Here is a 121,896-nt window from a genome sequence, read left to right as displayed (position 1 = left end):
TTTTTTTTTGGTTTTTCGAGACAGGGTTTCTCTGTATAGCCCTGGCTGTCCTGGAACTCACTTTGTAGACCAGGCTGGCCTCGAACTCAGAAATCCGCCTGCCTCTGCTTCCCAAGTGCTGGGATTAAAGGCGTGCGCCACCATGCCCGGCCTCAGTCCTAATTTCTAATGTTCCTTAGAGCAGCGGCCACATACACTGAGTCTATGCTTTATTTCAGTCCAGCTTGGTGATCCTTAGTCTGCAATCCAAGATGACAACACATTCCTGATCTATCTGCAAGAATGACTCTGAAAGTTAGAGTGTGAGGTTAGCGCCTGGCAGTGTAGCTACATTGTATTATTTTAATTTTTGCTTCTCCTTTTTTTTTTTTTTTTTTGGTTTTTCGAGACAGGGTTTCTCTGTGTAGCCCTGGCTGTCCTGGCACTCACTTTGTAGACCAGGCTGGCCTGGAACTCAGAAATCCGCCTGCCTCTGCCTCCCGAGTGCTGGGATTAAAGGCGTGCGCCACCACGCCCAGCTAATTTTTGCTTCTCCTTGAGGAAACTTTTTTTTTTTTTTTTTTTGAGGATGTTTCCTTCCACTGGGGGAACACTTCCACGTTAACACATTACGTGTGATAGTATGTATCCAAAGGTTAAGGCTGCAACTGTACACTAAGACATTTGTGGGGCGGTTTCCTTGTGGCCCACACTAGTTGGCCTCAAAGTTGCAACAATCCCTTCTAGCCTCATACTACATGCTGTTTCTTTTATTATGTTTATTTTTTTAAATTAGGGCAGTGAATTCTAGAAACATGAAAATACTCCACCTGGGGGATCTCTCTCTCTCTGTGAAGATCTACTAAGAATGAATGAGGGAATGCCCTCTCTGAGACTGCTTTCCCACTCCAGAGCATCAGATGTGCCCCGGAGTCAGGGTGTGATGTGGGCCCATCAGCCTTCCTCATAAACTCCAGGTCTTTATTTTACAAAAAGCTGTTTTACAAAGCATTCCCTTACCGAGAAGTTTAGGAAGAGGCAATGCTTCCCTTGCTGTAAAGGGAAGGTTTGACTCTTGCCTGAGGATAGGGAGGAGCCTTTCATTAGTTGGAGTAGTAACCTCTTCCCTGCTTTCTTCTTCACACCCTCCCTTCCTCTTTGTGAGGCAGGATTTCACTGTCTGGCCTGGAACTCACTATATATAGATCAGGCTGGCCTCTGGATCTCGGAGACTCTCCTGCCTCGGCCACCCTAGGGCTGGGGTTAAAGGTGTGCCTTTTAGGTGAGGTACCTGTGTGCACCACCCACCAGCCTGGGAGGGAGAGGGGATCGGAGCTGCTGGAATTAGATAGTTGTGAGCCGCCATGTGGGTGCTGCGAACCGCCCGCCGGCTCCTCTGGAAGAGCAGTTAGAGCCCTCAACGGGCAGCGCTACACCCCAAGAACTCAGCCTGCCTACAAGCGTCACCCCAGATTTTATTAGAAGCTCCAGGACTTAAAACCTGCGAGGATCTCGAGCCAAAGCGCCGCCCGCCTCGTCTGAGCTGCCCTCCTTGGGTCATTGGGACATCGGGACAGGTAAGCAAGCCTGGCTTGCGAGTCAAGCCTCTGCCTCCGCGGTGTGGACGTCGGCTCGGCGCCTCAAAAAAAACAAACAAACAAACAAACCCGATTTATCGAACTTTCTGCACATGTCTGAGACCTGTCTTTTGAGTAAGGCAAGCGCTCAGACGGCTAGACACTTGCTCCACTTATGGCTTCCTTCTACAGGACACCTCCCACGCAGACTGCCCCCCCCCCCCCACACGCACACACACACACACACACTCTCTCTCTGAGCCGATGCTTCTCTCTGGAGAAGTCCAGGGCTGTGAAAATCCCCACCGACTTCGGGTTTCGAGGGCTCGTCCCGCCTCCGCCCGGAGCGGGAAGGCGTGGGAAGGCCCAGAGAAACTCTGGAGGGGCGGGGCCGCCGCGGCGCGCAGGCGCGCTGCCTCCTCCGCGTGAGTGCGCGCGTTCCGGCGCGTGTCCCCGCGCGGGCTCCGTAGCGCGTGTGCAGCCTGACGCAGCCCCGCGGGCCCTCCTCCCGCTCTGCGGCGGCCGCGCGGAGTTTGGGGCGTGCGGGCGCGGAGCGGGGGGTGGCGGGGGCGAGGAGGCGGCGGCGAGAGGAGGCGGAGGAGCAGCAGGCGCCGCCATGGCCGCCGCGCTCGCCGACATGGCCGACCTGGAGGAGCTCTCCCGCCTCAGCCCGCTGTCCCCCGGCAGCCCCGGGCCCGCGGCGCGCGGGCGGGCCGAGCCGCCGGAGGAAGAGGAGGAGGAGGATGACGAGGAGGCGGAGGCAGAGGCGGTGGCCGCGCTGCTGTTGAACGGGGGAGCGGGCGGCGGCGCGGGGGGCGGCGAGGCGGAGACCATGTCGGAGCCGAGCCCCGAGAGCGCCAGCCAGGCGGGCGGGGACGAGGACGAGGACGAGGAGGACGACGAGGACGAGGGCAGCAGCAGCGGCGGCGCCGAGGAGGAGAGCAGCGCCGAGAGCCTGGTGGGCAGCAGCAGCGGCGGCTGCAGCGGCGACGAGACGCGCTCGCTGAGCCCGGGCGCGGCGAGCAGCAGCAGCGGCGATGGGGACGGGAAGGAGGGCCTGGAGGAGCCCAAGGGACCGCGGGGCGGCCCGGGCGGCCCGGGCAGCAGCGGCGGCGGTAGCAGCAGCAGTAGCGTGGTGTCGAGCGGCGGCGACGAGGGCTACGGCACCGGGGGAGGCGGGAGCAGCGCGACCTCCGGGGGCCGGCGGGGCAGCCTGGAGATGTCGTCCGACGGGGAGCCGCTGAGCCGCATGGACTCGGAGGACAGGTCAGTGCGCCGCCAAGGGGACTCTTCCCGGACCCCGGCGAGGGGACTCAGGGGACTTCTTCCTGATTCGAGGGAACTCTGCGTGGATCGCGTCTAGGGGACTCCTCCCGGACCCCACAGAGGGGACCAAGGGGACTCCCCTTGCATCCTGCCTAGGAGACTCCTCTTGGACCCCATTGAGCTGACTTCCTTGCCCGATCCCCTCCCATCTCCTGGACCCCGTGGCCCAGCCGGGAGGGGGGGGGCCTTCTGGCAGCGATCCCTTGCTCTGTAGATTCCCGGGCTCCGCCGAGGGGACCGAGGGGACTTTCTCGCCGCAGTCCTTTCCGTTTCTCGCCTCTTCTTCCCTGCCCCGCCCGCCTGCCCGCCTTGGGAACGGCTTCGCCGGAATCTCCCCTGCCCCCGACTCTGGGACCCCAGACCCGGGGGACTTTCTCTCCGGGATCTCCCGCCCCCTGATTCTCAGCCCCCCCCCCCTTCGGTCTCAACTTGGAAATCCCGGGCGGCCGCCGCGCCCCTCTCTCGCCGCTGAGCGGCTTCCAACTCCTCACCATCCCCCCTCAACTCTTCTTTCCCCACCCTCCTTTCCTCGGCGCGCGGTTCTCCTTTCGGACCGAAGGACGACTCTATCCCAGAGACAGCCTCCCCCAAATGGCCCAGACGCCCCAGCCGAGCTCCAGAGGCCCTTGATGTACACCTCGGTACACAAGGTTAGCTTCGTGCATCGGTGTTCGGGAACACTTGTCAGAACTGCAATTGACAAGTGTTTTCCAATATGGCTGGTCTCCTGGATCTCACAGAACTAACTTGTGCAGGGAGGAGACCCCCACCCCTGGCTTTGCTTTACTTTTGAAAAGAACTGTTGGTCCGTTATGTGTGATCTCTGCTTCTCAGATCCCTCACATCTGTCAGTTATATCATCTCAGGGGATTTGAGTTCTGGTCATCAAATCTGAGGGACCAAGTTTAAAACACAGAAAGAGCATTGTGGAAAGGAACAGTGAATTTTAATTGATGTCGTTTACAGTTGCTTTGCTGAATCAGAAATAATTGGGAGTCACAAGATACAGTCATGCAGGTTTAAAAAAGTAGAATGTGGCTTACAAAAACGCCATTATATATACAGTGATACGAAGATGTGGGAGTCATCCCCCTTGGTGACTTTTTTTTTGCAGTCATGTATGGGAGGTATCTGGAGTAATTGTCACTGTTCTAGATAGTACATTTAAGAAATGTAGTATGTTTTGGTTGCTGCTCTAATTTTTGATTGTAAAATTTCATAATCGAAGTTGATTTTTAATGTACTTCCAAAAGAGTCTCATGCTTAACACGCTCCTAAGGTACACTAGCATTTACTTTTGACCACCTGCTAGTTTTTGAAGATTAGAATTTATAAGCCAATAGTGGTTTCTCGCCATGGGTTGTGTTTGGGGTTAGGGGGAAGGGTGTCTGCCTAATATAACCCAGTTGCTCTTTCTTGAGAATTCAACCTTACCTACCTTGGCCTCTCACACCACACCATCCCTGGCCTTTGATTTGAAGTTACAGCATCCTGAGGTCTTTAGGGATTCTGGTTGCCAACAAAGATGAGCATGTTCCTAGTCAGTGATAAGGGACTGCCTGGGAAAAAAGACCTCAGGAATTCTTTTTTGACACTTTAAAACTGAGATAAGTAAATACTTGCTCTTTCTCCAACAATCTTTAGGACAGGAGTTCACTTTGTAGCCCAGGCTGGTCTGGTATTCACAGAAATAAATCCTCAGATCCCCAAATTTAGTGTCCACCTAATATCTAATCTACCACAAGGACTGAATGGGTGTAAATCAGACTGCTCCTTAGGACAACCTAGAAAGGTTGTGCTAGACTGTAGATGTGGTTGGGGAGGACAGTATCTTTAAGAAACCCAGTGGCACAGCCTGTTTTGGGGCTGCTGTGTGCTGCTGGAAGCTGTCACTTTGCTCAGGTAAAATCGAGGCTGTCCTTTAGAAACACTGCTGACTCCAGCTACACATGAAGCACTTGCTGTTACTCATCATTCATGTTTCTCTCAGCTCTTCTGCACGTCCATGTTTGCCATGTCACCCTCATGTTGATGATGCACGAGAGGGGGTATTTTATCATCCATTAAGCTATGGGTATCTCACAGAAAACAGCGTTGGGAGAGATACAGCTGGGTGTGAGTGAGATCCGCACCTCCACTACGCTCAGAAGACTTGGAATAGTTCACTTTATTTCTTTTTTTTTTTTTTTTTTTTTTTTTTTTTTTTGGTTTTTCGAGACAGGGTTTCTCTGTATAGCCCCCTGGCTGTCCTGGAACTCACTTTGTAGACCAGGCTGGCCTCGAACTCAGAAATCCGCCTGCCTCTGCCTCCCGAGTGCTGGGATTAAAGGCGTGCGCCACCACGCCCGGCTATTTCATTTTTAAGGAAGGGTTTATTTTGGTTCATAGTTCTAGGGCAGCAGGTAGGGTGGGGTGGGATGGGAAGGTTCAAATCCACCCCGATTCGGAAATACTTAGAACGTGCAGGAAGGCATTGGGGCAGGAGCAGGAAGCTGGCTGGTCACATTATGGCCATGCTGTGAGATTGAGCACGGCAAGAGCCTGTGAGTTTCTTCTTTTTTTTTTTCCCCTTTGTCTTTTTTTTTGGGAGGGGGTGTGCAACTCCGGTCTCTGTGGTCCTGGCTGTCCTGTAACTGTAGACCAGGCTGGCCTCAAGCTCAGCTCAGGTCGGTCTGCTGCTTTCTGCTGCACAACAGAGAGAAAGCTTGGACTGGGTCCCACCTACCATTAGACCTTTGAGATGTCCCTTGGGGAGCTGTCATGGTTTGGGGGGCGGTGGCTTACAGCTCTGGGATAGAATAGTTGACTTGAAATAATAAGCGGTACATGTTTCAGAGTTGTCCCCACCCCCACCCCACCCTCTCCATTACTTTCTGGGGACAGTGAATTTCTGGTTAAACAATAGTTAAGTAATTTGGTTTGATTTGGTATTGGATATCAATTTTGACAACTCAATGAAGAGAAGTATGGTATTAAGTACAGATAAGGTTAAACAAGCATGCTTGCTTCCTTTTTCCTTTAACTTATTAACATTTATTTATTGGTGTATGTGTGTACACCAGGTGCACTACAAAATTCAAGGGGGACTCGATCGTTCTCTCCAGCTTGTGTGATCTGTATGAACTCAGGGCAGCCGGCTTTGTAGGAAATGCATTTACCAGCTCAACCACTTCACTGGCCCATTCTTGCTTTCTTAATGCTTTTAAACATTGGAAGCTGAAAAAAAAATGCTATTGTGATCCTTTCAGGGTAGTAGCTTTTTCATCGGGGTGAGGAACCCTTAATAGTGACATTGGATTGTAGCCTTGATGGTTTTTGAAATACCCTTGTTGGCTTTGAGTTTTATGATTCAGATTAGATTAAAGATCCACTATTTTTTTTTTGCATTTTCAGCTTTTTTTTTTTTAAAGATTTATTTATTTTTATTATATGTAAGTACACTGTAGCTGTCTTCAGACACTCCAGAAGAGGGCGCCAGATCTCGTTGCGGATGGTTGTGAGCCACCATGTGGTTGCTGGGATTTGAACTCTGGACCTTCGGAAGAGCAGTCGGGTGCTCTTACCCACTGAGCTATCTCACCAGCCCTAAAGATCCACTATTTATTTATTTATTTATTTATTTATTTATTTATTTATTTATTTATTTATTTATTTATTTATTTATTGACATAGTCTGTCACTGGTTTAGGCTGGCTTGGTACTAGGCTAGCCTCCAACTCCTGACAGCCTTCAGTCTCCTGAATGTTGGGATTGCATGTGTGAATTACCGTCTTCTTAGGAGCCAGCATTCATTCTTGAGAGTGCACCAAGCTCTGGATTGGTTCATAGCTGATTTCACGGAAGGAAGTTGTAAGTTTTGTACTTAAATGATGGGAAGATATAGTAGCTTAAAGTCCTTTAAAAGGTGAGGCATTACTGTGACAGCAACATCCTTACCTTATCTTCTGAACTTTTTCTACTGGAATGGTTAGTTGTTCAGGTTTTGAAACACTTAGAGAAGCTGTGGTGGTACAAGCCTTTTTAATCGTAGCACTCTGAAAGCAGAGACAGTAGCCTGGTCTACAGAGCAAATTCCAGGACAACCAGGGTTGAAACAGAAGAAAAAAGAAAACATTTTAAATGTTGAGTTAATCTTTTGTTATGCCTTAAAATTTATTCACATTTTTAAGTATGAATGTTCTTTTTATAGAAAAACAATTAACTCTAGTAATGTCTAGATATTAGAATATTTGATTTAATGATGCCCTTTACAAACATGCATTAGACATTTTTGTTTTTGAAAGACTTAAGTTAAATGTAGCTCTGTGTTTAGAGGGTGCAAGTGATTTCAGAGATGAGTTGCAGGCAGCTGTGGCCTCCTCAGCCTTAGCCTTGGGTCCTGGGAACCATGCTTTGTCTTCGGAGGAGTAGTGTGTGCCCAGGGTTAATGGGAGTTATTTCTCCAGCCTTATATTAGAAGGATTGTAGTGAAAATGAATCATTTTTAAATTGATTAAATGATATGTCCTATAAAGTGGTAGAGAAATAGGTTAAAGCATATTTAATAGTATTATAAACTAGATATTTCTAAAGATTGTGGTTTTGTGTATGTGTGTTTGAGAGCGTGAGTGCAACACCTGTTAGGTATGGGTTTTTGTTTGTTTTTTTTTTTTTGTTTGTTTTGTTTTGTTTTTTTGTTTTGGAAGATGGGTGATAACATATTTCCCACTTGATCCATCATGTATGTTGACTTTTAGACTTTTAGTTCCAAGGTAGATTTTGCCATAGCTCCTAACAAATAATTTTATTTATTATATTAAGATTGGGTCTGTGTTAGCATAGAACTCCTGATTCTTGTACCACAACATGATTTTCAAACTGTTAGGATTATAGGCAAGTCCTGCCACACCTAGCTCAGCAAACTTGATCAATCACAAGTGAAGATTTTATTATACTTACCTGTCATTTGTTTGTTTGTTTGGTTTTTGGTTTTTTGAGACAGGGTTTCTCTGTATAGCCCTGGCTTTCCTGGAACTCACTTTGTAGACCAGGCTGGCCTGGAACTCAGAAATCCGCCTGCCTCTGTCTCCCTAGTGCTGGGATTAAAGGGGTGCACCATTACGTCCAGCTCCAGCTTTTCTTTAAATGTCATTTTTTGGATTACATTTTTCTGCAACTTATAAAACTATTTTTGTTTTATTTATTTATTTTTTTTGTATGTCTGTATCTCTGTTGGGTCTTTGTGAGTGCAAGTGCCTGAGAGGCCAGAGACTTCAGATCCCCTGGAGCTGGAGTTACAGGTTTGCTAGCCAGCCACCCACCCAGTGTGAGTGCTGAGAAGAGAATCTGGGCCCTTTGCAAGAGCTGCCCTGTTCTTAACCAGGGTGTGTCCAGCCTCCTGAAAAAACAGTTTTTGGTTTTTTTTTGTTTTTTGTTTTTTTCTTTCAATGTAAAAGGCGACACTTTGTGTGACTATAGTCTGACGGTGATTGCTACTGTCTCCAGCTAGAGAACCGTGGGTATAGTAGCACTGAAGGTCTGTCTAGTGGAGAAACATACTCAGTGTGGAGTGAGAGGCCATAGAGGAGAGCAGCCTGCTTGTTTTCCACAGACTGCATTTCATCATTGTTGCATAAAGTCCCTTTTGACCAATTTAGTGAATGCTGCTGGGTCTTGGGGAGACAAATCCTTTGTCTTTTTCTAGAGAAGTCATTGTGGGGATAGACAGTAGTCTTTTTTTTTTTTTTTCCACTTTGATTAGAAAAACCCATTTTGGCTATTAGTTTTACTGTGATAATTAGATGTAATTAGAGCAATAGCAGTAATAATTTCTTGGTTTAGTTTAATGATTTTTAATGTACTTCTAATTTTTTATGATCAGTTCAGCGTGACAGCCATATGTTATACTTTAAGCTATCTCTCTAGTCCCTTATCCTGAGTTTTTAATTATTTTTTGAAACAGGGTCTTACTATTTAGCTCTGGCTAACCTGGAACTCACAGAGATGCCCACCTCTGCCACCCAAGTGCAGAGACTGGGAAGGAAAGCAGGTGCCTGGCTGGAGCAGTCCTAGCGAGCAGCAGTTATAGGTGGAGAGAAGCACCTGTTAGCAGCACGAGGTCTTTCTTGCTAGCAGTTAGATGATTTGTCACACAGAGCTCATTCATTCCTTTTGTAAGTTCAAAGCCAGTCTGGTATACAAAGCAAGACCTGAGTCAGAAACAAGCCAACCCAACTAAAAAGCCTAAGGTTATATTGTTTCCTCTGACGACCCCTTTCAATGCTCTTAGACGAATACGTTTGCCTCCAGTTTAAGCAGTTTTCATTTTGTACAGAAGGTCATGATTGCTTCATCCTGTTTAGCCCCTCTGCCCTCTTTGAGATAGGCTGTCGTCAGTGTTAGCTCAGACTAGCCTGGACCTTGGTTAACAATGTGTCGAGTGGACAGCAAAAGCTAACAGTTGCAGGTGTGAGCTCTGCACCTGCCTCCTGAGAGGGACAGACAGACAGACAGTTCAGTGCTGTATCAGAACTGCTGGTGAGCCCTCCTCCCGCCGCCAGAGGCTTACAGACATGGCACACACACTAGGTGGCCCATATACTATCCTGAAAAATAGGAATTTTGGAGTCCTTGTTTTATAGGTTGTAGCGATGTATCACACATGCAGGAGTCCCCAGATTCCCTATATATATAACTCCCTGTGTATATTTAGGATTTTGTACTAATTAGGTGAATTGAAAGGTTCCTAATGATTGTGCTTTTCATTATTGACAAGGGAAAAAGTCTGATCTCTTATAGATTAGGGAAGTTCTTACTGGAATCTTCAAACCAGGACCTTCATTTGTCTTGAAGGAAGGATTTGGAGTAAGCATTCAGGCTAAATTCCTGGTGCCTTAATCCTTTCCTGTCACACTCAGAGCACAGTGGGTTCCAACCCTTTAATATAAAAATGCTGTTCTTCACAGTAGTGGACATTTTGATGTGTGTTGAGAAAATACAATTTAAAAACAATTTACAGGGTACAGTGCTGCAGTTGGAATAAATTCTGTGTTCCCTCCTGCACAGCACAGTGATTATTGTAAGTACTACAACAGGCTACAGGGGTGTTCGTTACTCTAGCTTGCTCAGCCATTTGTACAGATAGTAAGTAAAACATCATTTTGCCCCATAAATTTCCAGTAGTGATTGAAAAATTTTCCTCAAGTGGAATTATATATGGAGCCACAATACACAAAAATGAAAGTGATATTTGATTGGCATTGATTTGTAGGGCGGCAGGTCTTTAGACTTTGTGTTACATTTTAACTTACTTCATGTGCATGTGTGAAGGCCTGTCTGCAGAGGTCAGAACAGCTTTGCAGGAGTTGGTTCTCTCCCTCATCTCTACAGTTGATTTGTTTGGTTTTGAGACACCGTCAGATTGTAACCCAGGTTACCTGCACTGAGCCCCCCCCCCCCCTTTTGCTTTGTTTTTTTGGTCCTGGAGATTGAAGCAAGGTCTTCATAATTAATAGATAGGCAAGCATTCCACTAATGTGGTGTACTCTGGTCTGAAACGGAATTTCATTAACTTTGGTGCTGGATATTGGATCTTGGACCTGCTATGGAGGCAACCTACCACTTTGTTATAACCCAGTTTGAGCTTTTTCATAATAAAAATGTGAGGAGCCCGATGTGATGATGGTTTTGTAGGAGGTCTATGAGTTCAAAGCTGCCCTCGATTACAGACCAAGTACCAGGCTGTCTCAAACAAAACAACAAAACAACCCCCTAGAAACCGGTAGCAAGATCTCACAAACTAAAACTGATTGATAGACATTGCAGTCTTTTGGGATAGATAGAGATGAATTCTAAAAGTTTGCTCTGCTGGGCGTGGTGGGCACACCTTTAATCCCAGAGGCAGGCGGATTTCTGAGTTGGTCTACTGAGTGAGTTCCAGAACAGCCATGGCTACACAGAGAAACCCTGTCTTGAATGCCCCCCCCCCCAAAAAAAAAAAAACCAAAACAAAAAACCAAAGTTCACTCATTGCTAGCCTGGGCAGCATGGCAAGACTGTCGGATGATTTTTTTGGGGATGAGTGAGGGGTGTGTTATCAAGATGACATAGCAGCTAAAAGTGCCCTCTACCATGCCTGATGAAGGGAAGAACAACCCTTGCAAGTTGTGTTGTCCCCCCCTTGAAATTTTTTGTTTCTATTAATTTATTATCAATCTACCATTCATAGATCTAAAAAAACTCAAAGCAAGTCCCTAAGAAGCCACTTGAAAATTCCTAGATTGCCTGGGCGTTAGAAGAATGAAACACAGCCTCAAAACCAAAACCAAAAAGCGTGCTACAGGTATAAATGAGTGGTAAAGAAGTTTGAAATGTAAATAAAGAAAATATCTAATAAAAAAAGAAAAAGAAAAGAAAATCAATCCTGAGGCTGGAGAGATGGCTCAGGGTTATGTTATTCCAGAGGTCCTGAGTTCCATTCCCAGCAACCACACGGTGGCTCACAACCATCTGTAATGGGATCCAATGCCCTCTTCTGGTGTCTGCAGACAGTGACAGTGTACTCATACATAAAATAAATAATTCAAAACAAAACAAACAACCTCAACCCCTAGAGGCAAAGGAAGGCCAGTTAATCTCAACACCAGGGAGACAGATACTGAGTTACTGGACCAGCCTTGGCTGTAGAGTGAGATTTTGTATCAGAAAACAAAAACAATTTATAAGAGACTGAAGAGCAGTTTATATGCTAGAGGACCTAAGTTCAATTCCCAGCATTCACATGGTGATTCGTAAATACCAGTTCTAGGAGACCCAATGCCCTCCTAGTATCCTTGGGCACCACATGGCATAGAGACATAATATAGTCAAAATTGTACATATTTTTAAAAAAGGCTCTGTGTGTGTGTGTGTGTGTGTGTGTGTGTGAGAGAGAGAGTGAGAGAGAGAGAGAGAGAGAGAGTGTTAGTGGTGATGGTTTGATTTTAAGATATATTCACAGTGGATCATTCTCAAGCTATCTTCCAATTCTTGGCAGTCCTGCCTCCGCCCCACACCACCCAGCTTTGTATTTGATTTTGAGACACTGTTGTATTTTTGCCTTGTACTTTATTGCCAACTAATCTCAAAGCATTGCAGTGGCGTGGAGAATGTGGCCAGTATATTAATTGTAAGGAGCAGGGTGTTGTATGTATTCAGTATGTTTATTGTAAGGAGCAGGGTGTTGTATGTACTCAGTATTTATAAGATCGTATTGGTTTTGGTGACTTTCCAACAGTAACAGCCCTTTCTTCTCTTACAGCATAAGCAGTACGCTAATGGACATAGACAGCACAATTTCCAGTGGACGCTCAACCCCGGCCATGATGAATGGACAGGGGAGCACGACTGCTTCAAGCAAACACATTGCCTATAACTGTTGCTGGGACCAGTGCCAGGCATGCTTCAACTCCAGCCCAGACCTGGCGGACCACATTCGCTCCATACATGTCGATGGTCAGCGTGGAGGGGTTGGTTTTGCCATTCTTTTTCACTCTGTTTTTTTTTGTTTGTTTGTTTGTTTTATTTATAATTGCAAATGGGATTTTTTTTTCTTCATGAGAGGAATTGGTGAATTTCCCTCTTAAATATTGTTATATCCTATCTGCTTGCTAGGATTACATGATAGAAATTTTGGATTTCAGGTTGTTCCTAGATAGGTTGTTTTGAAGAAACAAACCCTTTAAAGCTGTAGTAGATGTATATAAATGGACACAGTGACTCCCAAGGTTCTGGCACTGGAGAGGGGAGCACCTGGGAATTGTTTGTGCAACTCCTGTGGGAAGCCAGCCTGAGAGACGGTGCCAGGGCTGTACATGTAGCCAGCACATGTAATTTTGAAGGGATTAGAGCCATCTTTCCAGCCCCCTTTAAAATTTTATTTACTTTTATGTGTATAGGTGCTTTTGACTCTACATAGTAGTGACATGGGTGTCTTTTTGAAGAGTGGCCTAAAACTTTGTGTTGGCTTTGTTAACCTTGACTTGGCACCTTTTCTTCTGAGTTCTGGGAATAAAGGCATGTACCACTATGCCAGGCAAGTTTATTTCACCGTATTTGTGTCTACTGTTCCCTAATAGTACATAGGATTCTCCATATCACATGAGAGTGGACCATGGATTTATAAACATAGTCAAATCTTAATTATTTATATTACCCACTGCTGAATTTGGAGAGGCAAGTACTGGGGAAGGCAGTGGCAGTTGGACTCTGTGAGTTTGAGGTCAGTGTGGTCTGCATAGCAAGTTCTAAGCAAGGCTACATTTTATGACAGTGCCTCAGAAAAACGAAACAAACAAAATAATAAACATTTTATACTTAAAGTGTTTGTAAAAATCAAGTATAAAAATGTTTTTCAAGGCCAGAAATGGTGGTATTTGCCTGTGATCCCTGCTTGGGAGGCAGAGGCAGGATGATATCTAGTTAGAGATTCTGAGGCTGCATGTGAGACCCTGCTTCAGAGGAGACAACTGGGGCTGGAGATTCTAAGAGCACAGGCTGCTTTCCTGAGCTCAGGTTCTGGTCTCCTAGAACCCCAGTGCCAAGGGAATCCAGTGCTCTCATTTGTCCTCTTAAGTAAGGTAATGTATGCATGCAGTGCTCAAACAGATATTTAGGCAAAACACACAAGTACTCTAGGAAGGAGGATTAAGAAAAAATAACACCAGCACTCGGGAGGCAGAGGCAGGCGGATTTCTGAGTTCGAGGCCAGCCTGGTCTACAAAGTGAGTTCCAGGACAGCCAGGGCTATACAGAGAAACCCTGTCTCGAAAAACCAAAAAAAAAAAAAAGAAAGAAAAAATAACACAAAACAAAGCACACCCACTTGTGAAATAGCTACAGTTGTGCATCTAAAGTCTTAGGTTCTTCTTTCCTCTTTTCTTTTTTTTTTTTTTTTTTTTCTTTTTAATTTTTTTTTTGGTTTTTCGAGACAGGGTTTCTCTGTGTAGCCTTGGCTGTCCTGGAACTCACTCTGTAGACCAGGCTGGCCTCGAACTCAGAAATCCGCCTGCCTCTGCCTCCCGAGTGCTGGGATTAAAGGCATGCGCCACCACGCCTGGCTCTTTCCTCTTTTCTTATTTCTCCTTTTCTTCTCTTTCCCTGTCCACTCCTTGTTTTTTTTGAGAGACAGGGTCCCCCTGAAAGCCCCAGGTTAGTCACTTTGCTAGGTGACAGCGGCACATACTTTTAATCACAGCGATTGGCAGGCAAAGGCAGGTGGATCACTGAGTTTGGCGCTAGCCTGGTCTACAGAGCTAGTTCTAAGACAGCCAAGACTAGAGAAGCCCTGTCTCAAAAAAAGTGTAGTCACTTAAGGTTTTAGATTAATAGAGCCAGCAGGTCTCTAAAAATCTAGTAGCAGGTCTGTAAAAGTCTTGGGCCGTGAGAGGTTGAGCCAGACTCCTGGTAGAGGTCAGCCTGGGCCTGTCTATTATTATTATTATTATTATTATTATTATTATTATTATTATTATTATTATTATTATATTTTCTTTTACATTTCAAATGCTGTCCCCAAAGCCCCCATACTCTCCTGCCACCCTGCTCCCCTACCCACCCAATCCTGATTCCTGGCCCTGGCATTCCCCTATACTGGGGCATATAATCTTCACAAGACCAAGGGCCTCTCCTCCCATTGATGACCATCCTCTGCTACATATGCAAATAGAGATACAACTGGGGGGGTACTGGTTAGTTCATATTGTTGTTCCACCTATAGGGTTGCAGACCCCAGCTCCTTGGGTTCTTTCTTTAGCTCCTCCATTGGGGGTCCTGTGTTCCAGCCAATAGATGACTATGAGCATCCACTTCTGTATTTGCCAGGCACTGGCATAGCCTCACAAGAGAGCTATATCAGGGTTCTGTCATCAAAATCTTTATGGCAGGCATATGCAATAGTGTCTGGGTTTGGTGGTTGTATGTGGGATGGATGAGGGGGTCTGTCTTGTTTTTTTTTTTTTTTTTTTTTTTTTGTTTTTTTTTTTTTGTTTTTTTTTTTTTTTGTTTTTCGAGACAGGGTTTCTCTGTGTAGCCCTGGCTGTCCTGGCACTCACTTTGTAGACCAGGTTGGCCTCGAACTCAGAAATCCGCCTGCCTCTGCCTCCCGAGTGCTGGGATTAAAGGCGTGCGCCACCACGCCCGGCTGGGTCTGTCTTAAAAAACCAAGTCATCCAAATAAAATTGAAAGTCTCCAGTGCTAGAAAACTAGGGTTATCTTGTTTTTAAATATCTGTTATATATTTTCTCCCTTCCTTTTTCCTTCCCTCCCTCCCTCCCTCCCTCCCTCCCTCCCTCCCTCCCTCCTTCCCTCCTTCCCTCCTTCCTCCCTTCCTTCTTTATTTATATGTTTTAGTTTTTCAGGACTGCTGATCTGGGTAGTCCTGGCTATCCTGCAACTCACAAACCTGCCTGCCTCTGCCTCTGGAGATTTGGGATTAAAAGTGTGCCCAGCTATGTTAATATTCTGTTGATGTTACTTGGGTTGAAAATTTAAGACAGTTCAGTCCATCATTAGCCAGTCGGGAGATTTATACTCAGGAGTATATATATGTGTGCTTATCAAACAGTACTGAATTATTTCCTGTAATGTATAGCATTTAACCATTTTCTTTTCCTAGGATTATTTTGAGACAGGATTTCACTGTGTAGACCACACTGACCTTGAATTTGCAGATCTGCCTGCTTCTGCCTCAGGAGTGATGGCTGGGATTAAAGGCCTGTGCCACTCACTGCACCCGCTAGACTGTGTTTCTTTAAGGAACTTAAAAATATATACTATTCATTTAATGTTTATGAGTTACTATAGCTGTCTTCAGATGGTTGTGAGCCACCATGTGGTTGCTGGGAATTGAACTCAGGACCTCTGGAATAGCAGTCAGTGTTCTTAACCTCTGAGCCATCTCTCCAGTCCTTTAAGGAACCTTTTAAGTGTCTGTCTAAATATGAGTTTGTATCACATTTATCTGTTTGTTTATTTTGTATGTGGGGGGAGGTGGGAGTGTAGAGGTCAGAGATCAGAGTTTGCCAGTATTGGTTATTTCTCTATGTGAATCTTGAAGATTGAACTCAGTTTATTGGGCTTGGTGGCAAGTGCCTTTACCCAGTGGGTCACCTCACTGGTCCAAAAGTAATCTTGGGAATGTTTTTCATGGTAGGGATATTGAACAATGTCCTTTGTGGTTACCCCTTGAGCTTCCTCTGTAGCTCAGGTCGGCTTTGCACTCACGTCCTGCCTCATCCTGCTGAGCAGCTGCAATTACAAGCCTGCTCTGCTAGTGAGTGGTTAAAGGGACTTTTAAACCTTGGAGAGTGAAGCATTGTAGGATGAACAGAGGAGGGCCAGGAATAATTGAGGAGGATGTGTTTTGAAATGTAGTGTCTGCCTAAGTGAAGTTTATGTGCAGCATCCTGGGAGCAGTCACTTACAAGGGCAACAGTGATGTTGCCTTGTTTGATAGAGTAAGTTCGGGTTTTTTGAGATCGGGTCTTGTGAGTCTCTTACCTTTACTTTCCAATTGCTGAGCTAATGTCAGCATGGTCATTGCACCGAGATTCTCCAGGTTTGTGTGTGTATTATCTGAAAGTACTCTACCAACCACTGGAGGACACAGCAGTCGTTCCTACCTACTGTGCCTGCTATAGGTCATGCCCATGTCACCAATCCATCTGAGAAAGTCAGCCAAAGTAGACCCCAGAAGCTCACCTTGACTCAGTCGTTAGTTCATAGACTGAGGTGCTTGGTGCCCACCTCCCAAGGAGGCTAGAAGAGAATGTCAGAATCCCGGGAACTGAAGTTAGATTGTTTGAGCTGCCATGTGGGTGCTGGGAATTTCACACGTGTCCCTGCAAAGAGGAGCCATTAGACACTCTTAGACTCTTAGACACTGAGTTGTCTCTCTAGTCCTACATTTTTTAAAAAATGTTTTTGTTATTTTGCTTTGAAATCCCAGGGCTTTATGCACTGTAGGCAAGCACTCTTCTGTAGAGCTATACTCACCCTAATGCACTTGTCTTCTTCAGTCTTCATATACTTTGGTGTTTTTTTTTTTTTTTTTTTAATTTATTTTTTTAATATTTTTATTACATATTTTCCTCAATTACATTTCCAATGCTATCCCAAAAGTCCCCCATAGCGCCCCCCACTTCCCTACCCACCCATTCCCATTCTTTTGGCCCTGGCATTCCCCTATATTGGGGCATATAAAGTTTGCGAGTCCAATGGGCCTCTCTTTCCATTGATGGCTGACTAGGCCATCTTTCGATACATATGCAGCTAGAGACAAGAGCTCCGGGGTTCTGGTTAGTACATCATGTTGTTCCAACAATAGGGTTGCAGATCCCTTTAGCTCCTTGGGTACTTTCTCTAGCTTCTCCATTGGGAGCCCTGTGATACATCCAATAGCTGACTGTGAACATCCACTCCTGTGTTTGCTAGGCCCCGGCATCGTCTCACAAGAGACAGTTATATTTGGGTCCTTTCAGCAAAATCTTGCTAGTGTATGCAATGGTGTCAGCGTTTAGAAGTTGATTATGGGATGGATCCCTGGATACGGCAGTCTCTAAATGGTCCATCCTTTCATCACCGCTACGAACTTTGTCTCTGTAACTCCTTCCCTGGGTGTTTTGTTCCCAATTCTAAGAAGGTGCACAGTAGTACAGTGTAGTTCTTTATCACCATGAAGAACTTTAATAAATTTTAAAAACCATAATGTAGATGAGTGTCATTCATGTACATGAATTTTGATCTATGAGTTTTGTCAAAGAATGTAGTCATTCAGCCGGGCGTGGTGGCGCACGCCTTTAATCCCAGCACTCGGGAGGCAGAGGCAGGCGGATTTCTGAGTTCGAGGCCAGCCTGGTCTACAAAGTGAGTGCCAGGACAGCCAGGGCTACACAGAGAAACCCTGTCTCGAAAAACCAAAAAAAAAAAAAAAAAAAAAAAAAAAAAAAAGAATGTAGTCATTCTATTCTGAGGATTTATTTTAAGAGAGTCATGAACAGCTATGCGGTGGTGGCACACTCCTTTAATCCCAGCACTTGGGAGGCAGAGGCAGGGGAATTTCTGAGTTCGAGGCCAACCTGGAATGTATTTTCATTGAGTGCACAGTGTTTATCAGTTGAAGATTTTCATCGTTTGAAATTCCGAGGATCCGAAGTCTTTGAGGTAAATGCTGACACTGTCTTTGTTGTAACAGGTGTTCGTTTGCTTGTGGAAAGGTTGCAAGGTGTATAACACGCCGTCAACCAGTCAGAGCTGGCTACAGCGGCACATGCTGACACACAGCGGGGACAAGCCTTTCAAGGTACGTAGATGAGGAATTCATAGTCACATTGTGAACTCAGCTCTCCTTTTTAAAGGTAAGGCCTCACTCTGCAATCTGTTCAGGTGGTTGTGAAACTCCTTATGTAGGCCAAACTGGCTTCAAAGTCCTTGGCCTCCCAGTGTTAGCATTTCAGGATGAGCCACCATACCTGGCTGACCTGTGTAGTGATCATACTTTGGGCCTTCTAAAAAATTTCCTTTCAGTACTGAGGAGCAAATGTAGAGTCCTGCAAGCATCTCCCACAGATTTGACCCTGGTGCTTTCTAAAAATGGAAAAGATCTTTTTGTTAACAATTTTGTTGATGCTTACATTTCAGAAGATGCTGAGAATAAATAAAATAAGTTCAGGGTGAAGAGCAGAGCAAAAAAAAGGCGAGCGCCTTTTAAACCAGCAAATGGCCAGATAGTGTTGAAATACTGTTATGGAATAAAGAAAGTACAACTTTTTTTTTTTTTTAAAGATTTATTTATTATTATAAATAAGTACACTGTAGCTGTCTTCAGACACACCAGAAGAGGGAGTCAGATCTCGTTAGGGATGGTTGTGAGCCACCATGTGGTTGCTGGGATTTGAACTCAGGATTTGAACTGAAGAACAGTCGGGTGCTCTTACCTGCTGAGCCATCTCACCAGCCCCGAAAGTACAACTTCTTAACAAACAGATGTGTTGGGATATCTTTAAAGAATAAGTTTCTGAAGAGTTCTTTCAACTTTTAAAATAATTTGTTTTCTAATTATGGCAAGCATATGCCACAAGACTTATAGGATCACCATAAAGAACTTTAATAATTTTTAAAAACCATAATGATCTATGAGTTTTGTCAAAGAATGTAGTCATTCTATTCTGAGGATTTATTTTAAGAGAGTCATGAACAGCTGGGCGGTGGTGGCACACGCCTTTAATCCCAGCACTTGGGAGGCAGAGGTAGGTGGACCTGGTCTACAGAGTGAGTTCCAGGACAGCCAGGACTACACAGAGAAACCCTGTCTCGAAAAACCAAAACCAAAGAGAGAGAGAGAGAGAGAGAGAGAGAGAGAGAGAGAGACAGACAGACAGACAGACAGACAGACAGAGAACAGACAGACAGACAGACAGACAGAGAAACCCTGTCTCGAAAAACCAAAACCAGAGAGAGAGAGAGAGAGAGAGAGAGAGAGAGAGAGAGAGAGAGAGAGAGAGAGAGAGAGATAGTGTGTGTGTGTCATGAACAAATTGAAGGTACTAGGAACATTAGAGGTAGAGGCATCCAGGAGCTTACAGGCCAAGGAAGTTGGTAGGATGAGGCAGGGGGCTGCTTGAGCCCAGGCGTGAGCCACTCTGGACAACATGGTTGAGACCCCTCATGGCCTGACTATTTTTTGATTGGGGAATGTTTAGTTACTTACTAGGGTTTGGGAGGTGGAACTGGGGTCTCAGCATTTAACTGGCTGCCTTGAAACTTGACTGTAGACCAAGATAGCTTTGAACTCACAGAGATCTGCTTGCCTGCCTCCCAAGGGCTGCAATTAAAGGTATGTTCTACCATACCCAACTCCCAGTGGAGAAAGGCAAGAGGTTTTTAAAGATGTTCGGACTGTATTATAGAGTATAACTTATAGAGAGTGTTTCTGTGTCTCTGTAAGCAAGCACATGAACATGGGATGTACTCAGCGAACTGCCTTCTCCTGCTCTGTCCTAAGGAGTCATGTAAGCCAACAAGACAGTGCTATTCAGACAGTGCCTATTCCAGGCACTGAAGAAGGAACGCTGAGGAAAGGAAAGCACACCTTTCCCTTTCAGGAATTGGCCTTTTACAAAATTAGTATTTTGTTTTATTTATTTAGTGAGTGAGTGAGGTAGACTCTCTGTGTGGTGGCCTGAAACTCATTTTGTAGCAAGGCTGGCCTCAATCTCAAAGAGACAATCATTCCTCTGCCTAGACCAGGCTGGCCTCGAACTCAGAAATCCGCCTGCCTCTGCCTCCCAAGTGCTGGGATTAAAGGCATGTGCCGCCAGTGCCTGGCCTGTTTTTATTATTTTTATTTTCCATGTACAGGTAGACTCATGTACTTGCCTATACGTTCAAGGGGGGGGGGCGGGCAGAAGAAGATATTGGATCTCTTGAAACTGTCCAAAATGGGTGCTGGAACTTGAATTACACACTGAGCCATCTCTCCCGACAGGAAATATATATGTGGAGGTTAGAGTTCATCTCATTTTCCTGATTGGCAGGGTGGTTTTTTTACTTCTTGGTGTTTATTATTTATACAGCCTAGATATCAGCCTGTCCTACTGAAGCCTTTTAACTTTCTGTAATCTTGGCCTTATTGGAGTCTTGTTCAGGAATAGATGCCTATCCCTGCTGTATCCTGTGTGGGGGTAAGTGAGGGACACATGTTCACATCTAGGTCAGATGTTGACAATGGGTGTTTGCCTCAGTTTCTCCTCACCCTCACTCTCTTCCTTCAGATAATGTCTCATAGCTCAGGTGTGGTTCAGAACTATGTAGTTGCCAGTGACCTTGAATGCCTGTTCCTGAACCTAGGTCTTGTTGATAACCACGCTGCTACTGAGCTACATCTCTATTCTCCACTTAGGGCCGGCCTCTCATTGGACCTGGCCAATCTGCCATTGAGCCTCTTCCATGCTAGGATTATAGATGGATGCTGCTGTACCTGGCTAAATGGAGGTGCTGGGGATCCAAACTGAGGTCTTCATGCCTGTGCAGTCAGCATTTTACCAGCCCATCCATCTGCCCAGCTCCTGTGCTCATTTTGAGGTGTTTCTCTTAGCATTTTCTCATTTTGGGTTGTAAATGAAGGTCTTGCAAGTTTGGATTGGTTTTTGTATAGAGAGATTTCATTCTTCTGCAGGTGAATATCCTGCTTTGCTGACATCACTGTTGAAAGGACAGTGTATGATACATATACATGCAGGCAAAACACCAATGCACATAAAATAAATTATGTCTATCTGAGATTCTCTGGTACTGAAGTTTCAGATAGGTGTGCCATCACTGACCCACACACCCAGCTCATCGCCTTACTATGAGTAGATGATTGCTTCTCTTTTGAGTTACAATAACTTGGATTTAGCTTTATTTTTGAAGTTACTTTTTTTCTGTGTCTTGCTGAATTCTTAGCCTTTCAGGGCAAGAAGTTAGTGTTGTCTATCACTTTCTTGTACCTTATATGATAGTGGATACTGGCAAGTGTTTGCACTGGAATCCTGAGCCGTTCTTCCAACTTACTGAGCACTTGTAATAAAGTGTGTAGATTCTTACTAATGCTAGGTGCTATTTTATTAGCACTGTATAAAGAGCTTGTTGAATGTTAGGTTTGTCATTAATTTTGTATGAATCATAAGCATAGAGCTGTTGATTTCCACTGCTATGAATAGACACGTCTATGACTAACAAGATGTTTTGGGCTTAAAAATGTACATAAAGGTGTTCATACTTCCAAGATGCATTGAAAGTGTTAATTGTGGTGTGTGTACTCAGTGATGGTGTGATGACACGCCCAGGTGAGGAAAGCGCTTTCCCACCTGGAATTTAGGAATTTCCCTGTTAGCAGATGGTGCTGAATTTTTTTGAAGTTAGGACTCGAAGTTCGGACTCAAAGTTAGGACTGGTAGTGCCTTGAGTAGAAGAGCCTGGGGTGGGGAATGTGTTGGAGAATGGTGTTTTGGATGTTGGTGTTGAACTGTACCAATTACAGATTTGTAGGGAGGCATCTGAAGAGTTTGTAGTAGCTTATACTTAAATTTTTTTTTTTTAATTTTTAGAAGATTTATTATTATATCTAAGTACAGTGTAGCTGTCTTCAGATGCACCAGAAAAGGGTGTCAGGTCTCATTACGGATGGTTTTGAGCCACAATGTGGTGGCTGGGATTTGAACTCAGGACCTCTGGAAGAGCAGTCGGTGCTCTTAACCACTGAGCCATCTCTCCAGTCCTAGCTTATATTTTTTAGATGGTATTGCATGGCTTTAGTCCTAGTGCTCTGCAGGAAAGGCAGGAGGCTCCGTGAATTGAATCCAGCCTGGTGTAAATAACGGGGTGGAGGCAGGCAGGGTTTCATAGGGAGTTCCTGTAATAATAGAAATAGAAGATCTGGGGATTGCTACAGCCATTAGCATGTCAGGTTCCTGTTCTTGTTAGACCTGCTTTGTTAAAACACATCTCTTCTATAGGAAGATGATGCTGTCTATGCTTCTGTGCAGTGGAGAGAGAGCAGCCAGGCCACTGCCAAGTGGTGCACTTGTTAAATAACTTAGTTAAATTTTGAAGTGAATTAATGAAGGAAATGCCTTTGTTCGTCTCTAGAGTCAGGTACAGCTCGGCTTACCTGCTGAGACCATCCATGACCCACAGCACAAGCAGTAACGCTATCTCTTCATTTTCCTTTGCAGTGTGTAGTTGGTGGCTGCAATGCCAGCTTTGCTTCTCAGGGAGGGCTCGCTCGCCACGTACCCACACACTTCAGTCAGCAGAATTCCTCAAAAGTTTCTAGCCAGCCAAAGGCCAAAGAAGAATCTCCTTCTAAAGCTGGGATGAACAAGCGGAGGAAGCTAAAGAACAAGAGACGGCGCTCATTACGTAAGGGCTCACTTAGAAAAGTCTCTGTGTGGTAAAAGGGCTTTAAGCAAATCCAGTGTCACTGATCTTAAGTTTGACTATATTTATGGAACGTAGTGTTCTGTACCTGCCTTTCAGAATGAGAATCTAGGGGAAAATGTTTGTAGATGTATGCTAAAAGAGGATTAAGTGTATGTGGTCTTAGAATATAAAATGTTTGTATTTAGAGAATTAGATAAGTACGTGGTATCTAGTTTGATTTGTTATAAATTAGAAAATTTTGAGCATTTCAGAAGTAAAAATAAAATAAGTTAAATAACTTGATAACTTGATAAAGTATAGGATGTGTGTGAACTGTGAAACAACTTGAACATATGAAAATTATGCTCTTAACTGCTGGGTTCTATATAGGACACTCCTTTGATATTTTGCGTTAAAATAATTACACAGTAGGCTTACAAGTGTTGGGAGTTAGGAATTAGCCATAACTACAGAGCTGGGCGGGCCCGGGGCTTGACTCTTTGGGTCCACTGATCAGCACCTCTGGAACAAGGAAACAGGTGGAGTGCAGTGCAGTGCGTGAGGGCACAAGGGTGAGGCAGGGAGCCGGCTGGCGGGCGTGTGGGCGGAGAACGGAGAAAAAAATAAAAGCTGGTGGCTAATACATTGAAATGTTTCTGTCACTACAAAACCACCGTGAACAAATGAATTGACCACAAAGGGGGAAAAAAAACTCAACTTTTTTTTTTTCTTTTTTCTTTTGTTTTTTGAGACAGGGTTTCTCTGTATAGCTCTGGCTGTCCTGGAAGTCACTTTGTAGACCAGGCTGGCCTTGAACTCAGAAATCTGCCTACCACTGCCCAGCTCCAAAATGTTTTTTAACTAAATTGTTTCCTACTATAAAAACACCCTTACATACTTTGTTATTTGGTTCTAAATATCGTGACTATAAGTAACTTTGGGAAAAGGTTATTTCAGCTTATGGTATCACTAAGAGAAGTTAGGCCAATAACCTAGATGCAGAAGTAATCCTGCCACCAGTGTGGTGCAAGTTTGATGATCTCTGGAGCCCACATGGTGGAAGGGGAAAATATACGAGAGTCACATTTGACCTCCATACTTGCAGCAAGCAAGGTACTGGCCTAGCCTCACCTGCCATGAGTGGAAAACAGAGAAAAGAAAACTGCTTAATACGATATTCCACCAGGGAGCTTGCCCTCCTCTTCCTCCCCACTGCATCGCCATTTGTATCTAGCCACTGTTCCCATTCCTAGCAGCGCTTGCTCAAGCTCTCACTGTGTAAACCAGGCTGCGGGAGCTGCTTGATCCCCGGGGTTGGCATTACAGGTGTGTGCCTGCAAGCCAGGCTCCTTTTTGCTTTTTTTTCAAGGCATTTTCAGCCTAGCCCAGGTTGACCTCAAATTCTTGATCTTCTGAAACCACTTCCTGCCTGCTCACTCGTCTTAGAAAGTGAAGGTGGGCGCACCTCGGTGCCCAGTTTGTGTTTAGAATTGGCACATATGTCTGCATATGGAGGTGCTGCACGCCCTCACCTGCAGCCTCTGTTGAGGTCAGCTGCTGAGGTGAGCCAAGTGCTGGGTCCTCAGCTGTGCATGTGAGGGGTTTGGTTGTTTGGTTAATTTTGGAGAGGATGAGTGTATGTTGCTCTCTAAACTAAAACATGGAAAGCCTTTCACTTTTGGGAACCAAGGGAGCCAGCCACTGGTGAGCAGAAGTGCCCTGCTTTAATCTCTGTTCTTCAGACACACCTGTCCCGTGGGACACTGAAGCAGTGCTTTTTTTTTTTTTTTTTTTTAAGATTTTTATTTATTTATTTTACACACACACGACGAGTACAGTGTAGCTATCTTTGGAGACACCAGAAGAAGGCATCAGATCCCATTACAGATGGTTGTGAGCTACCATGTGCTTGCTGGGAATTGAACTCAGGACCTCTGAAAGAGCAGGCAATGCTCTTAATCGCTGAGCCATCTCTCCAGCCCCTGAAGCAGTGCTTTTTTGGCACTTTACTGAGGGAATCTGTTGTGGCCATTGTTATAAAAAGTAGATTTGGGGGTGGGGGGGCTTCGAGACAGGGTTTCTCTGTGTAGCCCTGGCTGTCCTGGCACTCACTTTGTAGACCAGGCTGGCCTCGAACTCAGAAATCCGCCTGCCTCTGCCTCCCGAGTGCTGGGATTAAAGGCGTGCGCCACCACACCCGGCAGTTTTGAGAATTTTTATGAAAAAAATAAAGCTGGTGGATTATGAGGCTGATAATGGAGGTGCTGGACTCATTGATAATTGGAATTCTGCCTGTTCTCACCGTATCAGATGACAAAGCCATGTGCAGCTAGGCACTGGGCAGGGACTAGCTAGCTCCCTGTCAGTTAAAGCCGCAGTCTCCTGTGTTTGCAAAGCACACAGTTGTCATCTTTTAAACTGCCTTTAACCTTTCTGTATTGACTTTCAGCGCGGCCACACGATTTCTTCGATGCACAAACACTGGATGCCATAAGACATCGAGCCATATGCTTTAACCTCTCTGCTCACATAGAAAGCCTAGGGAAGGGACACAGTGTTGTTTTCCATAGTACTGTAAGTATTCTGTTTTTCTTTCAAATTAGATAGAATGGCAAAAGTATACATTGGCTTTCATATTTATAAATTGATCAAAATTTAGGAGGTTTTGTTAAAGTCACAAATTTGTTGGTATGTTAGAATATGCCTGGAATTCCAGCACTCTGCAGATGAAGCCCGAGCTTCTTTAGGTTCAAGCTTTCCTCGGCCAGAGTAACTGTAAGGCCGGCCTGGGCAACTTAGTTGCTGAAAATGAAGAATAAGGGTGGAACTTAGTGATAGAATAATTGCCTAGCATAACGGAGGCTGTGGGGCCAATCTTCAACCTCTAGTACCAAAAACCAAAAAGAAAAGTGTTTGGGTGGGGCTAGGGTGGGGGTGTGAACATATCATCAATATCCTGAAGGAGGAGGAGACTTTTAATTGTGTTTTGACTCACAGGTATAACCTTAGTTTTCTAGAACCGTGGCTGACCAGCACATTGTGGAGAGTCACTATTTCTTGGGGCTAGGTTTTCAACCCAGAACAAGCAGAATATCAGCTTAGAAACAAAAAACAGTAAAATCAGTTGGTTAGCAAGGAACACATTTATTGTCCATTCTTTTTAAAAAGTATTATTAACTTATGTGCATGTGTATGCCTGCCTGCGTGTACATCATGGTACTATGTGTGTCTGATGTCTGAGGAGGTCAGATTCCCTGAAACTGGAGACAACTTGAGTTGCCACGTGGTTGCTGGTATCCAAACTCTTCAAGGATTCTCTTTAAGGGCAGCAAGTACTCTTGACTACCAAGTCTGTCTCTCGCCTTTTTCTAGTCATTTTTAAAGTTAAGTGTGTGTGTGTGTGTTAGTGTTAGCACATGCATGTCCCCATTGTTTAGTGTTTGTTTTATTGGGTTTTTTAAAAAATGTATTTTGTGTGATTGTTTTTGTGTGTGTGTGATTTGATGTTGAAACACTCAGGAGGAGAATATGTAAGGCTAAGGACCTGGGCAGATTAGGACATACTGTGTATGTTGTGTGGGTAGTAACCAACGATGAGTGATTGAACCCTTAACTTCATTAGTGTGAATGCCTGCACTGACGTGGAGTGAGTGCACGCTGAGGGACCTTGCCGTGGGGGTGGGGTGGGGTCCATGTGAAACGTGAGGCGGGGGGGGGGGGCATCCTTGTGAGCTACAGAGGAATCAGCCAGCTGAGCAAGTTGTCATGGCTGTGATGGACACCGCTGTATGTTGAGTAGAATCAACCTTTATAGAATAGTTTGAGGCAGTCTACAAAGCTACCTTTAAACTCCTGCCTCAGCTTCTTCAGGCCTGGGATTGTAGATACACAGCAGCACATGCATTCCCTGCTAAAGTGGCTGTAAGTGTCCCTGTTAGTAACTGTCATGAAATACTTGAAACTGCTCACATGTGCTAATGTGTGCCTTCAATGAGGTTTTCTCCAGAAGAGGTCAGCAGAACCACACTTTCTGGTGTGATGCTGTGTTGGCTTGAGTTCTGCATTTGTTGTTGTAACTCCAGACCTACTTTTGCATTGTCCCATGAATTGCCAAGTCTAGTTCTAATGCATTCATATAACTACAGGCTTCCATATCGTGGAGGAAAGAATTGTTTTTTTGTATAAAGTTCTATTATTAGTTGTGATATGTTTTGAGAACAATATAACAGTATTTATTTGGACATTTCTTTTTTTTAGAGATTTATTTATTATTATATCTAAGTACACTGTAGCTGTCTTCAGATGCACCAGAAAAGGGTGTCAGATCTCATTATGGATGGTTGTGAGCCACCATGTGGTTGCTGGGATTTGAACTCAGGACCTTCCGTAGAGAGCAGTCGGTGCTCTTACCCACTGAGCCATCTCTCCAGCCCCTATTTGGACATTTCTAACTTGAACTTGGTATCAGTGGTGTGGAGATTGCAATGGCACAAACTCAAGCCCTCAGTGTGGGCTCTAGATTGCTGTAAATACCAGGATCACCTTGGCTTTCAGACTCAGCAATGGTTTGGTGCACTGGCTAGCTAGGTGGGCTGCTCCTAAGGATGGATTGGCCTACCAAGCACAGCAGGAGAAACCCAGGTCGACGGGGAGCTCAGTTGTAATGGAGACTGTCCATGTAGCCAAGGATAGCCTTGAGCCCCTACCCTCTTTCCTGGGATTATAGGTATATGCCACCAAACCTGTGTTCTGGCTGGTTTGTTTGTTCTCTGTTCTCTTGTATCTCATCCAGCTAGAGAGCAGAAGTTACTACTTGGGATCGGTTCTCCCAAGAAAGACTAGCCCTTGAAGAAAGTGCTTATGACTGCTGAGCCGTCCTGACAGCCATTAGTTGCTTTAGGTTTTTGGTTTTTTTTTTCTTTTCTTTTTTTAAATTTATGAGTGTGTGTGGGTACCTTGGCAATTTCAGTGTTGTGGGAAGAGGTTGACATGTGCAAAGAAGAAAGGATAAGATGTTGTGGCAGTGCCTTTCCTGGTAGGCATGGCCATGTCGGTTTAAGAGTATAGAGGAGTGGTGTTATAGTTTTTCTGTCTCTTTCTTTCTTTCTGTGCTGTTACTAGGTGATAGCGAAGCGAAAGGAGGAGTCTGGAAAGACAAAGCTGCTGCTTCACTGGCTGCCCGAGGACATGTGAGTGCTTGACGGGGGAGGAACGTGCTCTACTTAGTAAAATTGTGAGTGGGAAAATGACTGAACTTTCAGGATGTACTGCGCTTTGAGGCTGTCGGGTTGACAGCTGAGCTGAGGTTTTTATACTTTGTACTTAACTGCACTGTGTCTGGTGAGGACTGAGAGAGAGGAGGCTGCCCCTCAGTCAGAGGGCAGCTTGACAGATAGCGGCTGGAGGGGGTTCTGGACCATGGAGCCTCTGGTCTCCGAGCAGCCATGGTTGCTTGCCCAGGTTATGAAGTCATCATGATCACTTTTGTGGACTGGTCTTGGGTTAGAAAGCTGCTACCACATGGAGCGTTTTTGCTTTAGACAAGGCCTCTCCATGTCACCCACTATCTGAGCTCATGGTCTTTATTATTAATGCTGAGTTTTGAGCAGGCAGGTTTGATTTTTTTTTTTTTTTTTTAAAGCACCCAACACACGGCACATCATACTGTCCAGATGCCCTCCTTTGGCCTTCAAGGCACCAGGCACATTCGTGGCACACATACGTGCAGGCATATACTCATACATATAAAATAGAATAAACTTTTTAAAAATGTCAAATTTCAATGTCATCATAATCCTACTGTTATGGAAATTGAACAATACAGATATTAAAGGGCCTTGACTCTTTTGTAGGATTAAATACTCTTAAATTTAGGATTTTGGTCACACATACCTTTTCTCCTTTCCTTCCTTTTCCAATACCTTTTCTCTTTCGGCTCAGTCTTATGAGAGACCTCTCTTTGGCAGTTAGAAACAAAGTGTTAGATTTTCTTTGATTTACTTGGAAGCCAGAATGTACAAATTCCTAGTCCATGCTATACCCCAAATGCTACCCACTGAATGTGTGCTGCTACCTGTGTGGTCTGCCACACCTGTCTTTGCAGAAGCACATAGGTGTCTCTGTCAGAGAATCAGAAAAGTAAAGACACAGGAGCAGTGCGTCTAGGATAACTAAATTGTTGGCTTTTCTTTTTTAATTCATAGTTTGCCAGATGTATGGGTGAATGAGAGTGAACGACATCAGTTAAAAACGAAAGTAGTTCATTTATCAAAGCTACCCAAAGATACTGCCTTGCTGTTGGACCCAAACATTTACAGGTAATTTACTTTGTGACAATATACTTTTCTTTTGTAATTGTTATTTTGATCTTACTAAATTTTGGGTGAGTTGAAATTTATTTTTCAGTAGAGATGAAATATAATCTTTATCTAAAATGCTAGATTTTTGTCTTCTTTTTGCCTAGACATGATTAATTGAACATCCTTCATCAGAGCATTCAGAATCACGCTGCTCAAAAGGCTTCCGAGCATAGATTTCTAGACTTGGGACAAGCAACTTGTGCTAGATTTTTCTTTCCAATAGTTTTCTTGGGTGGTGCATGGGTTGTGGGACTGCCCACATGCTGTGTCATCAGTGCTGCCTCATTGTCCCTGTGTCAGACTCTGTGAGCCTGGAAAGAAATGGAGTGTGTTGTGTATGCCCGATACTCCACTCACATTCTCTCCGGACTTTGCCCAAGAGAGGTTTAAGTAGCATTGTGCTTGTTAACTATTTCCTAGTCTCATTTCTTTTATTTTTCTTGTTTGTTTTTTCAAGACAGGGTTTTTCTGTGTAGCCCTGGCTGTCCTGGAACTCACTCTGTAGACCAGACTGGCCTCGGACTTAGAAATCCTCCTGCCTCTGCCTCCCAAGTGCTGGGATTAAAGGCGTGCACCACCACTGCCTGGCCCTAGTCTCATTTCTCAGCTTATCTGACCTGGCAGTTTCAGACTGTGGTTCAAAGAAGTTCTCGGAAGTTCAAAAAAATTCTTGGGACTTTTTCTTAGCTGATACACAACATAGCAGCCTCTCTGGGACTAACTCTCTGCATAGATCATAACTGCAGTAGGGTGTTCATTTCCTACTGTGTGGCCCATATAACAGACTAGTGACTAAGAAGGCACTCAGCCTTGTACTTTGAGGTTGACATTGTAATTTAATGTATTTCTTGTTAGAATGGGTTGGCCAGCAGTAAGATGATACTGACAGATCACCAGATAGATGAGCCATCATGAAGTTAGCTAATCCAGAGCTGGGTAGGGTGGAGTAGTGGTGATCAGAACTTGGGGTGCTTATGCCAGTCAGGAGTCCCACCAACTAATTTGTGTCTCTGTCCCTACAAGCTCCATATGTAGGAATCAAACTCTTTGAAAGGCCCTGTTCCTCCTGTGACTAAGGTGTTTATAGTGCCCTTCAGTGTATCAGGACACTGTTTGAGGCATTGTTCTGAGAGCAAAGTGCTAACATTCATGGGCCTTGCTATGAGGGAGCATTGAGACTCTTGGTCGTCCTTACTCAAATAGCCTTTGTGGAAAGTGATACATGCAGTGAAACTTACTCTTTGATAGATGGAATAAGATTGAGAAGTCATACTAAGAATATGGGAAAGTCATACTTTGAAAGCTGAGCATTATTTATTTCATGGTGCTTCACTTAGATTTGATCCTACTTCTCTATGGGGAGGTAATGGAAACCAGGAGAGCTCTGTTGTGGGAGAGCTCACTTGCGTTAGGACTGTTACCTTCAGCGTTAACAGCTGGATGAGCACCCATGCCTGTGTTCTCCATCCTCTTCCCTCATCCTTTCCTACATCAACTTATTGTTGTGTGTTGTGCTTTATAGAAAACACTTTACATATGTTAGTGAAAGGGATTTAAAGTAGTCTTCACACTTAGATTTGATTGTTCAGAAATACAGAAACCAGGCTGGCTGGATCAAGATACATAAGCGTCTTCTTGGGAAATGAGGATGTTCTTTTGTGTACGAGATACTTTTGTGTAGCCCAGGCTGTCCTGGGGCTCCACCCCCTCAGCTTCCTGAGTGCTCAGCTTACAGACATGCATGCCTCATGAACTATATTAAAGCAACCAGCCGAGAAGAATCAACTCTAGACCTTAGCACTGAACTTTGTCTTTGGGGCTTTTCTTCTGAAAGTTGGAACTGAGAGAACTGGAAGTCTGTGGGATAGTAATAAAGGCTGGACTGTCTGGTGTGAGATCAGGGTTTAACTTGCTGGATTTTGACGAGAAAAAGTTATTCCTTCCAACTTGTGTTTTTTGAGGAATAATTTATTATTATATATAAAATTTTATATATATATATATATATACACACACATATATATATATAATGTCAAAATGAAAGTATGACTGTTCTACTAGAAAGTGTATACTTCACTTCCAAATGTGACTACAAAGAACATTTATTTGAAATATAAACATACCTTTAAAAATAGTTAAAAATACATTTTAGACGTGGAACTCTTGATAATAGAAATAATTATCAGATTTTCTAAAAATTAAAAATGATGTAAATTCTTCTCATTCTATCTGTATGTTTTAGGATAATTACTTTTGCTCTCAGTATATCTGTTTCCTGGACAGGTTTGTCTGTGTTGCCCCAGCTGTCCTTGAACTTCCAGGCTCAAGCATTCTCCTGCCTCAGTCTTCAGCAGTTGGGACTGAAGGCACACATCCACACTTGGAAATCACCTCATGTGATAGTCTGTCACCATCACTATGTTCAATTCTACAAGTATTTTTAATATTTTGAAGTTTTTGATTCAACTGAATAAAGAACTTTTCTTTTTCTTTCTAGAACAATGCCGCAGAAGAGGTTGAAGAGGTAAAACATTCATAAATACATAAAAGCAAACACGCGGGGACACCTGCAGTCTTAGTCACTGACAATGGGCTTAGGGAAAGTTGCACATTAGAGTCAACCCCTTCCTTCCTCATTTATTTTTAAGTCCAATATTTAGAGTAATATTTATGGCTAGTGTGGACATTCTGTGAATGAAGTAGGTCTTCTGTGGAATATATTAATATATACTGTAGTCCACATGCCATGGAATGGCGCTGTGGGAGACTGCGCAGACACTCTCTGGCAACTCAGTTCAACAGCTTCTGAAAAGGCTTTGCATGCTCGCTGCTTAAGCTGCTTTTTTTCTTCCCCTCTAGTGATTACAGTAGTTTTATTGGAGAGACAAACAATTGCCCTTAAAAATACCAAAGCACTGTCAGATAACCATCTTGACAGTGTGTGTTGATTTGAAGTCCTAATAGAAAATATTTAGACAGTGGCGATTGTCGAGAGATAACTAACCTTTCAGCTATGATAAATAGATGTGATTGGTTGCCGTTTGTGTTCTTTTGCAGAACTCTGATAAGAAAAATGTTCAATTTGTATTTAAGCAAACAGTGAACGACATTTGCAATCAACTAAAAATTCATCTATCGAATTAGGTCTGAGAATCACTGTTAAAGAGTATTGCCGTGTGTCTGGTGGCTCCCTTTTCAGGACTAGGGTCTCTCTCTCATGGGGACAGCGTGTTAATATTTACCTACATAACTCTTTTGTTAATGGTTTTTGAAAAAAACCTCAGTTTCAAATCTCCATATTTTCATTTAACCTCTGACTCTTTAATTTTTTTTTCCTGAGGAAATTGTTTTTTTGAGTTTCTTTTTAAATGTTAAAAAATTGTATTTTTTTTTAAAAATATCTTCAAACTGAATCTTTTAAGCACCAAAGTTGGTTTTGAAAAGGAAAATAAAATCACTTTCTTGCTTGGCAGGCAAGAAGCCATATGGAATTTTTTTAACTTTTACAGAAATGTGTAACTTGTCAGTACTGTATCAAACAAATGTTGCATAGAGATAATAGAACGTTGCTTGTAAATAATTCAGCAGATTTGTAATATATTTTTCTATTATGAAATGTACTGTAGATGTTTTCTAGAGGCATGAAAGTCAATGTATATATTATGGTAGAAATAATATTGAAGGAAATTGTAACTCACTAGTGCTGCCAGCGGGATTGCTAACAAAGCACCTTTAGGAGAGATGTCTGCAGACTGAAGGGACTGTGTACTACTGTTAATGTCTAAGAACAAAGCATTGGGCGGGCGTCCTTCCAGAAAGTCTCTGAGGGAGGACCGAGACCCATAATAAAGTTTATGGCCCTCCCCTCTGACAGTGGCTGACGTCATAGCTGTTCCTTACTGTTGGGAGAGGTACCTTAAAGTAAGCACCCGCTGCTATGCAGTCAGACTGCAGAAAGCACTCCTTCCTTGGAGGTCTCACTCCCTACAGTGACAGCAATACCAGCAGTTTTTACTCTAAATTTTTTAAAGAATGGACAAATTAATTCTTTGGTTCCAAAATGGGAAAGGTTCCATGATACATAGATCATTTCTCATTTGCTTAAAAAAGAAAGACCACACACACAAGGCCCTAAAAGGATGGGGGGCTTTACTGGGTGCAGAGGTAGGCATGGAACAGTCATGGAGCCTGAGGGACGAGGGGGGAAGCACTGGGGATGGGCACGCTCGCTCGCTCGCTCGCTCGGGAACGGTCGGCTAAGACGCTCTGTAGCTAACAGGAGTCTATTTTCAGAAGAAGAAAGCAGTGTGTTTTTACTATGTTTTTCCTTTTGCTTAAGCACTTCATCATTTGTTTTATTCTGTATCTGCAAAGTACTCTCCGATCTCCTATGTTCCTTTAACATTTTGGTTTGTTAAAATATTGCCAAATAGAGTGTTTGAGACATATAGTTTGTACCTGCATTTTTACTTTACTTCTCATGTTCTTGTAAGTCATTCTTAATTGACCGATGATTGTAGACCTTGCTTGAGTATTTTTTCTAATAAAACAAAGCAAATTATACTTAGCTTCAAATTGTAACAATTCAATTTAATTTTAGGATGACATCTGGAAATATACATTCAACATTTTCTTTAGGTGCATAGAGAACATACATTACTATCAATGTAGAAAATTTGTGATGTCAAACCATACTGCTGGTTGTTGATTAGCCTCTGAGTGCCCAGGTATTCAGGATCCCTTGGCTTCTGATTGACTTGGGCTTGACACTTCTTAGCACACCAAAAAGAATAGTAAGTAAGCTAGTTTTGTAACTTGTGTGTATGTATATCTACATATACATTCAAATGTGATTGGAAAGTTAAGTCTGTAACATCCATCAATGTTTCTGCTTACCCAGCTCCGATCTTGCTGTGCCTGTCGGTATATGACATTTATGGTGGACCTGGGTTGTTTCTGCCCCAAATCCATGTCTGGACAGTGTAGACCATAGGCCCTGCTCTCATTTTCATAGCTGTTACTTGTCTTTTTCCCTGCAGTGGCCTATTGGAGTAGTGAGACTTTAGGGGCCGGCCTGAGAGCCTGAGGTGTTATGCTGCTCTATACAGAGGTGCTTACTCATATCATGTATGTAGCTGGTAACAGTTTTGGAGCAGTGAACACAGACCACACAGTTTGCACTCAGTATGGCCATGTTGATAGTAGTGAGCACGGGGCTAGAGCACCAAGAAGATGGTTTAATTCACTTGACAGGAAGTGCTACCACAGGCACCGAACGAAGCACATGGCGTTTGGGTGGAACTTTTCATGTTAAATTTCTTAATATTGTTGAGGATCTACAATTTTACCACGTGTGCTTTGTCTTTCAGGGATTGAATGAGAATCTGTAAGTCAGATTCTGCATTTCAACCACAAGGAACATTTGTTCTATCTAAAAGAATCTTGAAGTAGTAAATGTTGTAAAAATTTAAAATTCTTTATTTTTCTAGTAAATCTGTTCATACATTAATGTGGTTGCACATTAATTCTGAATTTCAGATGAAAAGGAAATAAAGTGGACAATACTTAACCCTCAAGTATTTTCACATGTGTCTCACTCATTGAACATAAAAGGCCGGGTGTGCTGACTAAAGCCCTGCATTTGGGAGGACGAAGCAAGAGGATTTCCAAGAGTTCAAGGCCCAAGTGATATCCTGAGGCAAACAAACCAAAAAGGAAAGAAGAAATACTGATAATTAGAATTTTTTTTCTCTGTGTCACACATTAGGGAAGTAGGTGCCATTGAGGTGGCTCACAGTGAAAGTGTTGGGCAGCAGGCATGGTGGCCTGAGTTCCATGCCTGGGAGTCACGTGGTCTGAAGAGAGACCAGACCGGAGAATTGTCTTCCCCAACAATTAAATGTGCAAATAATCTTCTACAAAGGTAGAATTTGCCAGAGTTAAAGACATGTGTGTTCTGTTGTTTGCCTTGAACTGTTTTCTTGATGCATGGTCAACAAGAGATGAGATAACATTGGCTGAATGTCAGAGTGGGTAAATGTGGTTGGAGCAGTGTAGATAGCTTTACTGTTTAATTTTTATAACACTCCTTCCTGTATAAATCCTAAAGACGTCTAGTAGAGAGCCTGACTGACACAGCGGTGTGTCCGACAAGGCCTCAGGTTGCAGAGATACATAAACAAATGTAGTTGATTTGTAAAGAAAATTTCAAACCATATGTTATTTGGAAGTCTTTTTTTTTTAAAGCAGAGTGGCACTTTGTGAGGTTTTAATTTAAGATATTTTTCTATTCTATTTCATAAAAGGTTAAAAGTTTGTGTATAAATATTTTTTTAATTGTTCAAGAATCTTATGACCTGGTGTAGGGCATTTTGCAATTCTAACACTATAGCTTTAATATAACATTTGTAGAGGTTTTCTTTGTAATAAAGGCGAGAATATTTTGTAATTTCTATTATTTCCTTTAGAGCCTGAATAACCTTAAATATAGGCATGAAATGTTGTATTATGACTTTTATATTGTTAAAATTTAAAAACAAAACTTACCCAGCTTGATTTCTTTCCAAAGTTAAGTTTGTAGACTATTAATCTGCAAAAAGGGTGTAAGCAGGTTTTCTCTAGGTCAGTATTATTCCAACTATGCCAAGTTGCGTCTCAGCAATGAACAAGGTGATGATAAGATGTGTTTAATCTCACTATGATGTCCTCACTGATGCCCCCTCAGTCCGCCAGGATTATACTCCACACAGAATAATTGACAAAGTGTTTGTCCTGTTAGTAAGGTGCTGTGGGGAACTGCAGGGCAGAGGACACTGAAGGCTGAGATTAGCATGGGATGGTGATGTCTGCCATTACTCACAGACAGGATAAAGGGACCAATGCGTGGACACCTAAACATCTTCAGTGCGAAGGATTGTGGATATTTTTTTTTAATAATCTCAGTTGAAATGTAATTATTTTGATTTATTTAATCCCATTAAATATAGCTTGTTTTTGGAAGACCCCTCTAAGAACAGTTAGACCAATAAAATTGCTGTAAGTGGCGTCTTCAGTAATTCTGACCTCAGGACCTGTCTGGCCTGTGGTTTCTCTAGAAGGCTGCAGAGCCTTGCTGTCCTCTGTTGTGTGTTCCTCAAGGTTGACATTCTCTGGCTGAAGAAAATGTGTCTTTAAATTTTACAATTTTATAATGATTTCTATGTTTCTTGTAAAGGAATTGTTCACAAATTTATATTCTGATGACTGTGGTTCTTGTGTGTAGATGATTACATTTGGGGTGGGTCTTGAATCATGGCTTGGGGTTTTTATAGTTGTGTTCTTGGTGCTTGTGCACCTGGGGAAGAGCCCAGCATCTTACCCTATCCGTCCAGTGCCTTACCCCAGCCCTGAGTCTTCTCTTGGTTGCCAAGTCTAGTGCAGCTAGTCTAGCCAGGAACACTGCCAGATACTGTTCACGAGTGACCTAAATGTTCATAAATGTCTCTGTGTGGTCCTCATTGGCTGTTGGTGCAGGCATGGTGGATGTCAGCTTCTGTAGGTAGACATTCGTCAGTCTCTTGTTTGTGTCTCAGCATATGCCTTCTCCTTGGTCTTTGAGTGGTCTGACTTCTGCGCAGAAGGATATGGTTGGAACACACAGTTGGGAAGTCCACACAGTAGCAGTGGCTCCACATTGAGTAAGAATGGACAGTGCAGTTAAAAAGCAGACACGAATCCTAAATCAGAGATGCTGAAAACACAAAGTATACATGAACCCTTTACAAGATGAGTGGACTGAGGGGGTGGCTCAGTGGCAGAGTGTGCTGCTTTTGTGGACCTGACTTTATTTCCCAGTGCCTGTTGGGCTGCTCACAACCACCTGTAACTCCAGCAGCACAGGATCCAGTACTCCATTGGGGCCTTGTACTTAACCCACACAAACATAATTTCCGTGAGAACTAATCTGTAGCCAGTGTGCAAGCTACAGTTAGAACTGGGAGAATGCTATCAGGAATCTTGTCTTTAAAGGTCAATACACAGAAAGCGGTCTCATTGTTACATTTTTGTTTGTGTACATCATACATTCCATCTGCCTCCCTTGGTGCCTTCCTCCGCCCCCCCCCCCCTTTTATGACATAGGTCTCATTTCCTTGTCAGATGTGCTTTTCGAAATGTTCTAAACGTCTGTAGCAATATGAGTTGTAGTTACCAAACTGAGATTGATAATAGAGAAAACTAGACTTTGTGCTTCTCCCTCTCAGCTGTTTGTATTTGAAGTCAGTATTGGGAACAGTAGTCGGCTGGACACCTATGACTTGAAGTTGCTCTTAGAGTTTTATTAGGTGATTAGGGTGGGAATTGGATGATCTGTTTGGCCTGTCTTCAGTTTCTGTTGCTGGGCCCCTGTGCATTTGAGGCTAGCTAGTAGCTCTGCCCCAAAGTTCTTGCCTGTGACAGGTATACACTATGTATGTGGCTCAAGATGACCTTGAACACCTGTGTGTACTGCCCTGTCCTCCTGTCTAATCCTCTGCCTCTGTAACAGCGCTCTGGCTTATCAGATTTCACACAGTGATTTGGGATACGTTTCCATACACTAGCACTGGAGATACTAGGACAATATTTCAGTAGTTTAGTCGTGAATTCCTTACCCCTGATGTTGGGAACTGAATTTGGGGCCAGCAGCCCACTGAGTTGTCTTTCCAGGATGACTCCCGTCCTTCATTGAAACACCTCACACATTCTAGGCCTTTAACTTTTGCCTTAGGCTCCTGAGGCTGGGATAAAAGGTATGTTGCCACCTTGCCTGTCTCTAAACTATTTTTGATCTGTAGAAGTGTGTGGATGGGAGTTGACAGTCGATATGCAAATACTATAAAGAAATGGGGCTGAGAGTGAACTTACAATGTGGTTTTGAGACAGATAGTAAGCTCCTGTGAGCAAAGACAAAGGAGTTAGAGCCATGCAGGCATTACTAGAAATGATGCCAGCACAGGGCACATGTAGCAAAATGTAGAGACCAAGAGGCCAGAGGAGAATGGTAGGGTATGCGTTAGTTTCATTATATTCCCAGATAGAAATGATAAAGGGACAAACTCAGATTTCTTTATTTCCTTTTTTTAAAAGATTTATTTAGACATTCAGCTTTCTGCCTGCAGGCCAGAAGAGGGCAGGAGAACTCATTACAGATGGTTGTGAGTCACTATGTGGTTGCTGGGAATTGAACCTCTGGAGGAGCAGACAGTGCTCTTAACCGCTGAGACATCTCTTCAGCGTCCCCCCCCCCCCCCAATAAAACCCGCAGATTTCTTGGACTGACATTTTATTGTGCTTGAAGATGAGTTTATATGGCAGGAAGTTATCTTTGAGGACATGAGGAGAATTAAGATCTTTCTCTCACACACACACACACACACACACACACACACACACACCACACACACAGACATGTTAAATGACATGGCAGGTCAGGAGAACTCAGCTGTGCAGCCATGAAGACTGTTTAGCTAAATTCAGATCACCAGCTCCTTACCTACCAAAAAAACAAAACAAAACTAAACAAAAAAGCAGTGCAAGGCTGTGTGTGCTTATAATCCTTACATTGAGGCTGGAGCCTCCTCTCCTGCCAGTCTAGCCGAGTTGGTAAGTTTAGGGAGAAGACCCTGTGCCAGTAAATAAGGTGGGATTGAGGAAGACACTGTTGATCATAGGCCTTCCACCCACACGTGAACACATACATAAACATGCATATGTGTGCATGCATACAATCATAACTGCTGAGAAACAAAGAGCAGGTGGAAGAGTATCTTTAAAAACCTGACTAGAATGGAGGTAGAAAATGGTTTTGTTAAACCAACTATACACTAAAAATGTCTTAGAAGTGCATAGAACTGTTAGGAGTTCATACAGTGTTCGTCTGATGACTTGAGGGCACTTAGCTTTTAAACTGGTAAGGATGACCAACGTGGTAGTGTGAGTGCTATACCAATGGGGGAGGGACACTCAAAAGTGCTGAGGAGTGACAGATTTCAAATAGACGGCAGCACTCATTTTTAGCCTCTAAGATTGTCACACATTCCTAAAGAGGAGTACCATCCTCCCCCTCTGTAAAAGTCTGGGTGGGCATGAGTAGGAGACCTGAGGAACCACTGAGCAGATGGGATAGGACCTAGTGATTTTTTTTTTTTTTTCTTTTGAGGCAAGGTCTCTGTAGTCTTGGCTAGCCTTGGATACACAGAAATCTGCCTGCCTTTGTCTCCATAGAACTAGGATTTAAGTGTGTGTCGCCATTCCCAGCTTAACTTCTTTCTCCCCATCCTCCAATAAATTGATGTGCTTATCAGCTGCCAAAGGATAAAAGAACTAATTCATGGCTCAAGTCACTGATCAGAACTGCCTTGTCTTCTTCCTGTGTATCCAAATTGATGTCAGCATTCTGGGTCCTGTGGAACAGTCGGGGTAAGATTGATGAGAATATAGAGTAGACACCAAATAGCAAGTGCCAGATGGTTCTGAGATAGCTTGGCAAGGTCTGCTACATTCTAAGGCCAGGTTTCTGTGTTTCTGTGTTTCCCTTTTCAAGTGTAGGAAGGAAACTCTAAGGGCACAATACTTTCTTACATCACATTTGGAAAAAATTGGGGACCTCTCAATGCCCACAGGAAGAGATTCTGACCCTGCTCCCTTTGCTCCTCTCCCCCTCTTCCTTTCTCCTTTTCTCCCTCCTTACCTCTGTTAGTCTGGGCTCACCTGAAAATTGTGTTAGCCAGGCTGTCTTGCCTTAGCCAGGGTTTACAGACATGTAATACCATCTCTCTTCAGTTTCTTTTTTTTTATTGGATTAAAACAAAACAAAACAAACCTTAGGGCAAAGTAAACTACAATAAAATGTCCCTTTTACCTTTGTGCAAAGATTTTTTCTATCTATCTATCTATCTATCTATCTATCTATCTATCTATCTATCTGTGTGTGTGTGTATGTATATCAAAGCCTTCCCATGAGGCGTATTCAAAATTGGCAAAGAGAGTTCTTCCTAAATACAACCTCACTAAAACAAGGCCAAGCCAAAAATTAACTTTCTGCCTCCTTTGTATGGTTAATTTTGGCCAAATGCCTTGAGGGACAAAGTTTATCAGCATAACATTGTGTGAAATAGGGAATGTCATTTGGCACAGAGTGGTTGGCTGGTTGTGGTCATACGGAAATTTCAAACATTTAATGAGTACTAAGTTAAGTAGCTGAAGACTCAACCTTTAATGAGATGAGGATAAAGTGAAGTGCAGACGAGTAGCTGCTGTGGCTGCAGTTAGGAACCGGCCTTCTCTGTTGTTTGGTAGACTCTGAAGGCTCAGCCTAGTATACTTCACACACCATGTCTAGGATCATTTCATCCAACCCTTGACAAAAACATGAACCTCCTGGATCAGACGATCCTTGCTTGTTCATACCACTTTATCCTCCACCCAGTCCATGAGGATCTCATGAAATGAGCAAGGTAGCATTGGCTCCTCCCTCCCTCCCTCCCTCTCTCTCCCTCCCTCTCTCCCTCCCTCTCCCTCTCCCTCCCTCCCTCCCTCCCTCTGTCCCTCCCTCCCTCTCTCCCTCCCTCTCCCTCTCTCTCTCCCTCTCCCTCTCCCTCCCCCTCTCTTTCTTTTGAGTCAGGATTTCTCTGTGTAGCCTTGGATGTCCTGGAACTTTGCAGGCCAGACTAGTCTGGAACTCATACAGAGATCTGCTTGCCTTTGCCTCCCAGGTGCTGGAGAAAAAGTTACATACCACCACCGCTCAGCTACAAGGAAGCATTTTTGAAATCAGTTAAAAAGGGGGAAAGGCTAGCCTGATCTGGACAAAACACGCTCAGGTTTACCCATTAATTAGTCTGTAGATGTGCTTTTTGTTGTTTTTGTTTTTTGTTGTTTTGGTTTTTGAGACTGGGTTTCTTTGTAGTCCTGACTGTCCTGGAACTCAGAAATCCGCCTGCCTCTGCCTCCCGAGTGCTGGGATTAAAGGCGTGCTGCTAGTTGGTGAGGATGTAGCAGGTGGTTCTGTAAGATTCGTGGTGTCTTCCCAGGTCATCAGGCATTTTGCAGTCAGATGGACAGTGGGATGTATGGGTAGCCATCTTCAAGTCTCCTTTCAGTTAGTGTTGGTTGTAAGTAAGCATTACGGGTTGAACTCAGATAACCTGCTTGAATGCTTACGCTGCAATCCCAAGAAAGCTAGGTCTGCCTGATGTAAACCAGAGATGCTAATCCCCTTTAGCCAGGCATGGCGTCCTGTGCCTATAACCCTAACATTTGGGAGGCTTTGGCAAATGACCTGCCCCATGTTCTAAGCCAGCCTTCTTTGCAGAGTGATTACCTCCAAACAAAAGAATTTTTTAAATGAGTAGTCATGTATTTGAACCCACTGAGAGTACTCACAGGGACCTGCCTGCTTTTGCTGCACACACGATGGGATTAAAGGTGTGCATGCTCCTCCAAGCCAGGCTTGACATGTTAGTGTTTTACATCTTTGTTTGTAATGAGTCTGATTTTCTTCCTACAGGGAGTTGCAGATGTCTGCAGGTCTTAGGTATTAGCTTCATGGCCCTTGATCCTGTGTTGTAGCTGACAGACAGCCCAGTCTCCTCCTCAGGAGTATTTACTACAGCTAGCACCCCATTGCAAAGAGTTGTTTCTGATTACTGTTCCAGAGCATAAGGAGTGTGCGTGCTTCCTGGCAGCACACGGAACTATCCCAGCCAGACTCACAGTTTCCAGTGATGCAATCAGGAACACTTGTGATTGTAGCACCAGTGCTGTTTCCTTATGCGAGCAGAAAAGAAGCCATTGCACACTGCCACCCAGTTGAGGTAAAGCAGTAAAGATGTCCGATGTAAAAGAACTAAAGCAATGGACGAAGGCATCCTGACAACTGTGTTGGTTCTAGGAGCTTGGTTGCTTGCTTGTGAGAGGGAATTTTGCCTTCAGAGGGAATATGGTACATACTCACATATAACAGGTCTCTGAGTCTGAGATCAACCTGGTCCACAGACAATTTCAAGACAACCATGCCTATACAGAGAAACCCTGACACAAAAAATAAAAAAACAAAAAACTCCTAAATTGCCGGGCGTGGTGGCGCACGCAGAGGCAGGAGGATTTCTGAGTTCAAGGCCAGCCTGGTCTACAAAGTGAGTTCCAGGAAATCCAGGGCTATGCAGAGAAACCCTGTCTCGAAAAACAAAAGCCCTAAATTATTGAAAAAGCGTGTGTGTGTGTGTACACATGTGTATGCGCGTGCTTGGGTGCACACTCCATGCAGGAACCTGCAAGGGTCAGTCCTGTGGAACTGGAGTTGCAGGTGGTTGTGAGCCACTACCCGGGTGCTGGGAATCACCCAGTACTTTGCAAGGGCAGCTAGCCCCCAGCTGTTTCTTTTTCACTCAGCCAGTGGCACAATGTCACGGATATTCATAGTGGGATTTCCCTCTTTACCGCTCTCGGGAAACACCCTCACGTTATTACAAGGTCATGTTTCTTAAGCAGTAGCCCTATTTGCCAGGAAGCTCTTAACATTTCTTGATGCTGACAGCACCTCAGAAGCTTTCAGACTTCAACTTTCCGGCCTCAGATGACATCCATTCTCCATACATCTGCAAGTTTCCCTCAGGTTGCCAACACGTTCCTCTCACCCCTGAGCGCTTGGCTTCCCCATTGTTGATTTCTGTCTTGAGTCCTCTTAGCATGGGAACAGAGCTGCCTGTGTGTTGTTAGTGTTGACCCTGACTGCTGGGGAGACCGCAGCCAAGGCACAGCCGAATCCACCGGAAACAGCGAGAGTCTGGAAGCCAGCACACGTTGGACGCAGTTCCAGCAAACCTGAGCCAAATACCATGCTTGCTGTCATGTCATATCCCACCTTAGGTTTACTACGTCTCTGTGTGCAGCATTCTTGGGCAGTTTCTGCAGCATGTTTCATTTATGTCCTTTCCTGAGTGTCTTTATTTATTTTTATTATGTATATGAGTACATATACATAAAATGTACAGATGATTGTGAGCCTTCATGTGGTTGTTGGGAATTGAATTTTAGGACCTCTGCTTGCTCCAGTCAACTCTGCTTGTTCAGTGCCCTGCTTGCTCTAGCCCAAAGATTCATTTATTATTATATATAAGTACACTGTAGCTGTCTTCAGACACACTAGAAGAGGGCATCAGATCTTATTGCGGGTGGTTGTGAGCCACCATGTGGTTGATGGGATTTGACCTTTGGAAGAGCAGTCAGTGCTCTTACCCACTAAGCCATCTCTCCAGCCCCCAAGCCTTGTCTTTTCCTTCTCAGGAAACTCATAAACTTACCATCCCTTCTGCTTTTAGGGAAATAACTATCTGGCCCTGTTTGTAAGTCTTCCTTGTGCTCTGGAGATTAAGATAAGCACTAAGCTGGGAATTCTAAATGAGGTCATGAGTCCAGGAATCTCCCCCTAAACAAAATCTGCCCCTAAACAAACAGTATAATTGGAGCAGGGTAAACTTAAGGATCCTTGACAGACTTGGACTGGCCAGGAGAAATGGTAACAGATTCAAGGCGTCTTTTTACAATATGCTTAGAAGTTTCTGAAAATGTAGTTTGAAGATAGGGGTCATACAGGGTACACCCCCAGAGGAATAGAATTCAGTAAATAAGGTAGACTGACTAAAATAAACGTTTCCTTCTTTATAGCCTAGAAGATGGAACAATATAGTCAAAGGAGATAGGTACTAGTATTCGCTATTCATGAAAATACCAGTTCAGGTATTTCTCTTTGTCTGGAGTGCTTTAAAACTTCAAATACTGCCAGCTTAAAAGCAGGCTGTCATATAATGTGTTTTAGCAGAGACTTTTTTTTTTTTAGATTTATTTGTTATTTATTTTACTTATATGAGTACACTGTAATTGTCTTCAGACACGCCAGAAGAGGCATCTGCTCCCATTACGGATGGCTGTGAGCCACCATGTGGTTGCTGGGAATTGAGCTCAGGACCTCTGGAAGAGCAGTCAGTGCTCTTAACCACTGAGCCATCTCTCCAGCTCTGGCAGAGACATTCTTTAGACTTGGTGTGCTAGGATTTATAATAAAAATAAAATCTGTTCTACTTGTACTTTCTGAGACTGAACGTGTAACCCCAAACAGGTACCGAAAAGACAAACACACGTCCAGAGACAAAATGGTATAATCTGTACTTTTGGGGTAATCATTAGTCTGTCTTTGCTCTATGAAACCTGTACACACAGAGGCAGCCTGATTGGTAGTCAGAGCTGCAATCCCTGACTACTTTGTCTGACTTGGTCCTTCCTCACCCGCTCCTTATCTCCTCTTGGGCCACCACATCAACTGCTGAGGCTGGCTCCAGCAGAAACCCCAACAGTTAAACTGGATCAAAATCCCCAAACCCTAAGGCTCCACATCCTTGGCTACAGAAACACAGTAGGATATACAGGAGTGTTACCTTGTTCTGCCTCTTCATCTTTTTAAAAGAATTCTACTTAGAGTGGGCATTGCTCTTACAGAAGACCCTTGTACTTTGCAGCGTCACTGCCTGTCTGATGGCTCCATAGGGCCTGTAACTGCACCCTGTTTGATGTATCTGGCCCCCCCAGAGGTCTAATACTATTGCATGTGTGTATGAGTGACACACATCATGGTGCCAGTGCAGAGACAAGAAGACAACTGTCAGGAGTGGCTTTCCTCCTTCTGTCTTCAGGGGATTGAACTCAGGTCATCACGTAGTGGTGGCGCATGCCTTTGGGATTCTGAAGCAGGCAGATCTCTTTCAGTAAAGTCTGGTATACAAAGTGAGTTGGGGGCTAGCCAGGGGCTACATAAGGGCTGGATTCTGACCTGACTCAAAAATCAAACAGAAACTATGACATTCTAGATCATAAAGCAATTACACAATAAAGGTAGAGGCTGGAGAGATGACTCCGCATTGAAGAGCACATGTTGCTCTTGCAGAGGACTGAGATTTGGTTCCCAGCACCCACACATCGGCTCTCAACCATCCATGACTCCTGTTCCAGCGATCTGATGCAGTCTTCTGGCCGACACAGGCGCCAGGCACACCCATGGTATGCCGACATAGAAGCAGGCAGCATTCCCTGGGCAGAGGGATCCTGCATTGTGTAAGACTGGAGAAAGCGAGCTGACTGTTGCCATGCAAACATCCATTATTGCTCTCTGCATCTTGACTGTGGATGTTGACCAGTTGCCTTGAGCTCCTCCTGCTGTGACTTCTCCACCTCCAGGAAGCCTGGTTGTAACCTAGAGCCAGTACAAAGCCCCTTATCCTAAGTTGCTTTTGTCTATTTTATCACAGCAAAAAGGAAAGGAGCTAAGATACCATGAATAGCCATCATGTGACCTCCACTCCTTCCTTTGAAACTCTCCTTTTTTTGTCTTCTGCAGAGAGCTTTATTTTTAACTATTTAACAATTCATTTGTTTGAGGCAAAGTTTCACTCTCCATCTCAGGCTAGCCTGAGACTCACTATGCAAACCAGACTGCTCTGCAACTTGTAGTGAGTCCCCTTGCACAGTTTCTTGGAGTGCTGGCTTGACTTAGGGGCCTTTGCTGAGCCTCGAGCTAGCTCATTGATTGACTGGACTGGCTGAGCTTGGGATCCACCTGTCTCTGCCTCCCCAGTGCTCATGTCACAGGTGTGCTGCCATACCTGGCTTTTTACATAGGTACTAGGGATCAGAGCCCAGGTCATATTTAAACAGCAAGTATGTTACCAACCTAGCCATCTTGTGTGTGTGTGTGTGTTGTGTATTCATTCTACATTTTGGAGGCTAGAGAGAGAGCTTAGTAGCTAAGAGCACCTGCAGTTCTTGCAGAAGACCCAGGCTCAGTTCCCACCACCCACTTGGTGGCTCACAGCCATCTGTAATTCCAGATTTAGGGGATCTGGTATCCTCTGGTGTCTGGGCACTGCATGAACGTAATGCACAGGAACACATGCAGGCAACAGAGCCATATACATAAAATTGAAATCTAGATTCTGCATATGAGAAAACAAGATGAAAGTTTCCTCTTCTTTCAGTCTTCTCTAACACACACACACACACACACACGTTGGAGTTGGGGCTGCAGGAATCAGAAGTTCAATCTTGAGAACCTTAAGTTAAAGCGGGGGCCTCCCATATGCTGTCCAGGGGAAAGCAGGGATGGGGGTGTGGGAAAGAGAGGTTGCACATGAACTTTAGTGCTCAGTCCTGCTCTCGGGGAGCAAGGGACAAACTTTGAGGTCAACATGGGAAACTGGTGAGTTTCCCTGGGGGCCGACAAGGACTCTGGAAGGGAAGGTGAAGCTGAAGTTTCTAGATGACCTTCAAGGCCCCAGTGATGCGTCGTGCGGTCCGACCAGCCACACTCGTAGATGCCAACCCCTGGCATAGCCGCCAGCTTGTGTTTAAAGACCCGTCAGCTCCTCTGTGGGAGACGCTGAGGATTCTGATACCATTCACCCTGAGGCAAGCAGCATTTCCCACCCTTGCAAAGATCCATTCCTTCTTGTTAATTGATTGGCATATCACATTTCCACACAGGTGAATCCATCTGTGGTCGCTCCTCATGCAGGCTAAGAGCCCTCACGGTTTCTGTGAATAGTGGGGGCATTAATGTTAAAGGCAAAGAAAGAGCTCTGAGCCATACCCACACTCACAGCCTGATGCTGGGAGGCCAGAGCTGGAGCCAGCCTCTCCGGTGAGCCTGTTTTCCGAGTCTGGCGGACTGAACACGTGAGAATTCATAAATGTGAATCAAGGGTGCTGAAGAGGATGGGAAAGCAAGGTAGGATGGGAATGGAGTAGCAAGAGCATGTTAGGGGACTTACATCGACGTCTGGAGTATTCCAAGAATGCTGTGGGCTAACTGGGATTGTGGAAACTCCACTGGAAAGCTGCTGACTATTTCTGTGGGAAAGTGTGTTCCTGACTTTCAACTCTGGATGTCTGGGACGTGTCTCCACTGTCACCATTCCCAAGGGATTCACAGGAATTCGCTCTTTGATGTCAAAGATGGGGGCTGCAGTCAGGCTCTGTACAGTAAGAACACATGGTGGATGTGAGCATTGAGTTTTCCCCCCACGGAGAAGGGAAGTTTTCTAGCAATAAGAGTAGCATTTCTAGTGCCAGAATCCTAGTTATATGTATCCTGTGCAAAGACAAGAAGCTTGGAAGCTGTTGGAATGGAGCCCAGAGATCAGGACCGGGGGAAACAGCCAGAGATCTGTTGCCTGTATGCGAGGTTTGGTTTCTTCCCGTACTGGCTAGGAATCTGTATGGCTGACAGTATCCCGACAGTATCCCCAGCTCCTGGACTATCTTCAAAGCCTATCCAGCAACAAGTGTGACATTGATGCAGTGTCTCATTTCCCTTTTCACTCTGGGGACAAGGGAAATTGGCTGTGTGCCTGGGCAGACCCTGAGAAGCTTTGCAAGAGGGTAAATCTCCTCGGTGTGACCAGCACCTGGCAGGCTCTGCCTTTGCTTCCAGAGAGTGTTATTTCTCGGTGGTTTAATTGGTTAGAACCAGAAACCAAATATCTTACCTATCATTCAATAGATTTAGTTTACAAAAACAAACAAACAAACAAACAAACAAACAAACAAAAAAAGACAAAAAACCAAACCAACCAAACAAAACCTCCTAGCAACAGTGGCTAAGCTTTTCTCAATACCACTGCCTGTATACAGTGACTTACATGCACAGAGAGCTGCATGTGACGTGTTTCATAAGTGTGTCTGGTGATATCACAGTGATGAAGTTGCCTGATGATGTGTTTCTCAGCAAGCACCACCATGATCAAGTGACTCAATGCTGTATGAATTCACATGCACACAGAAATGGGAGGGTTAGGTGTTACAGAAAGATGAGTGGCTAGCCCCTCCCCTATTTTCTCTTTAGAAATTTAATTTGCTAGGGGCTGGGCTCAAAGGTAGAGCGCTGGCTAGAACAGTACTGAGGCTGAATCTATCTTTGAATGGCGCTGTATACATGCCGGCATGCTTAGACAGCTTCCCTAGCTGAGGTGCTCTGTTCACGGCACCTGTCTCATGGCCTGCACTGTGCATTTTACATTCAGGGGTGTGAGCACATGGGAGCCATCTGTGGGAACCATGTCAGAGGACTTCTACAGAAACCTAAGGTAGATCAGAGGCCTTTCCAAACGTGAGCTGTACCATGGACTCGGGCACTTTTACCAGCAACAGAAAAGGACATTTGGGGGCTGGAGAGATGGCTCAGCAGTTGGAAGCACTGACTGCTCTTCCAGAGGACTCGGGTTCAATTCCTAACACCCACAAGGCAGCTCACAGCTGTCTGTAACTCCTTCACACAGATTTACATGCTGGGAAAACATGAATGCACATACAACAAGTTATTCTTTTAAAGGAAGTTATGACATTAAGTGGAGGGGTAAATTCATTCCATCTTGGGAAGTATGGGCCATGATTTTGTTTCAAAGGACATGTTGGCCTCTAGTCAGGGTTGAGACTGCTGCTCAGCACCAGGTGGGTTTTTTTGTTTTTGTTTTTGTTTTTTTGGTTTTTCGAGACAGGGTTTCTCTGTATAGCCCTGGCTGTCCTGGAACTCACTCTGTAGACCAGGCTGGCCTCCAACTCAGAAATCCGCCTGCCTCTGCCTCCCGAGTGCTGGGATCAAAGGCGTGCGCCACCACGCCCGGCTTTGTTTTGTTTTTAATGGACTAGAATAGGTAAGATCTCACTGTTCTGGCTCTTCTGATAGGAGGAGGAGAATATGGACTGTAACTGTGTAGCTGCTTCAGGCCTTTAGTTGAAGGCCAGCTTTGGGTTATATGAGCCACTGTCCCAAGGGGAGGAAATGAAAAAGATTTACAGAACTAAGGCTGTTGGCCATGATTATTTAGGACTGAATTTTTGGTGAGGAATGATCAAGATGACTTTGTACCCCCTCCTCCCTGTCTCCTTTCCACCCCCTCCCTCTCTCTTCAAACACATAGACCACACTAGCTTTAACCTCACGGAGACCCACCCACCTGCCTTTGTCTCCCCAGAGCTGGGATTAAAGGTTAACTGGCCTAATTTTACCCCTTTGCTCTAAGAATTAATAATGGGCTGAGGTGGTAGGGGACTCCTTTAAACCCACCATTTGGGAGGCAGAGGCAGAAGCAGGTGGGTCTCTGTGAATTCAAGGCCAGCTTAGGCTATTAAGATTCTCACTCAAAGCCGGGCGGTGGTGGCGCACGCCTTTGATCCCAGCACTCGGGAGGCAGAGGCAGGCGGATTTCTGAGTTGGAGGCCAGCCTGGTCTACAGAGTGAGTTCCAGGACAGCCAGAGCTATACAGAGAAACCCTGTCTTGAAAAACCAAAAAAAAAAAAAAAAAAAAGATTCTCACTCAAAGCCGGGCGGTGGTGGCGCACGCCTTTAATCCCAGCACTTGGGAGGCAGAGGCAGGCGGATTTCTGAGTTCGAGGCCAGCCTGGTCTACAAAGTGAGTTCCAGGACAGCCAGGGCTATACAGAGAAACCCTGTCTCGAAAAACAAACAAACAAACAAACAAAAAAGATTCTCACTCAAACATAAAAATAAATAAATAAGTGGATCACGAGAGCATCATACAGGAGGGTAAACTCAGCATACCCCCTGCCAGCAGGATGTAGCAGCAATGCTACAGTTTATCTTTGTTTTTATTTATTTACATGTATTTATTTATTTTGAGACAAGGTCTTGCTATGTAGATCTGGTGGTTCTGGTACTCAGAGTGTATGCCCCCCCCCAACTCCCCAACATTGGCCTTGAACTTGTAACTCAGTTCTCCTGAGTTCTGGGAGTATGTCCACCTCCCAACTCTTCTCTTTCCACGTTCTTCCTCTTCTCTGCACCACACTTCCTATGAGTGAGGAATCTCTGACTCAAAATGTGAAGATGTAAAAAAAAAAAAAAAAAAAAGTCTTTGTGTGTGTATGCGCACACATTAATGTAGATTCATACAGAGACCAAAAAGGATGTCCGATCCTATGGAGATGAGTTACAGATGGTTGTGAGTTTCCTAATGTGGGTGCTGGGAACTGAACTCGGGCCCTCTACAAGAACAGTACAGGCCCTTAACCACAGAGCTCTCTCTCCAGCCCCGGGACCTGAGGTGAGGATGTTTGCTTCCCGTGTTTCCAGAAAAGAGTCGCAGGGTTATAATCTGGTAGCCAACACCACCTTCCGAGTTTATATATATATAATTTTGGACTCATACCCTGTGAGCCACCCTCCCATCCAAAACCAAAACAACGAATGTGGTGGTTGTTGTAGTTGTCGGCACTTAAGCACTGAGGACTTTGACAGAAAAACCTGTATGTCCTGCCGTTGTTAAAAGCAGAGGTTCTGCAAACATGAGCTTTCCACTTTTGCACGAGAATAAACAGTTCTATTTGGAAACATGTGACTGCCCAGGTTCTCACAGCATCTGTACACGCCACCCCACCCCCCATTTTGTTTATTTATACGACCCAGTTGATGTTTACAGGTGTCTTAGAGCAGTGTCTTCCCTGCGTGACAGCAGTCACCATCAGAACAGCTATGGCTACTTATATTGGGTCCGCGGACTGGTAATGCCCCTTCACCAAAGTCGGGAGCATCCTTGGAGCCTCACCTGAGATTCCCGGTGCTCCCTCCTTCATCAACTCCTGGCCTATTGTTTACAATTGTACCCTAATTGTAGGTGGTGGTGGGAGGTGCTAGAGTGTGAGCAGAAGGTTAGAGGAAGGGGTGTGGGGTATGTAGGGCTGAGGTTGTCCCAGTGTAGCTGTATTGTCACCATGCTCCTGTAAGGAGCCCTCTCCTCTGTAAGGAGCCCTCCCTCTGTAAGGAGCCCTTTGTAAGTAATCCCAGTAAACTCATTGGTGTCCCAAGTTGGACTTTATGGAACTGAACTTTGGTTTGTCATTGGTCCCTATGAGGACAGGGAGGATGTTTGTTTGCTCATACCAAACCCTGCCCTCAGGGACAGAATTCTGGAGACAGCAGGCATTTAAAGTGTCAACTCTTGGGCTTTGGGCTGGCCGGAGACCAGTTCTTCAGCCTCATATAGAGACCAGGTGACTCTTACGAACATTTCGGGATTATCCGGAAAGAAGTTTCTCCCAAAACCGTCACTGGGTCGCCCCAGGACTGCTGATACGCTGGAAACGGATCTCCACTCACCAAACCATTTTTATTTTCTGGGGAGTTTTCCTTTATCTTTGTAGCTTTGACTGAAAAAACACCTTGGGAATTAATAAGGCTTACCTTAGGTGTGTCTGTGAGGGCTTGTTCTACTGTGGGGGCCACCTTCCTATGGACTGGGGTGCTACTGGGGTCCTAGGCTGAGCAGAAAGGAAAAACGCAGAGGGAAGGTCAGTGGGATGCTGAAGCCCTTTTCTTTCCTGACTCACTCAGATGCTCTGTTAGGAAGGACCCTCATATACAGGTGGCCACGCCTTCCTCTGATCCCTTCTACCCATGAGCCCAACGTGATGAACACACCTCTTCCAAAGGAAATCCATCTCGTTTCCACCAAAATTTATCTTTTTCCTGGGTTGTCTTTGTTGTTGTTTCAATACCTCTTTTCCCCCTCCCTCTCTCCCCTTCTGGGGTGTGTGTGTGTGTGTGAGTGTATGTGCATGTATGTATGTGTGTGTGTGAGTGTGTGTATGTATGTATGTGTGTAGGTGTGTGTGTGCATGTATGAGTGTGTGCATGTATGTGTGTGTATGAGTGTGTGTATGTGTGTAGGTGTGTGAGTGTGTGCATGTATGTATGTGTGTGTGAGTGGGTGTATATGTGTGTATGTGTGTAGGTGTGTGTTTGTGAGTGTGTGCATGTATGTATGTGTATATGAGTGTGTGTGCATGTATGTATGTCTCTGTGAGTGGGTGTATATGTATGTATGTGTGTAGGTGTGTGTTTGTGAGTGTGTGTGCATCTATGTGTGTGTATATGAGTGTGTGTGCATGTATGTATGTGTGTGTGAGTGGGTGTATATGTGTGTAGGTGTGTAGGTGTGTGTTTGTGAGTGTGTGCGCATGTATGTGTATGAGTGTGTATGTATGTATGTGTGTGTATGTGCATTGGTGTGTGTGCATGTATGTATGTATGTATGTATGTATGTGTGTGTATGAGTGTGTATATATGTATGTGTGTGTAGGTGTGTGTGCATGTATGTATGTATGTGTGTGTGTGTGCATGTAGGTATGAGTGTGTGTATATATGTATGTGTATGTATGTATGTATGTATGTGTGTATGTGTGTGTGCATGTATGTATGTGTGTGTATGAGTATGTGTATATATGTAGGTGTGTGTAGGTGTGTGTGCATGTATGTATGTATGTGTGTGGGTGTGTGTGTGTGCATGTAGGTATGAGTGTGTGTATATATGTATGTGTATGTATGTATGTGTGTGTGTGTAGGTGTGTGTGCATGTATGTATGTATGTGTGTGGGTGTGTGTGTGTGCATGTAGGTATGAGTGTGTGTATATATGTATGTGTGTATGTGTGTGTGTAGGTGTGTGTGCATGTGTGTGTGTGTATGGTGTGTGTGTGTGTGTGTATGTCAGAGGATAAGGTGTGGCAGTCATGTTCCCTTTCCTACTGTCTGTGCCCTGAGGATCCAGCTCAGGTTGTCAGAGTTGTCAGCAAGTTCCCTTCACCTGCAGAGCCACCTCTGCCTCGGTCTTTCTATCTCTGGAAAGGGCATTTCCAGCCACCAAAGCCCAGCTGTCAGTTACTTTCTCTAGTTTGTTTGGCCTCAGTCCTAATCTCTGAGTCTTGCAAGTTTTGTTGTTCAGGGTCTCTGGGCGCCAGAAGCAGAACCCAGGTCCTCTGCAGGAGCTGTAAGTGCTGGTGACCACCCAGCCATCTCTTCTGCCCCTGCTAAAGGTGACTTAATGCCATCTCCTCTCCTCAGTGCTGTTGGCTACTCCCTTCATCAGACTGGATCATGTCTCTGCCAGTTGCTGAGATGACCCCTCGTTCATGTCCCAGCTCTTACTTTACCCCTCTGCTGATCAGAGGATGATTTCTAAAATTCTCCCAAGGGATGAGCTCACCACCAACGTGATAGCCTTGAGTGGACGAAGATCCAATGAATCCATGATCAGCCTGGTGTGGAAAAGGGAAGCCTTGTTCAGCACGTATCAGTGATTGACAGAAGGTGGGGCGGAGTGAGGGCTGACTGCTGTGAATATGTTTGAAATTACCGGACTCTCTCGTCTGTGCAAGGGTTCAAGGGTGACCTGGGGAGACAGGGGGGAAAGATTGATCTCCATGCTCAGGATAGAGAGCATGGGATGAAAGGAGACTGGAATGAGAAGAGAGAAGAACAAAATTAGAATCATAACTTTTGTTTCTAATGAGTTGGCAAGCAAGAGAGGTTTTTCTCACTAACGAAAAGGAAATGATTTTCTATAAATCCCAGCAGTGTCTGTAACCATCTCCTAAAAAGATGTGAAGAAAGGGACCCTCACAGACACCACACAGGAGGAGGGAAATCTAAAACAGGGCATGGAGTTAGGTTTCCTTTTGAAGTTGGCCAGAGGAGCAAAGGAACTCAGCAAAAAAGTGTGATTCATTCATCATACACACACACACACACACACACACACACACACACACACACACACACACAGAGTCTGTCTGTTTCTCACCACTACCTTTTTTTTTTTTTTTTAATGAACTTGGCATGGCTGCTTCTGACATCTGCACAAGTATTTCACGATAAGTGTGTTGGATGTCCGAGAAGACCCAGGCTGGGCTGATGAGCTGTTCATTACGTAAAGGTGCTTGTAGCCAAGCCCGGGGTCCTGTGTTCGATGGTGGGACACAAGAACCAACTCCTGCAAGTCATACTCTGATCATGGCACCTGCATGCTTACACACACATGCACACATGCACACACTCTCTCTCTCTCTCTCTCTCTCTCTCTCTCTCTCTCTCACACTCTCTCTCTCTCTCTCTCTCACACACACACACACACATGCACACACACAGAATAGTTTTTTTTTTTCTTAAGGAAAAACCTCTCAAGGCCCAGCAGGAGAGTCAATCTGTGTCCTAAATGGTTAAATCTGGTTTGTTCTGTATCAGAATCCAAGAGAGTTAAAGGTACAGTATGAAGGTTGACAGCAGATTAAAGCCAGTGGTGGCATGCTCTCACTCTGTCAGCCACAAAGACAGATGGCCTAGTTAAGAATCTAAGCAAATGAGGCAAAGTCCCACTTCCTGGGCTGGGCGGTCTACCTGCTCGGGAACAGGATTTATGGGGGGGATGGTATAAATCTATTAAAACACATCTGGCTCCATTTGAGACATAAGCATTCGAAGCGGATGGCAATGGAAGAGCCAGAAAATAACCATCATGAAACAGTGATTTCGTAGCTGAAAGTACTGCCATCAAAAGCTTACTCAACAATGCCCTGAGTTACATTCTCTATAAAAAAAAAAACAAAAACAAAAACAGGAAAGGCATTTTACAGTAAATAATATATCAGGGTTGATAGAGGAGGCCTGGGGGAGCAGATGAAAAGGAACAGTTGAGCCTCCGTTTACACACGGACTGTGGAAAGTTCTGGTGGTGTCCGTGGGCTATGGGATGGAGCATGCTTTTGTGCAGCATTGCCTGAACTAGCTAGCAGGAAGGAAGGGATTTGTCTAATTCGTTTCCTCAGAGCAAAGAGCTTTCTGACAGTTATCTCCCGAAAAAGGGTGGTGTCTCTCTAAGCCATTAAAAGCCTCGCAGGAATGCAGTGGCATACAAACAGGCCAGGTTGCATCCTTAGATTGCTACGTAGGGTTTGGTTGTGTCAGGAGACTGTGACTTCTCAAATTCTATACTCTTCTGTTGTCCACTTTCCTCTCCCCTCCCCTCATCTCTCCCACACTCCTCTTTCTTCCTTTTTGGCTTTCTGTCCCAAGATCTCACCATGTAGTCCAGGCTTCAAACAACAATGATCTGCTTGCCTCGGCCTCCTACACCCGGGGGATTGAACAAGCATGGCACCAACATACCTGGGCCAAAATCTAAATTGTCATCCGCAAAGTAATCTGGGTCACTTCCCAGTGTCGATGTGACTATTAAATATGTCCATACTTGGGAAAGTGGTCGATAAGTCCTCAGACCCCGCCTATATTCAGTCAGCTCATTCGAGCATGAACTCGGTGCTTGGGTTTTTGTTTCTAAGCTCTTCAGATTTAACCTGAGACACAATCCTATCCCCTGGAGAAATCACAGCCTATGGGGTGGCAGACTGACCGTAGGCTACAGGCATGGTACCTACAGTGTAAGAGAGGATCCAGGCTGGGAGAGGCTCCAGGGTTCCTCTGACTGAAAAGCTCCCGATTCCCAGGATCAGGGTTGACAGGATCAATGGCCTGGGACATGTGGCAGGGTTTGCCCAGCAAGTTCAAGGCTCTGGCTCAATTCCCTGCGCTGTAGAAATCATATCACATGGTGAAGCAACCATGTCATAGTTCCTATGAATGTTGGCTATTCTGTTCAGAACGTTGATGTGGTTGTCAAATTTAGCCCTGCTATTAAGTGACACAGAATTGTGCTTAGGAATTGAATGCAGAGTGGCTACAGATTCATAGTAGTGTGTGTGTGTGTGTGTGTGTGTGTGTGTGTGTGTGTGTTACCAGTGAGTGTGTGAGAGTGTAAGTATGTGTGTATGTGTGTGAGTGTATGTGTGTGGTATGTGTGTGTGATTGTGAGTGTGAGTATGTGTGCAGTGTGTGTGAGTGTATGTGTATGTGTGAGTATATGTGTATATGTCTGTGTGTGAGTGTGTGTGTGTATGGTGTCTGTGTGGTGTGAATCTGTGTGTGTGATGTGTATGCGTGAGTGTATGGTATGTGTTTGTGAGAAGTGTATGTGTGTGTGTGGTTTGTGTGTGAATGTGAGTGTATGTGGTGTTGTGTGAGTGTGTATATGTGGTATGCGTTTATGAGTATGAGTGTATGTGTGTGTGGTCTGTGTGTAATTGTGAGTGCGTGTGCAGTGTGTGTGTAGTAGAAGGCATGGAACACTCCAAGCACGGAGCTACCTTTGTGTACTGTAGAAAGAGATATTTAAATTTTTATTAGCATTTTTTACATTTTTATGTGTATGATTGTGTTCCCTGCACACAACAATGTGTGCCTGTTGGATCCCCTGTACCTGGGGTTGTAGATGGTTGTGAGCGTCCATGTTGTGTGCTGGCACTGGAACCCGAATCTTCTACATAAGAGCACTAAGTGTTTTCATCTTCAGCCTCACCAAAGAGATTTTTAAATAAATAAATAAATAAATAAATAAATAAATAAATTTCCAAATGTGACTTCTGCAGAGACCAATCAGGTAAAATTATCCTTCTGTGTGTATCTGTTCAGGGGTCAGGGGACAATATCAGCTCAGAGCAGAATCATCTCATATTTCAGGGACCACTGTATCATGTACTGGCTGATCAATAAGCATGGTGAGCTGCCATTAGTAGTATCTGTAATGAGAGACAGCATTAAAAACAAAACAGTATGGGCTGGAGAGATGGCTCAGTGGGGAAGAGCACTGATTGCCCTTTCAGAGGTCCTGAGTTCAGTTCCCAGCAACCACATGGTGGCTCACAACCATCTGTAATGGGAGCCGATGCCCTCTTCTGGTGTATCTGAAGACAGCTGCAGTGTACTCATATAAATAAAGTAAATCTTAAAGAAACAAAACAGTATGGGCCATGTATGCATGTGCAGCTTAGGGCAAGTGTTTGTTTAGGCTTGTAAACTTGCAGGGGACACTTGTCAGAGGCTAAAGAAGATTCTTATTAGCCTTGCCCCTGAGTATGAGCAGATGCCATAGAGCTGGTTTGCCACCAGCTGGGAGCAGGTGTTGAAGCTGCTGGTGGAGAGGTCACAGGGGATGGTGAGCCACGCCCGATGCTGGCTGTGACTTGGGGGCATCACTCCAGCTAGGGTCACTCTAAGGAGATGAAGCCACAGCCAGCCTGGGAGGTCTTCTAGGACCTCTGCAAAGCAAGGAAGGTTCTATCCTTTCTTCAGTCTTCCTTCATGACTTCCCATTGGGTCCCTCATCCACCAGCTCCAGGGAGTGGTGGAGATGCAGGCTGCCCGTAGCATCCTAGGGCCAGAGGTTCAGGACTGGTGCAGTAAGAGAAGAAAAAGTGCAAAGCTGGACCAAACCAGGGACAGCACAAAGCTCTTTGTTCTTTTATTTTTCAGTCTTCTGTTGGAGACCTGGTCTCTCTATTCATCCCAAGCTGATCTTAAACACACCACACAGTCATCCATGGCTTTGCGTTTCTTGTCCCCCTGCCTCCGTGTCCCAAGTGTTGGCATTAGAGCTATGAACACTAAAAATGGTCTTTGGGGGCTGAGTTTTGTGTCCCAAGCTTTTAATGTTAGCATTTGGGAGGCAGCGAGCGGCACACAGATTTGTGTGAATTCAAGGCCAGCCTGTTCTATGTAGTGAATTGCAGGACAGCCAGGAGTACACAGTGAGGACTTGTCTCAAGAACAAAACAGAACCTCAAAAACCAGAAAATAAAACCAAAATCAAAACCTGTCTTACTTATTTATTTAGTGTACCTATGTATTTGTGAGCATGAGGTTGCCACAGTGTATAGAAATCAGGGGACTACTTGTTGGAGTTGGTTCTCTGTGTGGGTCTTAGGTGGTCTTGGGGACAGAACTCAGATCATCCAGCCATCACTTGGCCACTAAGTGGTTTATCTCGATGGCTCAGGAATGAAGAATGGCTCCTTTCCCTCCCCTCCCCTCCTCTCCCCTTTCCTTCCATTTTCTGGGCTCTTATTAGTCAAATGCAGAGGCCTGGTTCATTTAGTTCCTTGACCGCAGAAGCAGCAGGCTGGCAAGGACTGCTTCAGCTTCTGCCTCTTCTCTGTCTGTGGCAAGCAGGATGTAGGTGCCTGCTGCAGTGAACCTTGAACCTCACACTATCTTTGTTCTTCTTGATCTTGACAGATTTGACATCCTCAATTTTCCAAAGTGATGGGTGCTTCTTCACCTGAAACCTCACCGCCATGAGAGCAGAAAGGGAATGACTTATTTTAACTGGTCACAGCGCAAACACCGTCTCCACAGGTGTCGACTGGCTGCTATTGGCCTAAGGTCTTGGGTTACCTCACCTGTCCCATCGTGTGGTTTCCTAGTAACCCAGGAATTTATCTAAGTGAGACTCTCAGGATAGACTTGATTTCACGGCAACTGCAGGCTTTATGTGTGTTATGTGCCCAGTGCTCTGTGGCGTATTCTCTGCCCTCCTTGTAGGTGGAAGTGGAGGAGACAAACAGGTGTGGAGAAGTCCCTTCCGGTTGGCCACAGTAGCAGTATAGCATGCCTGACCCCTGCTGAAGTGAGGGGAGACTGAATTTATGTGTAACCCAGGCTATACAATGAGACCCTTCCTCAACGGACAGACAGACAAGCCCCGTTGACTAGGAGAGCCAGTCTAAGGCATGGCTTTAACCGGTTTAGCAGCAAGAATGATATGGAGGCATCTGGAAGATCCCCCCCCCCCCCGACAGAGGAACAGAAAAGGCTAAGAGGGAGCTATACTGCTGCCAAGGAAAATATCCGAAACCCAAATAAAAAGAAAAATCCCAAACTGAGAGATGGGGTGCACACCAAAGTGTCTTGCAGCAGTGGACCGGAAACTAACTTCCACACAAAATTCTTGTGATCCCTGCACTGTTCATCTTGGGGTGGAAGGAGCGTGAGCAACATGCTTGGAGGAGTTGGGTTGAAATTTAACTGGAGAACACACAAAGGCTTCTCTCTCAGAAAAAGTTACAGAACAAAATAATGATTGTGTAGTAGTAGATCTTGTGCTTAGAGACCATCGCCTCCCCTGGCCAAATGCATTTCTAGCAGCCTTGCGTGTAAGGGGAGAAGATGGCCAGCCGGGACTACATGGTAAGATTTCTATCTGAAAAAAAAAAAAAAGAAGTAGAAAATGGGAATCTAAGCAATGAACTTAAATTGTTCCAACGGAAAAGCTGATGCTCTGTGGAAGCCGAGTTTTTACTGTGATACAGCACACTGAGCCAATGCTGCTGCTCTGACCACGGTAGAAAGATTTTCAAGACACTAAACGGGGAAAGCAAGCCAAAACAGTGTACACTATACAAATCAATATGTGTAAAGCTAAGAGGCCTCAGATCTGTGGAGACCCAGCAACTCTGAAACAGTGGCGAATGGAGGCAGTAACCAGGCAATTCTTGGGACAGCATTACCTCTGAGGGTGAAGGAAGTGGGATGAAGAATGGGCCTCAGTTGCCATGGTAACAGCCATGCTCCATTTGTCAACTCGTGCCAGCAGCGGGGAGGAGAGTATTGCAGAATGTGGCATCATTCGTGTAAAGTTTAAAAGCACGTGGTGATGTTTCCTGTTCTCAGACTCAGGCTGGAAGTACCCCGTTTCTGCCTGCCAGGTTCAGGGCAGTAGGGAATTTGAGGGGGAGCAAACAACAGATGGTGCCCCTGAGTTCACGGGCTCGCATTTCCGAAGCTGTGTAGATGACGACATCTTTTTGTTTGCCCAAAATACTTCACCAAAAGTCAGAAAAAGCCAAAGCTTTTTGCCCGAAGTGTGGGCAACTCAGACTCTGAGAGCAGATGGAGCAGCGAGGGGAGCCCAGGAAGCAAGATGAATGCCAGGTTAACCTCCAGGTACCTCCCACTAGGGGCTAGCTAAGGCAGGAAGCCTGCAGAAAACCTGTGAGGCCCAAGGGCAGCAAAGGGGAAGCGAGCCTGCTGGCTTCCAGTGAGTAATGTTGGCAGATGGCTGAGTACGAGTCCTGGGGGCCACGTTCTTATATTCTGCGGACAGATTTTCTCATCTGTTTCTATGTGAAAGGTTTTGTTCTGCCCATATTCCATCTCATATCTCCTCTTCATCGGTGGGAAAGTTAACTGGAAGGGATTGAAAAGAGCCTCCCAAGAACTGGGTAAAGTGGGGAAGGGGTTATTAAAAGAGTGCTCAGTGCTGGGTGAAGGTGGGGCTCATCCTGTGATCTTAGCAATTGGGAGACTGAGGCAGGGAGATTAGGAGTTTGAGGATGGCCTGGGTGACAGAGAGACAGTGTTTCAAAAGAAAAGTGTATGTGTGTGTGTGTTTAAGGGAGACAGAGAAACACACACAACCACACACACACTCACAGAGACCAGAGAAAGAGAGAGAGGGAGAGAGAGAAGAGACAGGGAGGGAGGGGGTGCACCCTAATCCCCCTGGTCTCCCCCTCCCCTTATATCCACCCTCCTCCCTTGGAGCTTTCCTTCCTTTCTTTCTTTTTTTAAAATTTTTTTATTACGTATTTCCCTCAATTACATTTCCAATGCTATCCCCCAAATCCCCCATACCCTCCCCTCCCACTCCCCTACCCACCCATTCCCACTTTTTGGCCCTGGTGTATATACTGGGGCATATAAAGTTTGCAAGTCCAATGGGCCTCTCTTTCCAGTGATGGCCGACTAGGCCATCTTTTGATACATATGCAGCTAGAGTCAAGAGCTCCGGGGTACTGGTTAGTTCATAACGTTGTTGCACCTACAGGGTTGCAGATCTCTTTAGCTCCTTGGATACTTTCTCTAGCTCCTCCATTGGGAGCCCTGTGATCCATCCAATAGCTGACTGTGAGCATCCACTTCTGTGTTTGCTAGGCCCCGGCATCGTCTCACAAGAGACAGCTATATCAGGGTCCTTGCAGCAAACGCTTGCTAGTGTATGCAATGGTGTCAGCGTTTGGAGGCTAATTCTAGGATGGATCCCTGGATATGGCAGTCTCTAGATGGTCCATCCTTTCGTCTCAGCTCCACACTTTGTCTCTGTAACTCGGAGCTTTCCTTTCATCAGAGGAAAGTCTCTCCATGGAAGTTGCAGTGTGTTGCAGTGTGTCTCGCAGTATATACCCTTTGACTCTTCTTTGCTTGCAAATGTTCATTGCAAATGACTTGTTGGTCTGGTACGAGGCTCTGGCTTCTACCTTTCAATTTTAGTTTTTCTGTTTTGGGAACAGAGCCTAGGACGGAGGTTTTAAAGAGTACAGGTCTCAAATTTCATCCTGGGCTGGGGTTATGTCTCAGTTGGCTCTGCAGACAAGGGCATTTTTTTTTTTTTGTTCTTGTTTTTGTTGTTTGTTTTGCTTTTGCAGAGGAGGCTTGGTCCCCAGCACCTCCATGATGGCTCACGGTCACATCTGTAACTCCACTTCCAGAGGATCAGATGTCCTCTTCTGACCTTCATGGGCCCCAGGTATACACACAAAATAAATCCTAAGCAATGAAAAACAAGATGTCTCAACAGGTAAAGGCACTACTTGCTACTAAGCCTGATGTCCTGAGTCTGATCCCTGGGACCGTCATGGCGAAAGGAAAAAGTGACTGCTCTATGCCATCTTCTGACACTCACATGTGTCCCACGTGCCTCCCACGAGCAAATACATACATACATGCATACATACATGTTATAAGAACAGAAGAAAGTCTGCTTCCTAACTCCCAGCTTTGATCCCCCTGAGCAGCTGGACATGCCCGTGCCTTATTTCTGCCATCTATACAATCACAAGAGCCAACTTGACACTTAGCAGTGGGAACATTAAGGGAATTAGTCTTGGGCTGTGGAGGTAGCACAGGGTTAAGAGCGCTCCCTGCTCTTCAAGGATTTGAGTTTGATTTCTACCACCCATGTTTGGTGGCTCACACTCGATGCCTGTGCCCTGAACTACTCGCTGCCCCACCCTACCTGCCCTTGGGGGTTGGAGGTGAGGCGGCACAGAGTCAAGGACAGATTCGGATGCAGGAGCAGGTGAGAAAGCGCAGCAAGCTCACCTGAGCGCCGCTGCAAGCTCCTTTAGTACCCTCCACCCAGGCCCCATTGGTCCTAAGACAGCATCTCTTCTAAGCAGCAGTTCCTGATTGACTGGCATGGTCTGTGCCAGCAATCCTTGGTTTCTCAGGCAGTCCTCAATTAGGTCCTTCAATAGGAGATGGTTTGCGGCTGCGTGGCCCCGGCGTTTACATAGAGATGGCCCTGTTGTTCCTGCTACACTCAGGTGCCTGTAGCTACAGCTTTAGGGGATCCTGCACCATGTTTTGGACCCCAAGTGCATGTACAGTACATGTGTGATATCCTCCACCCCCTCAAAATCTCAAAAAACATGAAAATGAATTAGTCTAAAATTAAAAAGCAAAGTAGAGAGACCGGACTCCTGGAACTTGTTCTCTGGCAGTGTGGCATGCATGCTGTCTGCCTCTGTCTCCCTGCCTCTTACTCTCTTTCATAGACACAAAATATAAATAGGACAGAGGGGCTGGTGAGATGGCTCAGCAGGTAAGAGCACTGACTGCTTTTTAAAGTCCTGAGTCCTGAGTTTCAATCGCAGCAACCACATAGTGGCTCACAACCACCCGTAATGAGATATGACGCCCTCTTCTGGTGCGTCTGAAGACAGTAACAGTGTCCTTATTTATAATAATAAATAAATCTTTGGGCCGAAGTGAGCAGGGCCAACCGGAGCGAGGGGGTTGACCAGAGCAAGCAGAGGTCCTGAATTCAATTCCCAACAACCACATGGAGGCTCACAATCATCTGTACAGCTACAGTGTACTCATATACAAAATAAAATAAATACATCTTAAAAAATAAATACAACAGAATATGTAAAACTGAAAATTATTTGTCATTTAAGAATTTTCTATTATTAATTTACTCTCAAGTCTAAGTTACTTAAATTTATTTTATATTTGGTTGCTGCTGTTTGAGTCAGGGCCTCACCATGTAGCCCAGGCTGGCCTAGAATTAACCGTGCTCCTCCTGTCTCAGTCTCCTGAATGCAGGGACTATAGGCAGAGTTCACTCTATCTGGCTTGGTCTACTTAACATTTGAAGTCTGTATTAATTAATGTAGAGAAACGATGTCTGAAATGACAACCATCTTATTCAGTAGGGAGATGTGACTGAGGTAAGATGTCATGAGGATGGAGCGCAGGGTGAGGGTGGTAAGGAGACTGGCAGGAGGACTGGATGGCCTAGGGTGGGGATTTCAGTAGCGGATGTAAACACAGGGCTGACAGGTGCTTCGTGCGTGCGTGCTTGTGTAAGCTGCCAAGCATGACAGTCCTGGGACCCACATGGAGGAAGGAGAGGACTTACTTCTGAAAACTGTTCTGTGACTATCATACATTTGTGCATGTACATCCAAATACACACACATTAGTGTTGCGGATAGCCCTAGGGCTAATTGTATTTGATGTTGATTCTGTTCTCCTGTGAGGGGCTGTGAACAAGGAAGGAGTCAGCACTCAGGTGATTTCCTGTAAACCTGCTTCCCACCGTAATTTATAAATAAAGGTTAGAGTCAGTGGTTGCGGGGAGTAAGAGGGAATGGTAGAGCTGAAGGTTTGCGGACAGAGAGGTGGGGGGAGGTAGGAAGAGGACGACAGAGGAGAAGGAGAAGGAAAGTGGAGCAGAAGAAGCCCATGGCCTGGAGAAACCGCAAGTTCTAAGGGGTTGCATAGATGGGGAAGATGGTAGTGTAGTGGTAGATCTACCCAATCTAGGTGCACAGCATGGATTCATGTTAATTGAGTTGCGTTTTCATTGCCCCGACTTATTTGGGTTGGAGATTAACTGCAACACATTAGCATAATTTTAAAATTAAGGAAAAAAAGGACTTTGTTAGAGAAGTGGTTCAGTGGTTAAGAATACTTGCTGCTCTTTTGGGCTGGAGTTTATCTCCAAGTAAAAATGTCTCGCCCTTTTCCCAATGAGGAATTTTACGCTTGTCTCGCTGCTCCTCTTAGGACCACCGGTCTGCAGCTCTGTCTTTCCTCGTGGGATTGTGGTTTTGCAATGATTGGAGTGATAGTGCTAGGTCTAATGGAGGAGGACGATAAGGGTTACCACGCAGAAAGGACCAGGGCTGATACTCTGTGGGTAGCAGTAATTCCTGCACAAACCCGATGACCTCAGTTTGACCCATGGAGCTCACATAGAAAAACTGGCTACCCTGGTGTGTGCAGTCTGTGATCATAGCATTCCTATCGCATGCGTTGGGAGGCAGAGATAGGTGCCTGGAAGCTTGCAAGCCTGCTAGCTTGATGTGTAAAGAATGGGAGGGACAGGCCAGCGAGACCTGACTCCTGAAAGTCGATCTCTAACCTTTATACATGCACTACGGCACACGGCACACGTACTGGCTTTCTGCACTGTCTGTCTTCCCTCCTTTCCTCCCTCCCTCCCTTTTTCTTTCTCTCTCTTTCTCACACATTCACAAATAATAAAATAGAACAAAATAAGAAAATAAATAACAGTGAAAGTGATTAGTAGCCCACAAGGGCCCAGACACATTTGGGACTCATTTTGCAGATGGGATCGAAGCTTGCTTTGAAAAAGAAAAAAACCACACAAATCCCTTCATGATGTCAGTCGGACTCATAATAAACATATTGAGAACAGGTTATCGTATAGTTCTCTGCTTCATTTACTGATAATGAGACCCAGAAGGCATATAGTTTATTGATCTGCATTTTTTAAAGGTTCGTTTAAGATACTAAACATATGAAAATATTTTTGCTTTTGAGGCAGGGCTTCATGCAGCCTGGCTTGCCTCAAACTCCCTGCGGAGCTAAGAATGACCTTGAACTTTTGATCCTCCTGCCTCTACATCAGGGTGCTGGGACTGCAGAAGCACACCCCCACACTGGGTGTATTTTATGCTGGTGATCAAACCCAGGGCTTAATGCATGCTGGAGAAAGGACTCAGCCATGTGAACTGTCTCTAGCTCTGAAAATAAGTTTTAAAGCACTTCCATATTGCGTTCCTTACATCTGGGTTATCTTAATACCATGGAAAGGTTTTTAATTTTAGGTGCATATGTGACCATGCTATTGGCCATTCACAGCAGTGTAAGCTAGTGTCTAGGGTTGGCTTTGCCAGGTGCCCCACGTGCTGGGACCTGTACTCCTTAGTGTTCTACTCCAGGAACATCATGGCTGCCTCTAGTCTTCAAGGCCAAAACTTGCAAATTAAGTTTCTAGCGGAGTCTGAGTCTTTGGACTACTTTTTTTTTTTTTTTTTTTTTTCCGATTGGCAACACTTTCCACCACAGTTGTTCAGTTTTATCAAATGCTTAACTTGTGTGAGTTGCATCTATTCTGAAGACCGTCTCACAACATCTTCCAGAGACTTCTTCGTCACACTGATTGCTGAGGCGGCATGTTTTCCTTATCATTGACAATCTGAAGAGATTTTCTTCTTTTCAAAGGAAGAGAAAGGCCCCGCTGCCTGGGGTGTGTTTACCAGCTCTGCGACTGATGCTGCGCTGGAACATGCAATGTCCTCTCATAGGCTCATGTATTTGAACACGTGGGCTCCAGAGAGTGGCACTGTCCCGGAAGGTTGTGGAGCCCTTAGGCGGTGGGATCTTGGTGGAGGAAATCCGTCACTGGGGATGGGCCTTGCGTTTGAGACCTGGGCCCTACCTACTTCCTGTCGTGTTCTTCTAGACTGTGGAAGTAGTGTAAGGCGCCACCGCCACAAGCTCCCCCTTGCCACGCCTCCTCCACCCTGATGGACTGTAACCCTCCTCAAAAGGCAGGGCAGAGCAAAGCCTTTGTCTATGAGGCTGCCGCTTGTCAGGTGTCTGTTCACAGAAAGGCGAATAGTCATTATCATGCTAGTAGAAGTTTTACCCGTCTCCCTGCTCCAGTATACTCTTCTCAGGACCACATTTATTTACAGTTCTGTTTCTTCAAGCACTATTTCTCTAATTATTTCAATGAGCCTACTAGATCAGTGGTTCTCAACCTTCCTAATGCTGCGACCCTCTAATAATACGCTTCTTCAGGTCGTGGTAAACCCACCCCCCACAACCCTAAAACTATTTTGTTGCTACTTCATAGCTGTAATTTTGCTGCTATTATGAATTGTAATGTCAACATTTATATGTAGGACATCCTACATATGACCTCCAAGGGGGTTGCGGTCCACAGGTTGAGAACCACCGCATTATTTCTATTTTTTAAAGTTTATTTATTTTATGTATATGAGTACACTGTAGCTGTCTTCAAACACACCAGAAGAGGGCATTGGATCCCATTACAGATGGTTGTGAGCCACCATGTGGTTGCTGGGTATCAATCTCAGGACCTCTGGAAGAGCTGCTCTTCCCCACTGAGCCATCTCTCCAGCCCTGCTATTTCTATTTTTATAGAGGGTCTCAGAGAAGCGATTGGCTTCTGCTTATTTACTTATTTATTATTTAGTCTTCAGACCAAGACATCTCAGTATTTTCTGTGGTGTGCTCAGAAGTGGCAGCCGGCCTTCAGGAGTATTGGAGATGTGCTGCACTGCCTGGTGACTTTAACCGCTGGTTAAAACGGATCTCTAGTCACAGAAGCACAGACGTCTCTAACTCATCCCTTGGCCATTAAACCTACAGGACAACACAGAGGACCAACCAAAAGTTAGTGGGAGAGGCCAGATTGGAAAAAAAAGCCCCAACTTTTAAAAAAATTGTCAGTCACCCTTTTCATGCTTTGGGGCAGCTGACTCCAGTTTCACAGATGACTAGGGAGGAATTTAAGTATTAAACATTCTCTGTATGATGACTAGAGCAATCACTCCCAGGCTGGTGAGATAGCTCGGTGACTTAAGGCACTTGCTATCAAGCATGACAACCTGAGTTCAGCCTTTGGGATCTTCTGCACGGTGGAAGAAAAGAACGGACTTCCACAAGCTGTTCTCTGATCTCCACATCTGTACCTTCCCAACTCCAATCAATAAATGCATAAAAAATTAAAAAGATGGTATTTCTGCCTGTCCTTACAGAATTAAGTGAGTCCACGGAAGGTGATAGCTCACCCTTTAGGAGTTCCTTTGCGACTTTTGTTGTTAAGACCCGGTCTTATGTAGCCCAGGCTAGCCTTAAATTCACCACTTAGCAGAAGCTGACCTTTAACTTTCTGATTTTAAGTTGTTCTTAAATTCCTTCGTTGGATTGGTTGTGAGCTTAATTTGTTTGGTGAAGGTACAGGTTCCACTGCATTCCACATTAAAACACGTCACAAATTATTACACTGACGGACCCCGAGCTTCCCACGGCACCCATGAGACATCTCTGGGCTCCACTCCCTCCATTTCTGTTTCAACCGACCTCTCTGGAGTACACGAGTTAAAAACACCACCCAGTTTGTGTGCTTTCTTCATAAGTCACAAGGTGTGTTGGTACATGTCATTATGTCAATAGCCTCACCATTCATATCCCAGCCCCATGGTGATGGCTCGAGCTAGGGCAGGACTGTGGGGCCTGATCATCTAGAGCCAGAGTCCAGACGGCTGGGAATAGGGCCTTGAACAGAGGTGGAGGAGACCTCCACACTGTCAGCTCTGGGCCCCTTGCCCATGCAGGTGCAGCGACAGTGGATCCCAGTGGATCCCAGTGGATCCCAGTGGATCCCAGTGAGGCATGGACTACATCCAGCAGGCCTGGGACAATGTGGCTTGCCCCTCTGGGAAGTGCTATGAGCCTGAGCCCTAAAGAACTGGGGGCCTAGACAGACAGTGCTCAGCAACAGTGCTGCCTGCATCCTTGGGTCCAGCCCTGCCTGACATGTTTACAGGAGTAACTTGGGTTTCATGAAATGCTGTCTCCTCCAAAGCAAAGACAAACTTTAAGGTTATATATATAATTATTATCTTATTGTTATATAGTATGCCTAACTATATAATGCATACAATTATATAAAATATATAACCTAAAGATTTTGTCATATATTCTGATATATATATATATATATATATGCTCATATATTATTTCCCTATTAATACTGCTGGTAAATGGGCTTATATATTTCAAAAATACTTTCAAGAAAGTAATTTTTAGTTTAACTTTTTTATTATTTTTCTGATAAACTTAAAATTTTATCTTTAATAATCCTATTTTTGTTTTATTTTTAAACTTTATTTTAAAATTTAATTTTTAGTTTTTCCTATGTGCATCTCTGTCTGTCTGTCTGTCTGTGTGTAAATATGTGCACATATTAGAGCTATTCACAGAGGCCAGGGGCTTTGCTCCCCTGGAACTGGAATTGCAGGCAGCTGTGAACTGCTCAGTCTGGGTGCTGTAGACCGAACTTGAATCCTCGGGAAGTCTAGTCCACGCTCTTAACCGTGAGCTGTCTCCCAGCTCTGCTTTATTTTAAGTTACCCCTCTCTTTCTTTTTAGACAGAGTCTAGTAATAGCCCTGGGCGATCTCAAATCCGAGAGCCTGCGTCTGTCTCCCAGTGCTAAGGTTAATGATGCACACCACTGCATCTGGCCTGTTATATTCTTTTTTTTTTTTAAGATTTATTTATTTATTTTATATATGTGAGTACACTGTCACTCTCTTCAAACAGACCAGAAGGGGGCATTGGATCCCATTATAGATGGTTGTCTGCCACCAAGTGGTTGTTGGGAATTGAACTCAGGACCTCTGGAAGAGCAGTCAGTGCTCGTAACTGCTGAGCCATCTCTCCAGCCCATGTTACATTTTTAACTTCACACACCTGTTACTTAGTATTCAGTGTAAGGAATATTTAGGTTCTCACTGATACAATTTTTTTTTTTTTTTCTTTTTCGAGACAGGGTTTTTCTGTATAGCCCTGGCTGTCCTGGAGCTCACTTTGTAGACCGGGCTGGCCTCGAACTCAGAAATCCGCCTGCCTCTGCCTCCCGAGTGCTGGGATTAAAGGCGTGCGCCACCACGCCCGGCTCACTGATACAATTTTGGCCTTGCTAATTCCCCTGTCTACTTGTTGCTTGTGGACTTGGCATGCACTTTTTTTTTTTTTTTTTTATTTGAGACAGTTTACAGTTGTGGAATTAATTGGGCAGGGTCTTTCTGAGAAGCAGTTTCTGATTCAAGGACTTTCTCATGGAATATTTGGGTACATTCCCATTTCTGTGCTCTCGAATCAAACAGTTCTCTTTGAAATGTTTTAAAGATAACCGGTAATCATGATAATTAAAAAAAAATACTGAGAAGAAGTCTAAACCAGCTTCCTGTGTTAGTAGACCTAACCAGTCAGCTCAGAACAGACCTTTGTCGAGGGAGACAGTCATTTGGCAGCCCTTCTGTGTTCAGGGCTGTTGGCTTCACCATGCCGCCCCCATGGCACTGAACCCAGAGCCGTTTTCACCCTGCAGGGTCTCTCTGGCGAAGGACTCTCAGTCAACTGCGCCCCGGCCCAACTATTCAGATGGTTTGACCTTGTATATATAAACCTATATATCTTAGTAAGACTCATGCAGACACTGGTGAATTTTTATCAAGGGAATAGGTTTTGGAGTGAAACACATTAAGCAAGTTGATTTCTTGCCCACTGAAGGCTTACAGCGCACGGGGAACAGGCCCATCCCATCTGATTGATGCTTTGTCTCTTTGACTTTGGGGTGTTGGCTACTATGACTGCTGTTCTTTTCTTTTCCTTCTCTTTCTCCTCCTTGCCTGCTCCTCCTCCTCATGCCAAGGCTGCCCATCAGATAGCTCAGGCTAGACTCATCTGCAGTAAGCCAGTGGCTGTGGTTGACTCCTTGTCCTCTGCCTTCCTCCTTCTAAGTTCTGGATGATAAACTCGCACGCACCACTACACATGACATGGGACTCCATAATCTTTACTGAAACAATGACAGCTGAGCTGGAAGGATGGGGCAGCAGTGAGGAGCCCCTACCTGGCAGCTCACAACTGTCTGTGACTCTAATTGCAGGGGATCTGTGCCCTCTTCCAGCCTGTTCAGGCTCTTCCATGCGTGTGGAGTTTATGATCTCATGTCAGCATGCATACACGTTTTTTAAAAAAGCCTTTTAAAAAGGAAAATGGGCTGGAAAGCTGGCTCAGTGATTAAGAACGCTTGTTGCTTTTTCAGAGGACCGAGGTTGGGTTTCCAGCATCTATATGGTAGCTCACATATCATTCATAACTCCAGTTCCAGGGGCTCCAACACTATCTTCTGACATCTGTAGGAACCAGACATACATGTGGCACACACACGCACACACACACACACACACACACACACATATACACATACATACAGGAAAAAAACACATACATAAAATAGACTAAATACATCTAATACAAAATAAGAGAAGAACTTATGTGCTTTTAATCTCATATTCCTTATATTCCGTTTTTTTTTTTTGTACATTTTCTTCAGATTTCTGATGTTATGGGTTAGCCACTTCTGGTAACTTTTCTTTTTATTGTGTACTGTGTGGTTTGGCTTTGTAGTTTGCCTCTAAGGGCATGGTGGCAAAAGTCTCTAGTTGTGGGTACAGAGGAAAGAGAAGCGGGACATAGGAGACAGCCAGCTTATGAAGCAGCATGGTGAGGCAGGGGATTTACAGTCAGGATCCCCGCAGGGTCAGGCTCAGATGTATATTCACTGGGGCTGAGCACGAGGCAAAGTGCTCATTGCTCAAGGATCTGAGATTGGATCCCTAGCCCTCAGGTGGGGTGGGTGGGGCATGGGATCAACCCAGCACTGGAGAAGCAGAGGCAGGGGGATCCCTAGAGCTCATTGGCCGGCCAGCCTGGCTGAATTGGCTAAGTTTTGGCTTAAGAAAGAGACTCCCCCTCGAAAAATAAGGTGAAGAGAGATGAAGGAAGGTATCTGACATGGGCCTCTAAGCTTCCACGTGGAATGACATGTGTGTGCACACACATACACATGTGCCCCTTACGGCAAACGAACTCAATGAAAGAGTCAGCTCTTGAATCTGCCTATTGGTTTGTTTAAAAGACGCACACTGGATTCTCCACTCTATGTCTCAGCTCCCTACCGCCATCCTTGCTCAGTGTCCTGCAACTGCATCTTGTCTGCCAAATATTTTATTTATTTTTATTTATTTATTTATTTTTTTTTAAAGATTTATTTATTTATTATATGTAAGTACACTGTAGCTGTCTTCAGACACTCCAGAAGAGGGCACCAGATCTCGTTACGGATGGTTGTGAGCCACCATGTGGTTGCTGGGATTTGAACTCTGGACCTTCGGAAGAGCAGTCGGGTGCTCTTACCCACTGAGCCATCTCACCAGCCCCAAATATTTTAAATACTGAACTTGGTATCCTTTTTCTGTAAACTTTCCTGTGTGCAGTCCAGACCATTTGTTCTTGCCAAGGGTAAGAACATGCTTTGTTCCATGTTCCCAAGGCTGTTCACACATGAAACTCCTTAGAAAATGAAGCAGTAATAGGGCCTCCATTGCTTCCAGACCTAACAGAGAGACGAAATCTTCCAAAGCTTTCCCATTTCTTAGAGGGCCTTCGGACTACCAACCCCTTAGCATATCTTACCCTGTGACCCAGCAGTCTGCTTGAACTCCCTCTGGTTAGAATAGAGGGTGCTTTAGTCGAGGGTATTAGGTAGCTCACAGAACCTCTGTGATGGCCAGATAATCAGGCTTTGGCATTACAAATACAAACACGTTCCAACTTGGACTGATTATATGCAAAGGAAACCCAGCCAATTCCCCGTTCAGGCCCTAATACCGTTTCCTCTTACCCTCAAGATAATTTCCAGTGAGATAGTTTTGCAAAGATATGTAGCCAATGGTCTCCTTAATCCCTTTGGCTCATATTGCTAGTATATGAGAGTCAGGCGAAGATATTAAAACCGAAAGGTAAATCCTACACTCTTAATTGGCAAGGAAACTCTGCATTAAATGTTTTATAAACATTGTTGTAAGCAGGCCAGTTATGTATGCATTTAATCTTTCCATCTCCTAGAGAGACTGGCAAGTAACTGATTTTACCTTTGGGTGAACTTACACTTTTGATAGTAAGCATTTTTTTTTCCCCTGAGTTTAATGGTGAATGTGTTTTTCTCTTTATCTTTTTTTAAAAGAATATTAATTACCCTAGTGCTTGTTGATTCTCCGGCTGTGTTAGCTGTCTATAGAAGGGTAGAAACCTATGTCCTGTGTCATTAAAGGCCAGGTTTTCTGGTAAGTGGACTAGAACAGGTTTTTCATACTCCTTTCAAAATGCCTCTGGGGTGCCATGCAATGAGTTCTAAGGAAATTTTAGAAATGTTATAGTGACTGATAATTTTGATTAAGTGTAAAGAGTCCTAGCATTCTGACCTTCTAGAAGAAACCCTTCTGCGTGTGCCCCCCAAACTCCTATTCAGATACAGTAGGAAGCAGAAATACCAGCCAGCCCAGCTATGCCGCTTACTCTAATGTGGTTCACATCACTACTCAAACCTTTTCAACTTCATCATTTGCTCATATCCAGAAGTTCTTGTCTCCATTCCCTTAGAAGCAGGCCACTGCCTCAGAAAACATAGGCAGCTCAGGACAGGCGGTTCCTCTAAATCTTTTTCTTAGTCTTCTGTGAGTTTCCCATTCTGGGAGGTTGCATCTCCTTCCACAGGGCTTTCAAGAGACTGCTCTTAGGCATCCATCTGCATGCCCTTTGGCGACCATGATTAAACACATCTGATGGTCAGCTGTCGATGACTAGTGGATTAAGGCGACACTAAGTGCATGTGGCAGGAGAGTGAGAGGGGATTGGAGCAGCAGGGGGCTCCGTGAGGTCTGGGCTTGCTCACTGTTGGTGGGAGTATATTAAAGTCCAAATCTGGTTACATGCATATAAACAAGGAACACCGTAAAGTTTTTCTGACACCCAAGGGAGGGGACGGGAAGCTGACTGAAAGTATCCAGAGACAGCAAAGCCTACTGCAGTGCATAGAGACCTACTTCCAGTTTTAGTGTAAAGGTTCAGATAGTTTCTCTGACCTTAGAAGCTAGTAAGGGCTGGTTAGAGGGCAGGGTTTGGGAGCAAAGAGTTTTGTATGCTTTCTAGGACAGGTCACTGGTGAGTGATAGACATTTAGCAAGTGGTGGTGTTGTTTCTGTCCATACATTGAGTGCTCAGGGGAAGCAGCATGAGTCTGTTACCTGGCTACGGAAAGCTGGGGACTCAAAGACAGGTATAGAGTTGACTGATACCTCAGCCTGATGTTCCAGACTCTTGTCACCAGCAGAGAGGGACTCAGAGACCACATAAGGATTTGGGAAGGTTTAATAAAGAGCTTAAGTATGGAGTCAATCGTTGCAGTGCAGGGGAGGACTGTTCATGAGATGAAATGAGGGAAAAGATGGGATTACTAGGAACAGGTCAGAATTTCTCTTCTGAGGGGTTTTGCGAAATCGAGTGGTACCAGGTGCATGATGGGAACACTTCTGCAAGGCTAATGATGTTGAAGGTGCTATTATTAAGCAGAGAACAGTTAGTAGCCATCTTGGTTGACCTGCTGGTCCCAGCTATCTCTGCAGTGCCTTCGTTTACCTCGTGCCAGTGTGAGGTAGGCTAGAAAGGCACACTCAGTTTGGAGTCTCATCAGCTGAGAGAATTCTGATGAGAAATCTGGGTAAGAGAAGTTCTTATTCACTGTTGGTTGGAACGTGGACCATTACAGCCATTAGAGAAATCACTGAGGAGGCTTCTCAGAACACTAGAACAGGACCTACCGTGTGACCCAGGTAGGCTACTCCTGGGTGTGTCCCCAAAGGACTCCGTGCCATACTGTGGAGAAGCCTGCACAGCCATGTTCATTGCTTCTTTCGTCACAATAGCCAGGAAATGCAGTGAGCCAGATGTCTACCAGCTGAGGAAGGGTCACGAAGGGGTGCTATGTGTACACAAAGGGATTTTATTCAGCTGTGAAGAAAGACGAAATTATGAAATATGCAGGAAAATGAATGGATCTGGAAAGTATAACATTAAACAACGTGGCCAAAACTCAGGAAGATGAAAACTGCATAGTCTCACTCTTACATAGATCCTAGCCTAGGATGCATGTGTGTGTGTGTTTGTGTGTGTGTGTGTAGAAAGAGGTGCTGAGACTGGAGGAAGCAACACATTTCTCGAAAGTGGGCAGGAAACTGAAGGGAGAGAGATTCCGTGGGGGTTTGGGGAGCAAGTGGGTAGGAGACGAGAAGGAAGGGAATTTAGTAAAACACCTTTTGTCCAAAAATGCTACAATGATATGTGATTAAAAAAAGAATCCCACCATAATTAACAAGACCTGTGAAATGGTCTTCATAGAGATGCTGATCTTTTTATGTAAATGCCTACAAATGTTGAAATAGCACCAAACCATGGCCCAAATATGGTCTTCCCCATTTCTAAATGTGCTCCTACAGTCATGTGGGAATCTCACAGACATGACATAGCTTTGTTTATTCGCTTTAATTCCTTTCTGCAGCCCATGTGACCCAGAGTCTCTACATCAGAAGCTATGCTATAAGCATACTTACCAAAAACTGTCCTTAGTCACCCTCTGAGCTGAAACTCTAGAAGCCATCTGTGGGGTAAAATAGGGATGGCCCCCATAGATTCATGTGTTTGAATGCTTGGGCCACAGGGACTGGCACTATTTGGAGGCGGGTCCTTATTGGAATAGGTGTGGCCTTGTTGGAAGAAGTGTCACTGTGAGGGTAGGCTTTGAGGTCTCCTATGCTCAAGCTATGGCCAGTGTGGAACCCAGTCTCTTTCTGATGCCTGTGGATCAAGATGTCGAACTCTCAGCAACTTCTCCAGCACCACATCTGCCTACATGCCACCATGTTTTCCACTGTGAGGATAATGGACTGAACCTCTGAACTGTAAGCCAGCCCCAGTTAAATGCCACAGACAAGGTATCTCCTCACAGCAGGAAAACCCTGAAACCCTGGGGCTGGAGAAATCGCTCAGAGGTTAAGAGCACTGGGTGTTCTTCCAGAGGTCATGAGTTCAATTCCCAGCAACCACATAGTAGCTTACAACCATCTGTAATGGGATCTGATGCCCTCTTCCAGCGTATCTGATGACAGCCATAGTGTACTCATATAAATAATATTAAAAAACCCCCCTGAAATCCAAATTATATACATGGCTACTGTGAAGACACTCAGGACCACTTTTGAAAAGTCCATGACTACACATGGGCATGCCTTTTCTTTCCCAGGACACTCCACTCTCCAATTTCACTCCTATGCTTAACTTTGTGTTAAAATATGCCAGGCAGTGGTGGCACATGCCTTTAATCCCAGCACTTGGAAGGCCAGCATGGTCTACAGAGTGAGTTCCAGGACAGCCAGGGCTATACAGAGAAACCCTGTCTCAAAAAGCTAAAAAAAAAAAAAAAAAAAAAAAAAAAAAGAGAGCTCTTAATAAACTCCAGTCCTGCTTTTTGTACTGACTTTTCTGAAATTCTTTTCTGTGTGGAAGTGAAGAATTTTGTCTTTGGGCTGTAGAGATGGCTCGCTGGTTAAGGGCTCGCTCTGGCTGCTCTTCCAGAGGACCCGTGTTTGACTTCCAGAACCTACGTGAGAGCTCACAACACATCCGCCACTCCAGTTCCAGCCTCCCAAGTCACTGAATGCACCCCGTGCACAGACGCACAAAGCACACATACACATAACATTTAAAGAATTACTGTAGGCTGCTGGATACAGTTCCCCAGGCTGTGAGAGATGGTGCCACGTCACTGAGTCTGTGACTTCTGACCTACGCTCTGATGACAAACCTGACTTCCTGCAAAGGTGGCAGCCATGTTCCTCTAGAGAGCTCTTCCCAAAGTCAACCAGCTGACTTATTACTAGCTAAGAAAATCAGGTGTAAGGAAATGGAAGGCTGTGTTGAAGAAGGCAGGAGGAAAGACCTTTCCTAAGCCATCCCTTCCCAGCCTCAAATCCAGCACTCAGTCACACACTCAAGTGTCTTTTTTGTTTTGTCAGTAATTAGGAAATGGGGTGTCTAAGGCAATGGGGTGCCTGGGAAAATGGGGTGTCTATAATACTAGTAATTGGAAAACATGCCAAAGATCATGAGTTTACATACTAAGTGAATTATAGGTCAGCGTGGTGTACACAGTGAGACCCTGCCTTAAACAAAGCAGGGCACAAAAGTAACAAGAGGCAGGTAAAATCTTACTATTCTGTAATTTATTATTAATTGTGTGTGCATGTGTGCGAGTGCACGTCTGTGTTTGTGTGTGTGTATATGTATACACGAGTGTGTGTGCATATGTGTGTGTGCGTGCATGTATGTGTATTGTGAATATGTGTGTGTGCATGTGTTTTGTGTGACTGTGTGTGTATGCATGTGTTTTGTGTGTCTGTGTGTATATGCATGTATCTGTGCGTGCGTGTGTGTGTGTGTGTGTGTGTGAGCATCTGTGTATGTGCATGTATATGTGCGTGTTTGTGCATGTGTGTGTGTACATGTAGACATTCCTGGAAGTTAGAGTCAGGCATTCATCCCACTCTGAAAGTCTCTGGCATATTCTGCACTGAACTTGGAGCTACGTTCGGTGAACAGGCCCCATGGTGCTGGGATGATAGGCTCGTGGCAGTCTTTTATGTGGGTCCCAGGATTCAAACTTGGGCTCTTGGTAAATGCTCTTACCTGCTGAGCCCTTGTCTCTGATAGAAATGAAACCCTTGTTTCTGTTTTGGATTTACTCAGCTCTGATTTCTCCCATTCCTCTGGCCTCCGGTAAGCAGCAGGCGTGGGTGGCATCGTGTTGGCGAGGCTGGTGTCCACAGCGTTGTGTCAGAGAGGCAGGCTGCTCTTGTTCAGTAACTCTTAAGAGCGCGATGTTCACTGATGCAGCCACAAGAGAAGCCAGTGCTGGGGATAGTGTTGGGACAGAGGGCTTAAGTTTGCCTGTGACAATATGTCTAACTTCATGACCATCAGGACCGAATTGTAGGTGATGCTTTTTGTTTCAGTTGGAACCAGTTCACCTTAGCAAAGACTTGATGTTCTCCTGAGGAGAGCAGTAACAACACCACATGACGCACACGACGCTGTGCGGGATGCCAGGCTGGTCCCCTCTACGCGCCTGCGCGTTGTGCTTCCGTCATTCCCTTGAGTATAGTACTGTGTTCATTCACTACGGAGATGGAGGCACTCAGGCCCCCCTTTTTCTTTTCTCTTCTGCCTTCATCTTCTCTCTTTACTCTCCCCTCCAATGCCAGTGGGGTCTTTAAGCCGAGACTGGAGTCGCACTGCTTAATGTCTTTCTGCAAATGGCTCCCCCAGTACATTTTGCAGTGAAATTTCACAGTGAAATCAGATCCGAGGGCTCCGTGGGTCTGTTTAATCTATAGCTGCTCTTGGCTCCTACTATCAAAATGAGCATTTTAAAAATTGGTCCAGTAGATGATGTGAGTAAAAGATTGCCATCCAGCTGAGGCTCAGCCAGCCTGAAAAAAATATCTCCCTCGCAAAAATAGTTTCCATCTGAGATGCGGGAAGCGCCAGGAGCTCTGGGTCACATGTTAATTTTGTATGAAAAGATTGATCTTCACACCCCAGGATTTTATTGCTGCTCAGATTAATTTCTTCTCCAGGAGAACGACTTGGATTTGAGGAGAATTTGCATGCCTTCTCTGTTTTCCCGCTTTTTATGGATGTATGTGAAAATTATCGTGGTTTAAATGTTTAATCCTGGGAGAAGCAAAGTGATGGAGGGCTGGGATTGCTTTACAGCAGACCATCTGCTCCTCCGTTTGTCTCCTGAGTCTGTGCTTTCTTTCTACCTAGTCTTTTTAAGCTCTGATTTAGTACACAGTCAAAAGAGGCAAACCACGTGCTCAGGGGTGGGTTGGGGAGTGTTACCCAGCAAGGCTCACTGGATGTTCTATCGACTTAATCTATTAATTATGTTTTAGACTCCTTTTTATTATATGCAGTTATGGGTTTGTGTGTAAGTTTGTGCTTGTGCGTGCAGGTGCCTGTGGAGGCCAAAGGTGTCTGATCTCCTGGGGTTGGAGTAACAGGCAGTGGGGGGCCACCTACTGTGGATGCGGTGAACTCAGGGCCTCTGTAAGAGCAACAGGCACACTTAGTCATGGAGCCATCTCTTTAAAGGGTCTCATTTAGTAGTCCAGGCTAGCCTCAAACCCATGTTCTTTCTACTTTTGCCTTCTGATGCTGAAGTTATGGTGTGTGTCTCTATGTGTTGTGTTGTATTGTGAATGGTGTACGTGCGTGTGTGTGTGTGTGTGTGTGTGTGTGTGCATGCAAAGTCTAGAGCAGGAAGCTGTCTGTCTTCCTCTATTGCTCTCTGCTCTGCAGCCTTGAGACATAGGCTCTCACGAAACCACGAGCTCATCGTCTCGGCTAGGTTGTCTGGACAGCAAGCCCCCAGGATGTCGTTGTTCCCAGTGTTGGGTTATAGGCATGTGTAGCCATACCTGGCTCCTTATAAGGGTGCTGGGGATTCAAACTCAGTTCCATATGCATGTGTAGGAACTGCTCTTCACTGAGTTAGGTCCTCAGTCCTCAGGACTATTTTAAAAAATGATCCCTTTCTGTTGAGCATTAGATTATTTGAAGGGCAAACCGACTCCGCATGCAAACCATGCAGTAAAGTGTTTGTGAATGTGTGGAAGGGTGAAATGATGTTACTTGTTCCATAGACACAAGACCGGACCTGGCTGGAACTTCTCCAAGTTGGTTCACATCTTTAGAATACATTTAAAGCGGGGCATAGTGATGCATGCCTTTAATTCCAGCACTCCAGAGGCAGAGGCAGAGGCAGGTGGATCTCTGTGAGTTTGAGGCCAGCCTGGTCTATATCAAGAGTTCCAGGATAGCTGGGGCTATATAGAAAGTCCTGTCTCAAAACAACAACAACAACAACAACAGCAGCAGCAGCAACAACAGAGTACGTTCACAAAATTTAAAAATTACGCTTTATTTATCACACACACATACTTCAGTGCCTGTATGGAGTCAGAGGACAACTGACAGGAGTCAGTGCTCTCTTTCCACCCAGGCGGATCCTGGGATTTGAACTCAGGTTGTCAGGTTTGGAGGCAAGCAACCTTACCTGCTGAGCCATCTCGCTGGTCCTTAAGAATATTTCAGAAGTGAAACAGGCGGAGCTGGAAAGAGCCTGACTTCTATGCCTCTTGCTTCCCCGGGGCACACAGCAGGCTGTGGGTTTTTACTCCAGGCATGTGAGCACAGAGAGAAGGCAGCTGCTCAATGCTGTTAGAGTTGGCTCATCCATCTGGCTTGCAGTATGGCTGCGGGTTGCCGCGGATCTGGATTGGATGCCAGGCTCCTGTGAGTTTGCAAATACGACTGTCTTTTTAGTTATAAAACATGCGCCGCCGTCCTACACACCAGGGAATTAAGCTCGCATGCAGCAGTCAGCAAAAGTGGGACAGAGAGAAGCAATCCCGCTTTTGTTGAATTTTTCTCCTCTACTTAATTTCTGAAGATGATTTGTGACCGTCGTTGTTTATTTTGTTTATTTACCAATCTCAAGAATCTGGCAATAATAGAAAAACCTGAGGACTGGCTCAGGCTCAGGATGACATTGAAAAGAAATTACTAACTTCAAGGCCAGAGCAGGCAAGGGCAGGATGAGCCAAGAGTATCTCTCTGCGCCAGAAAGTAAGAAACACAGATGGAACTGAGTCAGGATCCACATTGGGCAACTCCCATCACTACCACCAGGGAATCACCAGACACGTTAATTTCAGGTAGATCCATTCTATTTAGTAAGACTGTGAGGTGTGCCAGTACAGACGGAGGTAAAATCGGAAGGCAGTTGTCATGGCAGAAACTGGCCCAGCAAGAATGTTTGTTTGAGCTCACTATACAGGCGATGACGGGTCTCTCCTTGCAGAATCTCAATGTATATTCTTTTTAAGTTTTTATTTACGTGCATGTATGTCTTAGTGTGTGTATGCCACATGTGTGTGTACCCAGAGAGGCCAGAAAAGGGTGCTGGCCGTGGAACTGGAGTCACGGGTGGTGTGGACCACCTGACATCCTTGCTGGGATCTGACCTCAGGTCTTCCCGAGAAGCAGCAAGTGTTCCTCGCCACTGAGCCGTCTCTCCAGCCCCACCACAGCATACTCTTAACAGCCATTCATCCAGGGTTCAGGACATGACTTGGTGTCCATGGTGCAAGAATGCAGACAGGAGTGTGAGTCCCCATGGGTCATTTGAGAAGCTGGCATACATGGCAGTTGCCTGTAATCCTAGCGCTTCAGAGGCAGAGATGTTGGGATTCCCCAGATCAAGCTGGCTAGGTAGACTAGCGAAATCAGTGATCATGGGCCTCCACCCAGACACACACTCATTGCACACACATGCATCCATACACATGAAACATGCATACACATGCTACAAATGTCATTAAGTACAAAGGGCAGAGCGGTGTTCATAAAGTAGGAAGCTCCGGGGAGCATCCCAGCAGTCAGGTTAGCTTCCTTAGTGGGGCTGAACTTCATCTTCTCTCTTGGGAACAGGACTCTGAGAAGGACCAGTGCCATCTCTGTGATTATTCCACTTTGTTCTCGCCTTCACTGACGTGGTGTTGTGATGACGGACTTCTGGGCTTTGGTGTCGTAGAGAAACAAGCACTGGTCACTGTCATATCAAATGTGGAGGAAGAATATCGACTCAGGAAATATTTCTGAAGCATTCCCTGTGTGGCCGTGGTGGCTGGTTTTAGTTGCCACCTTGACATAGCCTAGAATTACCTGGGAAGACAGCCTCCAGTGAGGAATAGCTGGCTGATAGGCACATTTGTGGAGAACTTGTTTTGATTGTTCATTGGTGTAGAAGGGCCTGGCCCATGACTAGCAGCACCATTCCCCAGGCAGAAGGTTCTGAACCATTTTAAGCTAGGAGAGGGTTTAGCTGAGAGCAGCAAACAAAGATGTTTTAATTCTGTCTTTGCTCATGACTGTGGAAGTGGTAGACTGACTGCTTGAATTCCTGTTTCGAAACTTGGAATGTTGAGTCAAACAAGCCCTTTCCTGTCCTGCGTTGTGTTTTGTCAGGGTATTTTATCACAGTAACCTAATTGAAAGGACAGTGAGAGGTGGTCGACACACAACCCTTACTCATAGATCCCCTTTCCTCTGACCTCTGACCTCAGTATATGCATCAGCACCAAGTCTCTGCCCACGGCACCTCCTGCCCAGGGAGCCACCACTGATATGAGGATGCTGTAGTAGGACAGGAGACGAGTAGTGCCTTCACTCAGAACAGCAGACAGACTTCACCTCACATGGGATGGATAGAACAAGATGGGAGCGTGAGCTGGTACATCACACTCAGGAGAGAGGAACTCCAAGCAGAGTTGTCTCAGTGGTATCATTTTTGCATCTTAGTGACCAGATGACTATAAATACCGTGTGAGCAGCGGTCTCTTCAGTGCATCCTGACGTAGGAGCGAGTACATTACGAGGGAACTTTATATGAACTCACCCGTTCCTAGGTAGCAACCTGGTATGTGCAGCCTTGAAAACAATGTGCACATCACCTGTTCCCTTCCCTCAGTCGGGGAGGAGTTCTCTGGCCCTGCCTCTGTCAGCGGAGCCTTGTGAAGTTTCCTCATGGAGGTTCTAAAGCCAAACATGAAAATACTCTAAAGGCAGATGAAAGGGAAGTCTGTGGGGACCCTGCCTCAGCAGAGAGGAACATCTGTGTTTAAATAGCAATCGTGTGTGGGCAAGGCCTTGGGTGGGAATGCGCAGCCTTCTGTAGGAAGAGGCAAGCAACCTCAGTTTGTCCCTCCTAACCGTGTCTTCCCTCACAATCACGAGCAAGCAAACAGATCGCACAGTCCTTTATTTTTGAGATGGTTTTACTCTGTGGTCCAGGCTGACTTGGAATTCACTGTGTAGCTTTGGCTGTTTGTAAGCTCACGGCAAACCTGCCTCAGCCTCCTAAAGGCTGGGATGGTTCTTGTAGCTCAGTGTTTTGGACTGACGCTGTCCACCTACGTTCTACAATACCTCCATTACGGGAGACGCTATGTTCCAGTCAGAAATCAGCAGTCCAGGGGCTCTGCTTGGAACTAGTTGGCATGTATCAAACGCAAACCTTTGGAGATGGAAAACTGGCAAGAAAGGTAAAGGAGATGTGGCTGAGGATGTGAGTGAGTCATTGGAGAGTGCTGGTTTATCATGGACAAAGATCTGGGTTTGCGCCTCAGCACGTGTTGACTAGGCATGGCAGAGCACACCTGCGATCCGAGAAGGTGAGGGCACCAGGACTCCAGAGTCATCCTCAGCTACGCAAGTGAGTCTCAGGCTCCCGAGGAACGGTATAAAGAAGAAAGGACTAAGAGTGAAGCGACCTCTCTCCCTTGGGTGCTTTGTGAAAGCCGAGGTTCCTTACTGCACACGATTCAGCTGAGGCGGATGAAGCCTCCCCTGGCTTGAGATGATGTGTCTGTCCATTCCCCTTCGCAAAGCTTCGCCTTGCCCCTTCCTCGGAGACTCTCAGGAAGCTCGGTCCACCCGGATGGTCCGCAGAGCCGCTCGGGAAGCCCCGCCCACCCAGATAGTCTTCTGGGCCTCGGTCTCCAGGGGCCCCTGGGAGATGCTCACATAGCTTCCCTTTGACATACCCTGTGCCAACTCATTCTCGCCCGCTGTAGCTGCCTCTGTCTTGTTGCTAGTAGAGGACATGTGACCAGTGGCTCACCGGAGAGCTCCTCCATCCAAGGGGTCCACTGGAAGCTCCCTAGCATCCACTCCCTAACCCCAGAGCTTGAGACTAAAGCACTAGTGACATGGTTGTAATTAATTGCAAGCGTTGCGTTTCTCAACCCCATCTCTTCCTCACCGTGCTCTGTGACTGCTGCTAAGAGCCGGACATTGTGGTGAGTACTTTCCAAGATTCTCTCCTTTGGCCCCTTTGGCTATCTCTCTGAGGTATGTGTTGTTACAACGTATATTTAGTACTGGAGAAACTGAACCATGGAAGTGGTTGAACCAGGATAGCTGGTGTTCCAACCCGGGCGGGGTCAGTTCCCAGGGTCAGTCACAATCAGTTGTGAGTCATCTGACATAGGTGCTAGGAATCAAGCTTGTGTCAAGCTTGTGTTCCAGGTTGTGGCCTGCAGCTGTGAAGGTTTGCTCAGTAATGAGGCAGACGTATTGTGGGACCGCGAGAGGTTCTAGCCTTAGCTCAACCAAGAACCACAATGTATGATGGGTCCAGGCCACCAGGAGTCAAGTCATGACCCTTCACTGGCTACACAAGGTAGAGTTCAGCGTCTGACTGGAGAATAAATCTATCACCTGCTCCACTATAGAGAGCCCCTACTCTCTGCCTTGCTCTACCTCATCCATAACTGGTGATAGTAACTGCACTGACTGACATCCCGTCCTTATGAGGATACGCTGGCGTCAGGTCAGGGATGACACTTGGGAGAAGCCGAGTACCCAGTGCAGATGCTGTCGATGTCAGCGTTCTTGATATTTTAGTGCAAGAGAGCTGCAAAAACTCTGTTATGATGCCAGTTCCTGGACCATCAGTGAGCACAGGGCCTAGATTCAGGCTGTGAGGGTCTTGCTTTTCCTTCTGTGTTCCTAGCCAAATGACATCTTCCGCATGGAAATCGGGGACTTCTCGTCAAGTTGCTACTATCAGCTTATCACCTGGATATATTTTTAAGCAATTTCATAGGAAGCTAAAACTTCAACATAGGGAGAGCTGGACATGGCTTTCTGTCCTAAGAACCTTCCTCCCAGTGGGGAAACTAGAAGAAACTCGGTGGGAAAGGATAAACTGGGCAGCTGGCTGTCTCCCCCCACCCCCCCATCAAAAGCTTGGGTGACATTTATGGCCACACGTCATCTTGCTGTTATCATCTGGATCATATCTGCTCGGTTGACACTGTTGGACTAGAAATGGATTGCTGAGGGCCAGAGAGATGCCCCAAGGGTGAAGGAGCCTGCCTTGCAACCCAGGCAACTTGATAATCCTCAGCACACATGTGAAGGTGAAGGGATCAACCTCAGAGCTCCACAAGATCGCCACTGACGTGTCCCAGCCCCGCATCATGTATACGGAGAGGGTAAGAGGAATAGCTTAATGAGCGCCCCTCATGATTCTGCACCATTATAGATCCCATGAAGCCCAAAAGAAAGCATATGGGAACATCTGCCTTTAGGGAGCCTACATGTAGAGGTAAGACAGTCAAATACACCATAGGGCAGGAGGAGATGTGGAAACAAAGGGAAATAATGCAGAGAAAGAACCAGGTGTGGTGGTGTACACTTCAGTGGCCTCTTCCTGAGGAGGGTGAGGTAGGAAGACTGCTGGAGCCTAGGAGTTCAAGACCAGCCTGGACAGCACAGCAAGACTCTGGTGTCAGTCAATCAGTCAGTCAGTCAGTCAAACAAATTGGGAAAGAAAGGGTTTGCTCATATAGGCGTTATATATGTAAAGAGATCGGTGTACTGAGATAAATGTGTGGTTCCATTGTCCTTTGGGAAGCCTTTGCCACTTAGAGAGATTTGCAGATGCGTTAGGGCGAATTTTCCTGTGGTGAAATTATGAAGGGGAATGAGATTTGCTTTACAAGGAGGCAAAGTTGGGGAGGAACAGGAGAGACAGGGGTTCCAGCTGAGAGAGGGCAGTGCTGTGCTGGGGAAATTCATGGGGCACGCAGGGGTGGGGGATCAGGAATCTGTTTGACGCGTTTGTTGCATGTTGGGAAGCCTAAATAATTACAAAGTAAAAAAAAAAAAATTGGCTACTCTCACAAACACAGGCAATATGAAATTCATTGCAATGTAGGTGGGTGACAAACACATGGGTTATAAGAGAACCAATTCACTGAGGCTCAGGCATGGTTCCCCATGAACACAGTGTGCCAGCAGAGACCTGAAAGGTGGGGGTAGGAAATGGGGGTGGAGCATGACGTAAGCTGCAGATTAAACTTAGGTGGCTGGGGGCTGGAGAGAAAGAAGGCTCAGCGGTTAAGAGTGCACACTGCTCTTTCGGATGACACAAGCTTGATTCCTAGCACCTATGTCAGGTAACTCACAACTGATTGTAACTCCAGCTCCAAGGGATCCAATAGACTCCCAGTCTCCATGGGCACCGTTCTTGAGTGTACATACCCACACTCAGATATCTCACCGAATCACCAGGGCATAGTTGATGGTTTTTTGTTTTTTTTGTTTTTTGTTTTTTGTTTTTTTGGAGTTGCAGTTTATCTAAGAGGTAAATAAAATCATCATTGCTTTTAGGGCTAAATAAATCTCTCCCTCCTGTGTGTGGCCCGAGAAAAGGCATTCTGTGAAAGCATAAACCCAGGCAGGGGTCTGTGGCTTGTAACTCCCTCGCCTTAAAACTGGGAGAAGGGAAACAGAACAAGACTCACGAGGAGCTTTACACAGGCAGTTATGTGCGCATGTGCATTGAGTTTCACGTACAGTGGCTTTAAACATTCTTTCCATATGTAGTGTTTTTTATAACCAACAAGTAGATGGGCCTTGGGGTTTAATGAGAGGACTTGTATGGGTAACATATGTTTCTCTTTGTAGAAAATCGATTTCTCTGCCTGGTGAAAATGCAAGGATTTTTAAAGTGTCCACGGAATCATTTTATTTGACCCTTAAACCGTAGACTTCTCTTCTCTTCTTTTACGATGTGTCATGGTTCCTGTGAGGGACTGATTTTTTTAATTCCAGAGGCCTGTTCAGAATGGGAGAGGGGAGATTGTCTTTTTAGTTGGTTTTCTCAAGCTACATCCTTTACCAATGTTGAATTATTACAGGGCATTGTTGGGTACATGGGAAGTACATTTAGAAGGATGATTGCATGTCCTCTGTTTCGTCTTTGTGGGACACATTTAATTAACAGCTTAAATGAGATTCTTTGCACATACAAATGTGTACTTCAGGGAAATTATCTTGGAATACGTGATTAGCAAATCTTTAATTTTCTTTATTTAAAATGCCACTTGGGAAAAGTGATTTGAGTTAGTATAAAGTCACTTGATTTGGGGGCTCACTGTCTTTGAAACACATATTTTAGTTTTTAAAAGATTTATTTATTTATTTATTTTTTTTTGGTTTTTCGAGACAGGGTTTCTCTGTGTAGCCTTGGCTGTCCTGGAACTCACACTGTAGACCAGGCTGGCCTCGAACTCAGAAATCCGCCTACCTCTGCCTCCCGAGTGCTGGGATTAAAGGCGTGCGCCACCACGCCCGGCTTGATTTATTTTTATTTTGATGACATAGGTGTCTTGTCTGCATGTATCCCTGCATGCAGTGCCCACAGAGGCCATAGAGAGCGTTAGATTCTTTAGAACTGGAGTTAGAGAGAGTTATCAACTGCCCTTGGGTAGTGGGAGCTGAAGCCAGGTCCTCTACAAGAGCAGCGAGTGATCTTTTACCTGCTGAGCCATCTCTCCAGCCCACAAGCATACATTTTAAATATACACGTGGGGCTGACATCCTTCCAGAGGACCTAGAATTGATTCCCAGCACCCACATGGTGGCTCACTAAAAGTTGTAACTCCAGTTCCGGTGGCTCTATTGCCCTCTTCAGGCCTCCATCGGTACTGCATACACATGCTATGCAGTCAAAACACTTGTACATATCACAGGATCTGATTTGATGTTTTTATCTTGAATGTGGCCTAACCTCTGCAGTATGTTCCTTGCTGGCTTTTCAAAGGTTGGTTGCTTGACATTTTTATAGAAATCAAACTTAATATTCGCAGAAACAACCTGCCCGTAGAGCTCGGTGGCTGGCTGCGGGGACGATGGGGCTCAGGTTGCCAGTGGTCATTACTTATCTTATTGCTGTGATGAAAATACCGTCAAGTCAGCTTAGGGAGCGAAGGGATTAAACCTGAGCCCCATCATCTGCAGGCTCTTTTTCCGTTTTAGTCTGGGATGCTGGTCATGGCACTGGTTTGTCTTGGGTGACTCCAGATTTCACGGAATTGACAAGATTAACCACCACAGTGTCTTATGCTTGGCTAGGAAGGTCACCTTTTCCCCCCATCAACAAGTCATAAAATCTAGGAAGTAATCTTCCTTAAGTCCTGGCTTGCCTAACCTCCCACCCCCAAGCCTTCACACGTGTGTGTGTGTGTGTGTGTGTGTGTGTGTGTGTAGGCACACATTTGTGTATGGGTAAGCTAGAGTCAACTTTAGCCGTTGTTCCTTAGTCCATATTCACCTTGCTGTCTGTCACTGGCCTGGAATGGGCTAGTCTAGTGGTTCATTAAGCCCCAGGCATGATTCTATCTCTGTCTTCGAAGTGCCTGACATTTTTCATGTGGGTTCCGGGGATCAAACTCAGGGCCACGTGTTTGTGTGATGAGTACTTTCTTGACTGAGCTGTCTCTTCAGCCAGATAAAACACAGGAAGGAATTTGTGCCTGTTCAGGAAGCAGGTGATAAGACCTCCGTGAGAGAGGTCATCTCATAGCTGAGGGAAGCATCCTTGTTTCTGACCACCAGGGCACAGAGACACATCTGTGCTGCCATGAGCAGCTCCCCGTTTACTTCTGTCCTCTTCCTTCTCAAAAGTCTGTATTCGGCTCCCAACCTCACGGGAATTTAAATGCTCAGGTTTCACTGACTCTTTGGGCCTTTAGTTTCTTATGATTTGTCAAAGGTCTTACCACGTCCAGCTGCATGCAGTATTCTTGTTAATCTGCCTTTTGGCCTAGGATGCAGCTGTGACGTGGAAAGTATGTAGAGGACAGGCAGGCACTGTCTTCCTCACCCCATGCAGGACTTGCTGTCAACATTCCTGGCTGCTGAGACAAAATGTCTGACAGAAGCAACTCAAGAAAGGCTGGGACTTGTACCTCAAGTTTCAGGGAGCTGAGGAGGGAGAGGCCATGCCAGCAAGAGGCTGAGGCAGTTGGTCGCCGGCAGTTAGGAACTAGGGATGAAGGCTGGGGTTCCCTTCCTTTTAGCTTCTTGTTCACCCAGGACACAGTCTGTGGATGGTGCAGCTCTCACGCAGGGTGGATATTTGCTCCTCTGTTCAGCCTCTCTGGGAAACCGTCCTGAGCACACTAGGAGATTTCAAATCCAGTCAAATTGTCAAAATAAACAGTCACACCCTGGACAAGGAGAGAGAGATTAACAAGACAAAAGTCTAAGGAATGTATTTACTGTTTTTGTGATGTAGGAGCCTTCAGACCCAAAGACCCAGGGAGAAGTGGATGCTTTTGATGAAGAATGGACAGGTGTGTGGAAATGTCGCTGCATCGGAGGTTTAACTCGGGGCAAACACAGTTGACAAGACCTGTCTGCTGAGATTTGCCTTCACTTGGGTTTAAGAAGCCTTTCCTGTGGGAAGTCTCTCCACGGAGATGGCCTCGCAGTGAGGGTGGGGGAGGAGAGACTCAGAATTCTGTTTTGCTCAAGCCTAGGAACTCTTTGAGGTTAGTGTTTCATGTACACATTGGTGGAAAGAAAAGGGTTTTTTCTTCTTTCTACATTGGCATTGCTTTGTAAATGTACGTGCCTTTGGTTTTGAAAGTGCACATCAGAAACAGGGACCTTAACCGCAAAAACATGCACAGGAAACGTCTCTGAAATTGCAGCTTGAAACATCATTACCATGAAAACGCCGTTTGGGGTGACGGCTTTTAACTTCGCAAGTTTTCTTTGTAACTTAATGATTAATTTCTGCTGTTACCTTATTCTCAACAGCTCTGGTCTAGATCGTTTTGAATTTTGTGGTTAATGAGAATTTTTTTCTTTCACTTGATATATGTGTGTGTGTGTGTGTGTGTGTGTGTGTGTGTGTAGTTGAATTTTAGGCAATGGCTTGAAAAATGACACATATTATCCAGTTTTGGTAAATATAATTCTGGGGGAAACTATATCTGCATGTCCAAAGTTCCTCTGGGTTTCTAGGACACACTATATTGCTTTACATGTTTGTCTAGTTTAAATCTCCTTTCCTCTTCTCCTTCCTCTCTCCTCCCTCCTCCCCCCTCGCTCCTCTCCCCTCCTTCTCCCCCTCTTCTTTATCGTCCTCTTTCCCATCCCTTCTTATTGACAGAGGTCATGCTCTGTTACCCAGCCTGGTCTCAAATTTCAAGTTCGAGTTCAAGCCATCTCCTGCTCCAGGCACTGGAGAAGCTGTGAGAATGCAAGCAAATCTGTGTCCTGAGGGAAGCCAGGGCGGTGGCTAGCAAAACAACAGCAACAACAACAACTGCAACAACAACAGCAGCAGCAACAACACCACAAAACTGCTTAACAAACAGCAACCCAAGTTAGGCAGAGTGAAACATGGCTATAGACCTAGTGCTGAGGAGGCAGAGGCAGGAGGATCATAAGAGTTTGAGGCAGCCTGGACGACGTGGTAAGTCCAGCTCAGGCCAGCCTGAGCTACAGAGTGAGACTGTTTCAAAACAAACAAACAAACAAACAATCAAAAAACCCCAAAAAGTAAGAAACATAAGCAAGGGGCTGGTGAGATGGCTCAGTGGGTAAGAGCACCCGACTGCTCTTCCGAAGGTCCAGAGTTCAAATCCCAGCAACCACATGGTGGCTCACAACCATCCGTAACGAGATCTGGCGCCCTCTTCTGGAGTGTCTGAAGACAGCTACAATGTACTTACATATAATAAATAAATAAATCTTTAAAAAAAAAAAAAAAAGAAACACAAGCAAACCCCAGACAACAGTATACTCCAAGTGCATGTCGGATTGCATGTGTTGACAACACATTTTCCTTCCTGCAGGGACATGCAATACAGATTCCCTGCTCAGATCTCTTGGTCAGTAGAAAACTGTACTTCCTGAGAAAGGGCATTACGCCATCTCCATGAGACAAAGAAAGGTTCCCTGCGGTCTGTGATCCCTTCAACCCATCAGGAATCCTTTGGGGCGGGAGGTGTGTACCACAGGCCGAGGGCTGCCGTCTAAGGAGGAAAAGCTATGGGTGTTTCTGCTGACCTAGGGCAGCTGCTACCTGGCCTTGGCTAAGTGGTCTCAAGGAATGGGGCTGGCTTCCTTATTAAATTAAGAGCTCAGTTGTCAGGGCTCTGCACAGACATGTGGGGGAGGGGGTTCCCAGGCTTCTCCCTCTGCCCTGGCCAGTCACTGATGCAGCAGAGTGGGCCCCGAGAGAACTCCAAGGAAGGGCACGCTGGGCTTTGCAGTATGAGACTGTGGTGGTGGTGGGGACAGGTGTTCTCTCCAGGAATCCTCTTCTATGGACCTCACCATTGTGTGGGGCCTGGAACTTACTGCATCAACACTGAAAAGGCCTGTAAGTTAAGGGCTGGAGAGGTAACTCAGTGCTGAAGGACACCTACTGCTCTTACAGAGGAGCCAAGCTGTGTGGCTCAAAGCCACCTGTAATTCCAGCTCTCCGGGGACCACTGCCCTCTTCTGGACCCTGCTAGCACTTACTCCACCTCCAACAGACATGATAAAAAGAAATTTTTTTTTTTTTGAGACAGGGTTTCTTTGTGTAGCCCTGGCTGTCCTGGAACTCACTCTGTAGACCAGGCTGGCCTTGAACTCAGAAATCCACCTGCCTCTGCCTCCCAAGTGCTGGGATTAAAGGCGTGCGCCATCACAAATATTTAAAATAAATATTTTAAAAAGAGAGAATATGTTCAAGTTTGGGCAACTTTTAGCATACTATCAATTAGTTCATTTTCCCTTTTAATCGAATGCCTTTTGGACATATACTGTCTATTGTGACACAGACACAGGGTCAGGCTACCGTACCGTTAGGGCTGCCTAACAGTGAGCTTGGCACACGATTTTGAGGGGTTTCTTTAAAGCAAAGGACATACTGAAATCACCTTAACATCCCTAGGGCCTCCTTCACTGAGAGATCCTAGTTTTCTGGTCCCATAGCCCCCCCCTCCTACTGTTTGAAGCTCAGGGTTTCCTTCAGACTTGTAAGGTCTGAGTGACTCATGGGTACCCCAAGGACCCATTCAGGGGCGCACTCTGCATTCAAAACCCAAGGCTCTCAAATGAACCCAGTTTTGTTTAAGCCTGACCAAATAGGTATTGAAAATCGTAGTGGAAGGACGCCTGAGGTTATCAGCCCATTTCCCACCTTACTGAGTTCCTGTCACAGTTGCCTGAAGAATGTCCAATGACTTAATTTAATTTATTTGCTTTCTGAGAGCTAGACAGGAAAGAAAATTCCCACCAAAATAAGAACTTCAAAATAAATAGATGTAAGGATTCAAAGGTAGAGCGAGAAATCTGAAATAATCGTGCTGAGACATTGATTGGATGTTATAGAAGGGATCAAATGGTCTGATAAACTCCCTTGTAATTACAAATAATTAAAAAAAATAGGCTTAAGAAAATTGTGATTTTGAGCTGGGTGGTGGTGGTGCACACCTTTAATCCCAGCACTTGGGAGGCAGAGGCAGGTGGATCTCTGAGTTCGAGGCCAGCCTGGTCTACAAAGTGAGTTCCAGGACAGCCAGGATTATACAGAGAAACCCTGTCTCGAAAAAAAAACAAAAAAAAAAAACACCCCAACAAACAAACAAACAAACAAACCACAAAAGAAAGAAAGAAAGAAAAAAGAAAGAAAGAAAGAAAGGAAGAAAGAGAGAAAGAAAGAAAATCATGATTTCGAAACCAGAAATGACTAGAACACCAGCAGGAATCAGGAAACCCGATCAGTACCTTTAAAATGCCACATAACTTGGGGTAGGGGGAGGGCAGAATGAATAAGGTACTTGCTGCGCATGTTGGAGGGTTTGAATTCATATCCTCGGAATCCACAGAAAACAGGACGCTCGAGGTACGGGGCATGTGTGATCCCAGTTCTCCTACAGTGAGAAGAAGGCAGAGATGGAACTCTGGATGCACTTTGGACCAGTTGGCCTGGAGACCCTGCCTTAAACAGGGTGGAAGGTGAAGGACTGACTGTTGAGCCTGCCTGCTGACCACCTTGTACGTACACAGGAACACCCACACTCACATACATGAACATACACACACAAAACAAAAAAGTCAGCTAACCCATTTTACCTGCAGATCAAGAGCTAATGCACAATCAGTTCTGAACCAGCCCACTGAGATGTCAGCGTCGGAGAGATTCCTTATTTCTGTGACCTTGGGTATGGCTGTCATTTGGGACTTTAATGCCCCTTGGGGATCCAGGTGGTTAAAAACTTGGCGAATAGTGGGACACTACAGGAAATGAGACCTGGTGGGAAAGTCTCTAGGCCATCTGGAAGGTACTTTGGAAGGAGATAACAGGACCTATGTCTCTTCCGTCTCTTTTCTCTCCCAGCCTTGTGAGGGGTTTTGCTTTGTGATACAATCGTGCCTCTCTCTGCCAAAGAACCAGGGCTACCTAGCCGCAGAGCAGAATCTCTGACAGTGTGAGCCCCAGTGGAGCTTTTCTTGGTATAAGTCGCTGTCTTAGTGCTTGCCATGGTGACAGAAATCTGACTAACACAAGCAGGTCTCATGGCCGTCCTGATGCATTGTTCACTTACCTGACAGGTTTGTGGACAGGGTTGAGGCTCTGTGACTAAAGGTGCTTGCTGCCTGACAGCAGTTCAATACGCGGGACACACAAAGGTGCAAAGAGGACGGAGTCCACACAGTTGTCCTCTAACCTCCACACTGTACGTGAGCCCCTCATCACAATCACATAAATACAGTAATAATATATTCAAATTTAAATGCTGAGAGTCCTTAGTTGACAAGCCGGTCTGAACCGATCACTCCCACCAGCGCTAAGTTTACATTAGCTACTAAGTGGTCTCCTTGTTAGTCACGTATCTTGTGCAGTGGAACACAAACTTCTGGAGGCCTGAGTGACTGCGATGACCTGCTTCTTAAGGGTCTCCAGCTGCCTTCAGTGCTGCTGGAGCTGCGTGTTGCTGCTTTTATACACAGCAGGGAGACTGTTAGCATGCATGAAGTGAATTAATAAACAAGTGCTGTTATTCAGAATCTTGCAACTTAGCTGTGAATTGACAGTGCTGGTAGTCCCAGCGTGTGGCCTCTTTGACATTGACCCAGGGAGCAGGTAGATCCCACGGGCCTTTGCGTTTTCCACCCCTATTCTCATAATGACACTTTCTTCCATTTACAATCTCTTCAGCTCCTTGGAGATACCTGAAAGAACCTAACCTTCGTTTTATTTTTTAGTCATTTAAATTTAAATTTAATTAAAAGTATTATTTTTTTTTTAGAGAAATGGCTAACTTCTGGAGGAAAAGGCAGTGTTAGAGATCGTGCTGCCACCTACAGGACAGAAGGGGTACTACACCCGCCTCATCTAAAAGCTGGAAAGTTCATCAGTCAGAGCCGTCAGCCGCTTAGGAAAGCTCAGGGGTCTGAGGAAATGCAGGACGGCAGGTGGCTAGCATGCAGTGCGCGCGCGCGCGTGTGTGCGTGTGTGTGTGTGAGAGTGTGTGCGCGTGCGTGTGTATGTGAGTTTATATGTTTATGCACATGTGTATGTAAATGTGTTTTTTCCAGGGTCACTGTACTGGCTAGTTTTGTATTAACTTGACACAGCTGGAGTTATCACAGAGAAAGGAGCTTCCGTTGAGGAAATGCCTCCATGAGATCCAACTGTAAGGCATTTTCTCAATTAGTGATCAAGGGGGAAAGGCCCCTTGTGGGTGGGACCATCTCTGGGCTGGTAGTCTTGGGTTCTATAAGGGAGCAGGCTGAGCAAGCCAGGGGAAGCAAGCCAGTAAAGAACATCCCTCCATGGCCTCTGCATCAGCTCCTGCTTCCTGACCTGCTTGAGTTCCAGGCCTGACTTCCTTGGTGATGAACAGCAGTGTGAAAGTGTAAGCTGAATAAACCCTTTCCTCCCTAATTTGCTTCTTGGTCATGATGTTTGTGCAGGAATAGAAACCCTGACTAAGACAGTCACCTAGTTAAGAGTTTGTCAATTTTATCTTTTTCAAGGAACAAACTGCTCATTTCATCCATCTGCTGGACTGCCTTTTTAAAGTCTTCATTTCATTTATTTCTACTTTGATCTTTATTATTTCTTTCCTTTTAATTCTGGGCGTGAATTGTTTGTTTTTCATACATGCACACACATATGTATTTGCTTTGCTCTCATCTGTGTGTGCAGGCAGGCGTGTGTACCCGAGTAGGTGCACGTGGAGACCGGAGGTTAACGTTAGGAATGTCTGTCCCAGCTGCTTCTCCACCTTCCTGCTTTGATTTGTTTTTAGTTTGTATTCTTTTCTAAACATATTTATAAGCTTTGTATGTATATGAGTGTTTTGAATTTCTTATGTATGGGTGCGCTGTATGTGTGGCTGGTGCCTGTGGAGGCCGGAAGAGGGCGCCATATCCCCTCACCTGAGACGTTGTGAGTGGCCATGCATGCTGGATTAGCAGGCACACTTAACCTCAGTGCCTTCTCTCTAGCCCCTCCTTATTTTGAGGAGACAGCATCCTTCGCTGAACCCGGGTTTGGATGAGACTGAGTGGCTCAGCCCCACAGAACTGTGCCACGAATTGCAGTGCCTGTCTTCATGTCCATGCTCGGGCTGCAAACTCAGCTTGTCAAGCAACGACTCTACCCACCCAACGGTTCCCTCACCCTCATGTCTCTAGTGTCTTGGGATTCAGTGATAAATTCTTGCACCATTTCTGCAAGCTTCCTCCATTTCTCTTTATTCTTCCCACTCCCAACCTTTATTTGCTTACATAGATTGTTGTTGAGCCCATGAATTCCCTCTCATTTGATTTCTTCCGAAATAAAGAGCCTTTACTGCATCTAAACCTTTGTTTCATATTTTTTTTTTTCAGCTCAGGGATTTCCTGTTTGATTTGAAGAAATCATTTCTATTTCCCGCTTAAACCTTTCTGTTAGAATATCCTCTTCTGAAAACGCAAGGAGTTTTCCCAGAGTGGCTGTTTCAAGTTCTTCCCCAGAGTGTCCACATGTGTCGTAATCCAGGCCATTCCTGGTGCCATATCTTTTTTTTTTTTCTTTCCAAGACAGGGTTTTTCTGTATAGCCCTAGCTGTCCTGGAACTCACTTTGTAGACCAGGCTGGCCTCGAACTCAGAGATCCGCCTGCCTCTGCCTCCCGAGTGCTGGGATTAAAGGTGTGCGCCACCACGTCTGGCTCTGGTGCCATATCTTTAGGTAAGCCTTGTTTCCCTGGTGGCTCTTGATGCTTGGCATGACATCAACCTGCACATATAAGGGTTAGTATTTCTTTAGGACCTCACAATCTAATTTTTCAGGAAATGTTTTTCTCTGAGCCTGTAGTCATGTGTATTACGTTTCAGAGTTAATTGACTGATTGTGTGTTTGGGTGCTCCAGTGCACAGGACTGGGTGCGCATGTGCCATGGCCCACATGTGGAGGTTAGAGGGCACCTTACAAAAGAGTTCTGTCCATCCACCATGTGGGTCTTGGGTATCGAACTCAGGTGCCTTTACCTGCTAAACCATCACTGCCCACCTCAACCCATGTTTGCACTGATTGGAGCTCTAAATCCAAGGTTGCTTCTTGCTGTTGGTGTGTTGTCGCTGTGTGAGCACTAGAGGGCGCTCCAAGCACAGATTTGTCAATCATCTGCCACTGCTCAGCCTGAATTGGGATCGTTTTTTAGTCTTTTCCTGTGTACAAAGCAAACCCAATTGCCTGTGTATCTGTCAGGAACTGTGGGATTCTGCCTGGCTCTAAGGTAAAATCACTTTGAAGGGATTCAAGTACTCGCTACAGTCATGGGCATAAACTCTGCACCGGGGCTCTGCATATCTTACCATTGGGCCTTGAAACTCAGTTCTGGTACCAAGGGGGAGGCATTTTCCCCAGGATGCTTGGTGTGGCATCTCAGCCAGCCCCCTCCTTTGTTTGTGAGTGCATTTCTCCATCGTTCTAGCGCCAGACACATTAGGCCTCAGCTCTTTAGAAGGTAGTTTGGTGCCACCTGTCCAAGTGGGTGTGTTCATGGAGAGACAGTAGATAGAGGGAGCCCATTTAGAGATCAATGCATTTTTTTCTTTTTTACGCCTAGAAATCATATTTTTACCCTTGGGGTTTTCTTGTGTCGTTCACTGTGGTTGCATTTTTCAACACTAACTGAATTATTGCCAGGAAGGGGGTTCACATAGCACCCATAATTAGTTAACTTTAAGGAAAAGAGATTACTCATAATCTGGGGCCTTGTCTGTCCAATCAGGGGAACACTGTAAGGGCAGACACCAAAGAAGGCTTCTTGAACAAATTCTTCAACACCAGCATTAGTGCCTTGTTGCGGTTTCCAGCCGGCTGGTGAATAGCTAACCCGAGACGCATTGATACATACTTACAACACTCAAACAGAGTAATAGCTAGTGGAGGCACATTGATACATACTTACAAGACTCAAACAGAGTGCAGGGCCCAAACCAATTGTCCTCCTCCATCTTAGAAGAGGCTTGGGGCTTCTCTGATGAAGCTTAGGATAGATAGAGCTTTTACTGGTGAACATGGAGGAAAGCATGGAAATGACTCTGCTGGAAACTGCTCGGAGGCTTGCTGGCTGCTTATGATTGGCCAGGAGGATGATGCTTGCACTGAGCTGGACCCTGGGCTCTGTTGGCGCAGGGAACCTCAGGACAGGAGCTGCTCCAGTCTGATGACTTCCCAGCTGGTTATCTAAACAGACTCTGGTTTGCCACGCCCCACGGCCACATGGATTAATTCTTTAATCTACCTCTGACCTCAACAGATGTGTCACTCCTAGTACACTTAATTGCAAGCCACCTGCTGGCCATTGCCTCCAGCATGAGGTACCAATTAAGTTTTAAAAACCCAACCAAAGCTTGTACTTTCGTCCGTTTCCCCTTTGGCCCTTAGCCCTGTTTACCTTTCGCTGTTCTTTCTGCCTAGGCTCAGGCATCCTTACTGTTTCTTTTCTCCACTGTTCAAACGCTACCAAAGATAGGACCATAAAAATGTCAAAGTTCACCAAAATGTTTAGGTGCTAAAATAACAATGAAGCATCTCCTTTCTCTGTGTGAGATAGATTTTCTGGGTTATGCAGAAGTTATTTAAGTAGCCGAGTAGTGGTGGCGCACACCTTTAATCCCAGCAGTTGGGAGGCAGAGGCAGGCAGATTTCTGAGTTCGAGGCCAGCCTGGTCTACATACAGAGTGAGTTCCAGGACAGCCAGGGTGACACAGAGAAACCCTGTCTCAAAAAACAAAACTAAACAAAACAAAAAGTTATTTAAGTTGTTTTTGGTGGGGGCAGTCTGAAGTCATATATATAACCTGACAACCCACATTATTCTAGGACTTTCTACTCCAAAGCTCTCTGGTAGCACATAACATAGGCACTTCCTTTTTATTTTATTTTATTTATTTATTTTAAAGATTTATTTATTATTATATCTAAGTACACTGTAGCTGTCTTCAGATGCACCAGAAGAGGGTGTCAGATCTCATTACAGATGGTTGTGAGCCACCATGTGGTTGCTGGGATTTGAACTCAGTACCTTGGGAAGAGCAGTCAGTGCTCTTAACCACTGAGCTATCTCTCCAGTCCCCTTATTTTTATTTTTTAAAAGTCATCATCATCATCACCACCACCACCACCACCATCCTCATCATCACTATTTTTATTTGTGGTGCTGGGTCTCACATGAGCAATGTGTGCTGGATAGTCTGTCTGTCTGTTTGTTCATTTGTTTATTTGCCTATTTATTTATATGTATGTGAGTGCACTGTATCTGTTTTCAGACACACCAGAAGAGGGCATTGGATCCCATTACAGGTGGTTGTGAGCCAGTGTGTGGTTGCTGGGAATTGAACTCAGGACCTCTAAAAGAACAATCAGGGCTCTTAACCACTGAGCCATCTCTCCAGCCCCCTGCTGGATAGTTTTATGCCAACCTGATATAAGCTAAAGCTAAGGGAACCTCAATTTTGAAAACGCCTCTATAAGATCAGGTTGCAGGCAAGCCCATGGGGCATTTTGTTAATTAGGGACACTGTGGACAGTTCAATCCCCAGGCGGGTGGTCCTGGGTTCTACAGCAGTCTGAGCAAGCCATGGGAGTAATCCAGTAAGCAGCACTCCATGGCCTCTGCAGCAGCTTCTGACTCCAGGTTCCTGCCCTGTTTGAGCTCCTGTCCTGCCTTCCTTTGATGATGATCAGTGCTGTGGAAGAGGAAGCAGAATAAGCCTTTTCCTCACTGAGTTGCTGTGGGTCATGGTGTTTCATCACAGCAATAGGGACTGGGATGGTTTGTGTGTGCTAGGCCCAGGAGTGGCACTATTCGAAGGTGTGGCCCTGTTGGATTAAGTGTGTCACTGTGGGTGTGAGCTTTTAGACCCTTATCTCAGCTGCCTGGAAGTCAGTGTTCTGCTAGCAGCCTTCAGATGAAGATGTAGAATTCTCAGCTCCTCCTGTGTGGGGAGCAGGTGTGGCAGCAGTCCCAAGAAGGCGCCAGGGACTGCAGCTAAGTCTTATGACTTGCACCTGACTTCTTCATACATCTGATTATAAGCCACAAACAGCGTGAGAGCTGTGCAGGTGTACCAGGTTACTGGCGAAGCCATTTTGGTGGAGATATGCCCCTGCTGCCCTGATTAGCTGAAGCTGCGTACCTGGTGAGGTGATGTGGCCTGCTGTGAGTGGATGGGAACTGATAGTATATAAGACTGAGAGGCCCAGGACTCGGAGTCTTTCGCCTATACAGTCAATGCACAGCCCAATAAACGTGTGCAGAAGGATCCTATTGTGGTGTCTTTCTTGCTGGCAAGTCAGGCGTCCCACACTCCTGCACCGTGCCTGGATGCTGCTATGCTCCCACCTTGATGATAATGGCCTGAACCTCCGAACCTGTCAGCCAGCCTCAATTAAATGTTGTCCTTTATAAGATGAGTTCTTGGTCATGGTGTCTGTGCACAGCAATGAAAACCCTAATTAAGCCAGTGACCCTGTCTAAGATACAATGCAAGTGCTCTAACAATGAACTAAATCCTCAGTTGCTGGAGGCATCTGCCACTCATTTCTTCCTCCCTTAATTCTTGCCACCAACCATCTTGACGCACGTAGACCAAGGCAGTCCTTTGACCTAGGTTCAGTCAGGTTGTCTGTGTCTAAATACATATATACGTTGTATTTGCAAATACACACATACATACACATGTATTTTTCTCTGAAAAGTTGAAGGAAATGGGGTCTCCTCTGCCCCCAGAAGTAATGCACCCTGCTCACACTTTGGTATCTGTCCTTTGTAACAGTAAGGTAAGTGTGTATTCCTCAAGCGGTCACCTTTGAGATACTTTGTAGCAGCAGCAGTGAGAAACAAATGGGCTTGGCAGATGGAGCTGGGAGTCGCAGTCTGGATCAGTAAAGGGCAAGGCTGCCTACCGCACAGGGTAAGTGTCCTTTTCTAGTACAGAAGGCTTCTGGGGTCACTTCCCGTGGTTACTTTATTTCTCCAAGCTCAGCATTTTCTGCTGGAACTCAGTTCATTTCCATGTAGACCACCTGACTCTCTGCATCTCCTCCTGGAATTCCAGTCTTAGAGAAACTGGGTCAAATACTGATATTCTAACTTCTACTATTGTAAGGGGGAAAAAATAACCTGTTCTTTGTGATTTGAGAATCTCATGTCTTCTGTCAGCCTCCATAAAACTCAACTGGCTGGCTTCTTATTTTGCCACAGTGTGTTCATTGCCAAGGTTATCCTCAAAATGTCTTCAAGAATCTCCTCTCCCCAGGCGAAGCCATGAAGCCATTGGTGACCTTTGAGAAACTCTTTCTTCTCTTTCAATATTAAGGATCAAGGGTCGTAATGTCTGTCTCTAATTTTAAGAGAGGAGATAGATTTGAAACAGGACTGACAATAATAAATTAAATTCTCCATTTACTCTTGTCTTTGTTAGGGTTTCTATTGCTGTGAAGAGACACCACGACCCTGGCAACTCTTACAAAGGAAAATGGGGCTGGCCTACAGTTTCAGAGGTTCAGTCCATTTAACTCATGGTGGGAACTATGGCAGAGTGCAGGCAGACATGGTGCTGGAGGAGCTGAAGTTCTGCACCTGCTCTAAAGGCAGCAACAGGAGACTGTATATCACACTGGGTGTACCTTGAGCATATGAGAGATCAAAGCGCACCCCCACAGCGATGCACATGCTCCAGGAGACCACGCCTACTCTAACAGGTCACACTTCCTAATAGTGCCACTCTCTATGGGCCTATGGGGGCCAATTACATTCAAACCACTACAACCCTGTATGATTAAAGTGTTTTTTTTTTAATTTTACTTATTTTTATTTTATATGTATGGGTGTTTTGACTGAATGTATGTTTAAGCATCACATGCCTGCAATGCCCTCAAAGGCCATAAAATGGCGACAGATCTCCTGAGGCTGGAATTATAGATGGTTGTGAGCTGCCTGTGAGTGCTAGGAATTGAATCTGGGTACCTGGAAAGGCAGCCAGTGCTCTTAATCTCTGACCGTCTCTCCAGCCTCTCCCCTGCACAGCTTTAAAAGTATCCCGTTGGCCACTGTGGCGCCTATTAAGACATTTTTCATCTTTCCCCCCTCATGTATGGACTTCCTTCCCGAATGCCTTCATTTACCTTCCCTTTCTCTGATGTGGGGGAGGCAGAGAAGACTCCTGGGAGTGAGTTTCCCATTCCTTCCCCATAACGTTCCCACGCTGAGCTTGCTTTGAACATTAGGTTTCCCCTTAATTACACCACGAACCCTGTTGGCACCCGCAAGCGCTCAGTGTTGGCAGCCTAAGCTCTGGCCATGGTCCCATTAGTGCTTCTGAAGTCATCTTTCAGGGGCTTAAACTTTCCCCATTTATGACTTCTTTCACCAGGGAAAGTTCTACACAACCCTGGATGTATAGGTTTTATTATTGAGGTAAAAGTACCTGACTTGAGAGAAACTCAGGAAGGCAGGGTTGCACGCAGGCACGCATGCGCACGCGCACAGGCAGGCAGGCAGGCGGGCAGGCGGCGGAAGGCTTCTTTTGGCTCGCAGTTTGAACATGGTGATGGGCGCTTGCTGCAGCTTCAATCAGAAGGCAGAGAGACAATGCCCACATTCATCCAGTTTTCCCCTTGAGTCTAACTGGGGACCCTAGCTCCTGGAAGAATGCTTCACGCTTGCTGTCAGGTAGACTTCCCTTTAAAGCACTTACTCTCTCTTGGAGACACTCTTACAGACACGCCAAGCAGCTGTTGCCATAATAATTCTAAATCCAGTGGGTTGACCGCGAAGGCTGAGAATCACAAAAGATGTGGAAAAGGGGGGAACAAGCCAAACATTTACTGATAATAAACCATAAAGACATTTATTTTATTATTTATTTATGTTTTGAGACAGCTTCTCACTATGTAGTTCTGGCTGGTCTCAAACTCATAGAGATTTGCCTGTTTGCCTCCTGAGTGCTGGGACTAACGGAGTGTGGTACTACACCTTGCTAAGAAATTTAAGACAAATCTTTGTTATATACACAATTTTACCATTTACTAAAGACTAAAGCAAATTTGCAATGCTAATGAGATGTATGTGCCTGTTTAATTTTATAAAAAGAATTAAATTTCAACATTTTCCAGAATAGATCAATATTTTGATGTTATAATTATCAGTTCTGAGACTACTGCTTCACATAAGCATGTCGTAGAAAATGGTAGAAATAGCTTTGGGGCCATTTCAGAAATTGTTGGAAGCTCTATCTTATTCCCAAGCCAAAATTCATCTCACAGTGTTTTTATTTTATTATATTTTATTTTATTTATGAAACTCAAATCAGCGGCTCAGATAACAATTTTTGAGATCAAGCATTGCAACCCAATCCAATTACAGATACAAAGAGAGAGTGACAGTAGGAAAATGGACTTGGTTGTCGGTAACTACACCATGATGTTTTTGTGAGAGTAGAAACCTTGGTAAGTGCAGTAAGAAGGCTGCAGTTTGTAGCGTGTGACAGCCTTGCCTCCACGCTGAGGTCTCTCGGGAGAGTTTGCTGCTGTTGTGTAGGTTGATGTCGTCATGGGGACCACTGTATTCATAGGCCCAGTGTGACAACAGACACAGACCTGTGAACTCTCAGCTGTAGTCACACCCGAGTGAACGAACTCACTACCCTTAGAAGCATTTGTTGAGAACCTGTCACCTCCCCCACCCTCCCCCACCTGAAACCAGCTTGCTCAGGGGTGGAGCTTGCTGCTCAATTGTTCTGCCACACCCACTGCTGGAGCCTGCCGCTTTCCTGTTCTGGAGCCATCACGTGTTCACCTGCAACCTTACCCCAGGATTATTTGGCGGGAATCGGGCCCCCTTCCCCTCCTTCATAACTGCGTGTGGGAACAGTAAAATTGAACCTTGATCAATGACTGTCTTGGTTTCATATTTCTCTTGCGCCGCCTAGCTCCCTCTTCTCTTCCAGATTCCAAAATGCCTTCCCAGAACAGAACCCAGACATGTGATCCACTGGCCGGACACAACAAGGACCTACTATGGGCTGAGCCCTCTTCTGTTCTGGGCAAAACCTGGGTAAGGAGGGGAGGACATCTTGAGAGAGCTCTCGATCTTTTCCTGAGACAGCCAGACTTCAGGCCCTAGGCTGTGAGGGAGCGTGGAGATCCAGGAGCGAGGGGCGTTATGTGTTTGTATGGGGTTTTCTTTTTGGTGATAGAGTTTATTTATTTTTGTTTTTTCCAGTTAGAAATTTTACTGAAGGGAACAGAGTTTCCATTTCTATACTTTTTTTTTTTTCTCTTTGAAATAAATAATAGTCACCAACAAACTACTGGCCTCCGTTTGTCTGCTCACCAGCTAGTTGACTTTCCCGCAGTCCATCTGGGTTCTGAATCTGAGATGCCTATAATAAACCTATCAACTCCTCTAAGAGATTTGGAAGGATCTGGAGATTAATAGCTTGACTAGTAGATAATGTTTTAAAGAGTAAGTTTTATTTTACAACTCCCCAACCCTGCCACTCTCTCTCTTTGGGGGTGTGTGTGTGTGTTGAGGTCAGAGATGGAGCTGGAATTCTAGGCAGTTGTGAGTTGCCCTGTGTAGGTTTTGGGAATCAAACTCAGGTCCTTTTCGAGAGCTGTAATAGATAATTCACTGGGCAGAGATTATGCTAAAATATGTATAAAATGTAAACTTAACTGGAGATTGGCCAGGTAGAAAGTTCGAGGATTAAGGTCTTTTGGTTGGAGAAACCCCAGCAAATGGTTATGTCCACACTGGTCTGTCTGTGATGCGACAGACTTGTTATGCGAGGGGAGAGGAGGTTCCACCTAGAGCTGAGATGGACTTCAAAGCCGACTGTGGTGTCTTCTCTCTGTACCTCACCGACTTTCAAGGGAGTTTCACAGCAAAAGAAGATAAATCAGGATGCGTTGTGGTTTGTAAGCAGGAAACGTACCAATGCCTCACTCGTTACAAAGGAGTGGTTGTCAGTGAAAAATCTGAGGTGTGAAAGGCTGAGAGGCATAGTAGGTGACTGTAGGTGACATTTTCATGCACTATGCATTTCCAAAAGGGCACGGGAAGGCTTCTCCCCCCCCAAATTAGTGGCAAACACTTATGGGGACAAATATTGAGTCTGAAGGAAGCTTCATACATTGGATATATGCATCAAAATATTGCATGGCACTCCATAAATATTGTTTTAAAAGTGTCTTTATGTATAAGCTAAAAGATAACTTTAAGTGAAAAGTGTTCAGGGGACTGAGTGTGTGACACATGCCTGCCATGTCTGCTCTTGGGAGGCTAAGGCAGGAGATCATGGGTCTGAGTTCAGCTTGAGCCACAGGAGATAACCAGCCTTGTGAATAAGTTCAAGAACATGAACACGTCAGTTATGCTAATTTCAGCACTACACATTCCACAAGTGTATAAAACTATACTGCATCCCATAATATGTGCTGCTACAATAATAACTGCATTGTGTGAGTCATAGTCTCATACTTGGTATTGGCTTGGGAATTTGGGTATTTGACTCAAGCTTATACGACAAGGTCCTCACCTGGTAACTTTCTAGAGCTGGAGGGAGGATGCTCCGAAAGAGTTGAACTTTGACCTTTTACCTATTGAAGCAGCGCTGACATAGATACACGCGTGGGAAAAATAGTTTGTGGGTGAGAGGAAGCGAACAAAGGGCAGGGCATAGAGAACTGAGAAGGAGGAAGAGGCTGTGGGCATTGCTCAGCGGGTCCCATGATTGCTGAGCCAGCATAAGGCCTGAGCTTGGATCCCTAGCCTCTGATGCCTCTGATCTCAGGGCTGGACGTGGAGACAGGGATCCTGGAGCTTGCTTCACAGCCAGCCTAGCCCTCCCTCCCTCCCTCCCTTCCTGAGACAGGGTTTCTCTGGGTAGCCCTTGGCTGTCCTGGAACTCACTCTGTATACCAAGCCAAGGTTTGAACTCAGAGATCCACCTGCCTCTGCCTTCTGAGTGCTGGGATTAAAGGCGTGTGCTACCATACCCAGCCAATATTATAGTCTCAAAAAGGGAAATAAATAAAAAGAAGTAATAAAAGAAATAAGATAGAGTGATAGATGAAGAGACTTGATTTGTCTTTTGGTTTCCACCTGTGCAAATGAGCATGTTCACAGGTGTACACTATAAAACAGACACACACACACACACACACAACACACACACACACTCTCTCTTGCTCTCTCTCTCACACACACACACACACACACTCACTCACACACACTCACAGAATAGTCTCCTCTTCTGTGACAAACAAGTCCAGAGGCAGAAAACCAACTACAACCTCTCGAATTCCCTCCAGGTTCCATTCTGAGATGTGATTAAGTCCATTTAATGTTTCTTATCTTTCATAACATCAATTCACTTGTACTTACCCTAAAATTTTTAAAATAGCATTTATTGTTTATTCATTTGCACAAACATTGTGGATTGTGAAGAATAATCTTAAAACTCATGTGTCTGTGTGTGTGTGTGTGTATGTCACATATTAAGGTCAAAGAACAATTTTTTTTTTTGGTGTTTTCTTTAATTACATTTCAAATGTTTTCCCCTTTCCAGGTCTTCCCTTCAGAAGCCCCTATTCCATACTCCCTCCCCCTGCCTCTATGAGGGTGCTCCTCTACCCACCCACCTACCCACTCCCATCCTCCTGCCCTGGCCTTCCCCTACACTGGGGCATCAAACACCCTCAGGCTCAAGGCCCTCTTCTCCCACTGATGTCCAATAAAGCCATCTTCTGCCACATATGTGGCCAGTGCCATGGGTAGCTCCATGTGTATTCCTTGGTTGGTGGTCCAGTCCCTGGGAGCTCCAGGGGTCTGGCCTGTTGACACTGTTGTTCCCTCCATGGGGCTGCAAACCCCCTCAGCTCTTTGAATCTCTTCTCCAACTCCTCCATCGTGGACTCTGGAGCTCAGTCCAATGGTTGGCTGTGAGCTCCCTCCTCTGTATTTGTTAGGCTCTGGCACAGCCTCTCAGGAGACAGCCATATCAGGCTCCTATCAGCGAGCACTTTCCAGCATCCACAGTAGTGTCCAGGTTTGGAATATGGGATGGATCCCCAAGTGGGGCAGTCTCTGGATGGCCTTTCCTTCAGTCTCTGCTCCACACTGTCTCCATATTTCCTCCTGTGAGCCTTCTGTTCACCCTCAAAGGAACAACTTTAAGAAGTCAGTTCTTGCCTTCTACCATGTGAGCCCTGGGTTTTGAACTCAGGTCTTCAGGCTTGGCAGCAGGCACCTTTACCCACACCTCCCTGTACGTCTTTCTAACTGAGTTGATATGAGGCTCTCAGACCAAGTAACATGTCTACACCTCATGATTGTTACTATTCTCTCCACAGGAGTAAAGCTAACAGTATGGTGATCTCAGCAGTGTGTGAGGTGCTCGAGGTTGGGGTGGGGAACACTTGTCAAACGTTTCTGCAGTCCAGCAGGGGTGGATAGGTTAGTTTGCATGTTTTGAGGTTCTTTGCTAAAGGACTAGGTGACATTTTGAGTGTTTCCCTTGACTATGGAGGCTGTCTTTCAAGGCTTGCTTCAAAATCTCTCTCTTGGGGTCTGAAAAGTTGGTTCAGTTGGCAAAATGCTTGCTGTTTGAGCACAAGGACCTGGGATCCAATCCCGGCATGTATGCAAGAGCGGCTTGTGGTGTGTACATCTGTGCACATCTGTGTCCCAGTGCTGGGGGGTCAGAGGCAGGAAGACCCCAGCAACTTACTGGCCAACCAGTCTAGCTGAATGGATCAACTCCAGATTCACTCAAAAGTAAGGTGGAAAGCGATTGAGGAAGACACTGGACACTGACCTCTGATACTCTCTCTCTCTCTCTCTCCCTCCCTCCCTCTCTCTCTTTCTCTCTCTTGAGTGCATGCATGCATGCGTGTGTGTGTGTGTGTGTGTGTGTGTGTGTGTGTGTGTGTTGTTGGATTGTACCAGAGGTGCTTTGAAGTGAGCTAGCTGTTGGATGTCTCTTTTCACTGCTTTGGTTTTAGGAGATGTGTCTTAGGTTTTCTTCTATTTTTTTTTCCCATTCTTTTTCAGAAGTGCTATAAATAGTCTCTATGTCAGAGCCATGCAGGAAATTTAATTTTAGATTAGTAGATAAGAGGCAGGACTCACCCTCTTGGAATGGTTGTATTTTGTGACTGTTTTAAGCTGGTCTGACTCAGTGTCCCTAGTTGACTAAATTTGGGAATTTTGTGTTTGTGTTTTTCTTACGGTGGTTGGCATAACACTCTGAGGTTAGATGTACCCAGTGGGATGCAATTTCTTATTGCTCCGTGACAGATCTGTTTTATACCTATTTTTAAATTTATTGTACTGTCCTTAGGTCTGTCTATATATGTGTGTGTTTATATAGTTTGAATCCCCCTTTGACCAGTTATAAAATCTCAATTTCCTCACTAACTAATAAACTAAATATGGTCTTTGAGTTTAGCTTATATTCATACAGAAGTCATTATTTTTAGAACAAAATTTCCTTTTATTTTATGGGTATGAGTGTTTTGGTTGCATTTATGTATGCATGTGCACCACAGAGGTCAGAAAAGGGTTCTAGATTCCCTGTAACTAGAGTTATGGATGGTGGTAAGTCACCACATAGGTGCTGCAAACCAAACCTGGGTTTTCTGCAAGAGCAGTAAGTGTTCTTAACTGCTGAGTCATCTCTCCAGCTTCTGACATTATTTTTCAATTTTAACATCTGTCTGTCTGTCCATCTGTCTTATTTGTGTGTGTGTGTGTGAGTGACTGTGTGTGTGTGGTGTGTGTGCATGCATGCATGTGCCCTGGTGTCTGTGACAGTCAGAGGACAGTTTGTGGGAGTTGGTCTTCTTTCCATCATGTGAATTTTTGGGATCAAATGCAGATCATCATTTTTCTGAGTCTCCTTTACCCAATGAGCCATTTCACGGCCCCAAAATTATTATTTAACAGTTTTTTGTTTGTTTTTTCAAGACAGGCTCTCCCTATGCAGCCCTGGCTGGCCTAGAACTCTCTATGTCAACCAGGCTGAATTCATAGAGATCTATGTCCCTCTGCCTCCCAGTGCAGAGATTAATGGTATATTCCTGTAATTCCTTGTTTACTGCAGGTCTGAAACAAGTTTTCAGTGTCTCTTGTGCTGTGCCTAGTACAAGGAGAAGAGCTAGCTCACACTCACTTTCTAACTAGCCAGGCACAGCGGGGCCTTGCAGATGCTGAGGCGGTGTGTGTCTCCTCCGGCTGTAGTGGGAGGTTGCTAGGTGGACTCTCCTTTCTTACCCAGCACCACTCACCTGCTACACTTCCTTCCTATTCATGCAGGTGAATTACGTTACTATTTTTAACTTGCGTCTTCTCCACCTTATGTCTTGCAGAACGAGTCTACATTACAGACTTCAGACTCTGTGTTAAGAGAAAAGAAAAAGAAAAATTTCAGCCTGAAAAATCCATTTCCTTGAAAGTAACATCTATTTTCAGTTGTGTTTGAATGTAACCCTGAATCTCTTTTAAACTTAAAAAGAAACATTTATTTTAGGCTGTGCGTATGAGTGTTTTGCTCGCATGTCTGTATGTGCACCTTGTATGTACCTGTGGATGTTGTGAGCTGCCATGTGGGTGCTGGGAACTGAACTCAGATCCTCTGCAAGAACAGTAGGTGCTCTTAACGGCTGAGCCATCCCTTCAGTCCAAGGTGGATCTTTTTAAGCAGTTAGTACTATTGGCTGGGAGATCGTGGTTCCCTTGTGTGCACGAGTGTTTGTCACAGTATCCAATGCAATCTGCTCTTTCCCCACCTTGAAGATGTATTTTCTTTATGTGCATGTGTGCCCTGTATATGGATATAGCCACATGTACATGCAGGACCTCTAGAGGTTGGAAAAAGGAGTTTGATCTCTGAAGCTGGAGATATAGGTGGGTGGGGCTTCCTGATATGCATGCCTGGGGACCCCATTCTGGGCTTTTGCGGGAGCAGCAACTACTCTTAACGTCCGAGCCCCCTCACCAGTCCCACGCAGTGAGTTCCTCGTGCTGGACAAGGGCTTCTACGGCAGCATGCTAAAGTCATAATCTTGCTCATGCCCTGTATTTTTAGTACAGTTTTATTCCTCATACAAATGAAGATGGCTTTTCCCATTTGGTTGGTGTGCTCCTTGAAACGCTTGGAAGAATTTCTCTTTCTTGTTTTATCTAGAGCACGTGGTGAAAATAACATCACCCAGCCCAGCTTTTCTAATTTCAAAATTTTCCCTTTCTCCAAAATTTACATTTTCTGGCTCCCAACATTTTTGTCCCTGCTTCCAATATTCTTCCTTCCTTCCTTCCTTCCTTCCTTCCTTCCTTCCTTCCTTCCTTCCTTCTTTCCTTCCTATGTGAGTGCTCTATCTGCATATATACCTACATGCCAGAAGAGGGCATCAGATCACATTACAGATGGTTGTGAGCCACCATGTGGTTGCTGGGATTTGAACTCAGGACCTCTGGAAGAGCAGCCAGTGCTCTTAACCACTGAGCCATCTCTCCAGCCTACTTCTAGTTTTCTTAATCTTTTCTTACATCATCCTCCAACTTTGTTGAAGGGGGGTGGGTAATGTTAGGGCACATTCCACAGAGAGTCAAAGAGCATTTTTGTATTTTGTTTTTTGTTTCTTTGTTTTTTCTTTTTTGTTTTTTTTCGAGACAGGGTTTCTCTGTATAGCCCTGGCTGTTCTGGAACTCACTTTGTAGACCAGGCTGGCCTCGAACTCAGAAATCCACCTGTCTCTGCCTCCTGAGTGCTGGGATTAAAGGTGTGCGCTACCATGCCCGGCCAAAGAGCGTTTTTATTGCATATAAGAGTAATTATTTAACTGTTTTGATTGTAGAAAGCTGCGTTAAGTTCAGGCTTTGGACCCTTGTCCAGGACAACTCACCAAAATCATATTCTGTGCCCAACGTGATTTCTTTCTTTCTGAAATGAGACATTGTTAAGTTCTCATAAGGTACTGAAGAGATGGCTCAGTGGTTCAGAGCATCTGCTGCTGCTGCTGCTACAGAGGACCCAGTTTGGTTCCTAGCACCCATGTTAAGCAGTTCATAATGACTTGTAACTTCATATCTGGGATATACCACATACTCTGTGGACACCTGCACACACATAATGTACATACAAACATACATACACATTAATAAAAATAAAACCAATCATGTTATGAAACTCAAGTGTACAGATAAAGCTAAGGTTGCTCAATTCATGGACGCCAAAGCTAAAAGCAACTCCTAGTTCATGAAGTATATTGGCTGTTGAATGTGAAATGTTACCCATAGGGTTGCATGTATGAACACTTACTGCTCAGCAGGTGGCACTGTTCTATGGCTGGGGAACTTTTAGGAGTTGGAACCTTGCCAGAAGTAAGCCACAGGGGTAACAGGATGATAGGCTCTGAGGTTTGATGGCCAGGCTCTACTTCCTGTGTGTTCTCTAGTCCTGTTCCACCACGAATGAGGTGAAGGAGGGGGGTTCTCAGAAGCAACCCCCTAACTGCTGTGGAGGCCCTTGCCTCCATGCCTTCTCTACCAGGATGAACCACAAACAGAGCTATAATAAACACCTCCTCCCTCCAGCTGCTTCTTGGCAGAGTTTGGTTAGTGTGAGGAGAAGTTATACACTGGTTTAGGATGCTAACTTTGGAGTAGATTGTTTTATGACTGAGCACTAATCATCAACTATTAGATAACAGCTACTGAAGGTACCCTGTGCATTGAGTATTGGTATCACTTATTCCTTTGTCTTTAGTACCAGTTTCATAACAATTCTATTAAGGCATATGACACTACTTTCCTTGTAGGCCCGTGGAATCTAAGTCACAAATTTAAATCAACCACGGAAAGACATGAAGCACCAGAGGACCTGCCTGGCTTCACCCTTTCTTGTTTTGTCTGTGCTACTAGAGGCTGAGCCCAAGGCTCCAAGCATGCCGGGCCAGCGCTCTCCACCGAGCCACTCCGTTGCAGTACAGGGATTCATTAGGGATTCTCAACCCGGTGCATCAGGAGACCTTGAGTCCATGAAAGGAAGGCAAATATTTTAACCATACTGCATTTCCTTATTCAAGGTCCTTGTCTTGAGCCCAGGCTGTGATACCACTTGTGACTCCCCTGCTTCAGAGGGCCAGCTGAGCCACAAACATGGAAGCACACAGCACGGCGGCAGTCATCTCTCTCTGCTACTGACTGCACGTGACCTTGCTAGCTGTGAAAAATTCTTGCCTTCACTTTTACCCAGTAATGGACTGTACCCTGGACTGTAAGACAAGTAGTCCCATCCCCCCACACCCCCCAGTTGCTTTTTGTGAGGGCATTGCATCACAGCAACAAGAAACAAGATTAGAACATGCCTGTAGGATGGCGTTTTCTGCCATAAGAAAGGCGAACAGATCACATGCCATTCTATGTGACATAGCGCACCTTTGGGAATATTGTAGGAAGGACCAGTAGCGTTTTACTGTATAGTCAAAGAGACCAGAGATCCAAACCATTAAGAATCACTGTATTAGGGCAGTTGTCACCTTGAATAAACTAAAACGTGAATTTATTTCTGGTCTTCCGTGTCTGTGGCTTCAGGTAATATTCTCGCCACCATTGAACGCCTTGCCCAACTTGTAAAACATTTCTTCCCTTATCCATCACCTCTATCTGCTTTTTTTTTTTTTTTTTTGTTGACAGAACCCCAATGAAAACATACCTTATTCTATTTTCTCAGAGTTCTGCTCTTTGCTAGGGAGATGGATAGAGCCCAGATTCTCAAGCGAGAATGTTTCTACCGGGAATTTCAAAGTCGATGGAAACATACGGGAGATGTGGGGCATGGGGTCAAGTTAGAGTGGTGGAGGGAATTACAACAGGGCAGCTTGGTATGGTTATGGGACACACACATATTCCTCCTCCAGATGCTTAAAAAAAAAGTCCCATTTAACAATGTCATCTAAAATTAGATCCTACAGTTTCAAGAAAGTCTCCTTAAAGGAATAGTTTCCGAAACAGGAAATGCAGTCATTAATATATTTGCTTTCCAAAGTTTCGGTGGCGAGGGGTTAAGAGCTCTGTTGGCTTCTCTTCTCCCAGACCCCATGACTGGAGGTCGTTGTCAGATATGGCAGAAGAATAAATCATGGTTAAAGGTTTAACCTTAAGCAGTTCAGGGCACTTCTGATGGACCCAATAATTTCCAGAGATCGTCTCTAGTAACACAAGTAGGCTTTGGCAGTGAGGAGAGTTTCCAAATTTGCTTGATTTATAGTCTCTCGCTGTTTGAAAGGGATACAATTCTCAGCAATAGCTGTACAATTCATCTACCAAGGATGCTCACGCACAGTTCCGCTGGGAACGCCAGGCTATCTCTGCAGGTTGCCTATTTGTTAAACTCAAGGATATTCTGTTCAGAATATTCATAGAATTCAAGCCACTTAATGTTTTAGAGCTCAAAGAGAAGATGGTGATTTTTGGCTTGATGATTGGTGGGTATTAGGTGTGTACGGTGGCTTGCAATTCCGGCACTTGGCAGGTAGAGTCAGGAGTTCATTGTTTGGCTATGCAGTAAGTGTGAGGCTAGCCTGTGCTACATGGGGCTTTGTCTCACAAACCCAAACCCAAACTGTATCAATCACGAATGAATATTTATAGCAAGAGTGCCTTCCCTGCCAGCTTCATTCTCATTTTACGTTATTTTTTTTTCCTTACATAACAGACAGACATGACATTTAAATATTTCCCTAATGTTATTGGCATAATCAGCTCTGTCAATGAGCCATATGGTTTGTGCAAACACAGAGATAATCCTGGAACACTGACATATGTAAGCTTAATTTGAAAAGCCTGTGGAAGTAGTGGGAAGCAGATGGGGGTTGCCATAGAGATCACTGTCACTCAGAGGAAGAAGCCTGGCCCTGTGGGTCACAGTCATTTCCAAAGGAACAGCCAGGCTTACAAGTTTCCCCTCCCACACAATTGTCAGTCATTAAAGCAGCTTTGGAGACCTAAATATTAAAATCATTTACCAGCAACTGTATCATACGTTTATTAGACTGGATGACTTACAAGTGTGCACATTTTCACTGGTTCAGGATTTTGAACTATTACAAGAGGATTTGACTATGCTGTCAAATCGTAGAGATGTTTTTCTCTTTATTAAAGGAAAAAGTAGATTTATTTACCTGTATTTGCTTTTATTTTTCTTTAAACTTTTTTTTTTTTTAGACATGGTCTCATTTTTAGGCTGACCTAGAACTTGCTGTGTGGAGCAGAATAGCCTTCAACTCACTGAGATCCTCCTGCCTCTGCCTCCCTCACACTGGGATTAAGGGTGTGCACCACATCTGAATGTTTTTGTCTTCTTCATGTAGCTTTTACCCTGATAGCACACAATTTAGAAACTATTTAGGCCAGATTTTTGAGACTAGACTCAAAGTCAGTACGCAGTCAAGGTTGACTGTGAGTTCTTGACCCTTCTGCCTCGAGGATTATAGATGTGAATTCTGATTGGTTTACACCAAATGGTGTGTGTTGTGCGTGCTTGTAAGTGTGCAAATATGCACTTCCTTGTGGGCTCCCTGTATGCTGTTGTGTGAAGGCCAGAGGAAGACACCCAGTGTTTTCGACTGTAGCTCTCTGCTTATTGTATGGAGAGGAGTCTCTCATGAGACCATAAGTTCTCCATTCTGGCTAGGCTAGCTGGCTAGTGAGTTTCTGAGATCTGCCTGCCTACTGTACCCATTGCTGGGATTACAGGTGTGTGTGTGTGTGTGTGTGTGTGTGTGTGTGTGTGTCTATTGCCAATGTTTTTTACGTGGGTGCTGCGGATTTGAACTTAGGTCTTTATGCTTGCCGTACAAGTATGCTCCCTAACTTTCAAGTCCAGATTCTTTGTTAGAAATTATAATTACTTGATACTGCTCTATACTGTAGTTGACTATAAAGTTTAAAAACAGTGGGATGGGGAGATGACTCAGTAGATGAAGTGTTAGCTGTGAAAGTATGAAGAGCTAAGACTGGATTCCCAGCATCCATGTTTAAAACCCACGGTGGTGATATTAGCCTATAATCCCCTGCATTGGAGAGAGAGGCAGAGGCAGGAGGCTCCCTGGGGCTTTTGGCCAGCCAGTCTAGCCACATTGGTGACCTCTAGGTTCAGTGAAAGGTTCTGTCTTAAAAAATAAGGTGGATCTTGATTGAAGAAGACAACATTGCCTCCTGGCTTCCACATGTGTTCTCACACATGTGCACATACGTGTACACACACACACACACACACACACACGCACAGGCACACTCCTTCCCCACCATCAAACAAGACCAAAAAAAAAATTCTCTCAATAGGAAGAGTTTATTGCTAATTTTGCAACAGGAATTATTTCCTTTGGGAAAGTTATCAGCTGACTAATTTCTCTCCAGGTGTGGGGGCGGTCCTAGTTGCTATGGTTCTGGGGCGGTCCTAGTTGCTATGGTTCTGGGGGCGGTCCTAGTTGCTATGGTTCTGGGGGCGGTCCTAGTTGCTATGGTTCTGATGGGATAGACTAATCAAAGCTGGGAAAGAGCTGAGACTAGAGAGGCTTTGGAATGTCATTGTATCATTTAATAAAACGTGAAATTGAATTAATATTGTTTTTGACCTCGAAAACGAACTCTCAAGAGTAAGAGGGTTAGTATCAAGCACTCCAGTTTGTAGTAAGAATTCATCCTTAGCAAAGCTCTAAAATTATACAGTGAAGTTCAGTGTGAAGAACGAAGAACGTTGGGGTCAAAGGGACGCCACAGTGAATGTTTGAAAGAAGGATTTGTGTGAGGTCCATCCTTGTTTTAGGCTTGGATGGCGAACTGCTTTCCTGCAATTGTGTTATGGTTCCCATTGCAATTTAGAGATGGATAATGAGTTTCTGAAATCCACTAGAATCTGTTCTCATCAGCACCGGAAGAGCAGAACAGGCTTAGGAGGATGGTAAACAAGCGAACCCAGATATCACAGGCAGCGCTCACTGGGGGTGCCGAGCTTCCGGCTGAGGCTGTGGTGGGCTTGGCTCCTGAAGCGCGGCTTAGTTGTGCAAGTGAGCTGGTTCCAGCTGTAGTAGGTGAAGAAAATCAGAGGAAAACAAAGTGTGGCACGAGCAGACTGCAGTCTCTAGCTCAGCCAGGTTCCACAAACTGCAGCTGCCTGTATTGGAACACCGGGCAGACCCTACGTAGAAGCGCAGCCCTTCTGTCGTCACTGCAGCCTGCAGCGCAACCCTAGCTTAACCTTAAAACAAAAAACAATTTTGCTTGTTTCTGCCCACATCGAAGAGGCTCCCCACCCCCCCGATTCCTGAGCATTATCGTGATGGTTGTCATTGCACAGATCTGGTGACCCAGTGTCCCAGCATCGCTGACTGACCGTTAGATTTGTGAGATTTATTCCTGTTGCATGAAGCTGTTCTTTCTTCGTCCTTATTGTTGTATGCAATGGAATATTGCATAAAAAGTCTACACCCGCCTCTCTGTTAGTACCAACAATACTGCCTTGACCATTCTCATACATTCTTGAACATAGCAGCTTACTGTATGTACTTGGGAGTAGATAATCACTTAGTGGAAACCACTGAGTAACCTTTGTGAAGTACTCTTAGATGAATCTTAGAACCTCATGTATGCGAACCCCCACACGTGGAAGAAGTCTACCGACTGACTAGGCTGTTAAGTAGTAAAAATATCACCCGGAAAGTGGGTGTGCTGGTGCCTGTCTCTGATCCCAGCACTTGGGTGTGATGATGTCCACCTATGAAACAGTACTTGAGTGTGATGGTGCCCACCAGTGATCTCAGCACTTGGGAGGTAGGATCAGGAGTTCACAGTCAACTCTGGCCACACAGTGACACCCACGTACTGTGGTTACCATGTTAGCCTCCGATTAGCCTCTGAGGTAACCATGGTTAGCCTCCGATTCATGAGATTCTGCCTGAAGGACAAAACAGCCATCCTAGTTTATAAGCAATTAAAATAACAAAAAAATTATAAGGAAAATGTTCTTTTTTTTTTATGACTGACTTTTGGGCTGTTTCATAAGAGAGAAGGGGGGCCAGAGTGAGAGGCAGATGTGGCTCTGCTGGATTGTGAGCTTATTGGGATGTTCCCTTCAAAGATCACCTTCCTCCTTTGTGAAATAGAAATACAAACTAACCCAGTCCACAGAGCTGTTGGGAGAATCACAACACTTGCCGCAGGGTGTGGAACCTGAGGTGTTCTCATCACAAGCGTATCACACACTGTGAGGTGTCTGAATCACAGATTCAGTCCACAGAGCTGTTGGGAGAATCACAACACTTGCCGCAGGGTGTGGAACCTGAGGTGTTCTCATCACAAGCGTATCACACACTGTGAGGTGTCTGAATCACAGATTCAGTCCACAGAGCTGTTGGGAGAATCACAACACTTGCTGCAGGGTGTGGAACCTGAGGTGTTCTCATCACAAGCGTATCACACACTGTGAGGTGTCTGAATCACAGATTCAGTCCACAGAGCTGTTGGGAGAATCACAACACTTACTGCAGGGTGTGGAGCCTGAGGTGTTCTCATCACAAGCGTATCACACACTGTGAGGTGTCTGAATCACAGATTCAGTCCACAGAGCTGTTGGGAGAATCACAACACTTACTGCAGGGTGTGGAGCCTGAGGTGTTCTCATCACAAGCGTATCACACACTGTGAGGTGTCTGAATCACAGATTCCATAAAATGCTATGGGCTGAAGACGTGGCTCAGTACTTGAGAGTGCTTCTTGTTCTTCTAGAGGACTACAGTTCTAGGGGATGGCTAACTCTCTTCTAGCCTCCATGGATGCCTAAAGACATGGTACACATGAACTCACACAGTCACACACATACCTGCACATAAAAGAAAGGAAAATGTTCGCCTTGAGTTGTAGATGTGTTGATTAACGGACTCCGGTCATGTCTATCTGTGTCATTTTATGAATCCTTGGGATGGAGATGATATCACACCTATTTTAATACTCAAGGTAGTGGAACTGTAAGGCACAGCGAAAGGTCCTCTATCAACAGTGGAGAGCAGCAGAGGCAGAAATAAGGCAAGGCTTTGACTCTAAGGGCATTGCCGACTTTATACTAAGCACCATGGTCACTGAATACAATCTTAGGCATCTGATGTCCTAGCTGATTTGAGGAAGGGGTAAGATTGGATCTCGCCAGTTTGATGTGTCTGATCTGTTAATTCAGGCAAGGGAGAGAAAAGGCTACCATTTCCTGGCTCGTCGGGATTGACCCAATGGTTGCTTATTATAACTCTCTGAGAAGGCACTGTGGCCCTGATTGTTATGGACTCAGAAGTCTTTTTGGTCTTTCCAAAGAAGACATTACCGAGGGAGAAATACACACACTGATTACAATCATATAAACACACAAATGGCAAGTTGTTTTTGGATAATTTATTTTGATTAATCAAAACTGTAGACAGAGGCCCCAAGACACGCCATTTAAGGGACTACAAGTAATTCCATGTGGATATTCACACTTCATTTTGACGGTGAATCATTCGGCAAATATCTAGTGTTTGGGATAGGACGGTCAGGAGGGAGTAATGCTTGGCAACTTAAAAACTGAGGCCTCCCTACGGAGAAATGCTGGAGTTGAAGTCTTGCCATCTTTCCTCTTCTGCAGGTAGGTGAGGTGTGCGTGGGAACCTGACTCCGCGCTCCATCTGGGACAGAGGCACTTGTTCTCTGTTTGCTGCCTTCCCATGGAGAAAACCACTTTGATTGGATAAGTGTACTTGCTTCTCCAATGACAAGCTGAGCCCTGGAATGAAGACCTGAGTCCCTTTCCCACCTTCAAGCAGCGCTTTAAAATTTATTTATTTATGTGAGTGAGTGTGACCATGCCATAGAATGCATGCCGAGGTCAAAGGACATCTTGTGGGAATTGGTTCTCTCCTTCCACCATGTGGGTCCCCAGGATGGAACTCATGCTAGCAGGCTTGGCAGCAGGTGCCTGTACCCACTGGGCCACCTTGGAGTCACCACACAGTTCTTTAGAAAGGCTGTGGCCTCAGAGAGACCTGAGTCACCCCTGGTTGTTCTTGAGGTGTTGTCTCAGCTGTTTCTTTTTCAGTGTGCTATCCCCTCCTTCCTGGCTTCATGACACAGTTGTAGCCATTCCCCAGTATGCACTGGTCACATGACTCCAATCCGCAGCAGCAGGAAGTCTGGAAGGGACATCACAACTTGTGTAATGGTAGGGCCTCAATGTGAATGCACAACGATGATCTGAGCCATGGAATTAATACAGAGATTCAACAGACCTGGGAGCCATATTAAAGGCCATTAAAAGCTGTTATTCAATGTAAATGCACATGTGGTTTATCCCTGCCTTCTTGCTATTTACAGTACATTGAAGATCATGATACCAATGGATGGTGCAGGTCTCTCTCAGCTGAGGTAAGAGGATTGTAAGTCCAAGGCCAGCCTGAACAATTTACTATTATCCTGTCTTAAAAGAGAGTAAAAGGGAGGCCAGTGCTGCACCTACCCTCTTCTACCACACACTTTCTCCATAGCCCTCTCCTACTCCTTTATGCTCAGCCTTCCTACTGTGAAGCTATTTTTTTTTATTTAATTAAATTTTTATTATTTAAATTAAATTTTTTTATTTAAATTTTTAAATTTTTATTTTAAGTATATGTGTTTCACCTGAATGTTTTTCTATTCACAGTGTTCATTCTTGGTGTCTATGAAGGCCACAGAGGGTGTTGAATGCCCTGGAACTGGAGTTACAGATGATTTTGCGCTGCCATGTAGTTGCTGGGTATTGAACTCTGGTCTTCTAGGGGAGCAGTGCTCTATGCATGAGAGAAAATACATTGTGCTTATCTTTTTGCTAGTTCTTAAAGTCAGGATGGGGTCCCAAAGAGGTTCTTGTTTTCTTGTTAAGTTGCTTTTCTGAACTCACTCTATAGCTCACATTGGTCTTAAACTCACAGTGATCCTCCTGCCTTAGCCTCCTGAGGACTGGATTAAAGGCATAAGCCACAATGCCTGGCTTCTCTAGGCTTGCAAGAATCATGATTTCTAAAGGGGTGACCCAACGGTAAAACAGAATCAGCAATTCATTCTTTTTTTGTTTTTGTTTTTGAGACAGTTTCTCTGTGTAGCCCTGTCTGTCCTGGACCTCACTTTATAGACCAGGCTGGCCTTGAACTCAGAGATCCACCTGCCTCTGCCTCCAAAGTGCTAGGGTTAAAGGAATACACCATCATTTCCCAGTAGAGTCAACAATTCTGATGATGCCTGTCTACAGCTCAGTACTAACAAATGATTCCCAAGAAAAATGTACTTATAGATAAACCCAAACGACTGTCCTGTGCCTACTGAGTGTGTTTTTGGCATGTTCTGGCAGGATGCGTGGGTACAGAGAAAGTGCTGTGTGAGGGGAGTGAGTAAAGGAACCCACTCCCTCCATAGGGCCAATAGGTGCCTATGCAGGGTCACACATGCTTGTATCTCATGGGACATGCAGGCAAACATCTGATTCCATGACCAATATAACGTTTTCTTCAAGGATGGCTCTGCAAAGTACTAATGGCCCTTGGAAGTTCATATGAGATCCCCATCACTGGAGGCCGTTCAACAGGGTGTGGGATGCCTATTGGTCTTGCAGTGGGGGGGTTCTGGACAGAGGAAATCCATGATGCAGAGACAGCTGTGGAGTCTATATCTTCAGAGAGGTGGGAAGGCCCAGTCAGTGGAATTACTTAAGTACAGCCCGAGACTGTAGCTATGGTTTGTAGTGGATCAAGTGTGGATTAGGGCAAGGACCCCTTCTGGATATACTGTCAAAAATGAATGGAATTTCTGGACTCTTCTGTAAGTTGATGGGGCGGTATGGTGGGGGTACTATAGGGAATTGGGGTGAGATAGTGGTGTATTGATGATCAAAACGTATTATATACATGTATGAGGAATTTAAACAGCAAAGGAAAACCACACTAAACTCCTCTGGTTCATTTCAAATCAGAGGCAGAATATAGGAGGCTCAGTGTGTGTGTGTGTGTGTGTGTGTGTGTGTGTGTGTGTGTCAGAGAGAGAGAGAGAGAGAGAGACAGAGACAGAGACAGAGACAGAGACAGAGACAGAGAGAAACACAAAGAGAGACACAGAGAGACACACAGAGAGAAAAGCAGAGAAAGACAGACAAAGAGATGGACAGACAGACAGACAGAACAAGTACATATGAGCAGTGTGTTTCCAAGCCTAAGCCCTGGGTAGTTTACACAGGATCTTGTGAGACTCTAATTATGACAGCACAGTTATTTTTCTTAATGAAATTTAATCTTTTCAATTTTTTTTGCTCCAGAGATGGGCTTAGAACAGAAAAAAGCTTACACTGTCTCAGAGAAGAACAGTACAGGCCCCAGTGGGCAAAGTTTCATATACTTAATTGAGTCTTTTTATGAATGGTATCTCTAAATGAAATTTTCCAAGAAGATATACAGTTTTCATTTCATAGATACAAAAGAGAAAATCGCTTCATAGATACCTTAAGTAAGCATTTATATATCGAAGCTACACCATTTACTGAATGGAGTGCTAGGGAGTCCTAGGGGATTATTCCCCCAAGGCCAGTCAGCACAGCCTCCTGGATCACCCTTAAAAGTTCCAGTCTTAGCATGATGTGAACGGACATGAAAATTAAAAGCCATCTTTTTGGGGAAGACCCCTTTTGGGAAAGATATATATTATCATGATTAAAAAGATTTATTTTTCATTATGTGTACATGTATGTATTCGTGTGTGTGTCTATGTGTGAGCACAGGTACCCTCAGCGTCTAGAGGAGAGCATTAGATTCCCTGTAACTGGAGTCCCAGGTGGTAGTGGGCCAGCTCTTGTGCTTGCTGGCAGTCAAACCTGGGTCCTCTTGAAGATCAGCCTGAGCCACCCTTCACTGATTTCTATTACGTCTTGTATGATTTTATATTCCTAGAGTTGATAAAAAGGAACCCACCGTGCACTGTCACGTTGTTATGTGAGAAGATGGAAGCACTGACTTCTGACTTTCTCTCCAAAACCTCAGGTGGCCTTCATCACATAGGTGTACCTATGTTACCAGGCATGCGTTTCTGTCACAGTCCCAGAACTTTAGGATCATATATTCATCTGCTTACATAACCATATCACCTGGATGTCTATGAACATCTCAGCGTACTCTAAAGTGAAACGATAACGCCTCGGATCAAGTCTTACTCCACCCATCTTGTTCCATTTGATTGATGTCGATGTCATTTATGATGGTGAATACTGACCGTCAGCTTGGCAGGATCTAGAACTCTTTAGGAGTCAAACCTCCTGGCATGTCTGTGAGGGAAGCTTCTAGATTGCATTAAATTAGGTGGGCAGACCTTCTCTCACTGTGAGAGCCACCGGTCTATGAGCTGGTGTCCCAGACTGGATCAAAAGCATTGATTGAAGCATCAGCATCCATTTCTCTGCTTCCTCACATGGAGTACCTGTGACCGGTTGCCTATGATTTGGTTGCTCTGCCTTCTGGGTTGGTCCTAACAGACTATACTCCCTGAGTTTGAGATAGCTGTAGATAGAATCCAGATGGTAGTTAATTGAGACAAACAGAATTGGCCCTGTCAACAATCAATCAAAGAGGTGCCATCTGAACGACTGGTTATTGACATAACCTGTTAGAGGGGATATCATTGCCTGTAGTTGTGTACCCTCTGCTAAGCCCGCCAGGCTCTCAGGGCAGGGTTCCAATTCCAGGGTCACACTGGTGGCCTTGGTTAATTTCAGTGTCCCAAAACAGAACAAACAGACATAAATGTGCAAGACAGGTTTGCAGAGAGGGTGGGCAGGGATGAGAGGAAGTTGAGGGGCCAATATGCAAAATTATAAAACTAAAAAAAGCTGGGACCCCACATGAAGTAAATACAGTGGTTGTTCTGAAAAGGTCAGCTCAAGAACTTTGGGAAGGTCATGAAACACTTGCCTCTCCAGAAGGGAGAGGCTAATTAACATTCCTCAAACCACAGGACTGTTGCCCATGTTTAGACATGGGAAGTCCTTGTCACCTCATTCCCTAAATCAATCAGTTTAAAGGGTGTACTGTTCCACCAATCATATTGTGCCTAGTTGCTGATGCTCTATTCTGCCCCTGGAAACTAAATAAAAACTCAGGTGAATGGGCACCAGGAGTTGCTGCCTCTCCTTTGGGTCTGGGACGACCCCAGTACACTGGAACAATAAATTCCCCCTACTTTTTCATTGATCCTGGCTCCATGTGGTTTACGTGGGGGTCCCCAGTAAGCTAGGGGACTACTGTTAGGTAGTGAAGAACAGGGAACTAACACACTTGTCAAGAACCAGTCAGACTTCAAGGGTTGAGGTTCTATTTTTTTCTTCCCCTCCTCCATCTTGCTCCTCCTCCTTATTCATTAAAAGGAAAG

The 121,896-nt window shown here is 45.1% G+C and overlaps 1 protein-coding gene across 4 annotated transcripts; it reads left to right on the top strand.

The window, feature by feature from the left end:
- The first annotated feature begins 2,075 nt into the window (after nucleotides 1-2,075).
- On the top strand, nucleotides 2,076-89,439 carry Aebp2 (AE binding protein 2). 4 transcript variants are annotated; one of them, XM_029478440.2, is made up of 10 exons: nucleotides 2,076-2,822; nucleotides 12,160-12,367; nucleotides 18,092-18,199; nucleotides 22,614-22,800; nucleotides 25,250-25,374; nucleotides 27,922-27,989; nucleotides 29,004-29,117; nucleotides 31,657-31,683; nucleotides 88,156-88,213; nucleotides 89,038-89,439. In XM_029478440.2, exons 1-10 carry the CDS (start codon nucleotides 2,173-2,175, stop codon nucleotides 89,146-89,148), a joined length of 1,656 nt encoding a protein of 551 aa, XP_029334300.1. In that variant the 5' UTR covers nucleotides 2,076-2,172; the 3' UTR covers nucleotides 89,149-89,439. The 4 variants fall into 4 exon arrangements, with proteins under 4 accessions (XP_029334300.1, XP_021020610.1, XP_029334301.1 ...); XM_021164951.2 differs by lacking the exons at nucleotides 88,156-88,213; nucleotides 89,038-89,439 and adding an exon at nucleotides 58,144-59,146 and having other exon boundaries at nucleotides 2,078-2,822; XM_029478441.2 differs by lacking the exons at nucleotides 88,156-88,213; nucleotides 89,038-89,439 and adding an exon at nucleotides 34,698-35,404 and having other exon boundaries at nucleotides 2,078-2,822.
- The last annotated feature ends 32,457 nt before the right edge of the window (nucleotides 89,440-121,896 follow it).

The sequence above is a fragment of the Mus caroli genome, unplaced genomic scaffold (assembly GCF_978045245.1).
Source record: "Mus caroli unplaced genomic scaffold, Mus_caroli_1 scaffold_7, whole genome shotgun sequence".
NCBI classification, from domain to species: Eukaryota; Metazoa; Chordata; class Mammalia; order Rodentia; family Muridae; genus Mus; species Mus caroli.
The sequence above is the reverse complement of the archived record's forward strand: the minus strand, read 5'-3'. Positions and strand labels throughout refer to the sequence as shown.

Excerpts from the sequence above, each read along its gene's own strand:
- Aebp2 (XM_029478440.2), top strand. The coding sequence starts at position 2,173 with ATGGCCGCCGCGCTCGCCGACATGGCCGACCTGGAGGAGCTCTCCCGC. Across the intron at positions 27,990-29,003 it reads CACTGGCTGCCCGAGGACAT|TTTGCCAGATGTATGGGTGA; the intron begins GTGAGTGCTTGA and ends TTTAATTCATAG. Across the intron at positions 88,214-89,037 it reads TTTTGATGAAGAATGGACAG|AGGTCATGCTCTGTTACCCA; the intron begins GTGTGTGGAAAT and ends TCTTATTGACAG.